Source organism: Lepidochelys kempii, chromosome 20 (genome assembly GCF_965140265.1).
Source record: "Lepidochelys kempii isolate rLepKem1 chromosome 20, rLepKem1.hap2, whole genome shotgun sequence".
Classification (NCBI taxonomy): Eukaryota; Metazoa; Chordata; order Testudines; family Cheloniidae; genus Lepidochelys; species Lepidochelys kempii.
Window position 1 is genome coordinate 3874420 of NC_133275.1, and position 103740 is coordinate 3978159.

Here is a 103740-nt window from a genome sequence, read left to right on the forward strand (position 1 = left end):
TTGCGACTGCTTGGGGGGGGGCAAAATTGGTAGAGCCGCCCCTGGGTGCAGGGCCCTGACTCCCCCACACTCTGTGACACCATGCACACGGGAAGAGGTCCTCGTCTGTCTGGAGACCTGCCAGTCTCTTGTTCTGGCTAGAAGGCTGGAGCAGGGATTGCAACGGTGCGGGCAGGAGGCTGTTTCATCACTCTTCCGGCTCTTCCATAGATTCATAGATATTAAGGTCAGAAGGGACCATTACGATCATCTAGTCTGACCTCCTGCACAACGCAGGCCACGGAATCTCACCCACCCACTCCTGCGATAAACCTCTCACCTCTGTCTGAGCTATTGAAGTCCTCAAATCGTGGTTTAAAGACTTCAAGGAGCAGAGAATCCTCTAGCAAGTGACCCGTGCCCCATGCTGCAGAGGAAGGCGAAAACCCTCCAGCGCCTCTTCCAATCTGCCCTGGAGGAAAATTCCTTCCAGGAAGGGGTTGGAATCGGGGCGGGGCAGGGGTGGGAGGGGGCAGGGCCAGGGCAGAGGTGGAGCCAGGGTGGACCAGGGGCAGGGTCGAGCACCCACCAGCGCCAGGAGAAGTTGGCGCCTATGAGAATGGCCAGACTGGGTCAGACCAATGGTCCATCTAGTCCAGTATCCTGTCTTCCGACAGTGGCCAGTGCCAGGTGAATGAATTCAGAGTGAATGAACAGAACCCGGCAATTATCAAGTAATCCATCTCCTGTCATCCAGTCCCAGCATCTGGCAGGCAGGGGCTGAGGGACACCCAGAGCATGGGTTTGCATCCTGGACCATCTTGGCTAATCACCACTGATGGACCTGTCCTCAGTGGATCAAACCTTTGCAGAGCAATGTCACTGTTGATTAAACTTTGTTTTCGCGGTAGAATTCAGCCTGGAGAAACCTAATCTTGTAACAAAAACTGGCCACACAGCTCCAAAAAAAAAAAAAAATAGAAAAAGAAAAAGAAAAGAAAGAAAAGGTTTACCTTTCGTGTTGCCCTAAGAGTGCACTGCACACTTGAGATCGAAATCGTAGATGGGCTACGCAGACAAAACTACACAGGATCGTTTTAGGGGACAAGGCAAAGATGCCACATTTATTATGATAAGAATTTGATCTATAACCACTAGCTAATGCATAATACTTTTACACACACACACACACACACACATCAAATGTTCTGCAGCTGCTAGGCAGTTACCAGTCCTGAATATAGCTTGAGTTTGTGGCTTGGGTTCATAGCTTGTGGCGGCTAACTGACCAGGAAAGCCGGACACAAGGAAGGGCTGGGTCTCTGTTGGGCATGCACCGATGCCCTTCCACGTTGACAGCAGAATGTTACCCTCCAAAGTCTTCCATCTCACCCATCTTTTTTGTAGGCTTTAGTTTGAAACCAGAGTCTATAGGGTTTGCTGTGTCACGCTGCCTCTGGGTCGGGTGTGATTGATCACCTGTCAATTGCAGACATGACTTTCAGCCTGGGGCCTGGCTTTGGTGTTGTACCTTTGTTCTTTTCTTTTTAGGGTGGACTCTTCTTGCTTTGTCAGGGCTGTTGTCTGCATCTTCAGCCTTTGGTGTTTACACTTTATTTCATCTGGATGGGCTGGGGCTGATTCCATCATCGCTACATACCTCATTCACACATCTAAACTACACTAATCAGATTACAGCCGGGTTTTGCAAAATGGAGCGAGCATTTTAAAATGGAGTTTGAGTTACAATATGGACAGGTATAAGGAATGGCAAACAGTGAGCAGAAGTTACAATGTTGAAACCGTGCAAGTTTCAGTGATTTAAGCAGCAATTGGATTGAAAGTGAAACTCAATTAGCCAGTTATTGGAGTAACCGGTTTTATGAATGAATGTTGTTTCATTCATAAAATTTTGCAGATGAAGTTATATTAATAAAGTGATCAATTAAAAACAATTTCATTGATCAGTTCTACAGTCGCAACTTCTTGTTTGAGACTTTTCCTGTTAAAACACGAGATGAAATATTCAGGAGTTTCTTCAGCCTCTGCTTTTGCACTTGTAACACCGGAAAGGAATGGGCAGCATGCCAAGACTTCTGGAAAGGGAAAGGTTCGTTCATTGCCAAGTGAACAGCAACCGCTTGCCACCTACGGGCAGCACACTGGGGCGGGCAGGCACCAGGCACAAGGCCAGTTGTAATACTGAGGATGCTCATCACAAACCGGGAGAAGGGAGCAGCGAGGCACAAGGCCCAGAGGGTGGAGTAGCAGGCAGTGTTGGGGGTGGGGTTACAGATCCAATAATGGGGGCATCACTGTGGGAGGGGGGCAGTAAAAAGACCACCCCCATCCCGTTCCATCACGCCTGGGCCCCCAGCCTGCCCTGACGTCTGCTTCCAACGCTCTCCAGTCACCACCGGCCACTGGTCTACATGGACAAGTGCATAGGGCAAAGGGCTGGGGGGGGCACCAGGGCTCAGGGGGCACCAGGGCAGAAGGCCGAGGGGTGATCCAGGGCACAGGGCAGGGGGGGATCCAGGTCTCAGAGCTGGGGGGGGCACCTGGGCAGAGGGGTTCCAAAGCACAGGGCTGGGGGGCACAGCAGGGCCGAGGGGAGATCCAGGGCACGGCGCCGGGTGGGGCAGCAGGGCAGAGGGCCGGGGAGGCACCAGGGCAGAAGGCCGGGGCGGGATTGAGGGCAGAGGGCCGGAGGGTTCCAAGGCACAGGGCCGAGGGATGCACCAGGGCCGGGGGGGATCGAGGGCAAAGGGCCGGAGGGTTCCAGGGCACAGGGCTGGGAGGGGGCGCAGCAGGGCCGGGGGGGGGCACCAGGACACAGGACCCGGGGGGCGCAGCAGGGCTGGGGGGCACCAGGGCCAGAGGGGATCGAGGGCAAAGGGCCGGAGGGTTCCAGGAAACAGGGTCAGGCGGGCGCAGCAGGGCCGGGGGGCACCAGGGCCAGGGGGGATCGAGGGCAAAGGGCCGGAGGGTTCCAGGGCACAGGACCGGGGGGGGGGCGCAGCAGGTCTGGGGGGCACCAGGGTCAGGGGGGATCGAGGGCAAAGGGCCGGAGGGTTCCAGGGCACAGGGCCAGGGGGGTTCAGCACGGCCGGGGGGGGCGCAGCAGGGCCAGGGGGGATCGAGGGCAAAGGGCTGGAGGGTTCCAGGGCACAGGGCCAGGGGGGCGCAGCAGGGCCGGGGGCGCAGCAGGCTGGTGGGGTCACCAGGGCACAGGACCAGGGGGGTGCAACAGGGCCGGGGGGGGCACCAGGACACAGGACCGGGGGGGGGTAGCAGGTCTGGGGGGGATCAAGGGCACAGGGCCAGGGAGGGCGCAGCAGGGCTGGGGGAGGGCACCAGGACACAGGGCTGGGGGGGCGCTGCAGGGCCGGGGGGGCAGCAGGGCCGGAGGGTTCCAGGGCACAGGGCCAGGGGGACGCAGCAGGGCCGGGGGCGCAGCAGGCTGGGGGGGCACCAGGGCCAGGGGGGATCGAGGGCAAAGGGCCGGAGGGTTCCAGGGCACAGGGCCAGGGGGGGGCGCAGCAGGTCTGGGGGGCACCAGGGCCAGGGGGGATCGAGGGCACAGGGCCGGAGGGTTCCAGGGCACAGGGCCGGGGGGGGGGGCGCAGCAGGTCTGGGGGGCAGCAGGGCGCGGGGGGGATCGAGGGCACAGGGCCGGAGGGTTCCAGGGCACAGGGCCGGGGGGGGGCGCAGCAGGACTGGGGGGCACCAGGATCAGGGGGGATCGAGGGCACAGGGCTGGGGGGGGGCAGCAGGGCGGGGGGGATCAAGGGCACAGGGCTGGGGGGGGGCAGCAGGGCGCGGGGGGGATCGAGGGCACAGGGCCGGAGGGTTCCAGGGCACAGGGCCGGGGGGGGGCGCAGCAGGACTGGGGGGCACCAGGATCAGGGGGGATCGAGGGCACAGGGCTGGGGGGGGGCAGCAGGGCGGGGGGGGATCAAGGGCACAGGGCTGGGGGGGGCAGCAGGGCGCGGGGGGGATCGAGGGCACAGGGCTGGGGGGGGCAGCAGGGCGGGGGGGGATCGAGGGCACAGGGCTGGGGGGCAGCAGGGCGCGGGGGGGATCGAGGGCACAGGGCCGGAGGGTTCCAGGGCACAGGGCCGGGGGGGGGGGCGCAGCAGGACTGGGGGGCACCAGGATCAGGGGGGATCGAGGGCACAGGGCTGGGGGGGGGCAGCAGGGCGGGGGGGGATCAAGGGCACAGGGCTGGGGGGCAGCAGGGCGCGGGGGGGGATCGAGGGCACAGGGCCGGAGGGTTCCAGGGCACAGGGCCGGGGGGGTGCAGAAGGGCCAGGGGGGCACCAGGGCACAGCCACAGGGGGGGCACCAGGACATGGCACTGGAGGACTCTACGGCACTGGGGCGGGGAGCCCTAGGCCGGGGGCCCGAAAACACAGGGCCCCCAAGGGGAACCCGGGCACGGCCCCAGCGGAAGGTGTCCCCTCCATCCGGGTCTTTGTCCACCCGTGAGCCACTCTCATCCGGGTATTTGGGGTCGAAGCTAAAGCCCGGCCTGGAACGACTGCGCATGCGCAGCAGCAAACCGCGTTACCCTGCGCAGGCGCTCTGAGCAGGAAACGAGTCTGGCGCGGGAGGTGGGAGTGCTGCGCAGGCGCCGTGTGTGTGAGACCTGTGCTCCAGAAGACCGCACGCGCACCACGCCAGAGTGCTGAGCAGGCGCACAAAAAGGAGGTCCTGCCCAGGCGCAGTGCGTGTGGGCGAGCGCGGCGTACGGACGCGTACTCACGCGCAGGCGCCTCTCAAGGAGGCGGCGGGGGGGGGGGGTACGCGCGCAGGCGCAGTGCGGCGCTGGGCGCTGGGCTCGGGTTTAAAGGGCCAGGAGCGGCCCGGCCTGCGCTGCCCCCGGCCGGGAAGATGGTGTGTGGCGGCGGCTTCGCCTGCTCCCGCAACGCGCTCTGCGCCCTCAACGTGGTCTATGTGGTGAGCGCGGGCCCGGGGCTCCGGCGGGGCCTCCCTCAGCTCGGGGGGGGGGGGGGGGGGGGCGGCCTGGGGGGAGGGGCCCCGCGCGGGGCCTGGGGAGCCGCCGCGCCCCCCCTTTGGCGGGGGAGGGGCCGCCCCCCCCTTTGGCGGGGGAGGGGCCGCGCCCCCCCTTTGGCGGGGGAGCCGCCGCGCCCCCCCTTTGGCGGGGGAGCCGCCGCGCCCCCCCTTTGGCGGGGGGTGCTGCAGGGGTGTTTGGCCTGTCTCTGCCCAGGCTATAAGCTCTCTGGGGCCCATGGAGGCTCTAATGTCTAGGGCAGCTGCCTTGGCATCTTCCCTAGCCCTGGGCTGCATGAGGAGAATTGGGACATGCCCCTCCTCCCAAACCAGCACGGGTTAGTGCCGAAGTCCACATGTCTCTGACCCCACGCAGGCCGGGGCTGGACTTCACTTCATCCCCCGCCTCGGGCCGTAAAAAGACCACCCCCATCCCGCTCCATCACGCCCGGGCCCACAGCCTGCCCCCGACGCCTGCATCCAACGCTCTCCGGTCGCCACCGGCCACTGGTCTACGTGGACAAGTTCGACGGCTGTAACACTGTAGTGTAGCGGCTTCCGCAGCGATGGAAGGGGTTTGGCTGTCGATGTTGTGAATCCACCCCTCAGAGAGATGCTAACGAGGTTGACGGAGGAATTTGTCCATCAACCTAGCCCTTAGAGAGGTGGCTAAAGAATCACACCCCTCACAGATTAATAAGGCCGGGCCCACACTTAAAAAAATTAGATCAATTTAATCACCTACGCCCTGCCTAGTGCATAGAGCTGATTTTCCTTCCTGAACCGGAGTAAGCCCTACGGTATAAGCTCTCTATCCCCTCCAGGGGGGTTAGCAGCTTTAGCTATACTGGAATAGGTCAAGTGACAAAACTTTCTAGTGGCGTACCCAAGTACCTCAAACATCCAAGAAGCAGCCCGTCTGCACTGCTGCCCAAACCAGCCGGGTTCACGAGCGGCCCATGGCTTTTCTATGGAATAAGCCGAAAACAAGGTACCCCACTCTAAAAGCTGCAGTCGTGCAGTCATTTTAGTTTAATGCTTCTAAGTGCCTTTATAATGCCGGCCCGTATGCACCTGGAGGGGCACATCTATATGGAAACGGAGCAGCTGCGGTGCTCTAGCGTTGCCATGTAGATGCTGCCTGTACCCTTGGTCTAGGTCATCAACGTCTCTGAGAGGCGGCAGCTAGGTCAATGGAAGAGTTCGTCCATCGGCCTAGTGCTGTCGACACCGGGGCTTAGGTCGCTATAGCGACACGTCTCGGGGTGTGTGGATTTTTCACACCCCTGGGAGACACAGCTCTACCAAGCCTAGTGTGGACCAGGCGGAAGAATTATTCACTGGTGATTGTATCTGTGAGACAAGGAAGTGAAACGTCAATAGCTCTGTCCTAACATCTTGCTGTAATAGGCATCTTACGCTGATGAGAGCCAGTTTCAGAGCGCTGGCTCGGCGAAGCTTAGTTAGGCGCTTCAGTAATCTGACGTGTTCTGCTAGAGAGTGTTAACATAAATGCCCATTATTTCAGCGCCTATTTAGCAGCATCCTCTTGATTCTCTGGGATACTCTTCTAATCTGGTTAGCCAGAGGTTGCACCCATATAACTGACATGCGTCTTCTAGGGCTGTCAGAGCCTTTTCTTGGAAGTCTTCCATCAGCGGTAGCAGTACGGAGTGCGCTGGCTAAAAGAAACTGGCGTGGTTTAGCAGTGTCTGTCGCATGGATGACATCATGTCGACAGCACGGACTTTCCACCATCATCTGTATTGGGGTAGTGACTGAGAGCCCCTGTCCTGGGCCAGGATCCCAGGGTGCTGGATGCTGGACAGACCAGAAGATCCCACTCTAACTACGGGAGGAGGGTCTCTCAAATCAAGGCTTGGGGGGGCTCCCGGTGAGGCCCCAGAGCCTGGGCAGCTCAGGTCTGGAATAAGCGGATTGGCCCAACGGTTGCTGTGAACTTGGTAACCAAGGGCTGGATCCACTTTGAGATGTTCAGTGTCACAGCGCCAATCACAGGAATAACATGGCAATCCACAAAGCTTGAGTTAGGTGCCTAGGTTCCCTATGTAACGAATGGGGCAAGGGAGGGGAACTGCCTAAACTAGCCAGGAAGGGGTGTAGGTTAAGTCCTGCCTCTCTCTCAGGGACAGGTGCCCAAGTCTGGGCTGTGTAGTAGGAAGAGAGCCTGAGACATAAAGTCTTGTATTAGAGGCCTGGCATGAGGCAGGACCTGCTTATAGGCTCTCTTCCTACTGCAGGGAGGCACCAGTCCCGGCTCGTGATCCCCAGCCAGTGACCCTCTCCTGGAGTTGGACGGCGTAGGCACCTCAACTGTTGGGAGAATGAGTTAAACCCCTGCCTCACGCCACGCAATGGAGTGGTGAGTGGAGATGGTTGTGGCCATTTTAGGACCAGTGGTTAGAGCACTCACCTGGGATGTGGGAGACAGTGCCCCCTTCTGCCTGAGGGGGAGAAGATTTGAACAGGGATGTCCCCCCTCCCGAGTGCTCTGACCACTGAGCTAGGGGGTATTCTGATGTGGGGCTCCCTCAGTCTCTCCTGCTGCTCATCGTGTATAAATATGCAAGGGGTCACTGGGCAAGCAATTCCATAGGCTGGGGAACCTACGGTCCAGTCCCCCTGCTCCAATCCACTTCAGTCGGCAAAGGGAGCCCCACATCAGACTATCCCACCACTCAGTGATTAGTGCTCTCCTGAGAGGAGGGAGACCCATGTTCAAAAGCTTGTCACCTCCTTTGGTAGAGAGAGGAATCGAACTGGGGTCTCCCACATCCCTGGTGAGTGTGCTAACCACTGGGCTAAAAGTGTTGATGTGGTCTATGCTGCTGCTTCCAGCCCGATTTCAAATGGGCCCTTGTCCTGTAGGGAGCCTCTGTACACGATTCCTGGACTGGGCCCTGCAGAGAAGATAGGCAGGCAAATACTGATCTTCTTCCAGCTGATGGATCTTTCTGGGGCTCAGAGGCAGAAACTTAGTCACCTAGGCCATGTCTGCTACAAGGACTTGAGTGCTGAGGGAGTTTAGGTGCCTACAGGGGTAGGTGGCCACCAGGTGTGGCTTTGCAGATTACAGTGGTGCTTAAATCTGGGACATAGTCACCTAAACCCCAGACTTGGGTGTCTTTGTGGACCAGGGCTCAATTATTTTTGCCTTAGGTCCTGTAGAGGTTTTGAGTCTTCAGAAGCTTTTATTGCCCATAATGCCTCACCAGACTGGCTCAGAGCTGGCTTTTTAACAAAATGGCGGCAAGAATACTGACTCTAGTCGTGCTCTAAGCTTTTTTTCTGCCAGTCGCTGGGTTTGCCTGATGCATCAAGGCAGAGAGGCCGCTGTCCTCCCTGAGCAGCATGTAGGAACAGGCAGGGTTGAGCGGAAACGAATGCAGACAGAAAGCGAGAGAACGCGCTGTGAGAAGGGGGTTGGAAAATGGACAAGTAGTGGGAGGGCAGCCATGAATCAAGGTCTGCTAACAGAGATGGTTGGAGCCCTCCTGACGAGTGAGTGATCTAGCATGCAAATCTGTGAGCTGCGGTCTCTGGATCTGCCTGGTTAAACTACACTGGGGCCCCAATTTTCTGGTGCCCTGCAGTCACGTAGTACATGGTGCTACCAGTCTGACCCTGTTGCACTTCACACCAGGGCTGAATGGGTGTAAATGACATGAGATGCTGGGCAATAGAGAATCCGGCCCCAGGTGTCTATGGAAGTAGAAGGCATCTGTGCGACCGTGGCTTGAATGGAAAGCCTGGCCGTGCAGCCAGGCTGGGGTAAGCCTAGTGAAAAGGACAGTTGGTTTAAAGCACTAAACACTAGTGCCTCTTCTACACGGTGAGAGCACTGGGAACTAAGACTGCAGCGGGGCAGGCTGTGAGCGCGGCTCAGTCTTTACATCCCATCCAGTCGAGAAGTGAGAGTCGGAATAGCCCTACCCTACCCCTAGGGCGAGCTGTCGGGTGTCTGCTGGAGCCTGTGCTTCCAAAGCGAACTGCGTAGGAACAGCAAGCTGAAAGGGAGCCATGTGTCAGGGGATGACTGTTGGAATAAGTCCTCGTGTCCCACAATCCTGGCCTGTAGCAGAGCTTGTCTTCAAGCCACTGTTGTGCGCCCACCCACAGACGTGAGAAATTTGTCATGTCCATTAGCTTAGTCTGAATGTAGGTAACAGCAGTAGCTGGTCTGCTCCATGGGCCTGACTGATATAAAATAGACAGGAAGGGAGGTCAGAAACCAAACTGGGCTGAGAAGAGGGCCCAGCCCTTGTCAGATGGGAAATAAGGAGGTGGAATGCTGTAGGGAGAGAGTGAAACACGGCTGGCAGGAAGTGGACTCATCGCTGATGGAAGCTCACTGCAGTCAGTTACAGCAGGGGAAATCTGGCCTAATGTTTCCTTTGTCCCAGGCGACAGCTGTGCGGGATTCCTCCTGCAGAGGAGACCAGCACATCTCTTTTGAGCAGCTGAACGGCAAGCAGATCTGCATGTCGCTGTGCTAAAGGAGTGCAGGAGAGAAATCCCAGTGCTCCTGCATGCCCACTACCCAGCCATCCCTATCCTCAATGGTGCCAGACACTAGCCCAGTTAGAGGGCGTCTCATGCTCTTCTTTGCCAGGTGCCCCCTCACCTGCCCAGTGTGAAGACCTCTTCAGTGAGAGCGAGACTAGGAGCAATGTTCACCTGCAATGTTCTCTTGTTTTCCTGGCAACTCAGTGGTCACCAACTGCATTAGTTTGTGCAGAAATCAGCAGGGTTTCACTGACTTAAAAACCCATCTGGTCTGTGCAAGAGCTGACATTACTGCAGAATCTCTGAAACACAAGACGTTTGGAGTGCAAATGCCACCGTAATTCTGTTCTCTTTGCACCAACTCTCTGGAGGGGTGACTTCAAGCACTGTCACCCTGCCAGGTAGCTGTCCCTAGTGGCTGAGGCTCTCCGTGCTGGGAGAGGAGGTGCAGTAAGCTGCTACAGATCTTAGAGCTGCACGGCGTCCTTCTAAAGTGCTTCACAAACTAGTCACCTAGGAGCAACTAATCACTGAAATGCAGCTTGTGGTTGTTTTTGGGGGTGGGGATCTTAAAAGTGGGCAGTGAACAGACTGCTGGCAAAGAGACTGTTCCATTCAAGGTGATCAGGGAAATCCTAAACTCTAGGGGCTATTGAGCATCTGTAGAGAGTACGTGAGACTTGTCTGAAAGTCCCATGCACAATATCAGAAGATCAGCCAGGCCAGGATTCAAACCTCTAGTTCTAGGCAACCTAATCGTTCACAACCCAGAACACAGAGAAAGTGGGTGAAATCCTGGTTCTGTTTAAGTGAAGGGGGTCTTGCCACCAACTGCACTGGAGCCAGAATATCACCTGGTATTTCTGGTGCTCATCACTGTAATATCTGTGGGTATGTCTGTACTGCAGTAAATCATGGCACAGCTGCAGCTGACTCAGGCTTGCAGGGGCTATAAAGCTGCAGGGTAGATGTTTGGGCTCAGGCTGGAGCCTGGTCGCTGAGACACCATGAGGGGTAATGTGATGGAGGAGAAGTTTCAAGAGAAGCAGCCTGTGTTAATGTCTATATATTTTATTGCTGACCTGGTCATATTAATGTGCACAAGCTAAACAGCTGCTTAGTTAAACAGCATTGCTCTGTCTTGTTGCCATTTGACTGACCTGGAAGGTGCAAATGCACAAAGGTGCCTCTTTAACTGGATTTGGTAAGCCAGCGCGAGCCTCTCTGGAGGTGCTCTTAATTCAGTTCGATTGGCCTATTCTGATGTAGCTCAAGTCAGTAAGGAATCAAACACTGCAAAGCCAACGTAAGCCCTTCAAACTGGGGGTTTTTTTGAGTGTCTGCAGAAGGATTTGCACTAATTTAAGAAACCAATTTAGTTTAAATGGATGCTCATTTGTGTATAAACATGGCCAAAAGATGGCAAGAGCTAGCCAATTCCTCCCCCAGTTGAAACCCATTTTATGAGCTCAAATGGTGAGTGGATCTTTCTGGGACGTATCGGTCTAGGAGATGAAAAAGGGCATTTACCACACTCTTACAGGAAGTCAAAGTAGTCAAGGTTAACTTTAATGTTGTGATAAAAGCATCCATGCTATCTAATGTGGCTTTGGCTCTGAAGTGTGGGGAATAATGAGCCAGTCAGTCACAAGCCAACTGATCAAAAGGTGGCAAGCTCAAAACCAATACACCACACGCATGTAGTTAGACAATGGAAATTGAGGCCACAAATGTAGCAAGTTTCAAAAGGGACTGGATCCTTCTGTGGATAACAAGAATCTCTGGAGTTATAATTAATGCTAACAATTTAGAAGGGATATTAACCCTCATGCTGCAGGCTCTAGTAGAGATCAGAATGAGACCTAGATGGCAGGAAATAGATTATCCCTCATTTACCTATTATGGGTTTCTTGCACTTTCCTCTGAAAGGTGCTGGCTGCTGTCAGACAGGAAACTGGACGGATGGACAGTGAGTCCAATCCAGTCTGGCAGTCGCTAGGCTCCCAAAGTAGAGATCCTAGATTACAGAGGTACAGAAGTGCAATAGGGAGCATGTAAAATGTGCAGAGATGCCCCCACCCCCAAAGATCCAAAACTGGAGCTGGCGTCCATTCTTCCAACATCTGATCTCTTGAAATGGGTGATTAAGAAGCCAACTAATTGCAGGCGTGCGTGGGTGGACTGTGAGCTTGGATCTTCGCATGAAAGGAATGGGGGAGGGCCCGCTAGCTGGGGTGGGGGCGAAGGGCTGGAATAAACAATGGTTAATGGAAGGGAAACCAGCAGGGGTTGGACAAGAAGCTGAAAATAAAAACCAGAAAAGATAGGTTTCAGAGTAACAGCCGTGTTAGTCTGTGTTTGCAAAAAGAAAAGGAGGACTTGTGGCACCTTAGAGACTAACCAGTTTATTTGAGCATAAGCTTTTGTGAGCAACAGCTCACTTCATCAGATGCATACCGTGGAAAATACAGAAGACGTTTTTATACACACAAACCATGAAAAAATGGGTGATTATCACTACAAAAGGTTTTCTCTCCCCCCACCCCACTCTCCTGCTGGTAATAGCTTATGTAAAGTGATCACTCTCCTTACAGTGTGTATGATGATCAAGGTGGGCCATTTCCAGCACAAATCCAGGGTTTAACAAGAACGTCGGGGGGGGGGGGGGGGGGGGGAGGAAAAAACAAGGGGAAATAGGTTATCTTGTATAATGACTTAGCCACTCCCAGTCTCTATTCAAGCCTAAGTTAATTGTATCCAATTTGCAAATGAATGCCAATTCAACAGTCTCTCGCTGGAGTCTGGTTTTGAAGTTTTTTTGTTGTAATATCGCAACTTTCATGTCTGTAATCGTGTGACCAGAGAGATTGAAGTGTTCTCCGACTGGTTTATGAATGTTATAATTCGTGACATCTGATTTGTGTCCATTTATTCTTTTATGTAGAGACTGTCCAGTTTGCCCAATCTACATGGCAGAGGGGCATTGCTGGCACATGATGGCATATATCACATTGGTGGATGTGCAGGTGAACGAGCCCCTGATAGTGTGGCTGATGTTATTAGGCCCTGTGATGGTGTCCCCTCAATAGATATGTGGGCACAGTTGGCAACGGGCTTTGTTGCAAGGATAGGTTCCTGGGTTAGTGGTTCTGTTGTGTGGTATGTGGTTGCTGGTGAGTATTCACTTCAGGTTGGGGGCCTGTCTGTAGGCAAAGACTAGCCTATCTCCCAAGATTTGTGAGAGTTTTGGGTCATCCTTCAGGATAGGTTGTAGATCCTTGATAATGTGTTGGAGGGGTTTTAGTTGGGGGCTGAAGGTGATGGCTAGTGGCGTTATTTTCTTTGTTAGGCCTGTCCTGAATAAGTCACAAAACAAGGCCCCAGTCCAGCTGATGCTTAGGCACGCACTTCCCTTTCCCTGCATGAGGGTCCTGTTGCAATCAGCAGGGCTACTCAGGTGAGTAAAGCTAGGCAGCAGGCAAAGTTCACTGTCACTTAAATGCTGGGCTAGAGGTAGGCAAGGTTTAGTGGATAAGTTTTAAGCCCAGACCAGGAAGGGGACAGTACTGTTTACAAAACCAAATAGCAGGTCTCAAAGCGCTCTACAAAGGTACGTATCATTAGCACCATTTTACAGATGGTGAAGCTGAGGCCCAGGGAGGCAGAAGATGTCACTCAGCTGGGAACAGAACCCAGGTCTCTGCAGTCCACTTGCCTGCTCTCCCTCCCAGTAACATGACAAGCCCCCAGCGCTCCCCCTTTGCAGCCTATCTGTTTGTTTAGACTGTCAGTTCTTTGGGGGCTGGGATCTTATCGAAGCCCCTACTGTGCTATGCAGGAGCTGAGAGGTGCCTCTGCCAGGATGCGGAGGTCATTGGAGGGGCGTGGAACTGGTGTGCTGGGTGGCGTGGGGGAAAGGGCCACCCACATCCCAGGCTGACCTTCTCCTCTTGTTTTCCAGCTGGTTGGGTTGCTGCTGATAGGCGTGGCTGCCTGGGGGAAAAGCTTTGGCATTGTCTCCAGCATCCACATCATCGGTGGAGTCATCGCCGTGGGTTTCTTCCTGCTGCTCATTGCCATCGTGGGCCTCATCGGGGCTATCAACCACCACCAAGTCATGCTCTTCTTTGTATCCTTCTGTGCCCGGCCTGGGAGGCTGGGGCCATGCCACGCTCCTCACAACTCTGCCCCGTGACCCTCGTGCCGCTAATAATCTTCTGGTTCTCTGTGGCACAAGAAGCACCGCTGTCTGGAGCGAGAACGTGGCCTTGAGTAACCTCAGGGCCCGGCTACATCTGCTGACGAAACTCCTGTTGTTGCTGTGCAGCTCCATGAGGGGGAACCCTGCTGTTGTCAGGCCCCCTCTGAGCTGGGTTAAGGGTGGTTCAAACTCTCTAGCCAGTCTGGTGGTAGTAATGATTGGGAATCCAGCCCGAGAGGCTGAAATCTAGAAGTTGGGTCCTTAGGACCCTGCTAGATGGTCTCGCTTGCTACAGCGAAGCAGCAGCCTCTGCTGGGAATGCCAGACATTCCCTTCAGGCAGTGGGCCTGGCTTTAGGGTGAGGATCTCTGGCCCCCACTATGCTGCAGCTCAGACTAGCATGATCGCCATGATCTGTTCTGGCTCTGACATCTATGAAGGGGTGGCGTGGCCTTCCTTTGGAATTCCCCTCCGCCCCCAGCTCAGGTCGAGGCACGTGGTACTACATGAATGCTGCGACCGTTCTCTCCAAAGGTGGGGGGAGGTGGCTTGGCGGGAGAAGTAGCTAAGAGCAAGTGGGTGAAACAGGTGGGGGTGTCTGGACTGGACTGGAGGAGGAAGTGAATGTGCCGTGAGAATCTGAACGAGACTGGCTGTGGGTAAACTCGGGCTGGGGCTGTTTGAACTCTCACTAGGTAAAGCACTTGAGTCTGCATGGCAGGGACAGCCCTGCGGACAGCCAAGGGCGGAGCGTCGGCAGAAGGAGTCTCCTTGCTCTCCCACGCGGGGGCGTGGGGCGGCCCGTGGGCACTCACAGAGGGAGCAGCACTGGGGTGTCTGTCTTGCCACGCCCCCTAAGAAAAAGGAGGCTGGCGTCCCAGAGCAAGCCACTCCTCCGATGTGCGTCTCTGCAGGCCGGTCCGCCAGAGCAGATACCCCGTTTGGCCCTGCCAGCTGCTGTGGGCAAAGAGCTTCATGGCGGGAGAAATGGCAGCTGAGAGAGGATCTAATTTGCTGTCCACAGTAGCAGGATTTCCATGGACTTGTTCTAACGTACCAGGGGCTGGGGGAAGGAAAGCCGTGTCTGGTGGACCCTTGGGAGTTACAGTTCTAGCCCCTCTTCCAGATTCTCCTTTTTATCTATAAATAAAACCCATAGCGCATCTCTCTTCTTCCCCGCCCCTCTGGCAGCCAGGCTGACGTTCTGCTCCCCTCACGCGGGGGTGGGGTTTTTCATCTCCATTTGGCTATCATGAGGCTGGCAGATGTAGCTGCTGCACTCTGAATATGCTCTTCCTCGGGGGAGCCTGTCACATCACTGGGGCACTTCAGCAGCGGGTGCTGATTGCTAGGGGCTGCCGCAGGCTCTGCACCAGGCAGGTGCTTGCCAGAAGGGACCTGGGGACCTGTCTTGGCCTGGACTGGGGCAGAACCTGTACCTACCTAGACCAAGGCCAGGCATGGCTGATTGCCACCTATAAATGGGCTGATATTTCAGTGAAGGGGAAGTGATGCGAAGAGGAAACCGCAGTTCCACTTGCAACCTCAACTTTTGAGAAAAGGAGCTAATATTCAGCTGAGCTGGCTGGGGATTGTAGCAGATTTGGAGACCTCAGCAAGGGGGAGGGGACCTCCGCCAGCCTCTGTGAAGGCCAAAATCTTGTTAAACAAGGTGGGGTGGGGAGACAAATGCTCCCTAGGCACCAGAGGGCAAAGGCTAGGTCTCGGTGGGGATCGTTCCAATCTTGGGGTGGGCAATACCCCTGACTTTAGGGGGGCCACAGCAGGAGGAAGGTAGGAAAAGCTGAATTCAGAGGTCATCATTAACTCTCCCCTGGCCAGCAGGGAAAGGCTGAGGCCGCACAGGAGTTCAAGTCCCTTAGGCCAGGTTCTGCACAAGCTGCTCTCGGCCGCAGACCAATGTCGGGTAGGCAGGGGCCTTTCTTTTGGTCCTATTCTTGGTGCAGTTATACTGGTGGAAAAGGGCTTTGCTGGAACAGCTTATTTCCCTTGGCCAACAGGTGTAAGCAGTGGGGCCCCTAGGAGCGTTTGCCAGCATGGCTAGACCGCAAGCCTGGGAAGGGGAGACTAGGCCTTAGGGTGGAAGCCCTGGGGGGCTTTGTCCTGCTTGCACCCTGCCTGGCACAACCAGAGATCAGTCTCATCCTGCAGCTGCCTTGCGGGGAGGGACGGGCAGGTTTCAGCACAGGCCTCGGAGGGCCGACCTGGCCAAACCCAAGTGGCTCAGTGTGGGTCCCCCTGCCATTCACTCCGGTTTGGAGGAGGTGGGGCCCTGAGCTTGGGGTGGGGTGGGGGATCTGGCTGTTGGAGGAGAGGGAAAGAGGAGGGTCTGGGGGGTGGAAAATCTTTCCCTTGCGAGACACACACTTTAATTGGTGGCTCTGCTGGCCCCAGGCCTGGCCCAGGAAAGCAGTGTGAACAAACTGTGCAGCACCAGCAAGCTGAGGCTGCTGGTTTTGTGTCTGTTGCCTTCTCTGACTCAGCTGTATACTGGGCTCTGCATTTACATGTACGTGGGCGGTGGGTGGGGCGAGGCGGTCGCCTGTGGATAATAATCTGTGTTTAAAGGGCCCTAATTAGCCTTTGATGGTCTCCCCTCAGGAAGGGAAGGGTAAGCTGCCAGCTCGGCTGCTCTGGGGGGGCTGGAGGAAGATGGGGCCCTTTTCTCCTCGCAAGGCACCTGCGATGGCGGGGTCCTTGCATGGAAAAAGAGACCTTTGCTCCAGGAACTACCCACCCTGTCCCCTGAACAGGGTGTTAGAGCAGGACCCTGCCACTGGGGACTCCTGGGTTCCACTGCAGCTGTGCCCTGGCCTGGTGTAAGATCAGAGCTAGGTTTTCTGATTACACAAGTCGCTTCACTTTCCTCTGTCTCAGGTTCCCTACCTGAGCTGGCACAGCCCCCCCACCAGGGCTTGTCTGCAGGGGAGACCCGCCCGACAGGCCTGCTCTGGAATAACCCATCCTGTGGATGCAATTCCAGCATAAAAATCTACAGTGGAATAGTATCAAGAGAGGGGCGTTGCTCCAGATTCACCGTACTGCTCGGCAGGCTCCCATGGAGACAAAGCCGAGCGCCGTCTCTTTGTAAAGCTGCAGCCTCCTTTCCCCAGTGTTCCCCTCTGTACATTTAAACAGCCCTAAACTGACCCTCTCACTGTCTAGCTAATCCCCTCCTGCGCCATCCTCCAGTCTGAAGTTCAGACGTTTGCTGTGGGAAGCACCCAGCATGCTTGGGGAGTTGGCAGCATAAGCACCGGTTGCACAGATAGGAGGTGTCCTCTTGGGGGAGCCACACAACTCCCTTGGAAATAACTGGTTTCAGAGTAGCAGCCGTGTTAGTCTGTATTCGCAAAAAAAAAAAGGAGTACTTGTGGCACCTTAGAGACTAACCAATTTATTTGAGCATGAGCTTTCGTGAGCTACAGCTCACTTCATCGGATGCATACCATGGAAACTGCAGCAGACTTTATATACACACAGAGATCATGAAACAATACCTCCTCCCACCCCACTGTCCTGCTGGTAATAGCTTATCTAAAGTGATCATCATGTTGGGCCATTTCCAGCACAAATCCAGGTTTTCTCACCCTCCACCCCCCCACGCACAAACTCACTCTCCTGCTGGTAATAGCCCATCCAAAGTGACAACTCTCTACACAATGTGCATGATAATCAAGGTGGGCCATTTCCTGCACAAATCCAGGTTCTCTCACCCCCTCACCCCCCTCCAAAAAACACACACACAAACTCAGTATCCTGCTGGTAATAGCACTCTCCCTACAATGTGTGTGGTAATCAAGGTGGGCCATGTCCAGCACAAATCCAGGCTTTCTCACACACACCCCTTTCCCGGGGACGGACACACACACACAAACTCACTCTCCTGCTGGCAATAGCTCATCCAAACTGACCACTCTCCAAGTTTAAATCCAAGTTTAACCAGAACGTCTGGGGGAGGGGGTAGGAAAAAGCAAGGGGAAATAGGCTACCTTGCATAATGACTTAGCCACTCCCAGTCTCTATTTAAGCCTAAATTAATAGTATCCAATTTGCAAATGAATTCCAATTCAGCAGTTTCTCGCTGGAGTCTGGATTTGAAGTTTTTTTGTTTTAAGATAGCGACCTTCATGTCTGTGATTGCGTGACCAGAGAGATTGAAGTGTTCTCCGACTGGTTTATGTGTGTCCCCGGGAAAAAAGAGGGGGGGGATGAGAAAGCCTGGATTTGTGCTGGACATGGCCCACCTTGATTACCATGCACATTGTAGGGAGAGTGGTCACTTTGGATGAGCTATTACCAGCAGGAGAGTGAGTTTGTGTGTGTATGGGGGTGGGGGGGGGGGTGAGAAAGCCTGGATTTGTGCTGGACATGGCCCACCTTGATTATCATGCACATTGTAGGGAGAGTGGTCACTTTGGATGAGCTATTACCAGCAGGAGAGTGAGTTTGTGTGTGTATGGGGGTGGGGGGGGGGGTGAGAAAACCTGGATTTGTGCTGGAAATGGCCCACCTTGATTATCATGCACATTGTAGGGAGAGTGGTCACTTTGGATGAGCTGTTACCAGCAGGATAGTGAGTTTGTGTGTGTGTTTTTTGGAGGGGGGTGAGGGGGTGAGAGAACCTGGATTTGTGCAGGAAATGGCCCAACTTGATTATCATGCACATTGTAGGGAGATTTCAGAGTAACAGCCGTGTTAGTCTGTATTCGCAAAAAGAAAAGGAGTACTTGTGGCACCTTAGAGACTAACCAATTTATTAGAGCATAAGCTTTCGTGAGCTACAGCTCACTTCTTCAGATGCATATCGTGGAAACTGCAGCAGGCTTTATATATACACAGAGAATATGAAACAATACCTATTCCCACCCCACTGTCCTGCTGGTAATAGCTTATCTAAAGTGATTTCCAGCACAAATCCAGGTTTTCTCACCCTCCACCCCCCCACCCCCCCCACATTCACAGGAGAGTGAATTTGTGTGGGGGGGTGGAGGGTGAGAAAACCTGGATTTGTGCTGGAAATGGCCCAACTTGATGATCACTTTAGATAAGCTATTACCAGCAGGACAGTGGAGTGGGAGGAGGTATTGTTTCATGATCTCTGTGTGTATATAAAGTCTGCTGCAGTTTCCACGGCATGCATCCGATGAAGTGAGCTGTAGCTCACGAAAGCTCATGCTCAAATAAATTGGTTAGTCTCTAAGGTGCCACAAGTACTCCTTTTCTTTTTGGAAATAACCGTGAGCTATGGCGCTAGAGTGTGGCAGAGGTTTGTTCTTCTGCAGGGGATTTTGCAGCTGGCAAAGGAAGCTGCCCGGGCAGATGCTGTTGCTGTCACTGTCCTGTTCCACCCCGGAGGCTGGGTAAGGGGGCAGGAGCCTGGGAGGAGATGGCAGCGTCTCTCCCCCCCATGTTTCCTTAACACTGACTCTTCCTCAGTACATGGTCATTCTGGGGCTCGTCTTTCTCTTCCAGTTGGGAGTCTCCTGTTCGTGTCTGGCCCTTAACACAAGCAGAGAGGTGAGTCAGCCTCCCTGCCCTACCCTTGGCCACAGCGGCTTCAGCGAGATGCGCTGGAGAGTCCGTACATCCGTCTTCGCAGGGAAACAGGAAGGGGCCCTGGCAGCTGCCCTGTGGCTTCCAACTAGTGGGTTCAAAGGTGATTGGTGACTGGCAGGCTGCAGATTGTCCCAGCTAGTGAGAGTTGAAACCCTCTTCCTACGAAGCTCTGGGCCTGGTAGATGGCTCATCAGCTCATCAGTGCAGTGAGGTGGATCCTCTGCCTGGTTTGGCTAGTTACAGCGCCCAGTTGTCTCCCCTGGAATCAGGGCCTGCAGGCCAGCCAGACCCGCGTGAGATCCCACGCTCTGCCCCGAAGAGCGTAGCCCAAGGGCTTGTCTTTACTGCAGATTTGACCCGGGGGCACCCCTTGGGTTGTATCTCCCGTTGAGCCCCATTTGCACACCCTGACGCAGGGGCGGTGGTGCTTTAACTCGAGTTGGTAGCCTGTCACGGAGAGGTTACAGGTTGCCTAAATATACTGTGTCACCTACTCGCCCCCTAGCTAGCCAACGTGTAGTGCAGACATTGGCTAGTTCTACTGGAGGGCGGATAGTCCTCAACACCTTCCCACAGGGCCGCTCGGGTGGCTGGCAAAGACAGCCATGTTTGCCCACAATTCACTGGAGCGCTTGGCTCAGGCTGTGCCCCCAGCCGTCTTAGTGCCAGGCCCCACCCAGTCTGGACGTACGGAGCAGGCTGGCGGCGGGGCCAAGGAGAACTCGGGTTGACTCGGAAGAGGACAGACCAGAAAAGGGGTGGGGAGAGGAGACTGTGCAAGAGACACACTCTACATGCAGCGAGGATGGGGCTTGTTGGGGGGGCTGGTTTAACTCTGTTCCTCGGGGAATTGCTGGGACTCTTACCCTGGAGCAGAGGTGGGTCAGCGCTGAGTTCTTGGGAACTGCCCACGTTCACTCTGGATTTTAAAACCATCTGACCCTTGTCCCACTCCTCCATTCCTGCCGAGCCGGGTTGATCGTAGTAACATCAGAAGAGCTGCGTCGGCAGCGCTTCACAAAACACCCATTTCACGCTGGCCTTACAGCTTGTTTCCTCTGCAACACGCTACCCCCACCCGCTCTTCCAGAGGGCACCCTCAGCCTCTTGCCACTGTGCCATGGGACACCGGGAGCTGGCATCTCATTATGGAAACAGCCCGAAGCCAGCTGTCAATGCTGGGATGGGGCGGGAGCAGTAAGGGCCTGTTGGATTATTTTAGATGGATTATATACCCTACAGGTGTTACCATAACCCACTCTCTGTCCACCATTAACCAGTGTTAAACAAGGTCCAGGGCTGGCGAGCAGAGACCTCCGCCTGCTTCGTACCATGGCAAAACACCATTAAAAATCTTCTTAACCTTTCATTAAAAATGAGAAGGCAGAACAGCTCCAACCTCTGAACAATAAAGTATTCACTACGGCTCTCCTGCTGGCCCCGACCCTTGGTCCCTTTCCCTTTAGCTGGTGAGAGTTTTTAAGAAGGAAAAACCCCTTTAGGTTCCAGGCTCTTAGATCAGTGTGTCTCAACGACCAGTCCAGGGACTGGGGCCAGTCCCTGAGCTCTCCCTGGCAGTTGAGGAAGGCAGCAAGCCAGTTCCCGCTATTAAAAAAGGCGAGGAACACTGTCTAGACGGTATCAACGCTGGTAAGAACTGTCCTGCGGGGAAAAGAGGAGTTAGCTGAGCTGCCTGGAGCTGCTGCAGCTGTTAGAGTCCGAGCCCGTTTCATCCCAGCAGGGATGTGGGATGGAGCTGGTGAAGGCGGCGATGTCCTCTGCATCCCCCAGGCTTGGCTGGGACCTCTCTCGGGATCAGGCTGACGGAGGGCTGAGATCCCAGGAGCTGGTGGGGGTGGCAGCTGTGATGGTGATCCTTGCTGATTTTTCTCCCCAATCTCTTTCTTTATAGCCCCCCCCCCAAGGGAGCAGTGGGTGGGGCGCAATGGCCTGTCCCCTCCTTGCTTTGTCCATCAATCAGCCCGACTTTCCAACATACTGATTTTTGGTTCCCTGATGTCTGGTTCCAGGCCTGATCGCAACCCAGCCCTCGAGTTAGAGCAATGGGTCTTCTTGGGGGCTGCGGGGGGGCTGGGGGGCTCCTTCCCCCACCTCTGTCTGCCAGGTGGGCCAGCTCCCCTCCTAGGGCTCCCTCTTCTCACGCTTCTCCCCCACTATCCATGTAAAGCTGGTCCCCCCTGCCCCTATCCACCGAAGGAGGGGCAAGGGGGAAAACCTCTGGCTGTGGGGAACAGCGTCCTTTAGTGGCTAGTCAAGTTGCTGCGGTGGGTGCAGCTGTGGCCGCCAGGGCCCTGGCCCAGAGGGTGTTTGCTGGCTGTGCTGTTCGTGGGGTAACCCCAGGGGCTCTGCCCACAGGAGAGTCTCTTCCGCGCTACCTGGGACATGCTGAGCAACAAGACCCGCAACGAGATCGAGGTGAATCTGAACTGCTGCGGGCTGCTAAACAACACCAACGACCCAGTTGCCATCAAGACGTTCCAGATGGACTACAACCACTGCACAGCCGTGAGTCCCAGGGCGGGGCAGCACCTTACCCCAGCGCTTCTGCCTCTGGCCTTTCCCGGCTCTCCCAGGCTGCCGGTTGCTCACCCCCAGGGGAAACCTGCTGGGAGATCTCGGGCCTGGTTCTCAGGGGCGGCTGTTGAGACATTCGGGTTCCAGGGCAGTAACTCTGACTCCTCCCAGCTATACTAAATTCAGGGAGAAGCCCCGGCTGGGCACAAGTCTGTACGGCTGGGGCCGGCGGAGGATCAGGCACGTCTGTCAGGGGAGGGAATCCCATGCACGCCCGGCCCCCTTGTGCCATGCTCTCCTGGCTGGGGTTGTGGTGTGCTAAGGGGGGATGGTTCTGCTCCCCTGTAGCCACGCTGCTCTGACCGCGAGGGGAGCGTCACTGTGGGGCTTTATCATCCTCTCCAGATGTGTAAGGACAATACGACCAAGGGCCACGTGCCCAGCTGTCCCAAGTGCGGGGAGACGATGCTGAAGCATTCGGATGAGGCCCTGAAAATCCTCGGGGGAGTCGGACTCTTCTTCAGCTTCACGGAGGTAAGTCCTCCAGCCGGGGGTGGGGTTGGGGGGGACCCCAGGTAACCTCTCAGCAAAGTGCTTACACAGTGGTCCTTAGCAGCTCCTTGTGACTCAACGGGGGGGGACCAGCACCACCAGTGGGAGTTGCAGCCTGTGACACAGGGAGCCCCCATCGTGCCTAATCCCCCCCCCTTCTCTCTCTGTTCTCCTAGATCCTCGGAGTCCTGCTAGCCATGCGCTACAGAAACCAGAAAGACCCCAGAGCAAATCCCAGTGCCTTCTTATAGACCGTCCACCCCCCACCCCTTCCCTTCCCCAGCTGCGAGTACATTAGCCCTGAGAATCCATCTCCCTCCACTGCTTGGAAGGAACACGCCGCCTGCATCTGCCCCCCTGTCCGCACCCGGGCCACTGTTGTGTGACCAAAGCGCTGAGCGGATGAACGCGGCTCCATCCTTGATATGAAGCCTTTGGCAAATGGCTGGTGGGGGTGGCGTTCAGTGCGAGGCCGTTCTCGTGCAGCGAGAGCCCGGGCTCAGCCGTGCCAGAGCCAGCCAGGAGCACTGGGCACAGCTAGAAATGTGAAGCTGCTAACCTGTAGTTAGTACCCTGCTCTGACCAGTCCCCCGGCTATGCCTGGCACGTAGCCAATTGCGGAGAGGCATGTTGCCCTGCTGAGACCGGCCATGCCAGCCTGGCCAGGAGCAAACTCCAGGGCTATATTTACCTGGTGGAAACTAACCTGGCCACAGCTGCGCTGACCCCACGAGGAGAGGGAGGGACTTGCACAGCTTAGAGACCCCGGAGCCAGAGCCAAAAGCCAGGGCCCCGTAATCTCGGAAGTTAGTTACGTTCCTTTAAGGGCTGGGGCAGGGGGCTTTGTCTCGGATTTGTATTAATCCAAAAGGAGAATGTACAGCCTCTCACAGCGCTAAATACCCTGAAGAGGTTCATGTGAAAGGGGGTGCGGGGGGTGGGGGAGGACTCTAACAGGTACCAGGGGGCTGGTGCGTAGCAGGAAATTTTGGCATTTTTATCCTTAGAATAAGCAGAATCTTAAGAGCCAGGGTATAGCCTTTCAGCAGGTGGCACTTGCTCTTGCCCCACCCAAGGGCTTTGCAGGGACATTTCTGAGCCTTGGACCAGCTCCTCAGCCCCCCTGCAAAAGCATCCTCCAAAGCCTCTGACGGCCAGGGCCATCGCACACCCCCTCTCCCCCAGCTGTCCGACCCTAACCTCCCCAGGGGCAGCAGAGACCAGCCACCTTCCCGGAACGGCAAGAGCCTCAGCCAAGCTGGGATCCCACCCTCCTCTGCCACAGTCAGCTGGAGCGTGCTTCTGCGCTGCCATAAAGGGACCGGCCTGCTGCAGAGGGGCCATCCCCCGCCTGGATTCCTTGCCCAAGGTGATCTCTGCAGGGCCGGCGAGGATCCCCCTCTTTGCCAGCCCCCGGTTTTTGCTGCACAACCCCGGTCTTTGGTTTTTGCTGCACCCCCCCACCTGAGATCTTAGCCCAACAGCTAGACACAGCTTGACTGATGCCTTACTTAGAGCTGGGTGCTACACCTCCCCGTAGCAGGTGAGTTTGGCTTGAGAGACTGACTGGGAGGGCTGGGCTGGTGTGGTCCCACTACACTCCCACATCCACCTGCTGGCTCCAAGGGGCAGCATCTACCCCTCCCTCTGGGTCGGACAGGGGTTGCATGTGCTGTTCAGGGACCTGGACACCTTCACCCCCCAGTTCACACGGAGTAGCTCTCTGGGACAGACCAAGGCCCCTGGCCCCAAAGCCCTGGCACGCTGGGCGAGGCCCTGGCCTCCTCGAGCTGGAAAAGGCGGAACCCAGCTCCCTGGCACGACAGCGTTGGCCCAGCCACTGCTTGGCTGGACTCAGGCTGCCCGTAGTGTGGGGCTGGAGCCTCACCAAAAGCTGCCGGCTGCTCCCACTCCCCTCGCAGGCCGTAGAGGGTCCAGGCAGAGCTGGATAAACCCCCTCAGGAGAAGCACCATCCTGAACCAACACTGGATCATTTTAATTCTTCCTGCCCTGCCTCTGTGAGTCCCCTCACCCTTGTGACTAGTGTGGTTAGAGCCCACAGGGGCTGCATGCTATTTATTTATAAGTCTAGCTCGAAACTCTAGGTATGTTGTAGTAGAAGGTGTTTTCCCACAGTGTGACTGAGCCCTCCCTGCACCAGGCTCGGGGCAAGGAGACTGGGGCCTTCTGCAGAACCAGCAAAAGCACCCGATTCTCCATCCGCGCTTCATTAAAGGGCCGCCTGCCCTTCAGCCTCTGGGCTATGCCCACCGGAGACAGCAGCGGGCAGCAGCAGAATGCTGCTGGCTCCTTTGTCAATTAACCCCTGGAGGGAACTCAATGAGCACACCCACACCTCAGTGTTAAATTAGCTGTTAGCCGGCCCCTGGGCGCAGCCCAACGCAGCAGGGAGACCAGGGCGCTGAAGGAGTCAATTTCCTCTCTGGCACCCGCTTGGATTATTTGCCAGCTGAGCCAGCCTGGAGCTCAAGGCTTCAGCTGATGACAACAGCACGTCCCCCACTCCCTGGGGAAGTCACCAGCCCCCAGTCCCGCATGTCTCCCGCTGTGCGATGCCTGCCCCAGCTGGAATGTAAACAGAGCCACAGGGCAAGGTCCCGCACCCAGGCCCTCGGGGGCACTGGGGACTCCTGTGTGACTCAGCCCCGGGCAGTGGTACTAGAGGTTTCAGTGTTTTAGCTGGGCTCGCTGGTTCGGAGGGTGCTTTCCCAGCAGCGCTCGTGGGTGCAGGTTCCCCTGGAGGTTGGGCAGAACTTGGCTGGGGCGCTAGTGAAGCAGAAGCTGCTCCCAGAGACTTGTGTTTAAACAGAAGGGCAGCAGGACGTCAGCCTCTCCCCCCCGTCTGCTCGGCCGGGGGATCCGTGCTGGACCCGTGTATCAGTGTCCCTCGGAGTGGCTGGAACCGGCACAGCTCCTTCACTGTTGTGTGTATCTTACTTTATCGATCAAATAAACACCTTTCAGTGACCCTCCGGCTCCGCGGTATCACTGGGGGAAGGACATGCCTCCTCCCCCCTTGGAGTAAAGGTGCAGTGCCCCCCCAGAGGCAGCAGTGAGACCTCCAGCTGGCAGAAAGCAGGAACATGAGCATGACCCCTTCCTTTGGGGGGGGGGGGGGATGCCAGGTGAGAACATGTACACAGCTCTCAGAGTCCTGTCTCTGACCACGGCCACCCCGCTGCAGCCTGGATGGGAGCAGGGGGCATGGTTCTGTCCACTGCTGCAGAGGAAGGGGTGCCCGCTTCCTGGGGTTGACAGCCCACCCCGGATCTCAGACCCAAGGGTGAACAAGCCAATCAAGAGCAATGAGGGGCAATGCCCAGCTGCCTCCACTCCAGTGACCCCTTAACCTTGCTCTGTAACCTGCCACAATCACTGGTCCAGCAGCGAGCAGAGGAAGGGGACCTCTGACCCCCACATGATGAGGGGGTGCGGTCCCAGCTTTTCAGCCGCACCATTCAAACCCAAGACACGTTCAGGCAAGCCAAGGGACAAAGCAGGCTGGGCTGGGGCTGGACACGAGAGCAGCCAGGTGTGTCCGGGCGCTGCCCTCCCAGCCCCCTGCCTTCCCTTTATTGGGCTCTGGCCATTTTTAGAGCCGATAAAAGAAAAAAGTTAAGTGTCCAAGAACAATCATTATAAATATAAACTTGTCGATCCCCTTCCCCCCCGGGATTCCCCAATCCACCCTCAAGGAAGCAACTCCCACATGTGCACCAAGAATCCGGCAGTTTGCCCTGGCCACCGCCTGGTAGTAGAAAAACCGCGCGCAAATATTTCTTGTAAAAAAAAAAAAAAAACAACCCACCTGCCCCGAGCGTGGGGAGCGGGAGGGGTCCGTCACACTGCTCTCAGCCCCTTGCGCGGGGAGGAGGGGGCTGAGACCAGCGGCAGGAGGCTGGAATGTGATAAGGCAGCAACAGTTATCTTGTAAACGGTTACAAAAGGCGACTCAAAAGTGTCCGTGAGAACTCGGGGTGAGGCCCCGCCGGGCCCCTTCTTAACACAAACTGACCTTAACCAGAGCTAGGCCTGCCCAGGACCATGCGCCTGGGGAGGGGGGAGACGCCACCGGAATCCCAGCGTTCCCCAGGGGAAGACGTCTCGCTGCCTGCTCGAGTCCGTCTCCGTGTGCATGCCGGTGGCGGCTCCCCCCCCCGGGGGCGTGGGGCGGGTGCAGAACAGGCGCTCTCCCAAGTCCTCCGTTGGGTCCCCGTGCGGGGACGGGGTGGGGGTGGGGGGTGCTGGGGCGTTACCCCTCCACCAGGCTCTTGTCCTGGAGGTAAAGGTGATGCAGTGCGTTGAAGGCCGAGATCCGCTGGTAGGGGTTAAAGGTCAGCATCTCCTACGGAGGAGAGGAGAAAGGGTTAAATGGGATGGACCCCACCCTACCCCCACAGAGAGGGACTTCGGGTCTGAGGCTCCCCTCCAGTGGATCAGCTGGGGGCCACCTGAGCCAACTGGGTGTTCAAAGAGTAAGGATCAATTAACAGGCCCCTGTGTCCTGTCTCATCTGTCAATACCCCCCTCCCCAACCCGCAGCCCCTTGCTCTCCCAGCCCTGGGCTCCCCACCCTCCAGCTCTGCCGATGCCCCTGGGCATGTCATTGCCAGAGCCCCCTGACCTACCAAGAGAAGCTGCGCCCCCAGCTTCTCCATCTCTGGCACAAACATCTCCACGGGCTGCGGGGAGCGTGCCGTGAAGGCGCAGTGCGGCAGGGCCACGTCTAGGGGCCAGTCGTCCTCTGCCGGGAGCCCGATCATGCTGCGGGGGGAGAGGAGAGAAGAGAACAACTGGGACGGGGCAGCAGGGAGGGGGTGGGACATGGGCACTGCCAGCCCAGAGCAGAGGTCCACGCAGCCCACTGTCCCATCCAACCAAGGGCAGGATGAAGGAGGAAGGAGAGAGGAACCCTGCCCGGGATGCGAGGGAACAACCTGCCCTACTAACTCCAGCCAGCGTTTTCCCTCTGCCCTGAGGCTAAAGGACTCTGATCCCTTGTTTAAAAACTAGGTATTTTTCTCTCTCTGGCTCTCTCATTGTCCATGGGGTGGGGTCGGATTCTCTTCTGAAGCCTGCCGAGCTCTCGGCCTCGTGAGCCCTTGTGGCGGTGAGTTCCACAGGCTAAGGCTGCATGGGATTCCAAGGATACCACCTTTCCGTTTCCTTGACAAGCCCTTTGTGAGCCAAGCCCAGGCTCCTGGACCCACTGGTGACTCCCTGTCCCACCTCCTGCCCCCTACACGGCTCCAGCCTCTTCAGACAAGAGCCTATCCCGGCGCAGTTCCGATCTCTGGGGAGGCCAGGGCTGACTGCAGTCTCACCCGCGATTCCCAGCAGGATATCTCCCACCTCCCTCCAGCCTCGTATCTGCAAGGAACAAAGGGGCCTTTTTAACCCCCGCTACGGTAACCCGTGTTCACCTTAAATTAATTAAAAGAATGAAATAATTAGATAATTAATAAATAAATTAATAAGAATTAAATTAATTAAAAGTTCACAGCGGCTGCTCTCTGGGCCAAGGGCCGGCTCTGTTCTGTCTGCGCAGCGCCGTGCACAAAGGGGTCCCGGTCCGTGACGGGCACTCCTAGGCGCTACCGTAATACACCTAGTATCTAACTAACCTGGGTTCCAATCCTGGGCAGACCAGGCAGGGGTAGCTCGAAGCCCCGTCACCTCGTCGAGGCAAACCCGGCCACCAGCACTGCTACCTCCCCCTCGGCCCCAGGGTTGAAATGCACCTTCCCTCCTCTAGCACAGAGCTGCTCGCAGCCCACGGTGCTGGGCCCCGGGCCGCTTGCGCGAGGCAGCTCTCTGGACATTCTGCACCCCATGCGGCAAAAAAAACCCTCGACTAACATATGGCCGGTCGCCTCCTTCCTTGGCCACCCGTGCGGGGAAAGGCTGGACCCAGCTTGATCTTGAGCGCGGCAGGGTGGGTCGCTTACTGAGCGTCCCAGAGAGTTAACAGGACAAAGGAGACAAGCACCCAGCAGCCCCCCACCCCACAAACTCTTGTGTTTATACCTCCAGAAGCAGCTGCCCCGCCCTGTCCCATCAATCAGCAGCTGTCACCCTGGCTCGGCCCTTAGTGCCTCATTCAAGAGCTGCTTGAATGAGTCCCATCCCCCTCCCGAGCTGAGATCCCAGGATGCCCCCCGGCCCCACATCCAGCCCCATCCCGCAAGACACTAGGGAAGCTTCACAACTTACTCAAAAATCTTGCCCAGCTGGTCGGCTTCTGAGTTGCCACAGAAGAGGGGCCTGCAGGGGAGAGAAGGGCTGGCTTCTGAGCTGAGAGTGGGGCGTGCTCCCCGCCATTAGCCCCATCCCCACTCCCTTTGGGGCAGAACCCATATCAGAACCAGAGCCGGGATTCTCCTCCACTGCGGCATGCTCAGCTGCTCCGTCCCCACTCAGAGGTGGCTGCATGTGCACACACTCCCATCCACATCACCCTCCCGCCCCACTTAACAGGCTCAAAGGCCTAAGAGGCTGAACAATAGCGGGGGGACGGGGGGGCTCAGAGGGGCCAATAACAAGGGCAGTAACAGGCCAGGGCCCAACTCCCCCTCCCCAAGCTAGCCATGACCTGCACAGAAGGGGCTGGCTGGGCACCAGGCTCATTCTCACACATCCCCCCACCCCTGGAGAGGCCCAGAGCCGAGCCCACAAGGCCGGGAGGGGAGATCTGGCAGCGAGGGGCCCCTCCCCGTCTATCAGCACAGAGCGGAGCCGATAAGCCAAGCAGGGGGGTAGTTCCTGGCTCAGCCCTAATCAATTGTCTCCCAGCTGCGCTTGCTAAACTACGGCAAGGAGGGGAAGGGGGGAGGCAGAGACCAGCAGGTGGGCTCCCCATCATGATCTGCTGCTAGCTGGAGCCCAGAGCCGACCCAGCCGTGCCCATCATAGTCCCCAGCAGGGCCATGTTACCGCAAGGCAGCGTGACCGACTGGTCGGAGCAAGAGCCTGGGAGTCAGGGTTCCTGGCTCCGTGAGACACTGGGCACGACGCCTTCCACCCAGAAAAGGGACCTGACAAGACCAACCCCCTGGCATCAAGCACTTTGGGGTCCTTAGTTAAGTGGTGCTGGGGAGATGCCACCCTGGGGGGTTGTGGATGGGTGGGGTTCAAAGTTATACATGGACATCCAGCCACGCCCTGACCCGCAACACACCCAGCCATGCCCTGACCCGCCCGTGCCCACGCCACCCATGCCTGCCCTGTGTCTGCAGGCACCCCAGTGCCGGCTCCCCGGCCCTGCTCAGCCCCTGCCCAGCTCCTCCCCACGCACACTCACTTCCGCCGGAACATCTCGGCAAAGATGCAGCCGACGCTCCACATGTCCACGGGGGTGGCGTAGGTCGACTGGAGCAGCACTTCCGGGGCGCGGTACCACAAGGTAACCACCTGCATGGGCACAGTCACGTCAGGAGTGAGGGGGGCGACAAGGGGGGCGACAACCCAAGAGGGGCCCCCACAGGGCAGGGAGGACCCCTGGCTAGGCAGCCCCCAAGGCCACACGTCCTGATGCTTCTCAGACAGACTGTGTTCTCCTCCCCGGTTAGAAGCCTGCTGGGGTTTAGGGCTCCCCTCCTGCAAGCAGCCTACGAGTCCCACATCTCCTGGAGGGTGAGTCTCTCCAGGGCTGGTTGGAAGCTCAGAGCTCCCGGTCCCTGCTAGGCAGGAAATGCCTTTAGGCTGAGTGTCCCCACCCACCGGTCCCAATTCCTGCCTATGGCACAATATTTACCCTACAGATTCCACGCACCCCACTGGCTGGGGGGAAGCATCATGGGGGCTGCCGGAGCCTGCAGCTGCACCTCCTCCCCCCACAGTGCAGGGACCCACCACACTAGAGCTCATCTTCGTGGAGATGTGACGGGGTAACCCCCGACAGCAACAGACCCAGCCTGCCCGGGCGGGGCTGCCCCAGGCCCCGGCTCCAGGCCCCGCGAAGAGCTGGAAGTTAGCAGCTTGGAGAACCCCAAAATCTCTCAGCCCCCTGGCAGGGCAGGGGGCCTCAGAATAGGGCCTGGATCTCCAGCCCCCAGAGAAGGAGGAGCTGCCGAGTCAGACCCCTTTGCTGCTCACACGGCCATGAGCTTCAGCTATATTATTCCCGCCTGTGCTTGGAGGCCCTGGGAGCTCAGACCAATGATGTCTGAGTGCGCCCAGCCCCTGCCAGGTTCCCGGCACACCCCGCTCCCACCAGCATCGGCAGCAGGGGGGCCACTCGGAACAGCGGGGGTTTCCCCAGGGTCCCCTTCGGGACAGCGCCTTGTAGAAGCTGCGTGAAGATCCCACTGATGGGGGTAACCGGAAAGCACGCGTGTCTGGACGGTTCCGAACCCTGGGGAAATCCCCCCTTCAGAGCAGAGAGGGGACCCAGCGGGCTGCTGCCCCATCTGCTCGGAGCACAGACAGCAAGAGCAGGCCCAGGCCGGCCCGGGGAAGGAGCCCGTTGCCCAGGGCAGGATCTCGGGCTCGGGGCCGACCCAGGGGGAAGATGCCTGCAGCAGAGGAGGAGGCTGACTCAGGCTCACACTGCTCCCAGCCCTTAGCCCCACCCACGGCAGCAGGTCAGACACTGACCAATCCCCTCCCCACGGTGGCAGGAGCCCCGGCGCCAAAGGCAGAATATTCCAGGAAGGAGCCGGGCATCTGCATCACAGGCACAAGCGCGGGACTGCAGGGGAGGAGGCCCCTCAGCATTTCAAAGCCAGGCTCCAGGAGCCAAAGGCTGCCCGGCCAACCCCCTCCACATGCACAGGCCTTAGGGCCGGGAGTGCTCACCACAGGGGTCAGGGCCATCTGGCAGCTGTAGATCCGGGCCAGGCCGAAGTCCGCCAGCTTCACTTGCCCACCGCTGGTCACCAGGATGTTCTCCGGCTTCAGGTCACGGTGCACGATGCAATTCGAGTGCAGGAAGTCCAGGCCACTCAGGAACTGGCGCATCAGGTCCTGGCCGAGCAAGGGGAGAGTGCAGGGTCAGATTCCCCGCCTGCCCCAGCAGCGCGTGTGGGGCTGGGCCCAGGGACACAGGACGGGAAGGGCCCTCCTGGAGCATTGAGTCCAGCCCCAGAGCCCGTCTTGTCACCCTATTCGCAGAGCTATCCAGCTCCAGCTCCGGACCAGTTGGATCGTTTGTCCCCTACTGGAGGCTGTTGCAGACCCTGGGCCAACATTGTCTTTTGCCTTCACAAGCTCGTCCCTCCCCTGGGCAGCCCCCGGCTATACTGATGGAGAGCACTCAGATGTGTTTAGGTTGAATGAGCCCAACTCCTGGAGCCTCCTCTGGGCGAGCAGCTCTCCCCTCCCCGATCACTCTCTTAGCCCTTCTTTGCCCCTGTCACGAGGGCAGGGGGTGCCGCAGGGCGGGGGCACCACGAAGGTCCCTACAGCCAAGGGCTCGGTTCCCCATGTACCTTTATCTTCTCCACTGGCAAGCCTGGGGCCGGCGCCTTGTCCAGATACGTCTTCAGGTCCTGATCCACGTGCTCAAACACCAGGGTCACCTTGGTCTCGCGCTCCGTCCGGGTGGTGGCACAGACGTCCATCAACCTGCGGCGGGGCGGAGAAGGGAGCTTGGCGGGGGCTGGGGATCCGAGGGAGGGAGGGAGGGGCCAGGCAGGGATCTGACACATGCTCTGGAAGCGGGGCTCCTGCTCGCAGCTGCAGGAACCCAATGATCCGGCTCGACACAGCGCGAAGGACCAAGGCTGTCTGGGCCCAAAGCGGGACTGATGGGACCCCCCAGGCCCATCTAGAGGGATGGATCACAGCTCTGCCAATGCCCCTCACTCCTGCCCCGCAGCCCCCTGCTATCCCAGCCCTGGGCTCCCCTGCCTCACACACAGCTGTGCCAATGTCCCTCAATCCCAACCTACAGCCCCCTCTCCTGCCCCCCATGCTTTATATCACATGGTAATTTGGGGACAGGCTTCCTGAGCCCCTGTTGTGAGCATGCCCCTGAGCTCACAGTATCAAACCCCTGCCCAATAACAGAGCTGCAGCCAGTACTGGGCTGATTTGATTCCCCAGCTGCAGATCCTGCCGCCAGATAGCCCAGAGCAGGGCTCCAGACTCTTATCTGGCTAACTCAATCAGCGATTCCCGCGGCCCCACGGCTTCAGCACAGGACCCGGAGATCCTTCTCCCACTGCACTGCCCTCTGGCACAGAGAGGCAGGCAAGGGGCTGGGAACTGCCTGGGAAAGGTCTGTGAAGCTGGTAGCAGGGAGGAGACGGGGGAGACCGGGCTGGCTCACGGGCAGACAGAATGGAAACTCCGTGTGCATCCCTCAGGGCCCACGACTCAAAGGGATGGAGCCCAGCAGAACCGGCCCCTGCAAGCCCCTCTGACAGGGGGAGCTGTCACACCGAGGGCAGCGGGGTCCCCATCCCCGGAGATCACTGCGGGGCAGTATGCCTGGGCCAGGCCCTTCGCAGTGGGGTCGGGACGGCTCCATGAGCCCCTCTCACCGTAGGAGGCCGCCAGGGAGCATTCAGACAGCAGCAGGACGGTGCTCAAAAAGCTACAGTCCCTTGAGAGGCAGCTGCCCTCAACCCCCAGCGCACCCCCTGCCTCCAGGCATCCACCCCCCTCCCCAATGCTTTGCCACACGTCCCCCCCAGCCCTGCCCCCGCCCCCTCCCCCCAAGGCCCTGCTACCGAGGCTGGATTTTTAGAAGCTCCCTAAAACGTCTCCATTTACCCCCAAGCGTCTTATACAGCCGGGAGAGGGGCAGGATGGGGACCCCACCACCAGTGACCTCCTTCCCTGGAGCTCTCCCCACCCTCCTGCCTTCACCCCAGGGTTTCTGTAAAGCCAGCAGTGCCCCAGGCTGGCATCGGCAGAACCCCCAGCGGAGCGGAACCGACTGGCAGAGAAAGGCTAAGGCAACGGGCCTCTGAACACCTGGGGGCCAAGGCCGGGCAAGACTCAGAGCAGCTCTCACGCCTCCTCCCCCTGCGCAGACGGGCCCCTCAGCGGGGGGAGGACGGACACCCTCTGCCAGTGGAAACCCGCCCTTTTGCCAGCTGGGCCATCCCACGGCCCAGCTCCAGGCGCTCTCCCTCCCCGCGGCTGGCGTTTCAGGGCTCTCAGGGAGGAGGCAGCTTCCAGACCGCGGCTCAATTCCTAGAACCGGCCGCACATTTCCCAGAGCTGGCAAAACGAGCGCAGAGCGGCCTGGGGCTGCATCCAGCTCCCAGGGATTAGCTCATACAGGAAGAGAGGCCCCAGAGAGCAGGGCAGGGTTCTGTCCCCGGCACGGCCACTCCAACCCCGCGGGCCGGACTGGCCGTGTGTCTCCTACACAGACCCCAGATCGGGGACCCCTTCCCGCTCCTTGCCTCCCACCCACACCCCAAGCCCCCTTTCCCTTTCCACCCACACCCCCAAGTCAAGGGGAGCCCCCACCCCCCTATGGGATACTGATTCCCCTTCTTGCACAGCCCGGGATGTTTATCCCAGGGAGGCGCAGAGGGAAGCACCCCAAAACCAAACTCCCGCCAACGCAAACTAAGCGCCCTCCGGCCCCACGTGACCGGGCACCGTGGGCACTTCCTCCCCGGGGTCTCGGCTTCCTCCCCGGGGTCTCGGCTTCCTCCCAGCCCCGCCCCGTCCGCACAGCTGCCCCCCAGCCCCTCACCGGACGACGTTGGGGTGGTCAAAATGCTCCAAGCGCTTGAGCAACGCCACTTCGCGCACGGTGGAGAGCGGCAGCCCGTTCTCGTTGGTCTGGACGCGCACGTTCTTGAGGGCCACGAACTTGCCGCTCTGCAGGTCCCGGGCCTTGTAGACGGTGCCGTAGGCGCCGACGCCGATCTCCGCCACCGGCTCGTACTGCGCCCGCATCTCCTTCGCCATCCTGGCACCGCGCCGGCTAGGAGGGAAGGGGGCGGCAGGTTAGGCGGCGACTCCGGCAAAGGGGATTACGAACTCTTAGCCACCCCGCCTGCTCCCTCTTGCACGCCACTGCCCAGCCCCCCCAGATTCACCCCATCGCCCACCCCCACCCCGACCCGGATACCCAGCCTGCCGCCCCCAGCTCCATCCCAGGCTCTCGGATACCCCCCCTCTCCTGCCCACGATAAATGCGTCACCTACCACCCCACCCCTGAAACGCACAATATGGGGCTCCCGTAGCAGAGCCGGGGCGACCCCACAATTGCCCAGAGCCCGGGACCCCAGAACGGCTGCCCCACAACCTCAATAACCCCACCACAAAGACACCCCCCCCCGGACACACACTGCAGGTGTCCCACGCCCCCCTAAAACGGCACCAACCCCCCCCTTCGCCCCCCAAACCCACAGCCACCCTACAACCGCAGCGTCCTCGGCCCCAGACCCCTTGGGCAGCAGCACACGAGGCGTGGGGCTCGGCCCCCAGGAGCGACCCTACCAAAACAGACGCCCCACCTGGCCATTTCAGCGCCGAAGCCCTGCTCCGGCCGCGCCGGGCAGAGGGCGGCCCCGGTCCGGTGGCTGGCGAGACTCAGGGCCGAGGGCTCGCCCCACCCCGGCCCCACACCGGCCCCGGCCAGCCCTGCCCCCACCCCGGCCCGCACCATGTGCTGTGGGGGAGGGGACGGAGCCTGGGCTGCCCCGGGAATCCCGATGCGGACCAGCCCCCCCCCGCGGCAGGGGCTAACTGGGGGGGTCAGTGCGGGGGGGGCACAATGCCCAGACCGGGGGGGGGCTGGCGGGGGGTCGGGGGGGGCTGGCGGGCCGCGCGCGGGGCGGGGCTCGGGGGGGAGGCCCGGCCCGGGGGGGGGCGCGGACTCACCCCGAGGTGGCAGCGCAGCGGTCGGGGCCGGGGGCCGCGGGTGTCGGCGGCGGGGCCCGGGCGGGGGCGGGGCCGGAGGACCGGAACCAGCGAGACGGGCCGGCCGGAAGGTCGATGGAGCAGCTCCCCCTCCCCGGACTCCTGGGTTCCCTGGTTCTGGGGAGGTGGGGAGCCCGGACTCCTGGGTTCCTTGAGGGGAGCCCGGACTCCTGGGTTCCCTGGTTCTGGGGAGGCGGGGGAGCCCGGACTCCTGGGTTCCCTGGTTCTGGGGAGGCGGGGGAGCCCGGACTCCTGGGTTCCCTGGTTCTGGGGAGGCGGGGGAGCCCGGACTCCTGGGTTCCCTGGTTCTGGGGAGGCGGGGGAGCCCGGACTCCTGGGTTCCCTGGTTCTGGGGAGGTGGGGAGCCCGGACTCCTGGGTTCCTTGAGGGGAGCCCGGACTCCTGGGTTCCCTGGTTCTGGGGAGGCGGGGGAGCCCGGACTCCTGGGTTCCCTGGTTCTGGGGAGGCGGGGGAGCCCGGACTCCTGGGTTCCCTGGTTCTGGGGAGGCGGGGGAGCCCGGACTCCTGGGTTCCCTGGATCTGGGGAGGTGGGGAGCCCGGACTCCTGGGTTCCTTGGGGGGAGCCCGGACTCCTGGGTTCCCTGGTTCTGGGGAGGCGGGGGAGCCCGGACTCCTGGGTTCCCTGGATCTGGGGAGGTGGGGAGCCCGGACTCCTGGGTTCCTTGGGGGGAGCCCGGACTCCTGGGTTCCCTGGATCTGGGGAGGTGGGGGAGCCCGGACTCCTGGGTTCCTTGGGGGGAGCCCGGACTCCTGGGTTCCCTGGATCTGGGGAGGCGGGGGAGCCCGGACTCCTGGGTTCCCTGGATCTGGGGAGGCGGGGGAGCCCGGACTCCTGGGTTCCCTGGATCTGGGGAGGCGGGGGAGCCCGGACTCCTGGGTTCCCTGGATCTGGGGAGGCGGGGGAGCCCGGACTCCTGGGTTCCCTGGTTCTGGGGAGGTGGGGAAGCCCGGACTCCTTGGTTCCATGGGGGGAGCCCGGACTCCTGGGTTCCCTGGTTCTGGGGAGGCGGGGGAGCCCGGACTCCTGGGTTCCCTGGTTCTGGGGAGGCGGGGGAGCCCGGACTCCTGGGTTCCCTGGATCTGGGGAGGCGGGGGAGCCCGGACTCCTGGGTTCCCTGGTTCTGGGGAGGTGGGGAAGCCCGGACTCCTTGGTTCCATGGGGGGAGCCCGGACTCCTGGGTTCCCTGGTTCTGGGGAGGTGGGGAGCCCGGACTCCTGGGTTCCTTGGGGGGAGCCCGGACTCCTGGGTTCCCTGGTTCTGGGGAGGCGGGGGAGCCCGGACTCCTGGGTTCCCTGGTTCTGGGGAGGCGGGGGAGCCCGGACTCCTGGGTTCCCTGGATCTGGGGAGGTGGGGAGCCCGGACTCCTGGGTTCCTTGGGGGGAGCCCGGACTCCTGGGTTCCCAGGTTCTGGGGAGGCGGGGGAGCCCGGACTCCTGGGTTCCTTGGGGGGAGCCCGGACTCCTGGGTTCCCTGGATCTGGGGAGGCGGGGGAGCCCGGACTCCTGGGTTCCTTGGGGGGAGCCCGGACTCCTGGGTTCCCTGGATCTGGGGAGGCGGGGGAGCCCGGACTCCTGGGTTCCCTGGATCTGGGGAGGCGGGGGAGCCTGGACTCCTGGGTTCCCTGGATCTGGGGAGGCGGGGGAGCCCGGACTCCTGGGTTCCCTGGTTCTGGGGAGGTGGGGAAGCCCGGACTCCTTGGTTCCATGGGGGGAGCCCGGACTCCTGGGTTCCCTGGTTCTGGGGAGGCGGGGGAGCCCGGACTCCTGGGTTCCTTGGGGGGAGCCCGGACTCCTGGGTTCCCTGGATCTGGGGAGGTGGGGGAGCCCGGACTCCTGGGTTCCTTGGGGGGAGCCCGGACTCCTGGGTTCCTTGGGGGGAGCCCGGACTCCTGGGTTCCCTGGTTCTCAGGAGGCGGGGAGCCCGGACTCCTGGGTTCCCTGATTCTGGGGAGGCGGGGAAGCCCGGACTCCTGGGTTCCCTGATTCTGGGGAGGCGGGGAAGCCCGGACTCCTGGGTTCCCTGGTTCTGGGGAGGCAGGGGAGCCCGGACTCCTGGGTTCCCTGGTTCTGGGGAGGCGGGGGAGCCCGGACTCCTGGGTTCCCTGGTTCTGGGGAGGCGGGGGAGCCCGGACTCCTGGGTTCCCTGGTTCTCGGGAGGCGGGGAGCCCGGACTCCTGGGTTCCTTGGGGGGAGCCCGGACTCCTGGGTTCCCTGGTTCTGGGGAGGCGAGGGAGCCCGGACTCCTGGGTTCCCTGGTTCTCGGGAGGCGGGGGAGCCCGGACTCCTTGGTTCCGTGGGGGGAGCCCGGACTCCTGGGTTCCCTGGTTCTCAGGAGGCGGGGAGCCCGGACTCCTGGGTTCCCTGGTTCTGGGGAGGCGGGGAAGCCCGGACTCCTGGGTTCCCTGGTTCTGGGGAGGCGGGGGAGCCCGGACTCCTGGGTTCCCTGGTTCTGGGGAGGCGGGGGAGCCCGGACTCCTGGGTTCCCTGGTTCTGGGGAGGCGGGGGAGCCCGGACTCCTGGGTTCCCTGGATCTCGGGAGGCGGGGGAGCCCGGACTCCTGGGTTCCTTGGGGGTAGCCCGGAATCCTGGGTTCCCTGGTTCTGGGGAGGCGGGGGAGCCCGGACTCCTGGGTTCCCTGGTTCTCGGGAGGCGGGGAGCCCGGACTCCTGGGTTCCTTGGGGGGAGCCCGGACTCCTGGGTTCCCTGGTTCTCGGGAGGCGGGGAGCCCGGACTCCTGGGTTCCTTGGGGGGAGCCCGGACTCCTGGGTTCCCTGAATCTGGGGAGGCGGGGGAGCCCGGACTCCTGGGTTCCCTGGTTCTCGGGAGGCGGGGGAGCCCGGACTCCTTGATTCCGTGGGGGGAGCCCGGACTCCTGGGTTCCCTGGTTCTGGGGAGGCGGGGGAGCCTGGACTCCTAGGTTCCCTGGTTCTTGGGAGGCGGGGAGCCCGGACTCCTGGGTTCCTTGGGGGGAGCCCGGACTCCTTGGTTCCCTGGTTCTTGGGAGGCGGGGGAGCCCGGACTCCTTGGTTCCCTGGTTCTTGGGAGGCGGGGGAGCCCGGACTCCTTGGTTCCCTGGTTCTCGGGAGGCGGGGGAGCCCGGACTCCTTGGTTCCGTGTGGGGAGCCCGGACTCCTGGGTTCCCTGGTTCTGGGGAGGTGGGGGAGCCCGGACTCCTTGGTTCCGTGGGGGGAGCCCGGACTCCTGGGTTCCCTGCTTCTTGGGAGGCGGGGGAGCCCGGACTCCCGGGTTCCGTGGCTCTGGGCAGGTTTCGAGGGTCCCTGTCTCCCAGGAGGGGCGGAGTGGGACGAGGCTGAGCTCCCCTCCCCCTGGCCCAGGCCCGCTCCCTTTCTAGGGCGGGATAACAGCCCTACTACTGCTGCCAGCCCAGGGCCACTGGCCGCCTGCAGTCCCGGACACCTGCCCCTTTTGTGGTGTGAGGGAAACCCTGGCGCACGACTCCCTGGAGTGCGCCAGGCTGCAGCACCTATTCCAGCTCCTCACGAATATTTTGTTAAGATTTTGGTTGCACTTTTCCCCTCACCTCCTTATCTATGCACTCCCTGTCCGTGGCCCTGCTAAGTCAGGGGACCTCCTGGTCAACCTCCTCCTGGCCCTGGCTAAAGTAGCCATCTATAAAACCAGGGTGAGGAGGTTGGCCAGTGGAGTCTCCTGCGACTGTGGGGCCTATTTCTGATCCTCTGTCCGTTCACGCCTCCAGGCAGAGTTCCTGTGGGCGGCGTCCGCTGACTCCCTTGACACCTTTGAGGAGCAGTGGGCGCTGTCCGGGGTCCTCTGCTCAGTGTCCCCGTCGGGTTCCCTTTGTTTGACCCTTTGACCGCACTCCTGTCCCTGTTGTTCATTAGTTGTCCCCCTTAATTACTTGGTTTTCCAGGTCCTGTGGACCTCCCGCCCTTAGCCAGGGAGGGGATCCTTTAGTAGTGGGCGGGCTTTGCCCGGAGCGAGTGAAGGGCCCGCCGCCAAAGACCCGAGTTGACTGAAGGAACCGGTTCTTCAGGTTTTGGTAGCTCATCACTGCCCTCAAGCCCTTTCGCCCCCCCCACCCCTCCTGGGAAGAGCTGAGAAAGAAAAAAAAAGGAAGGAAATCAGCTGTTGCCACCAGTTAGTTAAACAACCTGTGCACAACCCTCTTAAGACACAAAAATCCAATCCTGTTCTTAAAAAAAGCTAAATTTTATTAATAAAACCCAAGAAAGAAAATACATCTGGGAACTCAGGCTATTGCTAGATTTTAAAAGAGCAACTACAAGGATTAAGCACCCAGAATCGCTTTCTTGAGGTTCGGCTTAAAGGTTACAAGCAAAACAAAAGCACCTGGGGATGGCGCAGAGGAATCCACAAGCCATAAAGAAATAAAAGGGATAAACCTAATTGCTCCTTCCTAGATCTTTCCTGACCTACTGACATAGCTGGGGTTTTACATGAGTAGTTTCTAGGTATGATGCTGAGGATTTTTTCATACCTGGCCCCAAGCTTTTTACAGCACAGCTCTGTCCTGTCCGCCTCTCCCTGGGAGAACAACAGACAGACGAAAGGGGAGTCTTTTCTCAATTTTAAGAAGTTCTAGCCTTCCCATTGGCTCTTTTGGCCAGGTGCCCACTCACTTCCTTTTACCTCTGCCTCGCAGGGGGACTTTTAAACCCTGTGCAGGTACAGGAATTAGAGAACCGCTACCAAGAGGGATTTCATAGCTACTGGGTGTCCATAAAAGGAAGCTCCCCCGCCCTTCATTTATCACAGAGGTGGCTCCCCCCCCCCCCCCCCCCCAGCATCCTAAAGTGCCTAAGCCGGGCTGGTCAGCAGCAGCATCGCCCAGACAATCACATAAAACAAAGGTTTCAGAGTAACAGCCGTGTTAGTCTGTATTCGCAAAAAGAAAAGGAGGACTTGTGGCACCTTAGAGACTAACCAATTTATTAGAGCATGAGCTTTCGTGAGCTACAGCTCACTTCATCGGATGCATACCGTGGAAACTGCAGCAGGCTTTATATACACACAGAGAATATGAACCAATACCTCCTCCCACCCCACTGTCCTGCTGTTAATAGCTTATCTAAAGTGATCATCAGGTGGGCCATTTCCAGCACAAATCCAGGGAGGAGGTATTTTTTCATATTCTCTGTGTATATATAAAGTCTGCTGCAGTTTCCACGGCATGCATCCGATGAAGTGAGCTGTAGCTCACGAAAGCTCATGCTCAAATAAATTGGTTAGTCTCTAAGGTGCCACAAGTCCTCCTTTTCTTTTTGCATAAAACAAAGGCTTCTTACAGCCCAGACCCAGCCAGGAACGAAGGACTCGGCTCAGCCCGTGGCCCTGTGTCATACCGGTGGGGTTTTGCAGTGCACGGGTGATGCTGCCAGGTTGCTCTCCTCTCCCTCTGGTTTCAGCTGCCTCATGCGATTTTGCCATATTGTTGGCAAGATGTGGGGCCCCTCTGGCTGCCAGTCCCAGGGTGTTAACCCCACCCTGCCAGGCTTCCTGCGGGGTGGAGCAAGTGCTGCCATAGCCTTTCTAAGAGTCTAAACTGAGGGAATCTGGGATCCTGGACATTCAACCTCCCATCAGCCAGCTCAGGGGATTGCAGTTTCCAGTGGCGATTGCATCCCCAACCGCCTGCCAACCCCACAGGCAATGCAGCCCCCAGCTAGCAGCCAAACATAGCAGCATCTGCTCATGCAAACTGCAGCCCAGCAAGCCTCCCTCCATCCTTGCCCTGGCACTGCGGTTGGCAATGCTCCATGCCATGCCTGCCCTGGCAATTCTTCAGCCCGGCCTGGAGCAAAGGAGCATGGCAAGGAGGCCGACACAAGGACCACTTGGGGACCTGACTGTAAACGGCCTTTTGGTCGTTAAGCTGTGTGACTAGCTGAAGCCACTTAAATCAGCTCAAGACATCATTGCTCCTTTCATCTGGGAAGCTGCCCGTTGCCATGACTCATGTTGTTATTTAGGGCTGGCCACACGACTTCGGCTCCAGGGCTGTGGACGAGCCAAAACTAGCATCGGATGTGCCCAGAGAGTCAGCAAAGTGGGGTGGAGGGGAAGATGCCCCCTCATGCGGGATCCAAGCTGGTACCACCTGGTGGCAAAGTGGTGGAGCTCGCTGCAGCGAGCCAGGGCTCTGGGGTGGTTTGAATGGGTGTCTGGCATTTCCTGATAGTAACAAAAGGAAATGGGGAAAGGTCCCCATACATCAGCAGTGCCAGGCAGGGATCTGGTCTCCCCTTGTCTGCCAACCTCCTGGCGCACCCCAAGTACCCTAGGGACTCGGAACCGAAAACTGAGCCTTCGTACATTTCACATGGGGTCTGATTTTAGCAACGGGTTCAAGCGGAGGTAGGGAGTGGCAGCAAAGACAGGGAGGAGATTTCCCAAGGTGTCTCCCAGCTATTTCTCAAGGAATTATTCCAGGCTCTTTGTAACCAAAAAAGGGTGTGGTGGGGTTGGGGTTTGTTTGATTTCCGGTGCATGTGTTCAGAAGAAAGAGGGGTTAATAGTGGGACACCCTAACCAGCACTGGGTGGGGAGGGTCTGGGCTGCCCATCCCTGCCCACAGCCTCTCCTGCTTTTCCAGCATTGGCCTCTCCACAATCAGCTTTGCTGATGCACCTCAAGTCTGATCTTCTGCCCCGGTGATTCCAGGCCTGGGCTCCCTGTGCACCGCTTGGCTAACGCCCCAATATTCGAGGCTCTAACGTGGCTTATAAACCCGCTGCAATCTCTGCTTCTGAGGACGCAGGTCACGGCAGGGAAGGGCTGAAATAGAGACCCAGCGTTATGTGCTGCCCCTCTGGGCCCCAGGTTGAATCGAGTCCTGTTGTTACAAGGAAGGTTCCTGCTCAGAGGAATCCAGTGAGTTCGGGGCTCATTCCTAAGGCTCTGTCTACATTACTGTGTATGCTGCGAAACGTGTGTCGCTCAGGGGGGGTGAACATTCCACCCTCCTGAGCAAGTGACATAAGTCACACCCCACACCGCTCTATGTTGGCGGGAGAGCTTCTAATGCCCTATGGCATTTGGGGGGTTAACCCCCGTGTCCCCTCTGACGAGCGTCGAATGGCTACTGCAGTCTCTGCACTGCCCCATGCTTTGGGATGGGAGTTCCTAGAACCCCCTGCAGGAGGCGCTGGGCTCTTCCTGGTTCTGCATTAGAGGATGAGCTCCAGGCCAGGACCCTAAACCCCAGAGGCCTGTCAGCTCTGCGGGGATGTCACCGACCCTCTAGGCCTTTGCAGCAGAGCAGATTCGGGGAGCTGCATGGGATGCATCTGATTGCGGCCCTCCCTTCCAGCAGAGCCACATCCTTGCTCTTAATCCCCAGTCAAGTGGGATTTCCCCTCCACAACTTCCCTCCCCTGTTCCCCAGTTTGGGGTGCGGGGGGACAGTAGAAGGGGAGGAGATCCAGCTCTGCAAAGCTCAACCCCGAAGTCTCTTGCGTTTCATGGTGTGCTGGGCCCCCCTAGTGGACACCTCGGCCCATCGCAGCTTTCAGACTCCCTGGGGGCAGAAAGGTCCCAGGGATGGGGAGTTGGGTATGGTGGGGGCTTGAGATGGACCCCACTGGCTGGGGTGTGTGGCCTTGGTGCTGTACCTGGCAGCCCAATTAAAAGGTCCGATGCTGGGAGAGGTGAGTGCAAGGGGCAGGCAAGTTGAAAAGCACACGGCTTAAATGTCCCTGCCATCCACCTATGGCTGGGAGCTGGGGCAGGTGTCCACGGCTTCATGCAGCCAGACAGACTGGGATCATGGGTAGCAGGCCAGGCTGCAGATGGCAAAGGGGGGGTGTCAGTGTGGTTTTGGCCTCCATCATTTACTGTTAGCAATGCAACCCCTCTGCAGCGCCTCCTCTCGGCTGCCTGGGAAGATTCAGAGACAGCCCAGTCCTCAACCCCCTGGCCAAGAGAGGGGGATCCAGCCCCAGGCTCTGCTGATGGGTCTGTCGGCTGCTCTGAATGGATTTAGTGCCCAGGCTCGGTGCGGTGCTGGGGTCCGACGCCCACCCAGGGCCTGCGCTGTCCTGGGAGCCAGACAGGATGGTGGGAAATTAAATGAGTCAGAGAAAAAGAAACTGGCTGGCCACATGCAGGAGAGATCACAGGGAGGAGGGAAAGGAAACTGACAACCTCCCACTGCTGCAGTGAGTCAGGGGTTCCTGACCCTTCCTCCGCTCGTCTTCAGCTGAGGGGCTGACGCTCCTGCCCGGCTGCCGTGGAAGTGAAAGCCGCCATGTCGCTGTTTAACCAACGAGAGGCTGATGCAGGGCTCGGGGGGGGGGGGAAGGGGGGCAGGCAGGGGCCCACCTATCGGCTGCGGGGGGCCGTGCATGCGAAAGGCACGGTGGTACGACAGCACTGTACCAGACAGGCGATGTTCACCCCAAGCCTGTGTAGCACTCAGGAGTCCACTCAGTCCAGCCCAGTGGTTCCCAAACTCTTTGGCCTCAGGACCCATTTTATGACCTGTCACGACCCAGTAAACAGGCTGGCAGTGGAGGCCCTGGGGTGGTTTAGGTTGGACCCTGCCCCCTTGGTTGGCGGGGGTTAAGTCCTGCACGGCACTCAGCCCACAATGGCAGCTTCTGCAGCTTCCATCCTGTGGGGCTGGCTGGGCTTGGCTCTCCCCGCCAGGGGGTGGGGGGATGTTGCAACCTTCGGGGTTGCAGCACGACTCGCTGGAATGTGGCCGGGTGCCCCTGAGGGAACACACCACCTTGCCGGGGACGTGCCGAGCGACAATGTCACGGGAGACGAAGGCGAGCAATGTCCTCAGCTCCTGCGTTTCCTTGCGGGGCCGTGCTCGAAGGGGAGTGTTCCCTTTCCATGACCCCTCTCGCTGGGCTGGCAAGCGGCACGTCACCGAGCCCGTATCTGGCATGCCGCCCGGGGCTTGTACCCGGCGATCCCTCATCCAGCACGGCCGGCTTCCCCAGACACTTTGTGCCGGGGGTCCCCCAGGAGCCATCCTGAGGCAAATTCATCCAGCTGCCTTTTAGCACCTTTGATCTGCCCCGGCCTTCGTGTGGCGTTGACGTTCCAGACGCGGCCGGTGCCCAGAGTCACAGGACGTGAGGGAGAGCAGCCTTGTGGTTAATGCACTCACTGGGGACGCAGAAGCTGGGACTTCACTTCCCAACTGTGCTACAGACCTTGGACAAGTCCCGGGGAGCTAGATCTTCCACGGGGTGGCCCTGCTCCCATTTAGGTGCTTGAATAAATGACCAGATTTGTCAGAAGAGCTCAGCTGGCCTCAATCCTAGGTGCGGAGCCCTGTTCAAAATCCCGCCCACTCTGAGCCTCAGCATCCCCCCCCTGGAGAACAGTCCTGCCTTTCTTCCACCCTTTGCCTTGTCTGGTTAGTTCCTTTGGGGCAGGCCCTGGCTCCCCGTCTGTGGCTGCACTTGGCACAACGGGCGCCCCAGTCTTGGTCGGGGCTGCCACAGAATAATAAGTGGTCACAACTGGAGGGCAAATCCGAATAAGGATGGAAGGTCTAGTGGGTAGAGCAGGGAGCCTGGGGGGAGGAGTCCTGACTTCCAGTCACTTAGGCCCAGATCCTCCAAGGAAATCAATGGAAATTAGGAGCCCAGATCCCATTGGGGGTTCGTAGAGTCCAAGATCACCTAGTCTGACCTCCTGTATAACACAGGCCAGAGAACTTCCTCAAGATAATTCCCAGAGCAGAGCTTTTAGAAACACATCCCATCTTGATTTAAAAATGGCCGCTGATGGAGAATCCACCACGCCCCTTGGGAAAGTGCCAGTGGTCTGGATCCACTGGGTCTGGAGCTTAGTCGCACTGTGCCTTAGTTTCCCCCACTGTAAAATGGGGATAATGCTCCACGAGCTCCCAGGGGTGCTGTGAAGCACTCAGATGCCAGGGTGATGAGGGCCTTATAAGGACACATCTAGACAGGGATCAGGCATGACAGAAGGCAAAATCCACAGCGGAGAATTTCCTCTGCGCCCTCACGGAAGGGTTAATGGCTTGTGGATCGGCTCCTCTCCAGGGAAATGACTTGAACAGCAGCTCTGGCCAAGCGCCTTCCCCATCCATTACCCTGATTGTGTTCTGAGCTCCCGAGATGGCTATCGGGGGCTTGCAGAAATTGAACTGGAACCGTTCTCCTTGAAAGATGAGCAGCCAGGCCTGCTTTCTCCTTCGCCGCGCGCCCCAGCCTTATCGCATGAGCAAAGCACCACGGTTTGCTCCCCTCAGGGACAGGAGCTTTCCAAAGACCCGAGTGGACGGATAGTGGAAAATCCCTTTGGCCCAGGCTGGGATCAATGGGGGGGCAGGCTCTTTCTCTGAGCTGCAGGCCCCACAGCTGTAAAGCCAGGGGTAATCATCCTTCCCGTCTCCCACCATTTGTCTCTTCAGTCTTGGGCAGGGACTGTCTCTCATTCTGTGACTGTGCAACACCTGACACGACAGGGCCCGTAGGCTGCCCGGGAGTCAGCCGCAGAGCTAGGAATCCAACTCAGGTCCCCGGCCAGAGCACAGCCCACTAGGCCATCCTTCCTACCTGCTGCTCCCTTCCCAGAGCCTCTGCCTCCATGTCTGCCCCTTCCTAGCTCCGGGCCTCCCTGGGGACAGGGGACCGTCCTTGCTGCAAAGTGCCCGGCACGTTGCGGGCCCTGCCGCAAACCAGCTCACGAAAGCTCATGCTCAAATAAATTGGTTAGTCTCTAAGGTGCCACCAGTCCTCCTGTTCTTTTTGCGAATACAGACTAACATGGCTGTTACTCTGAAACGAATCAGGAGCGTTCAATGATTAATTACACGCCCAGCTCCAGCTGCAGGGTGTCTCCCACTCCCCCTAGGCTGGGGGGCAGGTGGTCACAGCTGGACCCAATCGAACGAGACGCTCCATCCCAGAAGAGACGAGTGGGGCAGGGGGGAACATGGTGTCCCAAGAGCTAGCTGATAAGGCTGAGGCAACCTGCCACCGCCCTGAGGCCAGCTTTTCAGCACCACGAACAGGGCCCTGGCTGGCTCTAGTGGAGAGAAATAGCTGGAGAGTTCCAGGGCTGCTCTTTGCTTGTTTGCATTCAGAGGTGCGTCCCTCCTGGGGACTCTGCAGAGAGTTGGTTTTACGCTGCCTCCCGATGATTCCTTTCTGGCTCTCCTGTGCCGGAATCGGAGTGGAGGCCGCGTCCTCAGCCGGGGTCCTGCCCAGGGGTGGCGAGTTGTATGGGCCCGTGGTGCCTGGGGTCCAGCAAATTCAGGGCCCGGGGGGCCTGGTTCCACCAATGTTTGGGACTCCAACACTCCCTCCCACACCCCCTTCTGCACCCCAACCCACTGTCCCAGCCCAGAGCCCGCACCCAGCACCCAAACTCCCTCCCAGAACCTGCACCCCAAACCCCCTCCTGCACCTCAACCCCCTGCCCCAGCTCAAAGCCTGCACCCAGCACCCAAACTCCATCCCAAAGCCTTAGGCAGGTGGGGGGGGGCGGGACTTGGACCCCTTCTGGGCAGCACCAAAAATTATACAAACATGCCACCCCTGGTCCCGCCACAGGACAAACATCCACTCCTGTCACGAGTGGGCAGAACTCAGCTGCAGACGGTGCATCCCACGTTGTTCCACGCATGGGGGTGGGGGCTGCAGATGAACATCTAGCAAAACAGCACCTTTATTTGATGATTTACTTGGGGATTGGTCCTGCTTTGAGCAGGGGGTTGGACTAGATGACCTCCTGAGGTCCCTTCCAACCCTGATCTTCTATGATTCTATTCACGATTCATAAACTAGGTGTGTTATGGCAGCGCCTTGGGACCCCAAACGGGGCCCTGCTGTGTCCAGTGCTGTACGGCCGTGTGACCACCGAGACAGACCCTGCCCCCAGAGAGCTCATCAGTCCTTTTCTGGAATGGCTAATTACAAACCAATTGGCTGCTGATTGGCTGGCCTCCTCTGATGTATTATTAAATTAGTGCCAATGATAATTATTATCACAGTTGCACCTCTGACCCTTCTGTGGCCTCTCTGAGCGCACCCCCCACAAACGCCGTCACCTCTCCTGGGGTGAAATTCCTAGAGCGGGCGCTGGACTGGCCCACCCTGTGCATCCACCGTGCTTTTCCCAGCAGGTCCAAGCGGGCTCAGGTCTCGGGGCCCCCTGCAGCGCTCTGTGGCCAGCAAGATCAAAGCATTGCTGAATTCTAACAGTAGGAATGAAGCGTAACGTGAGAGGGGAAAGGATTGGCAAACAGCAAGTATGCAGATCTGCCTTCCCTAAGGTCCTGGGATGATGGGCCAGGAAGGTCTAGCTTCTTCAGCAGGTATTAGCCTGGACAGCCACCCATCAACAACCCCACTGCCATCCTCTGAAAAAGGGAAGGGCGTCACTATTCATCCCGCCGGATGTCCTTTTGCTCTGCTGGTTTCCACCCAAACTCAGTTTTGTAGCTCAGCTGGAGCAAAGAATCATTAAGAAAGGGATAAATAATAAGACAGAAAACATCATATTGCCTCTATATAAATCCGTGGTAACATCCGCATCTTGAATACTGCGTGCAGATATGGTCGCCCCATCTCAAAAAAGATATATTGGAATTGGAAAAGGTTCAGAAAAGGGCAACAAAAATTATTAGGGGTATGGAACGGCTGCCGTATGAGGAGAGATTAATAAGACTGGGGCTTTTCACTTTGGAAAAGAGACGACTAAGGGGGGATATGATAGAGATCTAGAAAATCATGACTGGTGTGGAGAAATAAGGAAGTGTTATTTACTTCTTCTCATAACACAAGAACTGGGGGTCACGCAATGAAATTAATAGGCAGCAGGTTTAAAACGAACAAAAGCAAGTATTTCTTCACACAACGCCCAGTCAACCTGTGGAACTCCTTGCCAGAGGATGTTGTGACAGGCAAGACTATAACAGGGATTGAAAAAGAACTAGACAAGTTCCTGGAAGGTAGGTCCATCAATGGCTATTAGCCAGGATGGGCAGGGATGGTGTCCCTAGCCTCTTTGCCAGAAGCTGGGAATGGTTGATAGGGGATGGATCACTTGATGATTCCCTGTTCTGCTCATTCCCTCTGGGCACCCGGCATTGGCCACTGTCGGAAGACAGGACACTGGGCTAGATGGACCTTTGGTCTGACCCAGTCTGGCCATTCTTACTTAAAGAGATAGAATCCTCCCCGCTAACAGCCTGGACAGCATCTTTTAACAACCCTGAAGCATTTACCCCCCAGTAGCAGGTCGAGCAGTTGTTTCACTTCCTGATGGGATTTTCTTACCACCCCCGACCCCTCTGCCGCCCCATTAAAACTGAACCAACATCTTCATACAGGAAACACCCCAGTGACCTGGTCTCAAACGACGTTCCTACGTTAGTACAGAGCAACCCAAATGATCAAAAGCCCCATGGTATTATTATCACCAGGGGGTCGTGGTGCCAAGATTTCCTTCCCAACTGCCAAAGTTCCCAACTTTCTTTCTGTTTGAGACACGCCCCGATCACAGGCTTTAAGTAAAAACATCCGTGATGGGGTATAGACTCCCCACTCCAATCCTGGCTCTGAGAGGGTTAATGCAGACCTGAGAGGCCAATTAACCAACCTGGCGAGTGGCCAAGGACTAATTAAAGATGAAGCCTGGCTGGGGAAGGAGCTGGGTGGTGACTAAAGGGAGCACAGATGAGAAGGAGAGAACGCTGCAGTCCCTGGCTTGGAGGTAGAGAGCAAAGAACCCAGAGCCAGGGAAGAGGATGCCCAGGGGGAGAGCTGGCCTGGGAGCTCCTCTCCTGAGTGGGGAGGCTAGGAGAGAAACGCAGCTGTCACTGGGGTGGAGTGACCTCCGATGAAAGGGCAGGACCGGCAAAAGGCTGAGGCCTGCTGACAGGCTATGGCAGGAGAGAGTCTGGGGGCAGGTTATGGGTTATAGGATCCCTGGACTGGAGCCCAGTACAGTGAGAGGGCCTGGGTTTCCCTCCAGCCACTGGGGAAGCGGGTGGGAGGCCCCTGGGAAGGGGGAAAGGATTGAGGGACTGGGGGACTGCAGGGCCCCCAGTCAGGGCTGAAGACCTTTTGTAAGGACATTGGACTTTCTGTTACCCCAGAAGGGGTGAGCCCAAGTTGGAAGGTTGAGTCATGAGAAGAGGCAAGACCATCCCAGGGCTGAAGTGGCCGTCTGCCGGAGGAGTTCAGCTCAATGAGGAAAACGCTGCCGTGCCACGCCCAGCCATGAGGGGGCGCTCTGTTGATAAGCCCACAAAAGCATAAGAGCCAGCAAGACTAAACTAGCCGAGTTCATCATTTCCGTAGCTCAATCGACAGAAGGTTTGCCAAACTGGACCCGCCCACTGGCCCATCCAATATGGTATCCTGGCCAATCCCCTGATGGATGCAAACTTTCCAGAATGCTACTGGGCTAGTAATATAGTCCTGGGATGGGGGGCTCCTTCGTGACACCAAAGTGAAGACATGGAAGCTGTGATCCAAGCCCTGGGGTTTAAAGCTCAGAGAGCAAACGGATTCCAATAGGGTTCTTTTTTTTTTTTTTTTTTTGGCAAATTAAGGTCAAAGCCATCAATCGTTTATAGAAAGGAAGGAAATTATTCCAACTACCTTATCAAAATGCAGGGAAACGATATTAGCTGGGCCCATAATGAAGTCATAGCATGTGACCCTTTGGATATTATCCTGAGATAATACTTGGGAATTGAGAAATTAATGACCTGCAAATATAACTGGTTTCACTGGCCACTTTGGGCTAACAATACCTCCACAGAGTCATTTGGCCTGGGGGATGAGTTATCTATGGCTGGGTGTCTGGGGAGGCCTTTTTCTTGGCTGTAACTATAAAATTCCAGACACAAGCCCTAAATTAGTGAAGTGGCTTCCTGTGCAAATCCTGCCCTCTGAGACCTTCCTGCTACAGGACAGAATGTAAATTCCAAGTGTCAAGGGAATCAAAAGAAAAACAACAAGATTTGATAGAGGGACAATTTAGGATTGTGTGAATTCCAAGGTTTGCAGGGGTCCTTAATGCGTGGGGGTCATTACAATGCAACGTGACACTATGCCACTCAATGCAGTGCTAGGCAACACAACACAATACAGTGCAACTCAACACAATGCCATGCAATGCAACACAGCACACTGTGGTGAAACACCATACCGTGCCATGTAACACGACAACGAAACACAACATCAGACAATGCAATGCAACCCAACCACTGTACGGTGTTGGGTTGCATTGCATTGAGTGGCGCTGTTTCATTGCATTGCGTGAAGCACAATATTCTGCCATGTGACATGACACAATGAAACATAACGCCATGCAACGCAACGCAACACAACACACTGCAATTCCACACAGCACAATGCAACACAACACAGCATAATACAACGCCCCAGGTATAACACAGCCTAAAACAAGAAATGGGGGGGGGGAAAAGACCCACAACTCTAAAAGGGCTTATCAGTTTCACCCCAGATTTTATTTTAAAAACCTTCCTTTATAGTAGTGACTACACATGGGCAAGTTTAGCTTTTGCCAGAGAGAGTGGAAACGAGGATGAAACTGTATTTTAGGCTGGCCTATTTCTTTCATCTTTAACGAAAGTGTCAGTAGGGTGGTTGGCAATTGCTGTGTTTTGATTGCGAGTCTTGCAATATTGGGGATTTTTCTTGAAGTCCCAGCTCCTGGAGCCAGACACTCACACGAGAATCCCAGCTTTCGTATTTGAAAAAGGGCGGCCTGAAAACCTGCCCCGAGTGTGACCCTAAAGGCTCAGAAACCCCGAAGAAAACTAAAAAGAAACCCAAACTGACTAGTTTTTAAAACAATCTCATGATTTCTAAGCCAATCTCACGATTTTGGGGCCTGACCCATGGTGTTTGGAGACGTATGGCTAGCCACGCTGCTCAGCACAAATGTGAATATGAGAACGGCCAGATTGGGTCTGACCCGTGGTCCATCTAGCCCACTATCCTGTCTTCCGACAGTGGCCAGTGCCAGATGCTTCAGCGGGAATGAACAAAACAGGGCAATTATCAAGTAATCCCTCCCCTGTCATCCAGCCCCAGCTTGTGCTCATCAGAGGCTTAGGGACACCAAGAGCGTGAGGTTGCATCCCTGCCCATCTTGGCTAATAGCCATTGAGGGACCTATCCTCCATCCACTTATCTAATTCTTTTTTGAACCCTCTTATACTTTTGGCCTTCACTCAGCATCCTCTGGCAATGAGTTCCACAGGTTGCTTTGCTCACTGGGTTCCTCGACTGCTCACCAGAGCTTCTGAAAGAATGACAGCTCGGCATGCAGCCAGAGGCCACCAAAATTAGGCCCAGTGCCATGTGGGCAGACCTTTGTGCCCTGCCTGGGTGGTCCAGCGCTTAGGGGGCCAGCCAGGGAGCTGGGAGATGCTCCTAGCACAATGGGGTCTCGGTCAATCCTATGACACAGACGGGGGCGGAGGGGGCACAAAGAAATCGATGGGACATTAGTGGATAAGGTGACCTGCTCACAGCCAAGCCACCAAACCCTGATCGAGTCTGGTGTAGGCGCCCTGACTGGGGAGGGATTTGGAGGAGGGTAGCCAGGCTGGGAAATTCACAGCCAAAGTTCCCCTAGTCCAGCCAGGCTGCGGCCAGGGACCTGGATGTGTGTGGGAGAGAGACAAAGACAGAGCCTCACTCACTCACTCTGCGCTCCAGGTTTGGGGAGGGCAGCGGCAGGGCTCCTTCTGGATTGCTGGGGAGGGGAACCGTGGGCTGGCTGGGCTCCCCACACCTGCCTCCTCCTGGCTCCGGTCCCTCCTTCCTGGAGAGGGGGAAAGTGGGACCTTTCCTCACCCCTTCCCCGTCTGGAAGGCTCCCATCTTCCCGGACGGGGGGACCCCCTCTGGTCACTTTCACATTTCCCGGGGACTCCCCCCACGTGCTCCCCACGTTGGAGGGGGGGGGCAAGCAGCGTAGCGCAGCAGCCCTCGCTTCTCCCCCCCCCCCGAAATGTTTTATTTAACACGCTGCTGTACCGGAAGAAGAAGCCATATTTCTCCTCTCCAGCCCCGAGCCACCGCCAGCCCCGGCCATGGCCAGCCCTGCGCCCTAGCCTTCCCGGCGGTGGCTGGAGAGGGGGAGCTTGGCGGGGGGGGCGGCGCTGGCCCCCCGGAAGGAGGGGGAGCGCTCCGGGCGGCCCCGGCGGCTCCTGTTGCGCGCAGAGCCGCGGCTTTGGAGAGACAATACCCGCGGCGCAGGGCGAGCCCCAGCCGGGGCGCGGAGAGGGGGGCGCGGGGCTGGGCGCCCGGGGCTGGGCGCCCGGGCAGGATGCGGCTCCTGCGGGCCCCGCGTGTCGGCGGGTGAGCGCCTGCCGGGAGGAGCGGAGATGCCCGGAGCCCTGCAGACAAAGGAGCCGGCGCCCCGAGGGGAGGAGGCGGAGAGGGGCGCAGGCCCCCGGGTTTAAGACCCTTTGGGCCGCCGCTGGATTTGCCGCTGGGGGATCGGTCCCCGCATTCGCCGCCGGCGGGGGGTCCCGGCCTCCGGCTGCGCCGCTCACCATGACCCGGGGGAGGCAGCTGGACGCGGGCGGCGGAGGGGCCCAGGCACCCACCGAACCGGCCCGGCCTTAGGAAAGCGGCCGGGGGGCCGCCCCCCTTCCCTGCCCCGCCGGGGTCCCCTGTCCCCCTCCATCACCAGTGCGCTCCCCGGTCCCGGCGCCCCCGGAGATGTGTCCCCCAGGCGGTGCGGCCCCCTCTCCCCCTTGTTGCCCCCTCGAGGCCCCCCCACAGGCCCCCTCCTCCTCCCCTTCTCCCGATGCGGCGGGCGCCGCGCAGGGACAGAGCTAAGCGCCCCGGGCGCCCCCTCGCCCCGGGCGCCCCTCGCCCCTGCCCCGGCTCTCCAAGGCGCTGCAGCCGCTGGGCCCGGGGTACATGATGTTCAAGTACCGGATCCGCATGTTCTTCAACGAGCTGAAGCTGCTGGTGCTGATGCGGCGGGGCCGCCCGGAGCCCGAGCCCGGAGCCGGGGGGAGCCGGGCGCTGGGGGGCAGCGGCTGCGGCTGGCCCCCCTTCGCCGACTGCTCGGCCCGGCAGGACGATGAGGCCGAGTACTACGGGGGGGTGGCCGAGCCCCGGCCCCGCAGCCTGGCCTTGGAGGAGAAGGAGCCGCGGCCGCCGCCCCCCGGCCAGCAGCCCGGCCAGCAGCCCGGAGCCGGGGGGGGCCTGGACACCGTGTCTCTCAGCAGCAGCCTGGACAGCGGCATGAGGACCCCGCAGTGCCGGATCTGCTTCCAGGGGCCCGAGCAGGTCAGTCGGCGCCTCGCTGGGGTTACTAGGGCTGAGGGGTGAAGGGGGTTGCCAGGGCTGAGAGGTACTTGGGGTGAGGGGTGTCAGGGAGGTTACTGGGGGTTACTAGGGATGAGGTGCCAGGGGGTTACTAGGATTACTGGGGTGAGGTGCCGGGGGTTACTAGGGGTTAGGAGTGTCAGGGGGTTACTAGGAGTAAGGGTTGCCAGGGGGGTTGCTGGGGGAAGGGGTGTCGGGGTTACAAGGGTGAGGGGTGTAAAAGGGTTACTAAGGGTGAGAGTTGCTGGGGGTGAGGGGTGTCAGGGGGATTACTGGGGGTTAGTAGTGGTGAGCGTTGCCAGGGGGGTTACCAGGGGTGAGAGTTGCTGGGGGTGAGGGGTGTCAGGGGAGTTACTGGGGGTTACTAGTGGTGAGGGTTGCCGGGGGTTACCAGGATTATTAGGGGTGAGGGGGTCGGGGGTTTACTAGGTTTGAGGGATACCAGGGGATGAGGGTGCCAAGGGATTCTCAGGGGCAGGGCAGGCAGGGTCTGTGCCTCGTGGCAAGGGTGACAGGTTCTGTGTGCCAGGCAATGCCAGGGTCTGTGCCTCGTGGCAAGAGAGCCGGGTTGTTATGGTGAAGATGTCCAGGGAGGGTATTTGAGTTGTCCTCCTGGCTCTCTTAAGAAATGCCAAAGCCCAGATGAAGATGGTCTTAGTGGGCACTGTGTGTCCCTTATTTTGAAGAATGGTTCCTTGCAGGGCCATGTCCCCTCTAGCCCACCCGCTGCTCCCCCCTCAGATCCCGGGACTGGGTCATACCCACCCTTGGGGTGCCACGGATGGACTTAGCGCTGCTTAGGGGGTGGGTTGGCAGGACGGGTCTGGGCATCTGGGGGGATGTGTCCCGATGGGTACAATCAGTGGGATGGAGGAGTATGCAGCTTGCACTGAAATCCTGGGGGGATAAAGGACACTCTGGAGCTTTCAGGGGCTGCACTGGGGTTACAATAATGCCCAGGCATTAGCCATACCTAGCTTGTGGGTGTGTTGTTTGGGGCCGGGGCGGAGAAGCATTGTGTCTCAGCACATGCAGGCCTGGCGTGGAGCACCGTACTGATGGCTCGCCGGCTGCCCTGAGAGCATGCGGTGTCCAGCAGTCCCTCCCCCCCCCCCCCCCCACAACCAAAATGCAGCCACCTCTGGAGGAGCGCAGCCGCCGCTGAGCAGTGCGTGAGGGTGGATGCGTGAAATGGCCCTGCAGCGGGATGTCTAAGGGATAGGGTAATTCCCTGCGTTGGAAGTGGGGTGCTGGGGATGGCGCTGTGAGTCTTGTGAGAAGAGTTGGAGGCTCTTGAATGGCCAGAGGCAGGTAGTGGCTTCAGAAGTGTCTTGTCCCAATAGCAGAGGGGCCTAGGCAGAGTCCTCTGTGGCAGGGGGCCTCAGGGGAGATCTCCCCATGCTGAATCTCCAGCTGGCCACAGGCACCTGGCAAGTATCCCATGTGAGTAATGTCCGGGCCTAACCCAGCAAGATCTCCTGCGATCCTGGCCAGCGGGTGCTCTGAGACGCTTAAGACCCGGTGTCTGAAACTCCAGAGGGGAAGCGCTGCTTGCCTCGGGGAGCCGGGTGTGACTGCAGACAAGGGAGATGCCCGGCCTGGCGCTGAACTACCTGGGCCAAGCTGATGGGAGTGCCCCTCATCTGGACGGGCAGGGGGAGCCTGGGGGAGGAGGGGAAATGAGAGAAAAGCAGGAGGTTGGAACCATGGGGTAGACGGGAGGCTCCCTCCGTCCCCACCTGTTGGCCCCATTTCTTGGCAGACACAGACCTGCCTGCGCCGGAGGAAGGCGGGATATTTATGCTGGGATTTGGGAACCGTTAATTAATCCTTCCCCTTCGAGACCAGGCGGCCGCAGTACTTACCGCTCCCAACTCCCCTGCATGGAAGCCGCACAGAGCTTGTTCTTCTGGTCCTGGTGCTGCCGGATGCCCCGGGGCAGGGGGACTCCTGGATTTGAACAGGCCTGGGCCACGGAGTCATGGGAGGGAGCAAAGTCTTTCTAGGAACCGCCGAGGCGTGGCTAGAGCGAGGCACGTGGGTCCATGCCCCCCGGCTGGAGCTGGGCAGATTCAAGGAGCAAAGAGGAAAGGAGTGGGGCTGGGGATCTGGGGTGGGCGAACCCCAGTGGGAACCCCCTCCCTCTCCCTGGGGGAGTCCTTGGAGCATTTTAACCCCTGCAACTCCGAAGAGGGAACGAGGCCAGTGGGATTTTTATGGCTTTGAAGATGAGATTTAAGGAGTGATTTAGGGTTTGCACTGGGGCTGGGGGTACCGAGAGAGGGGATATTGACTGGGGTCATTTGGAGCTAATGCACCAGTAACTCCCTCCTGGCCGATCGGCGTAACGGGGGGTGGTAAACGCCACCGGTAAACGTGTGTGTGTGTCAGGGCGGGTTGCATCTCTGCCTTTGCTGGATACACCAGAACGTGCCGGTGGGGACATGGGGGCGCTTTTGCGCACATTCATGCGTGGCCCCCCCTGTGCCTATGCAAACACGTGGGCGTATGCGTGTTGGTGTACGTGTGCGACTGGACACGTGTGCGCCCACACGTCTCGGTGTGGAGGTGCCTACGTGTGACATGGATGTGCATTCACACCCGTGCTTGTGGCTCTTTAGACTCCAGCGGGGGGCTCCCGCCTGGATAGTCCCAGTGCCCCTGCAGCCTGCCAGGGCCGTGCGCCGGGGCGGGGGCATAGAGCACTCACTTACAGAGAGGCAGGGATGCCCGTGCGCCCAGTGGCACAAGGCACTGGAAGTGAGACCGCCGAGCCGGATGTACAGGGCCCTCCAACTTCTGCCCTCCGCCCCCGGCTCTGTCTCCCTAAAGTTCAGCCTGGTGCATAGATCTGGCCTAGAGGGTGATTCAGTGACATGGGACGGGGGTAATTGCGGACACGTCCCACCATGGGGGGCTGGGGACGTGTGGGAGAGACAGGGAGTTCCGTTCCCCCCCACACCCAAGCACCACCAGAGATTGGACCCCGGACAGATCCAGCACGTCTCCATCCCATCTAAAGCCAAAGCAACTCATCAGGGGCTGCCGGGCCTGTTGCATTGGTGCCAGCTCGCCCTGGGCTTGGTGACCGAGACGGCCCAGTCCCCGCCAAGGAGGCTGGGCTTTCTGGCCTCCCGAGGTCCTGGTGTCTGAGAGAGGAGCTGTCCGGGCCAGGGCCAAACACATGGGCCAGCTGGTGCGGCAGGAGGGATGGCAGCTTGGCAGGGACGCCCAGAACCCAGCCAGGGAAGCACTGGGCACCGGGCTGCTCTTGGGTAGGGGATTGGGATCGTGGGAAGCCCCTGCAGGCACAGGCAGGCGAGTTATATGGGCCCATGGGCCTGTGCTCCACCAATATTCAGGAACGTGGGCCCTGCTCCCCCAGTGTTTGGGTTTATATTTTCAGAGCCGTCCCGTCCATAGGGCGGATCGGGGCAAACGCCCCGGGCCCCACGCTAATGGGGGGCCCCGTGCTTCAGGGGGACGCGGGATCCTTGGCGGCCTGGGGGGTTCTCAGGGGGCCTGGCACCAGCAGCAGCGAGTGACCCGGCCCCAGCCTGCCCTGCTCGCCTCTTCCTGCCCCTGCTCTGCCCCTTCCCCCAAGCCCACGCCTGCTTCTTCCCGCTCCGCCCCACCTCTTCCCACCCCTGCCCTGCCCCCTCCCCACCCCCATTCCTCACCTTCCCCCAAACCCCCACCTGCCTCTTCCTGCCCCAACCTGCCCCATCTCTTCCCACCCCTGCCCTGCCTTCTCCCCACCCCCATTCCACCCCTTCCCCCTAAGCCCCCGCCCGCCTCTTGCCACCCCTGCTTCCCACCAGGCCCCAGGCCCTGCGCTGGCCCCACAGGCTGCCCTGGAGCCCACATCTCCTGGTAGTGTGGGGCCCCCCAAAGTGTGTTGCCCGGGGCGGTTGCCCCGGTCCGTCCTATGGATGGGACGGCTCTGCTTGGACCCGTTCTGGGCACCACCAAAAATTCTACAAACCTGGCGCCCACAGGTTCCTTCTGGCCCCACCCACCAGGGCCCTGCCCCATCTGGCGTCCCACGGCTCCAGCATGGGAGCTCTCGCCCCAGCCCTTGCGGTGACTCCCCAGGCAGCTCCATCAGTTCGATAAGGTATTTCCTCTCCTCCTGGCCCGGCCCCTTCGCCCCCGCCCCCATTCCCTGCACAGGGCTGACCCCTCTCCATCCACAAGTCGCTACATCTCCAGGGCATCCTGCCCGTGCCATGGGGGCTTCCCCATAAGAGCCAGTTCGCAGTCTTAGGGTTCATCCTCCGACTGTCTCCAAGCCGAGCCAGGTTAATTCCTCCCCAAAACTGTCTTTGTCGCTCATCTCTGGGCTCCATGCTCCATTGGTGGGACCCCCTGCTCTGAGCAGGGAGGCCTACGCCATCCTGGATCACATGGCCCGTCTCTGTGACTCAGTTTACCCCTCGATGAAATGGGGGGATGTGGTGGGAGGCGTGAAACGGGGCGGGGAGGAGGCTGCAGAGATAGAAGCAGACCCAAGCCCCAGAGGGTGGTTCTGGCCAGGGCCCGAAGGGTTGGGGGGAAATCCCAGGGGCCCCCTCCCCAGCTCTCTGTGGTGGATGGAGCCTGGCAGGGAGTGAGTCATCAGCCCAGGGCGGTGCACGTTGAAATGTCACTTTAATTGGAGCCCTGTCGTGGCTCCAGGCGATGGGTGAGACATTCCCCAGCAGCACGTGCCATGCGGGCTCCATCGCCCAAGGACAGGCATCACCACAGGCTATGCCAGGACTCGGGGGTAGGCTGGTTTCCAGGCCCCCTGCTCTAACCCACTAGCCCCCACTCACTGGGAATTGAACCCAGGAGTCCTGGCTCCCAGCCCCCCAGGCTAACCAGCTACCCCCCACTCCCTTCCCAGAGCTGGGGAGAGAACCCAGGAGTCCTGGCTCCCTCTCCTGTGCTTTAGCCACTAAACCCTAATCTCGGGGTCCGTATCCTCCCGTGTGGATCCCCTGTCCTGCTGCGGCCTCTGTCACTCTGTTCTACCCCTTCACCTGCTCTTCTCAAAATGCGAGCCCTGGGGCCCAGGGACTGTCTCTCGCTCTGGGTCTGTGCAGCGCCTGGCACGACAGGGCCCCAAGCCTGGTTGGGGTCGCTGGGGTGCCACCATAATAACAGGAAATTACTCACTGAGCTGTGAGCAATGTGTGTATCCTGGCGGCACCCACCAGGGGCCTGGCGCTGCCCACCTGCTGGGCAAGGGACAGTCCCAGGCTTGGGAGGCGTTCACCTACGCCTTTCCGAGTCCTGAGGAGGGGAAACACTCCGAGAGCATCAGACAGTCCTGGATCCTTCGCTGCCCCATGTCCCACCCTGGTGCCAGTCGCCTTTAGCCACGGTGGCCCAGGGCAGCCTCCCCTGCAAAGGGGACAGCGCGTGGGGGAGGTGTTGGGGTGGGAGCTGGCAGGCAAGGGGGGATGGAGGGAGAGGAGGGTGCTGGTGCCACGTGGTAAGAGCCGAGCGGACTAGCGGGGGAGGGGGCGGGCCGTGGGGTGCTCAGCGGAGGGGTGAGGCAGTGGGGTTTTCAGACATGGCCCAGGACCTCATTGCGCTAGGTGCTGTATGTTATTTATTAGGTTTATTACAGTAGCACCGAGGAACCCCAGTCGAGGGGCAGGACCCCATCGCGCCAGGCTCTGTGTCTTATTTATGCATTAAGGGAGTGGGATTTTCTGTGTGGCCCAGGGGCTGCTCCTGGGGGACCAGGATGGGTCGCTGTCCCAATCCGGCGTCCGGGACTCCTGGAGCTCACAGTCCCACCCGCCTGCCCCGTGCGCCATCTCCAGGCATCACGTACAAGGGGGCCCTGCCCAGCGGCCCTGAGTTAGAGGTGCCTTCACCCCCATCCTGGCTGGGGTTAGGGGGTGGAGGGCACTCAGACACATTCTCAGATGTGTATGTGGGGGGGTCCTCCATTGTTCCCCTGGAGCGGAGAGGGGATGCGCCCCTGTTCTCCGGGGATTCCCCTGCTGTCTGGTTAGCCCTCAGGTGCTGGCCCTGCCGGGGTGGTTCCCTCCGGAGCGCCGAGCCGAGCTGCACGCTAAAACCGTGACTCCGGCCCCGGATCCCCCCGAGCCCAGAGCAAACCTGCAGCGAGTCGGGCGATCATTAAGGAACAGCGCCCATGAGAAACGGAGCAGGGGGCGTGGCGCCATTTTGTTTGTCCCACGTGGCCTTAACAATGGACCGGCGCAGGCTGTCCGAACTCCCCCTGGGGCTAAAGCTCCCAGGGGCGCCGGCTCCACCTGAGGCTCCGTTCTCTGGGGGCTGCTGGTGATTCTTGGCCGTTTGGTTTTTCATTTCTCCTGCAGCAGTGACGGGCGAACGCTATTTCCCTCCGGCGAGCTCCCCCGAGAACTGTGCTCTTGTGAAATGGCTGCTGTCTCCTATTGCTCTGCATGGAGCAGAAGTCGCAGGGGCCCTCGGGGATGCCCGGGCTGTCAAGGGCTGGGAACCAAGGGCAGGGGTGGCCATCTTGAAAGAGGGCAGCGTGCCTGGAATGTTGTGGGCAAAAATAAATGACCATTAGGCCTAAAAAATGCCTTTCAGAAGCTACCTGTGGCACCAGAGCCCTCCCTCTCTCTATCTCCATATTCAGGCCCGGCCCTGCCCTTGCTGCAAGTTAGAGCAGCCTAAAGGCTGCTCTCATTTGTGCTCTGCTTCCCCAGCCCCGTGGAACCAAGAATACCCAGAGTGCAATGCGCTTTGGCCATGGCCCCCAAGCCGCCCCCCTATGCCAGGGGCTGGGGTGCGGTGTGTGTGAGCAGAGCTGTCAGGCCAGCTTGGGCACCAGCCAGGCTGTTGCCACCCTCTTGAAGGCCCTTTGGGCGGCGCCGAGAATCCAACACTTTGCACCCTCCGAAGCAGACATCGGTTTGTGCAGCCATGGGCACCGCTCTCGAGCCTACCCGGCCTTGGTTAACCCCCAGCTGGAGTCTGGGTGGGATCACACAGGTATGGCAGGGGGTGCTCCTTGGATGCCAGGAGTAAATGCCCCGGGCCTGCTGGGGAGAAAGGGCGCGGGAGACTTTTATGCCAGATGGGGCATTTGGGGAGCCAGAGCAGGCCCCGGTGAGCTATACCAGGGATCAGAACCCCCTACCCTGGCTGGGTCCGTCTCTCTGCAGCCAACCAGGGTGGCAGGCGGGACGCACGCACCGGTGTGGGGTCACCCAGCCGTGAAACTGGCAGAGCGTGATCCGCCAGGCGGTAGCCAGTCGAGCTTGGCGTGTGGGCGTCCTCTGCCTCGTGGTACGGGGCCGGCGGGGAGAGGACCTCTGGAGGGCCGGTGATCCCTCTCTAGCTGTTGCAGTGACCGAGGCCCCTCTGGGTCAGCCGCTGTCTGTGGGTCTGTCCCCCACCTCTGCGGCCTGGGCTCTGCCGGGTTCGCACAGCCTGTCCAGAGCCATGCTGAGTGCAGCGCCCCGGGTACCTCAGTTTGGGGGGACTGTCTGGGTCCGGGGGGCTGGAGTCCTGGCTTGGGGTTTCCCATGGGGAGGAGGCTGCATGTCCCTGGATTATCTTCCCCATTGGGGAAGGGGTGTCAGCAGTTGTGCTGCGGGGTCCCGGCTCAGCAGGAGCCTCAAGGCAGCCGAATGCCTCACAACGGGCGCCACCCATTGCCCATCACACCCGTGCCCCCAGTGTGCCCTGGGCTGGGTTCTCTGGTGCACGGGAGGGGGGCCAAAGCCGTGGGTAGAGCGGCTGGGGGAGGGGAGCCTCATGGAGAGCCCCGCACTGTCTGCCGATCTGGCAGAATAGCAAAGACGCTAATTAAGGGAGAGGGAGGGGATGAGATGGGGCTGCCGGTGAGGGGGGGCGCGGGCAGCAGGGATGCCGGGGAAGCTGCAATCGGGGTCTGTCTGTGACCAGCTGCCAAGCGGGAAGCGCGGGAAGGAAAAGCCAAGTGCTGGTCATTACTATGCCAAAGTCGCCCGGCAAAGGGGAGGTGACGGGGTCAGGGCACTGGATCAGCCCTGCCGAGGGGACGGGCCTGCAGAACAGGGCGAGAGGTGGGGCTGGGATACCAGGGGGCTGCGGATCAGGATTGAGGGGCATTGGCAGAGCCGTGGGGGCAGGGCTGAGGGGTAGGGAGGCTGCGTGTAGGGATTGAGGGGCTCCGGCAGAGCTGGGGGGCAGGGCTAGGATGGCAGGGGCTGTGCGTGGGGAGCCCAGCACCCATCACCCAGCTGCCCTGAACATTGCCTGCTCTTTTCCGAGACGCTCTGTAACGCTGTTGCATCTCTGAACAGCCGCCCCGGCCTCCCGCTCCCCGACGGGAAGGGATCCCCCCGGCCCAGCACAGAGCATAGCCCAGACTTCCTAGGACAATGACCCCGTCTCTGCTGCTGCTGAAGGCAGCTGCCAGCACAGAGCAAAGCCCCCGGGGTTTCCTCGCCTCTCAGCCCCCCTCTCCACTTTGCAGACTGTCATCACTTCTCCTTAGAAGAGGGACTGTCCCCAGCCCCTGGCACAGCCAGCCCAGGCTCCTCTCAGCCCCATGCAGCTGGGGACGGTCCCACCGTCGGACCAGCCTCTGCAGCTCCCGCTGGGGGGAGCAGTCTGCAGTCCCATGCGCGGAGCTGCGGCTGGGGTAGGGTTCCTGGGGGGCACTATCGCGCTGCCGTGCCCCCCACCACATGCCACGGGAGGATCAAGCCAGGATTTTGCACCCAACAGGGATAGTTAGAAAAAAATTAATATTTTCTGCAAAACTTGATGGGACTCAGAGTATCATCGTGGGGGCTTCACCCCTCCCCCTGCTGGGCACCTGCTCAGGGATACACAAAGACGGGGCAACACCATCATCCATCCAGCCCCCTTCTATCTGTCCATCTCTGTACACACCCATCTATCTATCTATCTATCTATCTATCTATCTATCTATCTATCTATCTATCCCCATCCACCCCCTCTATCTATCTATCTATCTATCTATCTATCTATCTATCTATCTATCTATTCCCATCCACCCTATCTATTCCCATCCACCCCATCTATCTATCTATCTATCTATCTATCTATCTATCTATCTATCTATCTATCTATCTATCTATCTATCTATCCCCATACACCCCCTCTATCTATCTATCTATCTATCTATCTATCTATCTATCTATCTATCCCCATCCACCCCCTCTATCTATCTATCTATCTATCTATCTATCTATCTATCTATCTATCTATCCCCATCCACCCCATCTAACTATCTGTCTAGCTATCCTGCCATCGCCATGGTATCTAAGCACCAATTTCCTGTGGTTGTAAAACTGACCGAGATCGAGATCGCTACGTTTTTTTCTGGGGAGAGGGAGGGAGGCCATGACCCCTGTGACCCCTGCTGAGGGGAATCGCCGGGGCTCTGCTCGCCCAGTGTCTCCATGATGCGTCGTTAGTGCTTCCTGTCAGGAGGCATGAAATATTTATGCTAATTGCTCCCCCCGTCAGCGCATCAAGCAGACGAGGCTAATACGCCGTTGTTTAAACGTTAGCGGCCTAATGGAGCGTGGCTCTTGCCAGGCGCTCGCCGGGGCTGCAGAGCGGGGAGGGTCGGCGTTACCCAGCATCCCCTTGGGGAGCGTTCCCCCCCCCACCGCCCCCACCAGCTCCTAACCCCAGGGCCTGTTTGCTTTGCAGGGGGAGCTGCTGAGCCCATGCCGGTGCGACGGGTCCGTCCGCTGCACGCACCAGCCCTGCCTGATTCGCTGGATCAGCGAGAGGGGCTCCTGGAGCTGCGAGCTCTGCTACTTCAAATACCAGGTGTTAGCCATCAGCACAAAGAACCCCCTGCAGGTGAGCGGGGGAGCGCCCCGGCGGTACGGAGCACGGACACACGCGCCTTCCGGCACGCACTGACGCGGACCCCCAGGCCCGCACTCGTGTGCACACAAGCTAGGCACACGCCCCAACACTGATACAGGGCCGCTGCGCTCCTAGACACGGGAAAGCCCCTCAGAGCCGGAGTTCGGGTGCTGGCCGCCAGGAGCGTGGGGATCGGCAGCCGTGCTGAGCAGAGAGGCGGCTGCTCCTGCCTCCGGGCCCCGTTCGGCGGCCGCCACTTTGAGGCCTCAGGAGAGGAGCATGAGCTGGGGCGGGGCGGGGAAATCCCAGCTGACAACCCCCGGCTATCCCAGCCTTTCCACAGCTCCGTTGATGCTCCTCAACCCCGACCTGCAGCCCCCCCCCCGCCAACCGATGGGCCCCTACAGGCAGCACTCCCTGGCCCCGGAGTGCAAATCGATTGCTCGGCATCCAAATGTTCCTCAGAATCTACTCGGCACTGACTTGACTTTATCCTGGTGCACTGGCAGCAGCTTCCCTTCCCCGGGTCCCCTAGCCCCTGTGATTCCCTCCCCGCAACCCACTGCAGCTCCAGCCCCCTCCCCCCAAAACCAGATCCCTTGGCCTCTATGATTTCCCTGCCGTGCCCAGCCGCTAGGGTCTCCGTCCCCCACAGTCCCCAGCTCCCATTCTTCCCAGCCCCGTGCAGTGCCCAGCCCCCTCTGATCCCACCCCACACCCGATCCAGTAACCCGTCGCGGCGCCTTCTTCCCTTGCAGTGGCAGGCAATTTCCCTGACCGTCATCGAGAAGGTGCAGATCGCGGCCATCATCCTGGGTTCCCTCTTCCTCATCGCCAGCATCTCCTGGCTCATCTGGTCGTCCCTCAGCCCCTCGGCCAAGTGGCAGCGGCAGGACCTGCTCTTCCAGATCTGCTACGGCATGTACGGCTTTATGGACATTGTCTGCATAGGTGAGAGCCCGGCCCGTCAGGTCCCCCCTACCCCGGCCGTGGGCTCCCTGGCTTCCCCCGTGCACCCCCTCTGGCTGGAGCTAGGCAGCTCACCCAGAGCAGAAACTGAAAGGTGAATCCACCTCATCCCCCCACCCTCTGCTACCCAATGGCCTCCCCCTTCGGCTCTGAGGTGGACCACGTTGGGTTCCCGTGGTGATGGGTAGGGCGGGAGCATCGGAATACAGAGCACTAGGAAGCGGGACCTACTGGTGGCGGGGGGGTGTTGGGTGATGAGGGGCAGGGTGATGCCATGGACGGAGCGCTAGCCTGGGACTCAGGAGAACTGGACTCGGTGCCCGGCTCTACCACTGCCTTGCTGGGTGACCTTGGGCAAGTCACTTCCCCGCTCTGTGCCTCGGTTTCCCCACCTCTTCTCTATAAGACTGTAGGCTCCTCAGGGCAGGGACAGGCTCTTCTGTGTACAGCACCTCGCTCAGTGGCGTCTTGGATGGGATCTCTAGGGGCTAGTGCTGTAAACGAACAAGCCAGGCATTCCTCAGTGGCCATAAAGCCCCACCTGATTGTGATGATGCCTGTTAATTAAAAGCGAATAACGGACTCAGGACGAGCAGCGTTCAATGATGGACTCTGCAGGCAGCAGAGATGAGACGATTACTGGCTGGGGCTTTGTGGCTGGAATGATGAGCCGCCAGCTGCAAATGAAGGGATGGATTGTAAATTTCCGATTAAGTCAGCGGCTACGTGTGTCCCATTGTACCCACATTAGGAAATGCGAGAGGTCGGACTCGCAGCCAATGGGCAGTATCCTGTGATGGTGAAACAGGAGAAATGCTACTTAGAAATGTTCGCATGTATTTGGTGCCTTCCCCACGTGCGAAAAATTTACAGTAATAGGTCCTGTTACAATTAGGAATAACGATTATCAGATAGAACAATATGGTAGAATAATAATTAAGAGATAATAATAAAACGCAATTATTATAGTTTAATAATACTCTAATAAAATAATAACTAGAATAATTGATAATTATTCTAATAATTGTGACTAATAGTCTAGTATAATAATAGGTCATGATACTTATATTGCAATAACTTAATATTAAAATATTAACATAATAAATTACTAGAATGATAATTAATACACACTAATAACATAATTTTAATAAAATAATACTTATATTTTAATAATATAATAAAACACTTAATAGCTAGAATAATAATTAATAGGTAGAATTAAAAATAAGAATGACTAGTCAGACAGCCCATTCTGAGACGATTATTTATTTATATTACTTTTATGCCTTTGGGCCTCAACTGAGATCAGGACCCCATTGTGCCAGGCGCTGTACATCTATGTAGCAAGAGAGAGATCTAAAGAACTTACAATCTACATGGACAATGGGTGGCAAGAGAAACTGAGGCAGGGACATGCCCAAGGTCACCCGGACGGGCAGTGGTAGCGTACGAAGGAGGGTCTCAGATTGCTGAGATGGAAAGCCCTTGTTCGCCTTCTGATCTGCGAGGAGGTGACGTGACTAATTAGTAGTAGCCAGGTCTGCTGGCTGAAGGACGTGTGTCCACAGCCTCCCAAGCCCAGGGCCTGTTTCTCCATTGCCCGGGTCCTCGTGTGACACACAAGGGCACAGCCAGTGTCAAATGCTGTTGTGGTGTGGGTGGTGTGAATCGCTGCGCAGCACGCAGGGAAGTGGAGAACCAGCCCCCTTGTGGGCGCTCGCTCCACTTGGGTCATGGAGCACCAGGGAGGGATTCTGGCAGCCAGTCCCGAGGTCTCTGCTCGTTACCGATCCTGCCATCACGAACCGGAAAGCACAGCCCCAGCATTCATGAGCAGCCCTGCAAAACCGAACCAGCATGCGTATGGAGACTCAGCACTTATTAAAAACCCTACAGTAACAGACCAATGGGTGCAGACTCCCGCACTGGAGACCCTGCGATAATAAGCCAGTACACAGAGCCCCAACGCTCCTGGGTAGCCCGACAATAACAAACCAGCCTGCAGTGATAAAAGGCTCAGATCCAGGGCCTCCGTGACTCTCCAAGCCCTCGGCTCCAAAGCCACGGCTTCTCCGTTCCGACCAGGTCCCGGGCTTGGGGGCTCGGTGGAACCACCTTGCCCTGGCTGGCTTGGTGCTCACACTCCTGGCCCTTGGCAGGGGGGAGGTCTCTGCACGGAAACAGGGCAGGGTACCCACACGCCCACCATGCCCAAGGGCCCGTTCAGTCACAGGGACTCCCGTCATGGGAGCAATATGCCCACCCAGGCCAAGCAGGGCTCAAATTGAAGGACCTTGCCCCTTTTCTGAGCCCAGCCACTGGGTCAGGCCTGTGCACATTTAAGCGAGACATGCCATGGCTGTGTCAGCAGTGTGCCCTCGTTGCCAAGAAGGCTAACCGCATATTGGGCTGCATTAGTAGGAGCATTGCCAGCAGATGGAGGCAAGTGATTATTCCCCTCTTTTTATTCGGCACTGGTTGTCACGGAGTGTGGGGGAGTCCAGGCCCTGCACCCCTCTTCCTGGGATCCACTGAGACTCTCAGCCAGCCAGTAAAACAGAAGGTTTATTGGACAACAGGAACAGTCCCAAACAGAGCTTGTGGGTACAACCAGGACCCCTCAATCACGTCCTTCTGGGGGAGCAGGGAGCTTAGACCCCAGCCCTGGGGTTCCCTGTGTTCCTCCACCCAGCCCCAAACTGAAACTAAACCCACCCAGCAGGTTCCCTGCTGCAGCCTCTGTTCACATTCCTGGGCGGAGGTGTCACCTCCCCCTCCCCCTCCTGGCTCAGGTGACAGGCTCTCAGGTCTCCCATCCCCAGGGCACATTCCCAGGTCAACACTCCCCCCTCCCTGCTGAGTCACATCGTCACATCTCTCCCCCCTTCGAGACTGAACTGAGCGGGGTCACGCTGACCAGTGACCTGGGGAAGTTCGGGGCCCCCTCTCCGGGACAGCGCATCCGCTATCAGGTTGGCACTTCCCTTCACGTGGACCACGTCCATGTCGTAATCCTGCAGGAGCAGGCTCCATCTCAGGAGCTTGGCGTTGGCTCCTTTCATCTGGTGCAGCCAGGTCAGGGGAGAGTGGTCGGTGTAGACAGTGAAGTGTCGCCCGAAGAGATAGGGCTCTAGTTTCTTGAGGGCCCACACCATGGCCAGGCACTCCTTCTCGATGGCCGCGTAGTGTTGCTCCCGGGGTAGCAACTTCTTGCTCAGGTACACGATGGGGTGTCTCTCCCCCTTTTCATCCTCCTGCATTAAGACCGCCCCCAGTCCCGTGTCTGAGGCGTCGGTGAACACCACAAAGGGCTTGTCAAAGTCTGGGTTTGCCAGAACTGGGCCACTGACCAGAGCCTCCTTCAGCGCCCGGAAAGCCTCCTGGCACTGCTCGGTCCAGACCACCTTGTCTGGCTTCCCCTTCTTGCATAGCTCCGTGATGGGGGTGGCGATGGCGCTAAAGTGGGGCACAAATCTTCGGTAGTATCCTGCCATCCCAATAAAGGCTTGGACCTGCTTTTTGGTGTGGGGAGCGGGCCAGTCTCTGATCACCTCCACCTTGGCTGGTTCCGGCTTTAGGCGGCCGCTCCCCACCCGATGGCCCAGGTAAGATACTTCCGCCATCCCCACCTTGCACTTCTCCGCTTTTACAGTCAGCCCAGCCCCCTGGAGTCGGTCCAGCACTTGTCTAACCTGGGACACGTGGTCCTCCCAGGTCTGGCTAAAGACACAGATGTCATCAATATACGCCACGGCAAAACTCTCCATCCCCCTCAGGAGCTGGTCCACTAGGCGCTGGAAGGTGGCCGGCGCTCCCTTGAGGCCGAAAGGCAGGGTCAGGAACTCATAGAGCCCCAGAGGGGTGATAAAGGCCGATTTCAGTCGGGCATCTGCATCCAGCGGCACTTGCCAGTAGCCCTTTGTAAGGTCCATGGTGGTGAGGTACCGAGCTCCTCCCAGCTTGTCTAGGAGCTCGTCCGGCCTGGGCATGGGGTAGGCATCAGATACAGTGATGGCATTGAGCTTCCGATAGTCCACACAGAACCGGACCGACCCGTCCTTTTTGGGGACCAGCACCACCGGCGAGGCCCAAGGGCTGGCAGATGGCTGGATCACCCCCAAAGCCAGCATGTCCCGGACCTCTCTTTCCAGGTCCTGAGCAGTTTTCCCTGTGACTCGGAAGGGGGAGCATCTTATCGGCGGGTGTGACCCTGTCTGCACCCGGTGGACAGTCAGATTAGTGCGTCCAGGCTGGTTGGAAAACAGCTGTCGGTACGGATGCAGCACCTCCCTGACCTCAGCTTGCTGGGCAGGGGTTAGCTGATCCGAGAGGGGAATTGTTTCCAGGGGGAAACCAGCTCTGGTCCCAGGGAATAGATCTACTAAAGGGTCATCTCCCTGCTCTTCCCACTGTCCACACACGGCCAACACCACATTCCCCCTGGCATAATATGGCTTCATCATATTCACATGGTACACCCGGCGGTGGTGCGCCCGGTTTGACAGCTCCACCACATAGTTTACCTCATTGAGCTGCTTGACGACCTTGAAAGGGCCCTCCCAGGCGGCCTGTAGTTTGTTCTTTCTCACTGGGATGAGAACCATCACCTGATCCCCGGTGGCGTAGGCACGGGCCCGTGCCGTGCGGTCATACCAGACCTTCTGCTTCCTCTGGGCTCTGGCCAGATTCTCCCTGGCCAGGCCCATGAGTTCAGCCAGTCTCTCTCGGAAGATCAGGACATACTCCACCACTGACTCTCCATCGGGAGTGGCCTTCCCCTCCCATTCGTCTCTCATCAGGTCCAGGGGGCCCCTCACCCTCCTGCCATATAACAGTTCGAAAGGCGAAAATCCGGTAGACTCCTGGGGCACCTCCCTGTATGCGAACAGCAGGTGAGGTAAGTACTTGTCCCAGTCCTGCGGGTGCTGGTTCATAAAGGTTTTCAGCATCATCTTTAGCGTCCCGTTAAACCTCTCCACCAGCCCATTGGACTGGGGGTGATACGCTGAGGCCCAGTCGTGCCGGACCCCACATTTCTCCCACAAGCACCGGAGCAGGGCCGACATGAAGTTGGAGCCTTGGTCTGTCAAGACTTCCTTGGGGAACCCCACTCGGCTGAAAATGGTCAGGAGCGCATCGGCCACGGTGTCTGCTTCAATGGAAGCTAAGGGCACTGCCTCGGGGTAGCGGGTGGCAAAATCTACCACCACCAGAATGTATTTCTTCCCCGACCGGGTCGTCTTGCTGAGAGGCCCCACGATGTCCATGGCCACCTTCTGGAAAGGCTCCTCTATGATGGGCAAAGGTCTCAAAGCCGCTTTCCCCTTGTCCCGGGCCTTCCCCACCCTCTGACAGGGGTCACAGGATCGGCAATACTGCCGGACCGTGGTAAAGACCCCGGGCCAGTAAACGTTCTGTAGCAACCTCTGCCGGGTGCGCCGGATTCCCTGGTGCCCTGCGAGGGGGATGTCATGGGCCAGGTGCAGGAGCCTGCGGCGATACTTCTGGGGGACCACCAGCTGCCTCCTGATCCCACAGGACTCTACTTCCCTTGTGGGAGCCCATTCTCGGTACAGGAACCCCTTCTCCCACAGGAACCTCTCCTGGCAGCCTCTCCTCATGGTCCGTACCACCCTGAGGTCGGCCAGGTCCCTGAGCTTCCGCAAGGAGGGGTCTTTCCTCAACTCGGCCTGGAACTCAGCAGCTGGGGCAGGGACGGGGCCCGGTTCCCTCTCGCTGGCCAGGTCTGAGGCCTCCGCCTCTCTAAGCCGTGCCCCTCGGCCCTCCCTCCCCACCAGGGTAGGGTCCTGCGCCTCCGGTGTGATACCCTCCCCGAGGTCAGGGCGCAGTGCCCCTCGCCGGCTCTGGCTACGCGTCACAACCAGGGCGGCCTGGGGCTTGCTTGGCCAGTCCTCTAGGTCTCCCCCCATCAAAACTTCAGTGGGCAAATGGTGGTGTACCCCCACATCCTTGGGGCCCTCCTTGGCCCCCCATTTCAGGTGTACCCTTGCCACGGGCACCTTAAATGGGGTCCCGCCCACCCCTGTCAGGGTCAGATAGGTGTTGGGCACCACCCGATCTGGGGCCACCACCTCGGGCCGGGCCAGCGTCACCTCCGCGCCCGTATCCCAGTATCCATTGACCTTCCTCCCATCCACCTCCAGGGGAACAAGGCACTCTCTCCGGAGGGACAGCCCCGCGCCCACCCTGTAAACTGAGCACCCTGAGTCCAGAGCCTCCAGCCCTCTGGTGGAGCTGGCCTGGGGTACTCTTCCCTCCGGGGCAGGTGGTAAACTGGTAGGCCCCCTTTCCTGGGTCGTCTGCCCCTCGTCCAGCTGGGTCCCTACCCAGTTAACCCTGGGTAGGTTGGGTCTGCTCAGTCTGTCCCTGAGCCCGGGGCACTGGGACCGTACGTGGCCTCTCTGGCCACAGTGATAGCAGCTCAGGTCACGTTGGTCCCCTCGAGCAGGTCGGAGGGGCCCGACGCCAGGCGTTCCCCTTGGGAGGGGGTTCTCCCTATTTCCCCGCTGGGAGGCCCCCTGGTGACTCTCTCTCTGCATCGGGGGGGGCCTGTTCTTTTGGGGCTCCTCCCGGCTACCCCCTGACCGACTGTTCACAAACTCGTCGGCCAGCTGCCCTGCGTGCTGGGGGTTCTCGAGCTTTTTGTCCACCAACCACAGCCTCAGGTCGGAAGGGCACTGTTCATACAGCTGCTCCAGTACGATTAGGTCCAGCAGGTCCTCTTTAGCTCGGGCCCCAGCTGTCCACTTGCGGGCACATCCCTGCATCCGGTTGGCCAGTTGTAGGTAGGTGACCTCAGGCGTTTTACGCTGACTCCGGAACCTTCTCCGGTACATCTCGGGGGTCAGCCCAAACTCACGGAGCAGGGCCTGCTTGAACAGTTCATAGTCCCCTGCCTCCGGCCCTGTCATTCGGCTGTACACCTCCACGGCTTTGGGGTCCAGTAAGGGGGTGAGAAACTGGAGCCTGTCTGCAGGGTCAACCCTGTGCAGCTCACAGGCATTCTCAAAGGCCGTCAGGAAGCTATCCATGTCCTCCCCCTCCTTCCGCTGGGCCAGGAAGCACTTATCAAAGTTCCTTGCCGTCTTGGGTCCCCCCTCACTCACCGCAGCCGGGGTCCCACTGCTCCTCAGCCTGGCCAGCTCCAGTTCATGCTGTCTTTGTTTCTCCTTCTCCTGACGCTCCCTCTCCTTCTCCTGACGCTCCCTCTCCTTCTCCTCCTGCTCATGTTGACGTTGTTTCTCCTTCTCCTCCTGCTCATGTTGACGTTGTTTCTCCTTCTCCTCCTGCTCATGTTGACGTTGTTTCTCCTCATGTTGACGTTGTTTTTCATGATCCTCCAGCTCCCTCATTTTCATCTCCCTCTCCCATTCCAGCCGCCTCCGCTCCAGGGATGGGGAGCTCCGCCGGGAGGATCCCCTGCTGGGTGCCGGGGTCAGGGTGCCCTCGGTATTCGCTGGGCTTCCCCCAACCCCTCCCCCGGACATAGGTAGGAAGGGTCTCGGGATGTCCTCAGCAGCAGTCTGACCCCTCCCAGCCCGGTCAGGCCCCAGGGCCCACGCTGCGTCCCCCGGGCAGCTTCCCTCAGGGACAGGGATCGGGTCATCCAAGCGATCCCTCTCCTCCAGCTGGGCAATCAGCTGTTCCTTGGTGGACCTCCCGAAGCGCAGCCCCCTCTGCCTGCACAGCTCCACCAGGTCGCTCTTAAGGCGTTTAGCGTACATCTCCCTGCTGGCCACTCGCAGGCCGGGCAGCTTCCCACGGTTTCCAGGAAAAGCCCCTCGTGTGCCCGTCCTTCTTGAGGTCACCGACTCTTTGCCAGGGTCGAGCTGCAGACTCCTCCGCCCCTGGGACCGCTCGCTGCAATCCCCTGGGGGACCCTGTTACTGCAAAAGTCTTTCTCTCTGGTCACACATTCCCAGGGGTTAACCGCCCCCCGAAACCGTCTCTCTCTGAATCTTCAGCACGCCTGGTCCCCGTCAATTCCCCTTCGTTTTACTGCTCCCCAGTCACTTACTGCAGGAAGCGCCGTTCACGGGGTGCAGTACATCCCACCGCTGCCACCAGTTGTCACGGAGTGTGGGGGAGTCCAGGCCCTGCACCCCTCTTCCTGGGATCCACTGAGACTCTCAGCCAGCCAGTAAAACAGAAGGTTTATTGGACAACAGGAACAGTCCCAAACAGAGCTTGTGGGTACAACCAGGACCCCTCAATCACGTCCTTCTGGGGGAGCAGGGAGCTTAGACCCCAGCCCTGGGGTTCCCTGTGTTCCTCCACCCAGCCCCAAACTGAAACTAAACCCACCCAGCAGGTTCCCTGCTGCAGCCTCTGTTCACATTCCTGGGCGGAGGTGTCACCTCCCCCTCCCCCTCCTGGCTCAGGTGACAGGCTCTCAGGTCTCCCATCCCCAGGGCACATTCCCAGGTCAACACTCCCCCCTCCCTGCTGAGTCACATCGTCACATCGGTGAGGCCCCACCTGGAGTATTGCATCCAGTTTTGGTCCCCCCACTACAGAAGGGATGTTGACAAATTGGAGAGAGCCCAGCGGAGGGCAACGAAAATGATTAGGGGGCTCGGGCACATGGCTTACGAGGAGAGGCTGAGGGAACTGGGGTTATTTAGTCTGCAGAAGAGAAGAGTGAGGGGGGATTTGATAGCTGCTTTCAACTACCTGAAGGGGAGTCCAAAGAGGATGCAGCTCGGCTGTTTTCAGTGGTGGCAGATGACAGAACAAGGAGCAATGGTCTCGAGTTGCAGTGGGGGAGGTCTAGGTTCGATATTAGGAAACACTATTTCACTAGGAGGGCGGTGAAGCACTGGAATGAGTTCCCTAGGGAGGTGGAATCTCCTTCCTTAGAGGTTTTTAAGGCCCGGCTTGACAAAGCCTTGGCTGGGATGATTTAGTTGGAGTTGGTCCTGCTTTGAGCAGGGGGCTGGACTAGATGACTTCCTGAGGTCCCTTCCAACCCTGAGATTCTATGATTCTATGGCGACGGGCCTAACCCCAAAGTAGTGCTGGCCTTCAAGGGGTCACACCTCTCAATCTAGGCCCCATCTGCAACCAGCCCCCCCGCCCAGCCTTCCCCTCCCAAACACCAGGCCTCCCCATGCCCTCCCCCAGAAGCCTGCAGTTGTCCATGGAACCTGAAGGGAATTAAGGGATCCAAATAGTCGGGCCTGGGCACATTTTCCAGAGCCACATTGGCATGAGTGAGTTCCAAGCCCTGCCCAACCACCATCCCGAGGGACCTGTTTGGCTGCCTGCCCCAGAGGGTCTCACCTCTTCTCTCCCCTCCCCAACTTCTCTCCCTTAGGGCTGATCATTCACGAGGGCTCCTCGGTGTATCGAATATTCAAGCGGTGGCAGGCAGTGAACCAGCAGTGGAAGGTGCTGAACTACGACAAGGCCAAGGACCTGGGGGAGCCCGTTGGCAGCGGGGCGGCCAAGGCCGGGGGCAGGAATTCACGGACGAACCCCTCCTCCGGGAGCGAAAGGAACCCCCGGCGGGGTCAGCGGGTTAGAACGATTTTGAACCGTCACTGTGGCTACACCATCTTGCACATCCTCAGTCACCTGCGGCCGAATGAGCACCGGGTCGGCTCCAGCTCCGGCCGGGAGGTGGTCATGAGAGTGACAACTGTATAACGCCGCGTGGCCGGCGGACGCGGGGGGCTGGCGCGAGGAACGCCCCGGAGAGCCGCTCCTGCGGGAGGGCTGCATCCCAGGGAAGGGCGCATGCCAGCAGTCTCTGCCCCACTGTTTCCACCTCATCTTCCTACTCTGGAGGCTGCCCTCTCCGCGTCTCGGCCCGCACCCGGCTAACCTCCCATCAATGTGAAAATTCCCGCGGGGGAAGGGACCGGGCTGGCCCCTTCCTGCTGGCTTCCCTTGCAACCCTTCCCTGATTTGGGGAATGGGAGAAGATTGTTATCAACCCCCCCCCCCAGCGACGACAGATTCAGGGGGCCAAGAAGGAACGTGCTTACCTCATCATCGGTCAAACAAAAATCCAATCAACCCTCCCCAGCCCCAACTCCCCGCCCACCCTGACACAAGTCTCCACCCCGGGGACGTCAGCTGGAAAGGCTCTGAACTCCTCGTCCCCTCAAATAAGGTGCAATAAACACGTTTCTAAAGCAAAATGGGATCCGGCAATAAGATACCTGTACATTTCATCTTTAATTTAATGCATGAGAATCTGTCTCCCCTTTCCCTTCTCTCCTGTCGTGGGAGGATAAAGAATCATTTATATGCAAATGGTCGGCTACAAAGCCATCTCTCTCTCTCTCTCTTTCTTTAAAATCCTTAATCCTGCCAACTGGGAATTCTTGATGGGGGAGAGGGGGGCCGTAAGGGCTCAGCCCCAGGATGTGCAGGGGTGGGGGCATTGCTGTCAAACAGTCCTCAAGAAGTCTGTCTTGTCTCGTCCCTTGCAAGCCCCACCCTGGTTTATGTTCAGCTCGGCTCTGGGAGGAGGGGAAAGGTGGCCTTTGCCTGTCCTGGACTTGACTTTAAGAAGGAATTGGCCAGATCGCTGGGAGGAAGGACGGCCCAGTGGTTACAGCACTGGCTTGGTTCTTGAGGGACCTTTGCCACAGACGATGGGTGACTTCTCAGGGCTGCAGTTTCCCATCTGGACAATGGGGAAAACAGCCTGGCCCTACCTCACAGGGGTGTTGTGAGGATAAACCATGATAGCGTGGGTGGGGTTCAGACACTGGTGGGTACCATGTGAGCCCTGTCGGTTGATAATCTTTGCAATCATTGCTTTCAAAAGCTAACCTCCTCGGGGAGTGTTGCAGGGTGGGATTTGTGGGGGGGGCAGAGGGAGGGGCACTGGTTTGTGCGGGGGGGGGAGATTTCCCCACCCTATAGCTGCTGCCATGGGGTTTGCTTCTGTTCTCTGCAACAGGACTGGGGGGAGGAGGGACTCCACGGGGAGGAATTTGCGGCTCTTCCCCAGCAGCGTCCGCAGGCTCTCTGGACCTGCGGGGGTTAAATGCTTTCTGGGCATGGTCCCAGACAGAGGGGAGCCTGGGCTGCCACCCAGATCTCGCTGCGGGAGCCTCAAAAGGCCTGAAACATAAAACCCCGGTTCAGCAAAGAATTTGGGGCTCTCGTGAACAACACCCCCTGCCACCAACCCCGCTTTCATTTGGGAAATGCCACGTACCGGTTCAAAGGGGATGTTTGGCCCATGCTGCGAAGTGGTGACAGCACCCATGAGGCGGAGGGGTGCACCCTGGATGGGGTTCACTGGCCTGACTGCCTGACTGATGGCCTCTTGCTCAGGCCGGACGAAGAAACCAATCGATGCAGCCCCTTGGGAAGCTCCTGGGAGAAGAGGCTGGAAATGCTAACGCGGCGCTTACTGCCGGGCCTCCTTCCTTCCACACCCGGCTCCGGTTTCACTCCTTTCCCAGCCCGTGCTCCGTTCAGTCAACCGTCGCCACCTTCCACCATGCGGGGGAGGGCTGCAAGCCTTGGCGAGCCCTGGCCGGCGGATCGGCAGCCCAATGAAGCCTTGGAAGGAGACCCAAGGAACCAGGGGCTTTGCTGAACAGATTCAACGGGCGATGCGACTAGGGCGACTGACCTCCGTGCAGGCTCCATGGGGCTCGCCCGTCACACGGGCCAGGCGTTGCTGTCAGCCCCGGGCCCAGCAGGATACGGATCGTGCCTTGTGGATTGTGACCAGCGCAGGGGGTCTCCAGTTCCCTGCCAAAGCAGAAGATCAAGTTCCCTATTGAGCACCGGAAATGCCCAAGGGGTGATTGTATTTTCATGCATTTAACCAGGGAGAAAGGGGTAGAGGTAAAATTCTCTTTGCCTTCTGTAGCCCCAGAGGGACAGGAAAGTGGGGGTGGAGGGGAGGTAGGACCTATTAAGAAAATATCCAGATTGATCTGAGCAGTTGAGGCACCCGGCTCCAAGCCTGAAGGTTGTGGGGTTGAGTCTCTGCCAGGCCACCCCCCAGCTGCCAAACGGGCACCCGCTCCCTCACCTTAGGGCGGTCGGACGTGCTGTTGACCTCATCGCTCCCTTGGCTTTGAAACCAATGGGCCTTAACGGCATTGGCCCCGTTGGCTTGGGGGACCTTCGACTTTCTAAAACAAAAAAACCCTGGAGCCTTTTGAAAGGAACAAGGGGCTCACGACAGAAACTGACAAGGACGAGGGAATAGAGACTGACCGGCAGGGGGAACCTTCCTAACAGCTGCTGGAGGATCTTGCCCCAGGGAAGAAAGGGTGGGAGACCTGTTGCCTGGGACATTTAGGCTTAGATTAGGGGATTTGGATGCCTGGTTCCCAGTCATTTTAAGAGCCTCCCCCAACCCCCATAGGCAGCTTTGAGAAGTCATCAAATGAGTCTGGATGAGATGGGATCTAGGTCAAACTAGATGGTCATAGCGATCACTTTTGGCTTTATAATCTATGCATTTGTGGCCGGGTCCTTCCCTCTCCTCCCTGCGGTCTGTGAGAGGTTCCCTGAGCCCAAAGCTCAGCACAGCTGAATCTCAAAGAAAGTCTGGAGAATTTGATGCACAATGGTAGCCGAGACGAGACAATCGACTCTCATGTCTTGGGGAGCCAGACACCTGCCACGGCATTCCCAGCCCACCCCCATGTTAAGCGTTGCCCTGGGACTGGTGTGTCTCAGCAGGAGTTAATCTCCCTGTAGGTCCTGTCTAGACTAGCACGGTGCCCTCCCAGCTGATGCAGCTCCATCCTAGGTAATGACAATGGGAGCGCTAATGTCCATGCGTCCCTGCTCTGAGATCCCCTGTGCCCTGCCCCAGGACAGCTCTGCCAGGGCCAGCCCCTGGAAATCCGGTCCCAAAAGCATTACCAGAGCTGCCAGGCAGGAGGAAGGTGCCTCGATGGGCTGGGTTGAGCTGGCAAACCCCAAATCCCTGGTTTGATCTTGACCCTAAAGGTCCTTGTGGGGATGTTTGCAGGTCCTGTTGGTTATAATGCTGGAGGGTCTTTTATTTCCCATCCGTATGTCTTTATTCCCAGTCGCCGTGTCATGGAGTCCCCAGGCGATGCTCTGGAACTGCTCCCCATGAAGCCAGTCAGGACTCTGAGGAAGTCTCCTTTCTGTGAGCAGATTGACTGCAGGACACACAGCTCACACAGCTTCCCACCTTCCTGGGTCTGACCTCAGAGCATTCAGCATCCTCTGCCCCTCCGTGCACTTCCCACAGCGAGTCCACTCAGGCAAGGTCCTGGGGAAGCCAGAGGGTCCTGCACCCCAACTCCGCAGTCAGATGTGACTCTCAGCCAGCCAGTAAAACAGAAGGTTTATTAGATGACAGGAACATGGTCTAAAACAGAGCTTGTAGGTACAGAGAACAGGACCCCTCAGCCGGGTCCATTTTGAGGGGCAGTGAGCCAGACAACCACGTCTGCACTTCACTCCTCGTCCCCAGCCAGCCCCAAACTGAAACTCTCCCCAGCACCCCCTCCTCTGGGCTTTGTCCCTTTCCCGGGCCAGGTGGGCACCGGATTCCTTTGTCCTCCAACTCTTTAGCACTCACCTTGCAGGGGGGAAGGGCCCAGGCCATCAGTTGCCAAGAAACAGGGTGTTGGCCATTCTCTGTGTCCAGACCCCTGCACACACCTGCCCTCTAAGGCTCTGCAATGATCATACACCCTTATCCCACCCTCTAGATACTTAAGAACTGCCTAGGGGAAACTGAGGCACCCCCACAATATTCAGAGGACACATTAAGAACAGGCCCGCTTCGTCACACACCGTTCTGCAGATATCAGGGGCCTTCAGTGGACAGGATCCAAGCTTTCCAACTAGGGTCTTATTCACCCTGGGGCTTAAAGCCCCCACTTTCTCCCCCAGCCTTGTGTCAGTGGGGCGCCGACGATTTGCCAGTGCACTTGGGGACAGGGAAGTGCTGTTCTGAGCTGCGGTTTCCATGGTATAGAAATATGGGAAACGGAGGTCTGCAAGCGAATGGCTAAACAAATGATTGAGACGTTCTTAGAGGGGTAATTCACTGATATAGGGCTGGGGGAGGGACACACGCTGTGGATTCGGGTAACTGGGCTTTTTGGAGAAAGGGAATTCGGATCAAGGGAACTACGCCACAGGTCCCAGGCAAGGCTGGGCTAGCTCTGTCCATGGTGCTGAAGTGCACCCGAGCCCATGGAAGCTGAGAGATGTTCGCTCCAGGACGAGGAAGGTGTGTCTACACGGCAATTGTCTGGCCCATGCCAGCTGACCCGGCTTGGGGCTCAGCCTAAAGGGCCTTCGCCAAGCTCGGGCTCAGCCCAGGGAGGGACTGAGATGGAGGAAGAATGCGCCTCAAGGACGCAGCGGGGGTAGGAATGGCCGTTTCTGCTGGAGCTACGACCCGGAGGACCCCAGCGCTGGAGTCTGCGTGTGCGGCCCAGCTGGAGAGGAGCGGGTGGTCAGCCCATGCAGGGAGCCACGTACGGGCTGCATCTCCATGCCCTTGGCCTGACCTTCGCATCCCAGCCCAGTTGCAGGCATTTGGCGCCACATCGCTCCCAAGAACGGATGTAAGCCAGGAGACCAAGACATAACACGACCCAGTGGTTGGAAGCTGAAGCCAGACTTGTTCAGGCTAGATGATCACATTGGAATCTGTAGATCTATGTAATGCTGGTGGGGCGGGAGGGGTGTAAAGTCACCCACTGGCTGAGCGGTAGCATTTGGCTTATGTGGAAGAGATTAGGGTGCCCAGACAGAGGGAAGGAGGATCCACTCTCCTGTTCCAACAGTGGTCAGCCCCACATGCTGCCAAAGAGCTGAGCCAGCTCCACTCTGGAAGGAGACTGATTCCTGACCCCGGCAGGGGAGCGTCGGTGCACTGAAGCATGAGGATTGGGCGTCCATGTCAGCCAACATCCAACCAGAAACAGGAGGGATGAATGGCTGTGGGGACAGCTCACCATGGGTAGGATGGGCTGGACATGTGACATCTGAAATGCCAGCAAAGGCGTCAGAGAAAACTCAAGGAAGCTGGAATTGCAGCACAGATGGGCGATATTTGGGGGAGAGCTGGAAGGTCTTGCAATCTGGGTTGTTCTCCTCCCTCCATGGCCATGACCCAGTCTCTTGCCTTTCTCAAGGAGGAGCCGGGCATTTTGTGAGTGCCCTTGGAAAGCAGAAAGCATATAGGGAGTGGAAGAAGGGAGGGATCAGCAAGGAAAGCTACCTTATTGAGGTCAGAACATGTAGGGATAAAGTGAGACAGGCTAAAAGTCAAGTAGAGTTGGACCTTGCAAAGGGAATTAAAACCAATAGTAAAAGGTTCTATAGTCATATAAATAAGAAGAAAACAAAGAAAGAAGAAGTGGGACCGCTAAACACTGAGGATGGAGTGGAGGTCAAGGATAATCTAGGCATGGCCCAATATCTAAACAAATACTTTGCCTCAGTCTTTAATAAGATTAAAGAGGATCTTAGGGATAATGGTAGCATGACAAATGGGAATGAGGATATGGAGGTAGACATCACTATATTTGAGGTAGAAGCGAAACTCAAACAGCTTAATGGGACTAAATCGGGGGGCCCAGATAATCTTCATCCAAGAATATTAAAGGAATTGGCACAAGAAATTGGAAGCCCATTAGCAAGAATTTTTAATGAATCTGTAAACTCAGGGGTTGTACCGTATGATTGGAGAATTGCTAACGTAGTTCCTATTTTTAAGAAAGGGAAAAAACGTGATCCGGGTAATTATAGGCCTGTTAGTTTGACATCTGTAATATGCAAGGTCTTGGAAAAAATTTTGAAGGAGAAGGTAGTTAAGGACATTGAAGTCAATGGTAAATGGGACAAAATACAACATGGTTTTACAAAAGGTAGATCGTGCCAAACCAACCTGATCTCCTTCTTTGAGAAAGTAACAGATTTTTTAGACAAAGGAAACACAGTGGATCTAATTTACCTAGATTTCAGTAAGGCGTTTGATACCGTGCCACATGGGGAATTATTAGTTAAATTGTATAAGATGGGGATCAATAGGAAAATTGAAAGGTGGATAAGGAATTGGTTAAAGGGGCGACTACAACGGGTCCTCCTGAAAGGTGAACTGTCAGGCTGGAGGGAGGTTACCAGTGGAGTTCCTCAGGGATTGGTTTTGGGACCAATCTTATTTAATCTTTTTATTACTGACCTTGGCACAAAAGGTGGGAGTGTGCTAATAAAGTTTGCGGATGATACAAAGCTGGGAGGTATTGCCAATTTAGAGAAGGACAGGGATACCCTACAGGAGGATCTGGATGACCTTGTAAACTGAAGTAATAGTAATAGGATGACATTTAATAGTGAGAAGTGTAAGGTCATGCATTTAGGGATTAATAACAAGAATTTTAGTTATAAGCTAGGGACGCATCAATTAGAAGTAACGGAGGAGGAAAAGGACCTTGGAGTATTGGTTGATCATAGGATGACTATGAGCCGCCAATGTGATATGGCTGTGAAAAAAGCTAATGCGGTCTTGGGATGTATCAGGAGAGGTGTTTCCAGTAGGGATAAGGAGGTGTTAGTACCATTATACAAGGCACTGGTGAGACCTCACCTGGAATACTGTGTGCAGTTCTGGTCTCCCATGTTTAAGAAGGATGAATTCAAACTGGAACAGGTACAGAGAAGGGCTACTAGGATGATCCGAGGAATGGAAAACTTGTCTTATGAAAGGAGACTCAGGGAGCTTGGCTTGTTTAGCCTAACTAAAAGAAGGTTGAGGGGAGATACGATTGCTCTCTAAAAATATATCAGAGGGATAAATACCAGAGAGGGAGAGGAATTATTTAAGCTCAGTACCAATGTGGACACAAGACCAAATGGATATAAACTGGCCACTAGGAAATTTAGACTAGAAATTAGACGAAGGTTTCTAACCATCAGAGGAGTGAAGTTTTGGAATAGCCTTCCAAGGGAAGCAGTGGGGGCAAAAGATCTATCTGGCTTTAAGATTAAACTCGATAAGTTTATGGAGGAGATGGTATGATGGGATAACATGGTTTTGGTAATTAAATATTCATAAATAGGCCCAATGGCCTGTAATGGGCTATTAGAAGGGGTGGGATCCGAGTTACCCAGGAAAGAATTTTCTGTAGTATCTGGCTGATGAATCTTGCCCATATGCTCAGGGTTTAGCTGATCGCTATATTTGGGGTCAGGAAGGAATTTTCCTCCAGGGCAGATTGGAAGAGGCCCTGGAGGTTTTTCACCTTCCTCTGTAGCATGGGGCACGGGTCACTTGCTGGAGGATTCTCTGCTCCTTGAAGTCTTTAAACTACGATTTGAGGACTTCAATAGCACAGATATAGGTGTGAGGGTTTTTTTGTAGGAGTGGGTGGGTGAAATTCTGTGGCCAGCGTTGTGCAGGAGGTCAGACTAGATGATCATAATGGTCCCTTCTGACCTAAATATCTATGAATCTATGAAAGTTTCACGGCTGGGATGAGTGGCTGGGTGGGGCAGGTGTGCACCAGCTGCTGTTGGCAGCGTGTGGTAGGCACTGTGCCATGTGCAAAGGGGTCCGTGCCAAGTGGCTCGTCACCGGGCAGAGCGCCATCCCCCGGGGAGGCGAGAGCAGCGTAGCATCGGGAGACTAGCTCTTTAAAAGGAACTGGTGATTTGTGGCTGCGGCTGGTGCTGCAGCCAGAGCAGGTGAAGGAGCCCGGGTGGCGAATTCATGCCAGCAAAACCCGCCCGTCCAGGACTCAGTGGCTCTTTGATGGCTGATTGGGGCTCTTGCTCCTTACTCATCACTGCCCGGGGAGTTCAGGCAGGGTGTCCCTCCCTCTCGGTCCAGGGCATGGGCTCTCCCCATCCGAACCCGTCGCTGTCCAGGGGCACTGCCCTGCTGCTCAGCTGGGCACTCCCCGGTGGCAATGTTTTGCCTTGGATCCGCCAGCGCAATGGACTCAAGTGCAAGCCAAGAGCCCTCGGAGAGCGTTGGCCGTTATCATGAATTGGTTCCAGCTCCCCGCTGCTCGGTTTGCAGGTTCCTTCCCCAACCCTGTTCTCACCGCACAGTGCGGGAGACGGGCTCTGACTCACTCCCAGAAGGCAGAGGTTTCATCCAGGCAGCTGAGCATGCCGCGCTGCAAGACGCCTCCGGGGCCCCAGCCTGGCCCGGGGCTCTCAGCTGGGAGTGCTGGGAGCAGAGCTCGTCCAGCAGAAAATTAATGACGCAAACGAAAGGAGCCAGAGCGTGGGCTCCATGGCACGTCCCTGCCCTTTGCGTCTGCTCTTCGCGGCTCTGCGCCTGGCCCCCCTGGGTGCCCAGGGTGCTGAGTGTCCCCCTCTGCCCTGGGCCTGGAACCCCAACCCAGCCTCTGCCTTCCAACCCCACCTACTCTCGGCTCTACGCCCTTTCCCTCCTCCTGCCCTGTACCCAGACCCCCTACCTGCTCGGGGCCCTTTGCCCTGGCCCTCTGTGCCCACCCATCCTGCCAGGTGTCCGCATGCAAGTTATGGGCCTGCTGTGACATCTCCCTGCTCCTACACAGCTACATCTCACACGCACAACTGCACGACGCACTCACAACTACACAACAACGCCTGAAGGGCCTCGGTACACACACAGTTACACAACTGCCCAACACACACACAGCTACAGAGCTACACAACATCCTTCCCAGGGCCTCACCACACACACAGCTACACAACCTCCCAACACACACAGCTACAGAGCTACACAACATCCTTCCCAGGGCCTCACCACACACACAGCTACACAACCTCCCAACACACACAGCTACAGAGCTACACAACATCCTTCCCAGGGCCTCACCACACACACAGCTACACAACCTCCCAACACACACAGCTACAGAGCTACACAACATCCTTCCCAGGGCCTCACCACACACACAGCTACATAACTGCATAACACACACACAGACACAGAGCTACACAACACCCTTCCACGCGTCTCACCACACACACAGCTACACAACACCCCCGCCACAGGCCTTAATACACACACAGCTACACAACGGCATAACACACAGTTGTGACATACACATGAGTGTGATGCCCTGTCCAGGCTCTAAACACAGCTACCCAACAGCACAACACCCCCACAACTACACAACACCCCCTCAAGGGCCTTAGCACACATCTAGGTCCCTGGACAAGACACCCACACCACCCCAGCTCCCCAAGGTAGGTGACATCCGGCTCCAGCTCTCAGAGCCAGAACCCAGGGCCCAGGCAGCCCCAGTGGCTAACAATTCCACACAGGGAGCTCGGGTTCTCCTGGCTGCTGCTGGGGCCACGGGGCCATGTCTGAGTGGGGCAGTGGGGGCAGCAGGGGGCTTAGGGTGGCATTAAGCAGGCGGCTCCCTGCCTCTTCCCTGCTCCCACCCCGTTACAATCGAGCGTGAAGCAGGAGCCATCCATTGAGCTTGCTCAGATTTCCTGCCCCCAGCCGGTACCTGCGGCAGCTTCGATCCGGGACTGGAGAGTCCCAGGCTCTCCCTGCCTCCTGCAAAGGGGAGCAGAATGCCAGGGAACAATCTCTAACCCAGGCGTGCCCCGCTCAGTCCACCGCAGCTCCAGCTCAGCCAGCCCTCTGCTCTGTGCTGGGTTTGTGGCTTCTCCACCAAGCGCCGGTTAAAGCCCTACCCACGGGCCGTGCTCCCCCACACCGCCCTCGCTCCTGTTCGCCTCGGCGGCCCTTCCCTGTGTCTGGCGCCCTGCTGCAAGGACACACCTCCTGTCCACAGCCTCGGGGGGCACCCAGGCCCCGTCTGCTCCAGCTCGTGGGGTGCAGTGGTGTTTCAGGCTATGAGCGTGAGACAGTGGGGGGGGGTAATACCGTTCACTGAGCCTGCCGGATGTGCTTTCTTGCCCTAGCACTTCCCCCTTTGGCCCTGGCTCAGGGCTGGGGTGATATGTCTCCTGCCCTGGCAGCCTTTCACCTCCAGAGGAATCGTGTCCGATTCCCAGCCGGGCCTGGCTCCAAGTCTGGGTTGCGGGGGGAGGCCCCTGGGTTAGCTGTGAAGTGGGGGGTGGGAGCAGCAGCGAAGGGTTAGCAGCTGCTGGATGAACGCGCCACCCCCCCAGGTCCTAGTCCCAGAATTGTTGCTTCTCGCTAATTCCCAGCTGCCCCACCCCCCCACCTCGCCCTTAGGCCACACCACCCAGCTTGGGAGCTGCAGAGAAACCAGCTGACGCCACTTAATGGAGTCAAAGGAGACTGCCTGGCTCACAGGGGCGGGGAATGGGACACAGAGCCTTTACCCGCTAGGGGGCACTGGCTCTGATCTGGCCCCAGGGCAGGGGACTGGCTGGCTCTGGGGCTCAGGGACTGGGATATGGGGCCTTTACCCGCCAGGGGGCGCTGGCTCTGATCTGGCCCCAGGGCAGGGGACTAGCTGGCTCAGGGGCTTAGGGACTGGGATATGGGGCCTTTACCCGCCAGGGGGCGCCGGCTCTGATCTGTCCCCAGGGTGGGGGGACTGGCTGGCTCAGGGGCTCAGGGACTGGGATATGGGGCCTTTACCCACTAGGAGGCGCCGGCTCTGATCCAGCCCCAGGGTGGGGGAACTGGCTGGCTCTGGGGCTCAGGGACTGGGATATGGGGCCTTTACCCGCTAGGAGGCGCCGGCTCTGATCTGGCCCCAGGGCAGGGGACTGGCTGGCTCAGGGGCTCAGGGACTGGGATATGGGGCCTTTACCCGCTAGGGGGCGCCGGCTCTGATCTGGCCCCAGGGCAGGGGACTGGCTGGCTCAGGGGCTCAGAACTTGGGATATGGGGCCTTTCCCCACTGGGGATGCCAGCTGCGATCAAATGAGAGCAACTGGTTGGCTCTGTGGGGCTTCGGGGTGCCCAGTCCAGTCTGGCCCAGGTTGTGGGGCTGGCGAGCTTGTGGGAAGGGCTTAACGTGACCCATCAGAGCCCTTTAAACCCCCACATGTGTCCCCCCATGCCAGGAGCTGAAGCCACATTGACACCCATTCCCCTGCCATGAGGTTGGTGCTGAAGCCGCAGCACCATCTAGTGGCCGTCAGTGGAACTTTCCCTCCATGCCAAGCAAACTCGTTCTCTTTTCCCCCAACAAATATTTCGGCTAAATCCTGTTGGAAGAGGCAGTCAGGGAGCGCTGCCCAGGCCCCCAGCCAACCTGGGCCCTCTGCCCCCTCGAGGAGGTGCTGGCAGAGGCAAGTTGCATGGGCCAGCAGTGAAAGAGCGCTCCGTTACCCAGAGGCCTTTGCACTGGGGTCTTTATTACCCTGCCCCATAGTGACCCACCGCTGCCACCTGCCAGCCAGTGGCACACTGCTGCCCCACCCCGTGCACCTGCAGGAGCGGGGTAGGAGGGGGCATTAACCCTTTGGGCACAGCCTCGCCGGGCGGGGGGGGGGGGCGGACCCTGTTGTCCAGCCCCTCCCCAGGTGTGCAATGGGTCGTGCCCCTTAGCCAGCCCTTCCCTGGGACTTTGCTGAGCGTTTGGGGGCTGCCCGGTGCACTCCAAGGAACATGAGCCCCAGGAGATGCTGCGGCAAAGGACACGGTAGTTCAATGACTCCTATACCCCCCATCCCCCGGTGCCTGTTGCTGGCTCACTCTCGGCAGCACATCTGGGGACACCTGGGGGCATGAGAAAGGATCCCCCCCCCCCGTGTTTGGCTGGGGGCTGCTCCTGACTGGTGCTAGATAACTAATCGCACTGCCACTGGCCTCGCCAAATGCCCAGGGGGTCCGTGGCAGGGGAGGGCTTAATGTGCCCACCTGAGCCCCAGCCCCGCACTGGCGGCTCCGAGCGCCCGGTGCTCAGCCAGCTGCCCTTGTATTTGCACCCCTGGGGAGCAGTCACGTCACATGGCTCCCCCTGCAGGAAACAGCTGGAGGTGCAGCCTCCCCCTGGCCTGGAGTACAGAGGGACTCGATCCCGCCTTCCTCGGGGTACCCGCATCGGGCGGTGGCCACCCCGGGCCCGGCTGATGCCAGCCCATGGAAGGGTCCCCCCCCCCAGGTGACGGGGCTGCCTTTTGCTACCAACAGGGGGGCACAGCGTTTGCCAAGCCCTGGGTGAAAGAGTGGGGCGAGGGCTGCTGCCGAGTAACCCTGGCCCTGCGGGGAGCCAAGTCCACTGGCACCGTCAGCTTCTCCTCGCACGGCTGGGCCAGCGTCACAGGGGCCCGGCTGTGTCACGGGCCCAGCCCACAAGTGTGCCCTGGCTGGTCCAGAGTCCCAGGCCATTGACGTCGGTTGTGTCCCCTGGTGTGGCATTAACAGGGGCCTGGCACGGGATGGGACGGGGGGGGTGGGGACGGGCGCCTAAGAAAGAGCAAGCCAGGGCACGTGAATGTTTTACCAGGAAAAACATCCATGCAGCAATCAGAGGTGATGCAGAGCAATTAAACCCCTAGCTGCCAGAGGGGCAGGGGCACGTGAAACCCCATAGCGGCCTGATCTTCCATGGGACACAGCACCTCAGCCTGGGTTGCATGTAACACTGCCCTGGGGACTTGAACGTGGGCCCTGCTGTGCTAAATGCATCAGCTCCTTGAGTGGCAGCACCAGACTTTAGTAACAGGCTCCTATCCCCAGGGTTCAGGCGTGGCAGGGAGACCTGGCGGGCACGCTGCCCAGTGGGTCAGACAGGGCACTGGACAGCCAAGATCGCCGTGCGTAGTGGTGGTGTGTGCAGCTTAGCTCTCCCGCCCCAGTCGCTGGGGGGAGGGGGTTTTAAACAAGGGCCTCGCTTTCAGAAGCGCTGCTGTGTCTTGTGTTTGTCTTAAAGCCTCGAGCTCCAGGAGTCATGGGAATATGGAAAGGGCTGCGGGGGGGGGGGGAGGGAATCTACTCACCTTGCCAGTGAGCAGTTCCAATGAGTGATCACACATGACGGGGGTTGTGTGGAAAGAGGCCAAGGGTTGATTAGATGCCTGCCGGGCTTCAATCCAACCTCTTGTGCCTGCGGGCTTGGAGCCAGTGGCCCCTGTTTTTGGCTGCAGTCAGGCTGGCTGTGAGTGAGGACACATGAGCCTTGGCTCAGGAGATGTGCTGTTTTTTCGCTTGTGCACCAGGCACCGGGGCAAACGCTCCCGGGGAAACCTCATGTGCCTGTCAACTGGCATGCAAAACTCCAGGATGAAACTGCAGCCAACTCAGCGGGGATTGGGGTGCTGCTTGGGAGCAGCCAGCCATGCCAAAGCCCAGAGGGACTAGCCGGGGGGGCTGCGAGTTGGCATTGAGGGGCATTGGCAGAGCTGGGGGAGCCCAGGGCTGGATCATACATTCGAGGGCTGGGTGGGGGAGCAGCCTTCCAGCAGGTCCCCTGATTTGAGCTAGGTGGGTGTGGAACAGGCACCAAATGCGGATGACGGTTGTAATGAGTGCCTAGATATGGGCTGCCCTGTAAATACGACACAGAGATGGGGCGGGATGGGCAGCGCCAGGCCTGGGAGCATGGCCCAGACCAGCCCTGGCCTTCCTGAGCTGCCCCACGGGAAGCGGAGCCCTGAGGGAAACGTCAAGCAGGTGCCAGCTGGGTCCCAGCTCACTGATCTACTGAGCCAGCCCTTGGCAGCACCTGTGACCCACTGCCCCTCTTCTGGGAAACGGCAGCGGGGCCCTTCCCTTTCCTGCTGTGGGTGGTGCCCAGCTGAGGCTGCAAGTCCCTCTCTGCTGGTGAGCCCTGTGCAATGCGATGGGGGGAGCCGTGGAAATCAAGGGGGTTACACCAGGGGGCAGTCTGATTCTGAGAATTGCTCCTTTCCAGCTGCTCGGGCCCTGAGATGTGGGTGCCCATCACTTCCACCAGGGGCTGAGTGTAACCACTAGCACCCACCCCTGTTCCTAGCGGTGGATTCTCCCCGGTGCTCCAGAGCTGGGATCCCCGTGCCAAGGGCACCCACAGCCCCAGAGACGGGGACCTGCAGCCAAGGGACTGTGGGCATGAAGGCTTGGCCCCGTGTGTTCATAGCTGTGTGTCACAAATGCATGTCCACAAGCGCAGGGATGGCTCCCTGTACATAGGAAATCGGGCGGGGGTGGGGGGGTTGAGCCCAGCCAGCCAGGTCCGTCCCAGAGCCCCTGCACTTTTGCAGCTGCCCCGTCTGCCAAGCCCCATTGCCTTGGGCACCACTCATGCCCATCCCTCCCTGACACGTGCAGCAGCTGCCCCCTCCCCTGCTGGGGCATCCTCTGGGCTCAGTCATTACGGGCGCGAGAGGGCCCGGCAATCTTCCCCACCAGCCTCCGGGGGCACCCTGCCGCCCCAAGGGCACTGCTCCGCACGGCTGCCCTAGCACAGCTGTGATGCTGCACGGTCCCTGCGCCCCCGGAAGATCCAGAGGGACGAGGAGCCGCTCCCTTGTCCCCTGCAGCAGGTGGGCCCTGGCGAATTGTGGAGACCGACGGGCCCCCTCCAGGCTTCCGACCTGCATGGCGGGGCGAGGGGGGGGTCTCTTTGCTCTCTTGCCCTGCCCGCGGCGGGCACTAGGCCGGATAACGCCTCACGCCTCTGGTGTCACAGCAGCCAGGGCAGAATGAGGAACCTCCAGGGATTTCCTCGTAGGCAGCTGCCAGCCTGCGGGGCTCTCCCAGGAGGTGGGAGTGTTCGGGACATGTCGGGGCGGGGGAAGTCTAGTCATCACCATTGGCGGTGGGGGGCGGTGGTGGTCCCATCATCATAGCACTGCAGGAATGGCTCGGCAATGGAGCAGGGATGCCACTCGGTGCTCGGCCTGGTGGTGCGGCTGCTGGGGCCTCACCCTGCCAGCAGTGTGCCCAGCTGTTTGCACGCCAGCCTCGTGCCTTGGACTTAATGCCCCCTCGGCCCCACCCACCCTGCACAATCCACCACCCTCCCACCAGCTTTCAGACACTGGGAGGAGAGGAGCAAGCAACTGCCCCACAGGGCAAGTTATTCCAGTACTGTCCACTGGGGGGGAAGCTTCATGCCCCTTCCTCTGAGCCAGCCCATCCCCTTGAACTCAATGGGCAGCTGTGGCCTGATGACCTTGATGCTGGTGAAGCTAGACCCGGGGTCTGGCCCACCTACCATTGGTGCAGGGCATCTTTGCCCTCACCCTGCTAGCCATGTCCTCCCTCAGCCTGGCTGACCAGAAGCAGAGGAGAGCTCTCCACACCTGAGCCTTCTTTGCCTGCATGGAGCCACCCGCCCCGGTTTTTGGACCACTGCAATGAGCCCCATACCCCATAGCAAGGGGCCCCTGCTGTGCAAGATGGCACCTTCTTCTGGCACCCTCCAGCTCTCTGATAGAGGTGCCAGAGGGGGTGAGGCCTGGTCAACACTTCTGAAAAGCGGGAGCCATTCAACTGTCCCTCTAATGCGCCCACCTCGGGGGTGGGACGCATCAGCCCTTGAAACAGCCACTCAGCAACCGGTTCCAGCCGCTTGCTTGGGGCTGGGGGAGTTAGGAGGTGGATCCTTAAAACCGAGTTGCCAAGAGAGTTAATTGGAAGAGATTTCCACCCAGGGAGCAAATCGGAGCGCTTAACCACTCAGGAAGTGTATTATGTTACGAGACGCAGCATGGGGCTCAGTTTCCCCTCCCACCTCGTACAAACAGTCCCTGCAGTGCCCGGCCCAAAGGGACCCTGATCCCAGCTGGGAACGCTAAGTGCTACTTTGGAATTGTACAGCGCACGATGAAGGGTTCGGTGCTTTTTGCCTGGATTCCAACCCAACCCCCTTTCCCATCCAGCATCTTCATCCCAAACCCACAAATGCACCAAACGGTGGGGTTTTTTTTTTTTTTTTTTTAAAAAAGTCATATTTATTCTCCAGGGAATAATAAATAACTGTTAAATATCAAAGCACCAGCAACAGCTGCAGGCAAATAGTTCCGCGCCGGCAGGCGAGAGACATTCACGTGGCAGCTGCCCTAAATACAGAGAGCCTCGCGGCTGGCTTGGAAAAAAAAAAACCACACAGCTTCAGACATTGCTGGCTCCCGAGAACCATGAATAAGTTACAGGCAATAAATATAAATAGGGGGCACTGTGCTTCAAAGGGGAGTGTTTAAAGTGATTATTAACGAGAACAAACCTTAGCACATCCCTTTCAACTCTTTGCAGGACCCCAAGAGTTGATCCTCAGCCGGTGTCAATCAGCGAAGCTATGCTGATTTACACCGGTGGAGGAGGCGGACCTGAGTCACTGATCAGCATCAGAACCATTCCTCCAAGGCCAGGTGGGTCCAGATTTGCTCCTTCCCGTTACATGCCCAGACGTACACAGGCCGAGACGGGGTCCTGGGGCTGCCCTGGGGATTCGAACCAGCAGAGGCAGGTTGCTGGGCAGTTTGGCTCAGTGCTCTGCAGGGCTGCTGCCCTGGCTACGGCAGAGCCAGGCGCACACACGAATTGCATTGCAGAATGCTGCCTGGAGGAGGCGCTGGTTCTGGGAATGCCACTCCAGCTCCGCCTTGCTCTGTGTTCAGGGGAACTCCAGGTTCAGGAGGGAGGACAGCCCGGGCGGAGGGTGGGTAGGAAGCCACGCCAGGCCCCCCCGCAGATTTGTTACACAGCTCTTTTTCCACGCCATGGCCGGCCGTGTCACACAGCCCTCCCCATCCCACGGAGCAGGGATGAGTGCATGTGCTTTGAGGCACCAGCCCCTCCTTTCCTTGACTCTGATCTGGGGCCAAACCGCTCGGACGGGGCCCATCACCCCATGGGGGGCCCGGCCACCCCCAGGGCCAGCGGTTCCATCTCCGCCCGCCTTAGCGGCTCACGAACTGCAGGTTGATGTCCTTCTCGGGCACCAGGAGGGTGCGGGTCATGGGCCTGACCGGGCCCCCCTCTGGCTCCGGCTTCACCTCAAAGTGCATCAGAATCTGCCAGGAGAGAGGGGGGCAGATTAGCACCAGTTGTTCCAAGGCTGGCGGGAGGGGAGGGGAGTATGCAGTCGGCCCAGGAGGAGTGCACGGGGGTGGGGGGAGAGGGAGCAATTGGCCTGGTAGGAATACAGTGCGGGGGGGGGGGGGGCCTATGGGCCTGGTTCCCATGCAGTGGGGGAGGGGGCTATGGGCCTGGTAGGAATGCAGTGTGGGAAGGGCCTATGGGAGTGGTACCAATGCAATGAGGGGGGCTATGGGGCTGGTACTGATGCAGTGAGGGGGACTATGGGGCTGGTACCGATGCAGTGAGGGGGACTATGGGGCTGGTACCGATGCAGTGGGAGAGGGGGGCAATGGGGCTGGTATCGATGCAATGAGGGGGGCTATGGGGCTGGTACTGATTCAGTGGGAGAGGGGGACTATGGGGCTGGCACCAGTGTGGTGGGAGAGGGGGGCTATGGCCTGGTAGGAATGCAGTGGGGGAAGGGCCTACGGGGCTGGTACCAATGCAATGAGGGGGACTATGGGGCTGGTACCGATGCAGTGAGAGAGGGGGGCAATGGGGCTGGTACCGATGCAATGAGGGGGACTATGGGGCTGGTACCGATGCAGTGGGAGAGGGGGGCAATGGGGCTGGTACCGATGCAATGAGGGGGGCTATGGGGCTGGTACCGATGCAGTGGGAGAGGGGGGCTATGGGGCTGGTACCGATGCAATGAGAGAGGGGGGCAATGGGGCTGGTACCAATGCAGTGAGAGAGGGGGGCAATGGGGCTGGTACCGATGCAGTGAGAGAGGGGGGCAATGGGGCTGGTACCGATGCAGTGAGAGAGGGGGGCTATGGGGCTGGTACCGATGCAGTGAGAGAGGGGGCAATGGGGCTGGTACCGATGCAGTGGGAGAGGGGGGCAATGGGGCTGGTACCGATGCAATGAGGGGGGCTATGGGGCTGGTACCGATGCAGTGGGAGAGGGGGGCTATGGGCTGGTACCGATGCAATGAGGGGGGCTATGGGGCTGGTACCGATGCAGTGGGAGAGGGGGGCTATGGGCTGGTACCGATGCAATGAGGGGGACTATGGGGCTGGTACTGATGCAATGAGGGGGGCTATGGGGCTGGTACCGATGCAATGAGGGGGGCTATGGGGCTGGTACCGATGCAGTGGGAGAGGGGGGCTATGGGCTGGTACCGATGCAATGAGGGGGGCTATGGGGCTGGTACCGATGCAATGAGGGGGGCAATGGGGCTGGTACCGATGCAATGAGGGGGACTATGGGGCTGGTACCGATGCAGTGGGAGAGGGGGGCAATGGGGCTGGTACCGATGCAATGAGGGGGGCAATGGGGCTGGTACCGATGCAGTGGGAGAGGGGGGCTATGGGCTGGTACCGATGCAATGAGGGGGGCTATGGGGCTGGTACCGATGCAGTGGGAGAGGGGGGCTATGGGGCTGGTACCGATGCAATGAGGGGGGCTATGGGGCTGGTACCGATGCAATGAGGGGGACTATGGGGCTGGTACCGATGCAGTGGGAGAGGGGGGCAATGGGGCTGGTACCGATGCAATGAGGGGGGCAATGGGGCTGGTACCGATGCAGTGGGAGAGGGGGGCAATGGGGCTGGTACCGATGCAATGAGGGGGGCTATGGGGCTGGTACCGATGCAATGAGGGGGCCTATGGGGCTGGTACCGATGCAGTGGGAGAGGGGGCAATGGGGCTGGTACCGATGCAATGAGGGGGGCTATGGGGCTGGTACCGATGCAATGAGGGGGACTATGGGGCTGGTACCGATGCAGTGGGAGAGGGGGGCTATGGGGCTGGTACCGATGCAATGAGGGGGGCTATGGGGCTGGTACCGATGCAATGAGGGGGCCTATGGGGCTGGTACCGATGCAGTGGGAGAGGGGGGCTATGGGGCTGGTACCGATGCAATGAGGGGGGCTATGGGGCTGGTACCGATGCAGTGGGAGAGGGGGGCAATGGGGCTGGTACCGATGCAATGAGGGGGGCTATGGGGCTGGTACCGATGCAGTGGGAGAGGGGGGCAATGGGGCTGGTACCGATGCAATGAGGGGGGCAATGGGGCTGGTACCGATGCAGTGGGAGAGGGGGGCAATGGGGCTGGTACCGATGCAATGATGGGGGCTATGGGGCTGGTACCGATGCAATGATGGGGGCTATGGGCTGGTACCGATGCAATGAGGGGGGCTATGGGGCTGGTACCGATGCAATGAGGGGGGCTATGGGGCTGGTACCGATGCAGTTTAACAGGAATTAGGAGGCCCCGCCCCGGCCCCAGGAGCCATGTTTTGCCACCGCGACGCTCAGGGACGGCTCGGCCCCGGCACTCACCCGGGCCAGGGCCAGGTACACCTCCAGCTCCGCGATGCGCCTCCCGATGCAGCTGCGCTTGCCGAAGCCGAAGGGGACGGAGGCGAAGGGGTGGTGCGCGGCGTCCTTCTGCAGCCAGCGCTCCGGCTTGAAGCAGTCGGGCTCGGGGAAGAAGCGGGCGTCCCGGGAGGTGGCGTAGTGGCACAGCGTGATCAGGGTCTGCGAGGGGGGAGCAGAGAGGAAGAGGCTGCAGGGTGAGACGTGGGCACTGTGGGCACCATGCCACGTGAGCGACACCCCCACCCCAAGGAGAAATCCCCTCAGCTGCAAACTGCCTCCCGCTAAGGCAGCTCGGGGGTGGCAAGTCACAGCTGGGGAGGAGGAGATGTCCCCGCTTCCAGGTCAGCGCCCCCCACTCCCTCCCCACCCCGTTAGCCAGGCAGTCAGTTCCACTCACCTTCCTGGGGATGAGATATTCTCCCACTTGGATGTCTCGGTCGGAGATGACACGGGCATTGCTGGGGATCACTGGGTACAACCTGCCGGGGGAGAAGGGGACACGGCCGGAGGTGAGTCACAGGAGCCGGGATCCAGCCTCACGCTGCAGCTGACCGGCTGCGGGTTCAAGCCCCGCACCCGGCCTTGGGCTCATTCCCAGCAGGGGAACGGCTGGGCAGCTGCTCTGTCCCTACTCCAGGCACCAGCCTCCCAGCTCTGGGGGCTGAGCTCCAGGAGGGACGGATGGATCCCAGCACCCCAGGCAGCCTGCAAGCTCCCAGCAGATGCACCATGTCCCTCCACAGCCCCTGGGCGAGAAAGCAGAGCCAGCCCTGGTTGACCCGCCTCCTAGCGGCGCTCACCTCAGCGCTTCCTTCACCACCGCCTTCAGCAGGGGCATCTGGGCCACGTCTGCGGCCGACGGGATGGCGCCGCCGTCCATCACCCCGGTGATCTGCTCGTGCAGCGCTGCCTGCACCCGGGGGTGACGGGACAGCTCATACAGGCTCCAGGACAGGGTGCTGGAGATCTGCAGGGGCAGAGGAGCAAGGGAGGGTTAGGAAGAGGCTGGATCCCTGCCATCGGTGCCGGAGGGAAAACAGGGCGTCCCCAGCTGGGATCCATCTATGCTCTGGGCGCCGGAATCACTTCCACGCAGCCGCCATGGCCCCCCAGCCCAGTTCCCCAGGGATTCAATCCCCGAGGATAAGCAGAACTCCTAGCAACAGAGCTGCCTTTGCCTTCCTGCCCTGACTGCCCCGCGCCCTCGAGCCAGACACTCCCGCGGCGCTTACTGTGTCCACCCCGGCCAGCAGCAGCTCGGTCACGTTGCCATAGATGGATTTCATGGAGAGCTTCTCCTGGGCAAGGTAGTAAGTGAGGTATTTGCCTTCCACCGTCTCCCCCCGTGAGACTTTCTCTGCCACCTCGGTCATTCGCTTGTCGATGTGGCCCTTAGCTGGAAGAGAACGGACGCAGGTCAGCCCCACAGCCTGGGCTTGAGAGTTTCTCCCCACTTCCCTGGCTTTCCAACAGAACCAACGCTAGGCCAGGCTTCTTCGGAGAAACTCAAGGGATTCTGGTGCCCAAAGCCCACCAAAATTGAATGGTGGGCCTCTAATTTCCTTTTGAAAGTCCCCAAGTCTTAATTGCCCCCGGTTCAACCGCGGTTTATCGGTGGCGGTGTTAATGCTAAAGCTAATACCCTGAGCAATGATTGATTCGCTCCAGGGCGTGGAATCTCTTTGCAGTTGCCTCCCGATCTTTGCTCCAGATCTACAGCCCGGATTCCTGCCCCAGGGGAAATGAGCCTGAAGTTCGGGCAGGGAGTTGGGCATGGGCACGCACACACCCACCCAAGCAGCCAACCCAGGCTGCCTGGGCCCAGCAGCGCTCACCAAAAGCGAACATGTAGTCCCAAGACTCGCAGAAGATCTTCCAGGGCTTGGGGAAGATGTGGTGGAGGAACTTCGGCATGGCCATGGTGAGCAGGGTCATGACGAACATGCGGTTGATGGAGCGGATGAAGGTCTCGGTCTCCTTGGGCACCTCAGGCTCCAGGCAGCCGATGCGGGATTCGAAGAGCACCGAGGAGATGCCTAAGGAAACGAACCCGGAGAGAGTCAGAGACATGAGGCCCCCGGGTGGGGGGGGGGGGGCAGAGTTTCTGGGGCTGGGGGTGTGTGTCTCAGGCCGATCCGTCTCCGATCTCTGAGCAGAATGTGCCCCTCCGTTCCCAGGGGCCCCAGCCCCGCCCCACCCTAGGCACTGCCCCAGACATGCACCTTCCAGGCCGAATTTGTAGAACTCGCCCGCCACGTCCTGGACCACGTGATGCCCATGGCGGCTCTGCTGGTGCTGCAGCCGGCGGATGAGGTCACTGACCACGCCGTTCAGGGTCCCCGTGTGCGACTCCACCTCCTTGGGCTTCAGCATGTGTTTGCCAAGGGTGCTGCGGATCTTCTGCCACTCCTCGCCTTCCCTGGTAGGGCCAGAGAGACCCGGTTACCCCCCCAGGAAAGCAGGGTTCAAGGGCCAGCCTGCCCACGCCACCCCTGGGCTAATCTCTGCCGTGGACGGCTAAGGGGAGCCGACATCTCGCCGCCTCTTAGACACAGCGCCCCCCTAAGGCAGGGCTGAGGCGCACTTCCTGGGTCATGGGATGGGGGGAGGGGGTAAGCCGGCTCTGACGTGGTGTACTCGCTAGTCAGTTCCCACGGTGGTCAAGCCAGCAGCAAGCCCACCTGCAGGGGCCCTGCGGTGCTGGGAAAGCGGCTCCCGTGGCTAGCCCACGGGCCTGCACACCCTCTGCCAGTTACTCAGCCCCGCTGATGAGAAACCCGGGAGCCTGAGTCACACCGCTGACTCACGGCCCAACACAATCCTCTCGCCTGACTCACGCCTCTGCAGGGGCTTGTGCAAAGCCTTAGCTCTTGGGAGATGTGCTTCTGGGCCAGGACCTGCCGGGCCCTGCGGAGACAGCATCAGGCCGCAGGGATGGGGGAGCCTGGAGGGAGCCGGATCCCACTTAGCACAGAGCCACCGAGGGAAGAGTCAGCAAGTGCACTGGACGTATCCCCCAGGAGAGGGGGTGACCCCCACAGTCTCCCCATTTGGGGCTCTTTTTTGGCTCCTTTTCCGCCTGGCACCGGTAGGCGAGCGGCAGGCAGAGAGACATCTGAGTTTCTGCTAAGCCCCGCTTCGTTTGGTTCCCGCACCCTCCCTCGCCTCCGCTCTTGTCTGACACCCACAATGGGAGCTCTCTGGTTTGCTTCTTCTCTGTACGGCACCGGGTCCAGGAGTGGGGCTCCTAGGTACTACCCAGAACCCAAATAGTTGAGGGGGGAAATTTTCAGGGAGTCAGGTGACTGTCAATGGGATTTGAGCCCCTAACTCCCTTGGGCAAAATCCAAGCCTTAAATATCAGTGTGTTTTGCAGCGGATCATGGCGTTGCCTGGTGTCTCCAGGACCCGGTGGGTCCTAGGATGTTTCCTGCAGCCCCGCCCCGACCCAGCGTGGCCCCCACACCCACGTCGGAGGGTGGCAGAGTAGCCGACTTACGCAGTGAGCAGCCCGTACGCGTGGCCGCGGCACACCCGGTAGTCCTTCCAGGAGGACAGGTCGGAGCGGATGGGGTGTTTGCCCTCTTGTCTCATCACCTCTTGGATCAGGCTGGGCTCCGCAACGTGGACAGTCAAGATAGGCCCAAAGCTGGCTTTCCACACTGGCCCGTACTTGGCTTTCCCTTCGATCTAGGAGGGAAGAGGAGACAATTCGTCAAGCAAGCCCCGAGCCTTCGCTGGGCTCTTGTCACCAGCTGGGCCAGGCAGAACTGGTTAGAACCAGGCTGTCCTCGCAGGGTGGTTACAGGTCAGCAACGAGAACATGTGGGCGCTTTAAGGGCAGGGTGGACAGAGCCATGAGACAATGGTGCATTATAGGGATCTATTCCCCTGCCATCCGCAGCCTATACACCCAGCTCCATCCTGCACCCCCTCCTGCTATCCTCCGGGATGGATCATTCCCTGGCTGCTGGCCGCAACAAACTGCAACTGACTCCAATGAAACGACTCCAATGAAACCCTTGTGTTTCACCGCAGCTCGACCTGGGGAAGCCGGGCTTCCAGGGATCGGGACCTTACAGGAACGTCTGGGCAGACGTTGTCAGAAATCGAGCTCGGAGAGGGTCAGTGATCTGCCGGCTAGACTCTGCCCTGCAGGAGCCCCCGTTATTCAGAGCTCTCCTTCCCCTCCAGCCTCAGCCACGAGACTCCACTGGGGATTCGTTCCCCTGAGCCCGCAAGGAAGAGAGAGAAAGTCGAGAGGGAAACGATGCCTCATTTGCTTGGAATGCAATCAGGGCTGGATGCAGTCAGCGCATGTAATCGAGGATATTTAATTTCTCCATCCAGGAAGGGAGTTGTGTTACATGGGGTTAAAAACACCAAATCCTAGTTCCCACACAGGCAGGTTTTATTGCTATCTGTCCAACTTCCTCATGCGAAGCCAGTCTCTCCATTCTGACCCTCTGTTTTCCACTCCTTTATTGGAAAATTTAGCTTTCGGGCTGAGGCATACATGGATTTTGCTGCATCTTACTGCACAAAATCCCACTCCCAGCCCCTTTGGGGTTATGAGCTGGGGTGAGGGGAAGACTAAATAGCTTTAGGCTTTAAAAGAAATGGGTTTTGCGCGTGGATAACTCAAAGACCGCAGCTTTCACGTGTACCATTCGGCAGATGGCTCATCCCCAGGGGGGAATATTCATTTAGCTAAGTTTGGAAGTGGTTAAAAAGGAGCCGCAGTGCATGCGGGGAGCCATTTGATTACCAGTACTTTTTAAAACCCGTAGATATCTGCACGCAAGTTTGCAGAGCCACACAAGCAGGAGACGTGCGGTCGCAAAGAGGCGAAAGAATGCAATGATTTGGTTTATTCGTTTAAAAATTATTCCCAAAGTGGGGCGTATTCACAATTTTGGGGAACTTTATGAACGAATCCCAAGAAAGCACTGATTTCTATAGGGAGTTTACTCAGACGGCATGGGACTGAATAGCACAAATTCTCTCCGTGAATAAAGTTTACCCAATGGTATTTCCCCCCATTTTTGTTTTCTTTCCTTTCATATAAAAAAAAGAGTTAAATACAAAACAAAAACAACCTCCTCCAACACCAACAATGTAAAACACACACGGGTCAGAAAATTGATATGACGGATCTCAAGGTTAGCCCTGCTATATTGCACATCCTGTGGGTCTTTTAAAAAAAACAGAAAATAAAGTTTGCATAACTTATGCAGCCGAACTAGCAATATGCGATACAATGCTCCTCTTTATGTATCAAAGCCACTATTAAAGGGTGCCATTAATTTACGCTGCAAATGAAATTCACTGTTTCCGCAGCCCAGTGACTAAGAGTTGTGTGGCCCAGAATCAATGTCAATTTACACAGGGTTAGACTAACGAGTGAATGTGTTGATTACTGGTAAACCTATGTTACGTCAATCGATTTTTGCAAGCCTGTGGGGACACATATGGGGTAAAGCCCGAGTTCATGTACACCTTAATTTGTAAAAAGAAAAGGAGGACTTGTGGCACCTTAGAGACTAACAAATTTATTTGAGCATGAGCTTTCGTGAGCTACAGCCCACTTCATCGGATGCTCAAATAAATTTTAGTCTCTAAGGTGCCACAAGTCCTCCTTTTCTTTTTGCGAATACAGACTAACACGGCTGCTACTCTGAAACCTTAATCTGTGTACACCTCTGTACACCTATTGTTTCCCTCACTGCAAGTCACACATTGAAATGACATAGAGAAGTAACCAAAAATACAACTGTACATATTTATGGGGACTGCCACCTTTGAATGTCCTGACTCTCACGTGTTTAGGCTGGGATTTATAAACAGGGCTTGAATTTCAATGAATTTTGAGCCTCCAACTCCCATTGACTTAGTTGAAAACCCTGGCTAGAACTTTTTTTTATTAAATGTCCAGCAGTTTCTGTTGTGGCAGTGACGGGAAATTCTTCAGTGGAAGCTTTGATCCAGACCCTTTGGGAAACCTGGTCCTAAATCCTATGACGATGTTCACTAAAGACAGGATCTATTTAAAGCTCAGTAATTCCACGCACCCCATACATTGGTAGACCCTTTATAGTACAAGACCAACTAGTCTGATGCAGAAAGTAAGAGGTCGTGTGCCGAGCAGCAAAGTGGGAAAGTAGCCACGGAGGCAAGCTCCTTACCTGTAGCTCATGCAGCCTGGCCAGCCCTCTTTTGCAGAAGAGATCCGTGAAGAAGCCCAGTGCGCTGGGTCCTGGCATGTCCTCCAGGGTCTTGTGGGTCTTGGTCACTCTGGCTGGTGCCTTGAAGCCGAGCTCAGCCCAGATCTCTGGGAAGCCCCTGGAGAGCAGGGAAGCCCTGCTGGCCAGCTTGAGGGTCTGAGGCATCCTGGCTCAGGGCAGCTGGAAAGTGGATGGAGGAAGAAAGCAGAGGAGCAGATGAAGTCCTGGAGCATCTTTCTGGCTTTATTTATAATGGGACACATGGAGCCAGGGAGGCCACGCCCCCTGCATCCTCGTTACCAAACCCCGCCCTCCCTTACCTGCGTCAGCGTTCTCTTCGTTTGCATAGGAGTCCCGGCTGCCCAATCAGAACGCGGGGTGGGCTCGGCTGGGAAAAGGGGGTGCCGGAAGCAAGCCATGTGCTCGCCACGTGGGTTTCCGGCGAAGGGGCAGATGCTTCTGAAGGGGAGGGGGGAAAGATGGGCCCCGGGGTGGTAAGGGAGGGCAGAGAGTGGGTATCTGGGGGTGGGTAACGCAGGAGGGGAGAGATGGGCAGGGGAGTTAGGTACCTGGGGGGCAGAGAGGGGTACCTGGGGTAATAGTTACCTGGGGGGGCAAAGAGGGGTACCTGGGGTAATAGGTACCTGGAGGGCAGAGAGGGGTACCTGGGGTAATAGTTACCTGGGGGGGCAAAGAGGGGTACCTGGGGTAATAGGTACCTGGAGGGCAGAGAGGGGTACCTGGGGTAATAGGTACCTGGGGGGAAGTGGAGGGTACCTGGGTAATAGGTACCTGGAGAGCAGAGAGGGGTACCTGGGGTAATAGCTACATCAAGGAGTGTTATGGGCATCTGGGGGAGAGGGCAAAGATGGGTACATGGGTACATACAGGGGGTGAGAGATGGGCTCCTGGAGAGGAGGGAGATAGGCAGAGATGGGCACCCTGGGTGGGGAGGAGAGATGGGCACGGAGGGAGACGGGGCATATGGTGTGGGGAGGGGGAGATGGGCCATTGGCACCGGGACCGTCCCACTACTAGGGAAGAGTAAATTTTTAACAGTGAGAGAAGGTAATGATTGGAACCATTTACCCAGGGTCGTGGTGGATTCTCCATCACGGACAATTTTTTTCAATCAATACCAGATGTTTTTTCTAAAAGATCCACCCTAGGAATTATTCAGGGGGCAGGTCTCTGGCCCGTCGTATCCAGGGGGTCAGACGAGATGATCGCACCAGGCCTTGGAATTTAGGAATCTATGAATGAAAGCGAACAGGACGCAGGGGCGGGGCAAGCGGGTGACGCGCAAAGCAGCAAGCTCCAGGGCGGCTGCAAGGCTGGGGGTTAAAAGGCAGAGGGAGAGGCCGATTCATTCACTCTGGTTCAGTGACTGGGATGGGGGGGGGGCTGCTTTCATAACAGGGCAGAGGGAAAAGTTCCCCCCGTCCAAGGGCTCAGACCAGTGAACCGAGCACATGAATGAGCTCAAGGCACAAACAGGGGCGGGAGTGTTTTACCTTTGTTACAGATGTGTCGCTCCGCTCCCCAGGCTCCATGGGGAAGGAAGAGAGCAGCAGCTCCTCCAACAAGGAGCTGCACCCCACAAAAAAAGGGTGTACAAAATGGGGGGGGTCTGCCCCAAGGTAGGGGAGTCACTTCTTTCAGAAGCGGGGCTGCTCCGTAGACTGGAAGCTGTCTGGGGTAGAAAGCATCTTTTTTCCCCCTGTGTCTGTTGTACAGCGCCTGACACAACGGGGTCCTGGTCCATGAATGAGGCACCGGGGGTTCAGTCCTACAGAGCTCAGGAACGGTCCCAGCCAGCTGAGGACACCTGCCACTGTGACTTATTCAAAGGCCGAGGGGACGGCCTGTTGGAAAAGGGGGCTTGATCCCTTTCTTGTTCTGTGCCAGCAGCAAATCGAGATTTCCCCATGGCTCCAGCTGCTGTTCCACTGTCGGGAAGTGAGGAGAGTTGGATAAATAAGAACGAGGATGATATGAAAACTCAGGAATGCACACGCCTCCTTTAGATCTCAGGAAACAAGAGAGCAGGATGCCCGGGGCTGGGATGGGTTGTTGCTTGATCCTGGATCGGTGCCCTTCAGCAATAACATGACCATCACAATCAGAGGGGATGAGGCCCATGGTGAGGACTCATCTCACCACATTATTAGAGCCCGGGGGTGGGGGGGCTGAGGTCTGGCGCAGCATCTGCAATGCCAGCATGAGCAAGGCCTGCATGTGAGCGCAGAGAAGCAGGTGTGCCAAGCGTACTTGATGTTGAAAGAGCTAATCCGACAGAGTGAGACCTGGCTGCTGCTTTGATAGCTTCACTTCCAGGGCTTTGCCCTGTTGGGAGCAGTGACTGGCTATGCCAATGTAAAAACCAGCTGTGCCAACCAGCCTGCTACTTAACTCTGTGCCACCCCTTTGCCATCAGGCTCTTCCCTTCACAGCATGACGAGCACCGACGTTGGGCATGACCCGTTGCACAGGGAGCCCAGGGCAGAGATCACACCTAGCCGCTGTGCAAATGAGTTGAAGTAAGAGAGCTCAGCTTGTCTTTATATCCAGTTGCGTTCTGGGCATGTCAGGTAGTGACGACAGCAACGGCTGGCGCATGAATGGCAGAGGAAGCTGGTGTGCGAGAAATTGCTACTTAGGGAAGACATCAGGTCGCAGCTTGTCCGTCTATTGCCCCATCCCCAGCCAGGGCGGGAGCAATGGGCTCGTCTGGGTTTTCTCCTCTCTATGATGGCAGAACCTACAGGCCCCAAAAGAGATCAGGGCCCTGTGGTTCTGGGTGCCGAACAAATGGCTAAAGAGACAGTCCCTGCCCTCTCAGTCGGAATAGGAAAGTCGGGCAAAGGGAAGTAGGCACAGAGAGGAAACGGGGGTCGGTCAAGTGGCAGAGCTGGGAAGACAAACTGCCTCTCTGGCTGCCCACTCTTGTGCCCGCGGCCACTAGACCATATTGCCATTACAGTCCAAGCCCCTCTTCCCCTGGGAGGCCCATACATCAGCTGGTGGGTAGCAGCTGACTCCAAGTTCCGCCCCCTGACTCCAAGTTGCCTGTCCAAAAGCAGGGGTGGCAAGAGCAGCAGTTCTGGGCACCGTGTACCCCATTCCTTTCATGGGGGGGGAAGTGGGAAAACCAGTCTCCTCTCTTACATCACGCCTGAGGAGGAGTCCGCCTGTGCACAGCGGCAGGGGGCCAGATCCAGTCGCACAGGGAACAGATCAACGGGAACTCTGTTGACATCCTCTGGGCTTTGCCCATTTGAGAGCAGAATCCAGCCCCGAACAGGCTGTCAAGGAGACCCGAGGGTATTTGGGCACCCTACGATCCATGCAGCCGTGAGTAACCCAGCGCCGTGAGTAACTGCAGATCATGCAGCGCTAGGAGGTCATGACTTGAGTTTGCCAGCTGTGTTTCTCCAGATGTTCCATTTCCCCCCTCCCCGCCAGAAGCAAAAGGAAAGCTCGAAAACTTGATCCAAGGGCAACTGATGCCTGCCTGAGGGCTTGTCTACACGTGAAAGGTTACAACAGCATAGCTTCAGTGTAGACACTACCTATGCCAACAGAAGGGGTTCTCCCTTTGGCCTAGGTAATCCACCTCCCCGAGAGGTGATAGCTAGGTCACTGGAAGAATTCTTCCATCAACCTAGCGCTGTCTTCACAGGGACTTAGGTCGATTTAACTACACCACTCAGGAGTGTGGATTTTTCACATCTGCGTGATGTGGTAATGCCGAACTAATTTTCTAGTGTAGACCAGGCTCCACAAACCAGCTTGCCTCTTGCTTGCCTGAGTCTGCAGAGAGCCTGAAACAATGGCTCCAGGAAGCGTGAATTGCCTCACTCGTCTTAATGCTGAAACCCACCTCCATGAAG

The 103740-nt window shown here is 58.5% G+C and overlaps 4 protein-coding genes across 7 annotated transcripts; 2 read left to right on the top strand and 2 right to left on the bottom strand.

Annotated features, from left to right (window-relative positions):
- The first annotated feature begins 4772 nt into the window (after positions 1–4772).
- Positions 4773–25380, top strand: TSPAN31 (tetraspanin 31). Of its 2 annotated transcripts, XM_073319123.1 has the most exons (7): positions 4868–4941; positions 7257–7378; positions 13484–13651; positions 19184–19264; positions 21680–21829; positions 22244–22372; positions 22567–25380. In XM_073319123.1, the coding sequence occupies exons 3-7, from the start codon at positions 13640–13642 to the stop codon at positions 22639–22641; spliced, it is 447 nt and encodes a 148-aa protein (XP_073175224.1). In that variant the 5' UTR covers positions 4868–4941; positions 7257–7378; positions 13484–13639; the 3' UTR covers positions 22642–25380. The 2 variants fall into 2 exon arrangements, with proteins under 2 accessions (XP_073175223.1, XP_073175224.1); XM_073319122.1 differs by lacking the exon at positions 7257–7378 and having other exon boundaries at positions 4773–4941.
- A 510-nt stretch (positions 25381–25890) lies between these two features.
- On the bottom strand, positions 25891–35281 carry CDK4 (cyclin dependent kinase 4). 3 transcript variants are annotated; one of them, XM_073319119.1, is made up of 8 exons: positions 35206–35281; positions 34069–34302; positions 31841–31976; positions 31209–31376; positions 29713–29822; positions 28626–28676; positions 27041–27176; positions 25891–26757 (listed from the first exon to the last, which is right to left on the bottom strand). In XM_073319119.1, the coding sequence occupies exons 2-8, from the start codon at positions 34284–34286 to the stop codon at positions 26665–26667; spliced, it is 912 nt and encodes a 303-aa protein (XP_073175220.1). In that variant the 5' UTR covers positions 34287–34302; positions 35206–35281; the 3' UTR covers positions 25891–26664. The 3 variants fall into 3 exon arrangements, with proteins under 3 accessions (XP_073175220.1, XP_073175219.1, XP_073175221.1); XM_073319118.1 differs by lacking the exon at positions 35206–35281 and adding an exon at positions 34839–35075; XM_073319120.1 differs by lacking the exon at positions 35206–35281 and adding an exon at positions 34822–34910.
- Positions 35282–52284: 17003 nt separating this feature from the next.
- Positions 52285–74662, top strand: MARCHF9 (membrane associated ring-CH-type finger 9). Its single transcript, XM_073319121.1, has 4 exons — positions 52285–53548; positions 63254–63409; positions 64177–64369; positions 73725–74662. Exons 1-4 carry the CDS (start codon positions 53174–53176, stop codon positions 74054–74056), a joined length of 1056 nt encoding a protein of 351 aa, XP_073175222.1. The 5' UTR covers positions 52285–53173; the 3' UTR covers positions 74057–74662.
- A 15488-nt stretch (positions 74663–90150) lies between these two features.
- CYP27B1 (cytochrome P450 family 27 subfamily B member 1) lies at positions 90151–100048 on the bottom strand. The gene is made up of 9 exons (XM_073318773.1): positions 99809–100048; positions 97123–97313; positions 95846–96042; positions 95459–95659; positions 94856–95019; positions 94424–94590; positions 94021–94102; positions 93585–93782; positions 90151–91231 (listed from the first exon to the last, which is right to left on the bottom strand). The coding sequence occupies exons 1-9, from the start codon at positions 100010–100012 to the stop codon at positions 91118–91120; spliced, it is 1518 nt and encodes a 505-aa protein (XP_073174874.1). The 5' UTR covers positions 100013–100048; the 3' UTR covers positions 90151–91117.
- Positions 100049–103740: the final 3692 nt, after the last annotated feature.

Bases quoted from the DNA above. Each gene is read 5' to 3' on its own strand.
- TSPAN31 (XM_073319122.1), top strand. From the start codon at position 4,876: ATGGTGTGTGGCGGCGGCTTCGCCTGCTCCCGCAACGCGCTCTGCGCC. The intron at 13,652-19,183 runs GTATCCTTCTGT...ACTCTTCCTCAG, and splicing joins ACCAAGTCATGCTCTTCTTT to TACATGGTCATTCTGGGGCT. The intron at 19,265-21,679 runs GTGAGTCAGCCT...CTCTGCCCACAG, and splicing joins CCCTTAACACAAGCAGAGAG to GAGAGTCTCTTCCGCGCTAC.
- CDK4 (XM_073319118.1), bottom strand. From the start codon at position 34,990: ATGGTGCGGGCCGGGGTGGGGGCAGGGCTGGCCGGGGCCGGTGTGGGG. The intron at 34,303-34,838 runs GTGGGGCGTCTG...CTTCCCTCCTAG, and splicing joins TTCGGCGCTGAAATGGCCAG to CCGGCGCGGTGCCAGGATGG. The intron at 26,758-27,040 runs GTAGGTCAGGGG...TCTCCTCCGTAG, and splicing joins TGGGGGCGCAGCTTCTCTTG to GAGATGCTGACCTTTAACCC.
- MARCHF9 (XM_073319121.1), top strand. From the start codon at position 53,174: ATGATGTTCAAGTACCGGATCCGCATGTTCTTCAACGAGCTGAAGCTG. The intron at 63,410-64,176 runs GTGAGCGGGGGA...CTTCCCTTGCAG, and splicing joins GCACAAAGAACCCCCTGCAG to TGGCAGGCAATTTCCCTGAC. The intron at 64,370-73,724 runs GTGAGAGCCCGG...TCTCTCCCTTAG, and splicing joins TATGGACATTGTCTGCATAG to GGCTGATCATTCACGAGGGC.
- CYP27B1 (XM_073318773.1), bottom strand. From the start codon at position 100,012: ATGCCTCAGACCCTCAAGCTGGCCAGCAGGGCTTCCCTGCTCTCCAGG. The intron at 95,660-95,845 runs GTGCATGTCTGG...TCGTTTCCTTAG, and splicing joins CTACAAATTCGGCCTGGAAG to GCATCTCCTCGGTGCTCTTC. The intron at 95,020-95,458 runs GTGAGCGCTGCT...GTTCTCTTCCAG, and splicing joins GGACTACATGTTCGCTTTTG to CTAAGGGCCACATCGACAAG.